Source organism: Pinus tabuliformis, chromosome 1_1 (genome assembly GCF_031772625.1).
Source record: "Pinus tabuliformis cultivar Carrire ecotype Pingquan chromosome 1_1, CPIR1, whole genome shotgun sequence".
NCBI classification, from domain to species: domain Eukaryota; kingdom Viridiplantae; phylum Streptophyta; class Pinopsida; order Pinales; family Pinaceae; genus Pinus; species Pinus tabuliformis.
Window position 1 is genome coordinate 71,425,016 of NC_142297.1, and position 144,179 is coordinate 71,569,194.

General features: G+C 36.0%; 1 long non-coding RNA gene across 1 annotated transcript; it reads left to right on the forward strand.

Moving 5' to 3' along the window:
- The first annotated feature begins 46,108 nt into the window (after window positions 1-46,108).
- Window positions 46,109-104,294, forward strand: LOC149211631 (uncharacterized). The gene is made up of 5 exons (XR_016250718.1): window positions 46,109-46,693; window positions 46,993-47,198; window positions 47,620-47,793; window positions 103,234-103,299; window positions 103,975-104,294. It is a non-coding gene; the product is annotated as an uncharacterized LOC149211631 (long non-coding RNA).
- Window positions 104,295-144,179: the final 39,885 nt, after the last annotated feature.

Consider the following 144,179-nt stretch of genomic DNA (forward strand, 5'->3'; position numbering starts at 1 on the left):
AAAAGTACATTAGTCAGTGTGATCGGTGCCAAAGGATGGGAAATACTACTCCAAGAGATGAAATTTCCCTACAACCTCAAGTGAATTTCGAGCCATTTGATAGGTGGGGCATGGACTTCATTGGGCCTATCAACCCTCCTTCAAAGCAAAACAGTACATTAGCATGTGCACTTATTATTTGACTAAGTGGGCTGAAACCAAGGTGATTAAGGCAGCAACATAAGAGAAGGCGGTTGATTTCCTAAGGGAGAATGTATTCTACAAATTTGGGTACCCTAGAGAGCTAGTCACAGACCAAGGCAGCCAGTTTACCTCCAACATGATTAAAGAACTGCTCAGCCATCACAAAATCAAGCATAAGACCTCCACTCCTTATCATCCACAAGCTAATGGGCAAGTGGAGGTGACCAACAGGGCACTGGAGAGCATCTTAACCAAGGTAGTGAGCAGCAGCAGGAAGGATTGGGCAGAGAGACTAGTTGAGGCCACATGGGCCTATAATATAACATGGAAGACCATCACTGGATTTACACCCTATGAGCTGGTCTATGGGAAAAATGATTTGTTATCCATTGAGTTTGAATATAACACATTGAGGATGGTAGCCCAACTAGATTTGGATCTTAGTCACGCACAGCAAGAAATATTTTTCCATTTAAATGGCTTGGATGAAGTTAGTTCAACTTCAAAGGAATATCTGGCATGATAAACATATTAAGGAGAAGTAATTTAAAGAGGGAAATTAGGCATTGTTATATGATTCTAGGTATAAATACTTCAAGGGCAAGCTAAGGACAAGATGGCTCGGACCTTATGTGGTGGAAAGATGCGATGATAATGGTTCAGTGCAAATCAGAACTATAGATGAAGAACCCATTCTGTTGCTTGTTAATGGACACCGATTGAAAATGTACAAGAGGCCTTTATCAAAGCAAGAGTTCATTGACAATATCAATAAAACAGTGATGATGGTGGAGCAAGTTCCAGCTCCTCCCTCATCAGGTCACTTAAAAAAAAAAAGAATAAGGACTCAAGTGAAAACCTCCATGAGGCGCCTGAGTCCCATCTTTGGGTTGAAAACCTCGTGAGGCAGCCCAAGGATGAGAAAAAATAGAAAGAAGAATATGAAGATCCTTGGGTGAAAACCTTCCTTGAGGCGGTCAGGGCAAACATCTAGGGTGAAAACCTCTCTGAGGCAACCTAGGTGTTTTAAAAAAAAAGAGAGAAAAAAGACATAATTGTTATTTGCAAGTGGGCGAGAAAGACAATCAAGGAGCAAAGAGAAGATCCAAAGGGAACCATGCCTCACATATATTCATCTCCTCCACACCTTACCATGCATCCCTCCATCAATTCCATTGTTTTTTTCACTTCATTGCTTCTATTTAGGCGAAGAATCTGTTTTCTACAGGATCCCATGTATTCCTACAAGATCCCCCGAAAACCTACAGGAAGCAATCCGAGGGTGAATGGTAGGTTGATTAGGTCCTGTAGCAGCCTATCCCATAGAATATCAATCATCAGCTACAAGTCTTCACTAGGATGATCCAGGAGCTCCAGACAGTGGACAACAAACAACAGACAGCAGAGGTGGAAGAAGAATGACCATGCAGCAAATAAAAAATGCAACACCTCTGACCTTCGACAACTGCAGCATGGCATCAAGACCACAGGTAAGTATCCCACTCACTCACTCATGTAATAAAAAGTTGTAAGGGTTACGAGGTAGTTGGTTTATAAGTGAAAAGGTGGCAAGTTAACTTGGCCACCTTTGTTCAGTCATCACATACAAAACCGGGTTTCCTCTCACACGTGGTTGCAGTCAACTCAAAGACAGAGGAGGAGTAGGACAAGAAGTGGTTAACTACGGATCTACGAGGTGGGAGCTGATTACGAGGAGTGGGAGCTGATTATGAGGAACCTCACCCCGAAAATCCATAAAGGGAAACAAAACATCATTTGCATGCATTCGTGCATTCCACCTCCTCGAAACTCCCTCACGCAAGTCGCTCTCATAACTCTGGCCACCCACCGGAAGCAAGGATCCATTGTTTTGCAAGAGAATTTCTACAGGAGCATGCACAAGAATTCCTACAAGAACAATCTACAGGAGCAGTATACAGGATACACAGAGGCAGTCTACAAGATAGGCAAAGAGGGGTTCAAGAGGGAATATCACGAGAATTGTCCACTGCCACCATTCTAAAGAGGTAGGATCTAAAAATCCATCCCCATTTACAAGCAAATGAACTAGAAATGCTCTAAAATCTAGTGGATATAACAATTGTGGGAGGTGAATTACATACACAAGAAACTCTGTTTTCTCCTTAATTTAGAATTCTTGTGTCAAACATCTCATTTACTCCTCAAGCCTCACAAGCAAGATGGCATCAGGGTTTAATAGGAGAGAACCTACAAACATTATGAGGATACAACAACACCCCCAAGTGCTTGAAATATTTATAAGACACCAATGGATGGGGTTTTTCGAAACATTCACAAGGTACGATGATGAGGTGGTTCAAGAATTTTCTCATTCCCTCACTCCACACAGTAGATTCCATGCCACTGTTATACTTAGAGGGCTCACTATAGATCTCACCCCACAGCTCATCAGTAAGGTCATCACACTTCCCCTAGGAATTCCATGGAGAAAAGAAGAAAAAGTAGATAGTCAGGTGGCAAAAAGGAAATTCCTTTTAGAAGGTGAAGAACCCACAGAGGATAAAAATGGAGTAAGGAGGGACATTGTTCCATACCCATGGAGTGAGGTAGGTTACCAACTCATCAAATATATCTCATGTGAGGGTAGATACAGTGTTGTTTATGGCTAAAATTTTAGGATGCTTGACGGATTAACATTTTGGGTAGAAACACCAGTTCACCAAGGACTCAACATACCCTATTTCTTAATGCAATCACTCATATACTCCAGCAACAAAGTAAAGGAAGGGAATTCCCAACAATTGGCTCACCATGGGTTGATCAGGATCCTCATTGAAGATGCCCTCCAACACCTCAAGATCCCTATAACATGGTCAATCTTCAGAGACTTACTAGTAGAGGATGACATCAAAACCCTCACCTATGATGTTAGTCCTTCTATCAGTGAGGGGGAGGCAAAACAAGAAGAATAAGATATAGAGCTAGATGGGGATGAGATGGACGAAGAAAAAACTAATACAGAGGAACATGATGAAGTAGGAGAAGAGAAGGAGGATGATGCTGAAATAGAGGAGGAAACTAAGGAAGAAACTGATGAAGATGAGAAATAACAAAAAGAGGAAGAAGATAAGAAAAACAAATAGGAAGAAGGCATTGAAAAAGAAGGGGAAGAACACAAGGAGGAGTCAACTAGGGTGTTTCCAAAGGCCCCTGAGAGAGGGGCAGTAGCTGCCCTCACTGCTCTCAGCACCCCAGTCAAGAAAAAAGGGAAAAGAAGAAGGAAAACCCCTTTATATTTTAGAACAATAAAGAGCACAAGAATCAAACAAGGGAAGCCACAAATATCAACAAAAATCATTATTGAGATTGAAGATTCCCCTACACCAAGAGACAAAATGCCTTCCCCTAAGTCACCAATCACCTATATAAGGAGGCCTAGTACCAGATCAACTCCCTTAAAGGGTAAGGCCATCCCATAGGATCCACAGCGAAAACTACAAGAAGCACAAAAATTTGAAAGCAAGGTAAGGGAGCAGCAAGAAACAAAAGAGGAAGATATTGGGCACATGGAAGAGAAGCTCAAGGAAATGGGCAACGAGCTAAGTGGCTTAAGGGATAGAGAAGAAATAATGAGAGATCAACTTGAGAAGGAAAATGCATGGTTGAGAGTACAACTGCAGGGAAGGAAAAACCAACTAGCATGTATGGCCAACCTCTCCTTGGAGGTCGTCCAGTGTAGGATGCCAGCTAAATCCTATGCTCTTTACTCTAGATAACAATGGCTGCAATTTTAGATTAAAACACTAGCACAAAGGGGCACCATGCCATTTCAGGACTACAGGCAGTTTATTGATCTTTGTGATCAAAGTACACTAGAGGATAGGGCCAAAATGGTTGAGTTTTACTTACACAACATGGCCCTCACAGACATGAATGTTTGGGATCCTAATGCCAAGCTAGGAGATCTACAATTAATTTCTTTGGCATCATGGATGAACCATGAGGAGTCAAGGGCTACAGAGATGAAAAGAATATTGGCCAGAGAGAAAAATGAACCTCTTTGCATCATAGCTAAACAATCAAATCCCATGGCCCTAATCATCACCCATAATCTAATTGCAAATGATCTTTAGCTCACACCTAGATATCTTGTTGCCCAAGAGCAAGTAATTTCACATTTTTAGGATATGTTTAGGCTGATAGGAGATGATAGTATACATGCCTGCTTAAGGAGATGGAACACACTGCCACACAACTTGAAGATCATAGAATATCACTCCTCTCAAGGGTTGAGAGAGGCACTCAACAAGACACTTATGTATAAGCAATCAATGAAAAGGTTGAAGGTCAACTAGATAGGCCTAAAACTCAACCCACCACTACTCGTACGGATGCTAGAAGGGAGAAAAGAAGAAGAGGAAAAAAGGCAGTGGGAAGAAGTAGAAAGGAAAGCAGACTTCTATGAACAAGAAGAAGAGACCATAGTAGAGGCATAGGATGTCAAAGAGGCTACAAGAGCCATGAAGGACATGGACATTGACTAAGTTGCTCAGAGGATGAGCAACACTTTCAGTAGGGGGGTGATGATGAGCCTCATCATTGGGTAATTATATGGGCCTTAATTCACCTCCTAGCTTAGTCAAACCAACTATTCTCACAACTTATTGCATACTTTTGATTATATTTTGTTTATGAGATGAGTTAGAGTTGGATATTTTGCTTTGTGGTCTAATGTGCATTTAATGTAGGATTAAAGGATAAAAGCAAGGAATTTTGGCAAAGACCTTGGTCAAAACTCAAATGGGACAAGGGAGAGGGATTATAGGAGGTAAATCCTCCTCATTTACTACCCCTCCATTCGAATATTCCTCCATCAGCTTGGAGTGAAAACAGCCAAATCATGAGGACTAGAAGGCAGCCGAGCAAGTGAAAGTCAAAGCACCAGTTTATCTTGAGTTTGGGAGTCGAGCCTCCCTAATTTTAAGGAAGTCGTTGGAGACTTTAGACGTATAAGTAGAGAGGCCTAGGAACTCAGTAGGATTCGGATTTTTATTGTAAAACTTTACTCTATTTTCGAGCTACAAGACTTGTGACAGTTTTTGATGTAATCCATTGTTTTGATAATAAGAATGAGTCTTGTTTTGAGCCAGCACTAAGTCAACTCAGAGGGCTGAAGCTCTTGGGTTAGGGCCCAACCCTAGCAGCTAAGGCTCCTATTTATTATACATGCATGCTAGCGTAGATTCATGGTTTAATCGTTCATTTGCTTAAATAGCTACATTTCCATTACAACAATGTAGCACATAGATTTATGGTCTAATCATTCATTTGCTTAAGTAGCTGCATTTCCATTACAACAGTGTAGCGTAGATTGGTTGTGTTTTAGTTTGCTTCCAGTTGTGCCTTCTTTCGATTAGAAGGTTAGCAAGGAGAAAAATATCACCATAAGTTTGTTAGCAGGTGTCTCGGCCTCGCCTCCTCCCTCTGGGACCATGAATTGAGGAAGAGACCCTTCAACAACCCCAAAAACACATATTTCTAGTTCTTACATGAGCTTTGGAATTTGTCGTCTTGATTCAGTACTTGGTTCATTTCATCGTTATTGTTTTCAATCACTCTCTTTCTGTAATAGATCTCACTCATATTCTCATTTCCTTCAGCACTAAATGCTTAGCGGAAGCCATTGAATCACATCTTAATCAGATTATACTCGTAGATCTCCTTGTCGTCCAATCCACAACAAATCTGGCCAATCACCATCAATTGCATGCGTATTCATTTCAATGTTTGACTTTAGGCGCTCCGAATCTACACCATTGAACTGCCTCACTTGATCCAACAGCTATCGCGTCACCCGATCGCCAACTAGCTTGGCCGATCTCCACCATTGATCAATCCCGCATGATCCAATGGCTATCGCGCAATCTTGCATGAATTCTTGCACAGCTGATATCCGCCCAAGAGCATGCGAGAAAAGTGTTTTTCTCATGCTACGTGTCACTCACTTAGGAATTATGCTTACAGCTTTGAGGGCATGCAAGAAACTACTTACCACCTATGAAAACATGCTCCATCATTCCACATGTTTTCCACCCTTCTGTCAACACGTGACTTTATGTCATCCATCTGTTTATTGACTTCATCTCCCGCGATAAGATCTCTGCCATTCATCTCCTGGTAATCTTGTTTGTCTATCTATTAGCTTAACCTCCCATGATAAGATCTCAGTTGCTTATCTTCCATTAGTCCTATTCGTCCATCTATTCACTTCATCTCCCGCAATAAGATCTCTGCCATTCATCTCTCGGTAATCTTGTTCATCCATCTATTGAATTAACCTCCCATGATAAGATCTCCGCTACTTATTTTCCATTAGTCCCGTTCGTCCATCTATTCACTTAATCCCCTGCGATAAGATCTCCGCCATTCATCTCTCGTTATTAATCCTATTTGTCCATCTATTCACTTAATCCCCTGTAATAAGATCTTTGTCGCTCGTCTTCCATTTATATTGTTCATCGATCTGACTGATCCAATGGTTCCCATGCACTGCTGCTTCATTACGTCCTCCTTTCACTGATTTCCATCTTCGCTTGCTCTTCCACTTGACTCCTTGCATGCTTGATGTTACAAAAAAAAACCAAAAACGCGAAAAAAGACTTAGTTTAGTTTCCTTGCTTACACATTACTTTTGTTTGATGTTCTTTATTTCTGTAACTTAGATAGAAACATTAGGATAATGTTGATTTAGCAATTCTGCTTAGCATGGTTGTTTAAATGGTTAATTAGGATATGGTGTGATTTAGCATTACATGTTGTTTTCTTCATTACTATAGTAAAGTAGCTCTCTTAGAATAGATTTGCTCTTCTTCCATTAAAGAATCAAGCTTCTTCTGACCCTATAGAAGTTTGGCTTGGAACCCCTGGGGTCTCTCGCCAAATGAACAGTGACAACAGGCAAGACCTTCACTTCTACTTGTGCATATAGCAATGTCACCTCCAAGTTTGTACGAACCCCGAGTTGATAAGTAAAGTTGGTAGCCCAGGAGTTGCAGCATCCTTGCTGCAATACTGGCACTCATCAATCCCAACATAAGGCGTTTTTGGAGTTGAACCGCCGCCTCTGCTCTGCACCGGTACTCATATGGCCAGAACTGAAAAAACTAATTGAAATCAAGACATACGCCTCAAACTATTCTATTGGTGCGTTCCTCACCCAGCATGGGCATCCAATGGCCTATCATAGTGAGGCACTTTCCAATACAACTCAGAAGTACCTCATCTATGATTAAGAAATGTATTTCATCATGCAGGCTTACTGACAATGGAAGAACTACATTCTGGGGAAGGAGACGGTCATCCACACTAATCACCGACCAGGCTTTCGTTTATACAGACACAAGGGAAGTTCCAGAACGATCGCCATCAAAGTGGTCTACATATCTGCAACAATTCCACTTGAACATTAAATACAAAATGGGCAGCACCAATCATGTTGCAGATTGCCTCAGCTGGACCCCAGATGCAACACTATCTACTATTCTCAACTCTTGTGGTCACGAGACCTCTAGATGGACACAACTATACAAAAATGATGAAGAGTTCACCTCCACATACCAGATGCTAGTAAATGGGAAGCAAGTTCCTGATTTTTACCTTCAGAACGCATTATTATGTTACATGTGCCACATTTGTGTTCCTTCAAGCGGGCATGCCAAACTGATTTGGGAGGCGCTCTACAGTTGGATCGCAGGACACTTCGGGGTGGAGAAAACTATAGTTGTACTAAAAAGGTACTTCTATTGGCCCAAACTTCGACCGGATGTTGGGAAATATATCAGATCTTGCACTACCTACACCATCACCAAGCCATCCTTCAAGAAGCAAGGCATGTACACTCCTATGCCTACTCCCAGCCAGTCGTGGGAATCCATCTCCATTGACTATATCACTAGCCTCCCTTCTACCAAACATGGTAATGACTGTGTACTTGTGGTCGTGGACAGATTTTCTAAGGTGGCTATATTGGCAGCCTGTAAGAAGAGTATCACAGTATAGGAAACTTCCATACTCTTCTTTGAATGAGTATGGGTACATTTTTCAATCCCACAAACCAATATTAGATCAGGATAGTAGGTTCCTGAACACATTTTGGTCAAGCCTCTAAACACTATTCGACACCAAGCTCACCAAGTCGACTGCCTTCCATCCCAAAAGTGATGGCCAGATGGAGGTTGTCAACGGGATGATAGTGCACATACTCTGCATGTACAACTCCAAGCATCCTCGAACCTGGGATGAGAGTCTTCCATATGTGCAGCAAAGTTATAATAAAGCTCTCCATAGCTTGATTGGTTACAGTCCCTTTCAAGGGGTTCTAGGATTTCAACCATTGTGTTTGATTGATGTTGCCATGCCTCAGGTGACTACACAGACAAAATCCACACATGTATCATCTGAGGCAGATAAAGAGATCAGATTTATTGAATGCATCCAACACATCCACCAGTAGGTTCATGACATCCTGGAGAAGTCAAATTCCAATTACAAGCAGCGACATGATCAACATCGAGTGCCACACAAGTTTTAGGTGGGTGACAAAGTCTGGTTGCATTTGTAGAAAGAACGCCTTATCAGATCCCATCTTATCAGAGCCCATCAGAAGCTCAAACCACTCTGATATGGTCCTTACACCATTACCAAGGCTATGAGAGATAATGCTTTTGAGCTCAAAATTCCCCCATTCCTTGGGCTACACCCAGTGTTCTATGTGGACTACCTTCAACCATACTTCCCACCATTACCTGACACATCAGATATTGTAGAAAAACTCACAATAAGAGAGTTAAATCTAGACTGCATGGAACATGCCACAACTGATCAGATTATGGACACATAGGTCAAGAACACTCGCCAGCAGAAGATCCAACTATATCGAGTTGTCAAAGCTATCCAACTCCTGCACTAAGGCAAGTGGCCCACCAGGAACTAGATTCAATAGAAATTTCCTCACCTCATGGAGGCTTTATACGCAATGGGGACCATTGCTTCCTAAGGGGGGGGAAATGATCCAGGTGGATATTGGTGGCCACCCATCTATTTCACCTAGACCTCTAGTCGGTTTTAATTGTTTCCTTGTTTATTTCAACATTTACTATTTTTAGCATTTTTTTCGGGTCCTGAACTTTCGGAGCAGTTTTGACCCCCTAAACGGTGTTTTTTTTTAGGTCCATTGCAGGCCCATTTCCATAGGTAGGGGCATGCACCAAAACCTATAGTACTCAGAGAGAAATTTCCAATAAGATATCGTATGCACCAAATGGAGATAATATGACCAAGTTACGACCCCGGGAAGTTGGTTGCCCAACTAACCCCAACGGGGCCAATAAACTCTTGGTTTTTCATCTCCTGGGGTTAGGGTTTTGGTTGTTTAGGGTTTTCTCATGTTTTTCAATAATAAATAGGCCCTTGAGCCTCATTGTAACACAGTTCAAAGGCATGTAGCCGCCACATTCCTTCTTAGAGATACGCTACCATCGCTCAAGCTAGTTTTATTTTCATTTTGTTTGTAATCATATTTCAGTATTTGATGTTAATGAAATGAAGTGTTATTTTTGTTGCAGCTTTCTATTTACGATTATATCTATAATTTTTTTCATTCCTATTTAAATTTAGATCACTTGGCCACATGGGGCGATTCGCCCGGAGGCTGCGGCTAACCACTTGTCCCCATTGGCATAGCCCCCCGATCTGTCTACATAGAATTTTGTGATGTCATATAACCTGGCGCTCATCCCCAATCTTTGCACATATCTACCTAGCATTGTCTTGCCTTCACCTCTTGTTACAAGGATTATGTTGTTTTCCCACCATTTTTTTTTTACTTCTACTTTTACACTAGTGTTACAAATTCTAAAAGCTATCTTCCTAACACTCTTGTTCTCTTATCTTAACATTACAAAATTACAATTTATAAATGTTATCGATAACACAAGTATTTTAATTACTATCATCATTTAACAACCATATATAAATATATATATAGTAATCATATATCTTTCATATAATTTGCCATTTTAAATTAACTCTAGCTGGTTGTTAAGCATCATCCACATTTTATAAATTATTCTGATGACTATTTCAAAATATAGTAAATCTCGATGCAATTGGCAAGATATATTATATAACCCGAGTTCGCTGCGCGGTGAATAACACTAGCAAAACAAACTCCTTTCCTTTGTGCAACCTGCATTATATAATGCGAGTTTGGTTAGACATCGAATATTGTTTTTACCATTTTATTAAATATTTTAAAACACGATGACACCATATCGTTGGGGACACATATTCTTATTTTATTAAAAGGTTCTTCAACAATCTGGTATGAACTGTCTTTGAATTATGGTTTTTCTCACCGGGTTTTTTCTTCTGTTCACGAAGGATTCTTTTGGTGGAGCTCCCAATGTCCCTCCTGGCGTTCCTTATTCGTTCTCACTTGATGGTTCCTTTGGACGTGGAGGAATGACTGCATTTTCCATAATTCCAACCGGCCCCTCGCTTCTATTTTGATCTCCATTTCAGGCTTCATGCCTCTATCAGAATAATCTTCGACCCTGGTCTTCTTATCAGCTGGCTCTCTATTGGCATCATGTGTTTTTTCTATTGTGGAGGATATTGTTGATCTTGCACTTTATCTTTTTTGTTTGACGGCCTCTCACATGCCTTCTCATGAGACATTATTATGTTTTCAATCTTTCTCGGTTTCTCATGCTGTCTGATTTTGATGATAGTATCTGATCACATTTCTGTGATATGTGGAACATGTTTCCATATGACTCTCATATATATGATCTGCACATAGATGGACTATGGTTCTATGGGCTCTCTTGTATTATGATCTTTATATTTTCTTATATAATCCATGATGCTTTTTCTCTCTGAAAAAAAAAAAAAATGTTCCATATATATACGCAAATATTTTATTTGGGTTCAATATTCTTCACAAAGAAAGGAAAAGGAAGAAAATATTATTGCAGAGTTATATCATTTATTAGAGATAAAGTTATTAATATTATTATATTTAAATAATTTTATATATTTATTGAAGAAGAATTATTATAATTGTTAGTATTATATGTTTTATTGAATTAAGTATTATTGACTAGTACATGTTTTATTGGGTTAAGCATTGACCATGTTTAATAAACACGGGAAAGAAGGAGATTATTATTATTATTTATGATGGTGGTAATATATTATATATTAATCATTTTTTTCTAGATAAACATTATTAATAATTAATCATTGTTGATTAAGAGAAGGGAAATAAAATATTATTGTGGTGTTTAAGTGAGTTAAATCACATAGTATTTGTATTTGATGACGATGATGATGATAAGAAGGAAAATATTATTGTAATGCTTAAGTTAGTTAAGCACATTATTAATAATTTATTATTGTTTACTGAAAATGGAAATAAAATATTATTGTGGTGTTCTAAGTGACTTAAATCACATAATATTTATATTTGATGATGATGATAATAGGAAGAAAAATAATATTGTAGTGTTTAAGTTAGTTAAGTTATTATTTAAATCATGATGTGTTCATTTGATTTTAAGGAAAATTGTAAGAAATCAACTCGTTTTTTAAAGAATTTTATTTTATCTTTAAAAAGATTGGAAAGTAAAGTTTCTATTTTTTATGGTTTTTTTGAATTGAGAGGTTAGAAAGATTAGTGTTGTTATAAATAGTTTGAAAATGGGATTTAATATGAATATATGTAGCCACTTTAAGACAAAATTATTTTTATCTTCCATTTTCTTAATACCATAAAGATGACAAATTCTTTCATCTTGGAGCATTTTAGGCTATTCCCAATCTCTCTTTTTACCATGTGGCTCGGGGGAGTTGTTTCTTATTATAACATTGTTGATTTTCTTCTTTAATGTAGCTGTAACACAAAGATAATTTTGATCTTCTAGTTTGGGTTTAATGACCTTTTTGTAGTACTTTAATTTTTTCTTATCGTTTCTTTCTTTATCACCCGGTCATTTATTCTTAAACTTAAACATGATAATATTATTAATGGCATCAATATTTTGCAAAATGACCTCCTCCTCTATTATCCATTGATTTAACCAAGAAATGGCATCATTATGCCAACCCTCCTTAAGCTATAGTTGACTTTGACTAGATTTTGAAGTAATCTCGGGAAGCATCTTGTCTTTCATTGTGGTCTTATACTAGTATATTAAATACTTAGTCATAACTAAGTTCTCAATGAGGGAAAGGCTATCTTGTATGAGGAGAATAATATAGATATATTTCTTTTAATTTTAAGATTATCAATTATGAAATGGTTTTGTATTTGTTCAATCTTCTTCCATAATTCTCTAAAGAATTTTTAAGCCCTAATTTCACAATCACATAAGATAATCTTAAAGAGAAATTTCTATTTTTCCCATAACTAGAATTTTGTTGATGGTCTTTGATTGTGGTCTTATACTAGTATATTAAATACTTAGTCATAACTAAATTCTCAATGAGGGAAATACTAGCTTCTATGAGGAGAATAGTATAGGCGTATTTCTTTTAATTTTAAGATTATCAATTATGAAATGGTTTTTTATTTTCTCAATCTTCTTCCATAATTCTCTAAAGATGTTTTAAGCCCTAATTTCACAATCACATAAGATAATCTTAAAGAGAAATTTATATTTTTCCCATAACTAAAATTTTGTTTATAGTTTCTTTTTTTTGTGTGTGTTCAAATTAGAATTCTTAAATGAAAATCTGTGGACTAGCATCCTTAAATTAATATTTTTACTTAACTTTTAATAATCTTATCATTATTATTGACTCCCTCGTCATTGTCGTTCATCTAACCTCATTGATTTTCAAAATTACTAAACCTTTAATGGTGAAGTGCTCTATTTCTTACTTAAAAACAAAGGGAATACATGGTTTGTAAAATTAAAATTATATACACATAGATGTTCCCACACTATAAATATTTCAAATGCATAAAAGATAGTTTAAATAAAGTTGTTTCCTTTTAGATGAGGGTTGTCATCGCAAGGGGGATTTCAGCTAGTCCCCTTTGGAGGAGACTCATCTAATGTTGGAAGGGGTCACACATGAACAACAAAATAAAAAGGAAAGAAGTGAAGTGTCAAACAACGAAGAATCAATGAAGACAAAGTGAGATGTAACTTCAGTTCTTTCTTTTACAATATTTCGACAGTCTTCCATGAGTTATGATCATTTCTTTTTCTAAATTTTTAATCTAATAGGTATGGTCTATTTGGAATAGTTTTTTTTTTATTTTTTTTTATATATTTTTCATTCTTTCGAAAATCAAAATTTATAGATGATGTCCATTTAATAATGTGAAAATATTTTTAATCGTATACATAATTTAATGACTGAAATCAATGTTTTCTACACCCATTTTTTTTACTTTTATTTTTTTACTTTTATTTTTGCACTAGTGTTATAAATTCTAAATTCTTAGAACTATCTTCATGACCCCTCTTATCTTAAGATTAGAAATTATAAATGTTCGAATAACATATAAATATTTTAATTACTATCATCATTTATCAACCATATATAAATATAATAATAATAATAATAATATATTTTCATATAATTGGCCATTTGAAATTAACTATATATGGCTGGTTGTCAAGTACCATCCACAATTTATAAATTATTCTGATGACTATTTCAAAGTGTAGTAAACCTCGATGCAATTTGCCAGATATATTATATAACGCGAGTTCGTTGCGCAGTGAATAACACGGGCAAAACAAACCCCGTTCCTTTGTGCAACCTGCATTATATAATGCGAGTTTGGTTAGACATCAAATATTGTTTTTACCATTTTATTAAATATTTTAAAACACGATGACACCATATCGGTGGGGACACATTCTTATTTTATTAAAAGGTAAGGTTCCTTTTATATATATATACACGCAAATATTTTATTTGGGTTCAATATTCTTCACAAAGGAAAAGGAAGAAAATATTATTGTAGAGTTATATCATTTATTATTTATATTTGTTATCTTTTGGTTATCGTTGAGGATAATGACGAAATATATTTTGTTAGTGTAAATAATTTATTAAATTAAATATTATTAATAATAGTTTAAAAAAGAAAGGAGATAAAATTATTAATATTATTAGGTTTAAATAATTTTAAATATTTATTATATATATTTAATAAAGAAGAATTATTATAATGGTTAGTATTATATGTTTTATTGAATTAAGTATTATTGATAAGTATATGTTTTATTGGGTATTATTGATAATATTTAATAAAGACCGGAAATAAGGTGATTTTATTTATTTATGATGGTGGTAATATATTATATACTAGTTATTTTTTTCCTACATAAACATTATTAATAATTAATCATTGTTGATTAAAAGAAGGGAAAGAAAATATTAGGGTGGTGTTCAAGTGAGTTAAATCACATTGTATTTATATTTGATGATGATGATAATAAAAAGGAAAATACCATTGTAGTGTTTAAGTTAGTTAAGCACATCATTAGTAATTAATTATTGTTCACTGAAAGGAGAAATAAAATATTATTGTGGTGTTTTAAGTGAGTTAAATCACATAGTATTTATACTTGATGATGATGATAATAGGAAGGAAAATACTATTGTAGTGTTTAAGTTAGTTAAGATACTTATTATTTAAATCATGATGTGTTCATTTGATTTTAAGGAAAAATGTAAGAAATCAACTGGCTTTTTAGAGAATATTATTTTTATCTTTAAAAAGATTCGAAAGAAGCATTTCTAATTTTTTATGGTTTTTTTTAATTGAGAGGGTAGAAAGATTAATATTGTTATAAATAGTTTGAAAATGAGATTTAATATGGATATATGTAAGCCACTTTAAGGCAAAATTCTTTTTATCTTCCATTTTCTTAATACCATAAAGATGACAAATTCTTTCTTGGGGCATTTTAGGCTATTCCCAATCTCTCTTTTTACCATGTGGCTCATGGGAGTTGTTTCTTATTATAGCATTCTTGTTTTTCTTGTTTAATGTGGCTATAACACAAAGATAATTTTGATCTTCTAGTTTGGGTTTAATGACCTTTTGTAGTACTTTATTTTTCTTTTATCATTTCTTTCTTTATCACCCTATCATTTATCCTTTAACTTAAACATGATAATAATATTAATGACATCAATATTTTGCAAAATGACCTCCTCCTATATTATCCATTCATTTAACCAAGACATGGCATCATTATGCCAACCCTCCTTAAGCTATAGTTGACTTTGATTAGATTTTGAAGTAATATCGGGAAGCATCTTGTCTTTCATTGTGGTTTTATACTAGTATATTAAATACTTAGTCATAACTAAGTTCTCAATGAGGGAAAGACTAGCTTCTATGAGGAGAATAATATAGGTGTATTGCTTTTAATTTTGAGATTATCAATTATGAAATCGTTTTGTATTTGCTCAATCTTCTTCCATAATTCTCTAAAGATGTTTTAAGCCCTAATTTCACAATCATATAAGATAATCTTAAAGAAAAATTTCTATTTTTCCCATAACTAGAATTTTGTTGATAGTCTTTAGTTGTGGTCTTATACTAGTATATTAAATACTTAGTCATAATTAAATTCTTAATGAGGGAAAGACTAGCTTCTATGAGGAGAATATTATAGGTGTATTGCTTTTAATTTTAAGATTATCAATCATGAAATTGTTTTATATTTGGTCAATCTTCTTCCATAATTCCCTAAAGATATTTTAAGCCTTAAATTCACAATCACATAAGATAATTTTAAAGAGAAAATTCTATTTTTCCCATAACTAGAATTTTGTTGATAGTTGTTGTTGTCTTTTTTTGTGTGTTCAAATTAGGATTCTTACATGAAAATATGTGAACTAGCATCCTCAAATTAATATTTTTACCTAACTTTTAATAATCTTATCATTATTATTGACTCCCTCACTATTGTTGTTCATCTAACCTCATTGATTTTCAAAATTACTAAACCTTTGATGGTGAAGTGCTTTATTTCTTACTTAAAAACAAAGGGAATACATGGTTTGTTAAAATTAAAATTTCATACACATAGATGTCCCCACACTATAAAAATTTCAAATGCATAAAAGACAGTTTACATAAAGTTGTGTCCCTTTAGATGAGAGTCATCATAGCAAGGGGGATTTCAGCTAGTCCCCTTTGGAGGAGACTCATCTAGCGTTGGAAGGGGTCACACATGAACAAGAAAATAAAAAGGAAAGAAGTGAAGTCCCAAACAACAAAGAATCAATGAACACAGAGTGAGATGTAACTTCAGTTCTTTCTTTTACAATCTTCCAATAGTCTTCCATAAGTTATGATAATTTTTTTTCTAAATCTTTTCTCTGATAGGTATCGTCTATTTGGAATAGTTTTTTTTAGATTTTTTTTTTTAATAATTTTCATTCTTTAGAAAATAAAAATTTATAGATGATGTACATTTAATAATTTGAGATTATTCTTAATTGTATACCTAATTTAATGTCTGAAACCAATGTTTTCCACACCGTTTTTATTTTACTTCTAATTTTGCAATAATGTTACAAATTCTCAAAAAAACTATCTTCTTGAACACTCTTGTTCTCCTATTCTAACATTACAAATTCTAAATTTTACGAATAACACATAATTGGATTACCATAATCATTTATCAACAATATAATAATAATATATCTTTCCATATAATTTTCCATTTTATAATAATAATATATCTTTCCATATAATTTTCCATTTTAAATCAACTCTAACTTGTTATTAGGTATAATCTGCAATTTTTTATAAATTATTCCGCTGAATATTTCAAACTATAACAGATCTAGATGCGTATTGCAAGATATATTATATAACACGAGTTAGCTGTGCAGTGAATAACGCTGGCAGAACAAACTCCTTTCCTTTGCGCAACACGCATTATATAATGCGAGTTTGGTTAGAAATAAAATATTATTTACCATTTCATTAAATATTTTAAAACACGATGACACCATATCGGTGAGGACATTTATTCTTATTTTATTAAAACGTAAGGTTCCTTATATATAGGCAAATATTTTATTTGGGTGGATCCCTCTTGATTAGGTTCTCCTCGGATTGCAACGTTAATCAATAGTCTTCGCAAAGAAAGGAAGAAAATAAAATATTAGTGTAGACTTACATTATTTATATTTGTTGTCTTCATGTTATCGTTGAGGATAATGACGAAATATATTTTTTCATTCTAAATAATAAATTAGAGTAAATATGGTTGATAATAGTTGAAAAAGAAAATGCACTTCGTGCACGATGTAATGGTGAGGGCGGTGCGCTGTAGCACCCCACCCAGGTTCAAATCCTGCCGAGGCAGGCGAGTATGATGTATGAGTCCCACCCCAGCTTACAAAAAAAATAGTTGAAAAAGAAAATAAAAAAAGAAAATTATTAAAATTATTATTTTTAAATATTTATTATATATTTAATGAATAAGAATTATTATTATTATTATTAGTAGTAGTAGGAGGTAGTATCATTGACAATATTTGATAGAGAGAGGAAATAAATTGTTATAATATTTAGGTGATTTATTTATTTATTATTTTTTTTAATAATGATGGTGGTGATATATTTAGTGTTTTCTAGATAAATAATATTAGTAATTAATCATCGTTGACTAAGAGAGAGGAATTAAATATTATTGTGGTATTCAAGTGAGTTAAATCACATAGTATTTATATTTGATGATGATGATAATAAAAAGGAAAATACTATTGTAGTGTTTAAGTTAGTTAAGCATATTATTAATAATTAATTATTGTTGACTAAGAGAGAGGAAATAAAATATTAGTATGGCATTCTAAGTGAGTTAAATCACATAGTATTTATATTTGATGATGACGAGAATACGAAGGAAAATACTATTGTAGTATTTAAGTTAGTTAAGCTACTTATTATTTAAATCATGATGTGTTCATTTGATTTTAAGCAAAATTGTAAGAAACCAATTGGTTTTTTTAAGAATTTTATTTTTATCTTTAAAAAGATTGGAAATAAGTGTTTCTAGTTTTTTTTTATGGTTTCTTGAATTGAGAGGTTAGGAAGATTAGTATTGTTATAAATAGTTTGAAAATAAGATCTAATATGGATATATGTAAGCCACTTTAAGACATAATTATTTTTATCTTCCATCTTCTTAATACCATAAGATGACAAATTCTCTCATCTTGGGGCATTTTAGGATATTCTCAATCTCTCTTTTTACCATGTGGCTCATGGGAGTTGTTTCTTATTATAACATTGTTGTTTTTCTTCTTTAATGTGGCTATAACACAAATATAAATTTGATCTTCTAGTTTGTCTTTATGACCTCTTTGTAGTACTTTAATTTTCTCTTATCATCTCTTTCTTTATCACCTTTCCATTTATCCTTAAACACAATAATAATATTAATGACATCAATATTCTGCAAAATGACCTTCTCCTCTATTATCCATTGACTTAACCAAGACAACGCATCATTATGCCAGCCCTCCATAAGCTATAGTTGACTTGACTAGATTTTGAAGTAATCTTATGAAGCATCTTGTCTTTCCTTGTAGTCTTATACTAGTATATTGAATACTTAGTCATAACTAAATTCTCAATGAGAGAAATACTAGCTTATATGAGGAGAATATTATAGGTGTATTTATTTTAATTTTAAGATTATCAATTATGAAATGGTTTTGTATTTGCTCAATCTTATTCCATAATTCTTTAAAAATGTTTCAAACCCTAATTTCACAATCATATAAGATAATCTTAAAAATAAATTTCTATTTTTACCATAAGTAGAATTTTTTTAATAATTTATTTTTTCAAACTAAAATAGACTTTTCACCCTTCAATAATATTTGTCTCAATACTATAAAACTATATAAGCAATGCAACTCTGAGTTTGTATGAAGTCAATTCCCTTAAATTGTTATATTCATATACAAAATCAATGTAGGTGACCGTTCTGGATTTGATTATCATAATTTTTCTATGGTTAGTATTCATTGATGTGTGTAAAACAAAAGCCTTGAGAATTATTCATTTCTTGTTAAGATCTATGTGACACTTGGCCATAAAAATTATATTATTATCATAAATAAAGATGATTATTATTGCAGTAATGTCATCGCAACTTTCTTCTCCAAAATATGCCTTTAATGTAAATTCAAAATAAATAATGCTTCTAAGTTTCTTAACAAATGATAAAATACCACTTTTATGCATGCATACTTAGTGTTTATCTCTTTTATTCAGTTATACATTTAATCCAATTTTATTAACAAATAATAAAATATCACTCTTATGCATTACAAATTTAGTGTTTGTTTTTTTATTCAATTATCTAATTATCATTTAAACAAAAATATTATATGCAATTTATAATATTTAATAAATAATGTGATTTCTCTAATATTATAATGTGATTCTTTAAGTATGAGGAAATAATTTTCAAAATCAAACATAATCTCTCTTAGGGTAGATGAAGGTGTTGATTCTAATTACAATTACAATTTCGGTGTATAGGTAAAAAGAAGGTGCACAATGTAGAACTAGGTATATAAGATAAATGTGAGTCATTTTTATATGAGTTATTAATTTTGGAAATACTATGGAATTGGACAAAACTGAACAAGGTCAATTTTTTAATCTCTCTTATGTGTATAATTTTGCAATATTCCTGGAATCGATAATCAAGTTAAGTTCAATGGTAAAGACTACATACAAGATCTTCAAAACTATGAAATAAGGCATCAACAATCTTATAACACTATGATTGTATTATCCTTGAGACAATATCGCCTATTCCTTCTAAATGGAATACACAAAGGTAAGATTTTGATTTAGATAACATGTAAACTTAGTTAAATTATAGTTCAACTTGTCATGGGTTGTCAAGGTTGTTTCCATCTCCTACTAAAACTCAAAAATAAACTAGAGAGTTGCTTTTCCTTTCTCGAGTTTTTTTCTAGTGATAGAGTCAGATGGCTTCAAAAATCTTTACCCACATATCTTCTAATATTGAATATTTGTTCTTGGAATGCTCTTGAGTTGCACCAATTACTAATATGTTGCTACTTTTTAGATTGCATTGTGTTAATATACATGCTTAGGATATACATCGTAGTCATAATCACTTTATATGTAGTTACTAGTATTTCCTAAATGGATTGTTGTTTCTTAGGAATTTATACTTCATAGTCTCTAAAATCATCATATTTTTCATGCATCTTAAGAAAATTGGGCAATTGTGTTTAAAACTAAAAGTTAGATTTAAAAAGACACAAAATTCTATCTTCCCTAGCCCTCATCTTTGAAATAAAATATTTACAACTATGACCTGCATATCTAATTCTACTTCCTTTGGATTGGTGACTACTATATTATTTTCTTATAATTCTAAGTTATGATCTTAAAGTGCTTGGAAGAAACTATATACTGAGCAATTTTTTCTTATGTAACATTAGGTGGAACAAACTTTGTGGGAATCACTAAGTACATTTCATCAACCACAATACTAAGTGATTCATGCTCAATTATCATTTTAGCATGTCTTTCATTGAGCTCTTGCCAAGAAGTTTCAAGCACTTAATGTTGATCATCTAATTCATTCAATATTTTAGATACATCGTTAAACAAATATTTATAAGGGACAATAGAGAGCTCAAGTTATATGACTTACATATATTAAGAGATTTCATGATCTAGGTGGATATTTGTGGCCAACTGCCTATTCCACTTAGACCTCTATTCGATTTCATCTGTTTCCTTATTTATTGCAGCATTTACTATTTTTAGCAATGTTTTGGGTCATGAACTTCCGATGTAGGTTTGATGCCCTAAATGGCATTCTTTTACGTCTGCATTAGGCCCATATGGCATGACCCTCCCTCAAATCTTTTATTACTCGGGGATATCTTTCCAACAAGGTATCATACGTGCCCCACAAAGATAATATGACCGAGTTACAACCCTAGGAAGTTGGTTGCCCAACTAACCCCAGCAGGTTCCATCTCCCGGGGTTAGGTTTTAGTTTTTTATGGTTTTCCTTTATTATTCAATAATAAATAGGCCCTTGAGCCTCATTGTAACACAGTTCAGAGGCATGTAGTCGCCACATCTCTTCTCAGAGATAAGCTACCGTCGCCTGAGCTAGTTATTTCCATTTTGTTTGTAATCTTATTTTAGTAATTTATATTGATGAAATGAAGTGTTATTTATGTTGCATCTCTATATTTATGGTTATATTTGTGATTTGTTGTGTTCTTGTTTAAGTTTGAATCAATTGTATCATAGCAATCTGATATTTCTTTGTTTGTCTTTCCATATCCCCAACGAGGTTAGGATATAAGGAGTTAAGACTTGAACTCATTGAACCTTTGCAAGACCAACCTCACAAATCCCAATGGCCTCCCATGGAAGAAGAGAAGAAAGATGAGGGGGCAGGAGATCCTTTCAAAATCTTGCTCAAAGAAGCCCCCAAGAAATAGAGGAACGTGGTGATGGACAACTTTGCCTAGATCCTTCAGGGACTACCCAAAGGTGACACATCTTCTTCCCAAAACCACTTTGGAAGCACCACACCCTTTAAGGTACAAGTTAACTTTGACACCCCCATACTTGAAGGTTAGATAGATGCAAACATCTTAGATAAATAGTTAAATATGCTAAAAGGATATTTTTTGTTCATGATTTTTCCAGCCAGTAAAATATTACTTTTTCACTTCTCAAAGTTGCCCCCCACATCAAGGAATGATGGGAAACCTACTGTGAGGAGAATGACGAAATTAAACCCTCACTATTTTCATCCGCACCAACTTGGAATTAATTCAGGGATGCCATCAATGATCAATATTGCCCTATTGGGAGCTATGAGGATAAATACATAAAGTGGACCATGTTGTGGCAAGGAAGGGACCAAGACATGCCATCATTGACCAATTTTTTTCATACCCTTTGTACGAAGTTGTGTTTCAAGGATTTTGAGCAACATTTGGTACTCAAGTATCATGACTGTCTACACAAATACATCCAGGATGAGATGGAGTTCCAAGACATATCCTTGCTCGGCGCAACGTACCAATATGTTGTCAAGATTGAGCAGAAGTTTAAACAGAAGAAGCGAGACTTTGGATCTACGAATCTGAAGCAAGAGAAAGGTGCCCCCAAACCATAGAGAAAAAGACAAAGCCAAGGTGAGGTGACCCAAGAAAACTCGTCGAAGCCACAAGAAAAGAACAACACCTCAAAGACAAAGAAGGACATAGGAAAATGGTGCGAGTTCCATAAGAGCTCCACTCACAACACTAGTGAGTGTCGGGTCAAGTAGTCACTGGTGGTCGAGTTGAAGGCTTCTAAATGAGACACATGTTCCGACTCTTGAGTTAGAACCTAACAAGGGGAATGGAAAAGGGAATTAGATCATTAAATTGAAGCCCAGTGCTATCCTGGCCACCACCAAGGTCCAGGAGAATAAGCTTAAAGATCTAGAGGAGGGGGGACATATCTTCCACTCATAGATGTGGGTGAAGGGTTCTATGTTGTAGTTCATTATTGACAACAGGAGCCAAAAGAACCTCATTTCAACATAGGTCATGAAGTGGTTGGGTATACCGACTTCAACACATCCGCAGTCGTACACCATTGTGTGGCTTCACCAATTGCAAGATCTTTGCGTTAGCCAACAATGTCACCTTCCCTACAACATAAAGCCCTTCACAGATGAGGTATTGTGTGATCGTTCTCCTCTTGAAGTTTGTAATGTATTATTAGGACAACTATACTTATGGAAGCGACATGTTTTATGAGTCTAGACCTCGCTCTGTGATTATTACTTTGTGCAATAAGTTGTACAGTATACCTAAGGTATCCCTGCCTACCACTATCTCGTTGATCTATGCAAAGAAATGCAGTAAGATAATTTCACAGACCAGGAAAATTATTTTCCGTATGATTCAACCTCAGAGCAAGAAGAAGATTGTGTCCACGGCTTCCAAACATGGCTCCTCCACACAACAACAACATATGGACAAGGTCATGGAGGAGTACAACAACATTTTTGCTTCACCTACGGGGGTACCTTTTCACTATCAAGTCAAGCACTCCATCCATTTGACCCCGAGCGCGTCACTAACCAATGGACCGATTTTTTGACACTCTGTTCTCGAGAACGATGAGATCAAGAGGCAAATTCAAGGGTTGTTGTAGAAAGGGCACATTAGGCCAAGCTCATCACCCAATGGGAGCCCGATTGTATTGGTACAGAAGATGGACTGGACCTGGAGAATCTATATTGACTATCAGGCGCTGAAGAAGGTCACTGTTTGGAATAGGTACTCAATCCCATGGATTGAGACCTTCTGGACCAGCTCAAGGGGGCCAAATATTTCAGCAAGATTGACTTGAAGTCTGGTTATCACCAAGTACCTATCGAACCCTCTGATGTGTGGAAGACTACCTTCAAATCCAAGGAGGGCTTTTTTGAATGGTTGGTCAGGCCTTTCAAGTTGACGAATTCCCCTGCAACCTTCATGAGGTTGATGGAAAACATCTTGAGACCCTTCACCAATGCATTCATGGTGGTGTATTTATATGACATATTTATCTTCAACCAGATTTTAGAAGAGCACCTACACCATATTTGACAGGACCTCCAAACCCTGCGACAACATAAGTTGTGTGCCAGTCTGGAGAAATGCACTTTTTCCATGACCCAGGTTTAATATTTGGGGTACATCATTGATGAGTAGGGTGTGCATGCGGACCCAACTAAGATACAAGTCATTTGGGATTGGCAAGTCCCAACCACTCTAACAGAGATCCACATATTTATGGACCTTGCCAATTTCCATCGCAGGTTCGTGTTAGGGTTCTCTCATATCACTTGGCCTTTGAGTCAAGTCACCAAGGGTGGAGCGAAAGCAAAGTTCTTTTGGTACGAAACCCAACATAATGTGTTTCTGAGTTGAAGCAACACCTCTTCTCTGCACCAATGCTCACATTACCATACCTGCATCAACCATTTGAGGTTGAGACAGATGCCTCTGGCTATGTTATTGGTGTATTTCTTACTCAGCAGGGGCATCCAATGGCTTACCATATTGAGACACTTTTAGTCACAATTTTAAAGTATCCCACCTATGAAAAAGAAATGTATTCCATTGTGTAGGCTTGCCGTTAATGGAAGAATTACATTATGGGAAAGGAAATGGTAATCCACACAGACCACCGACCCCTGCAGTTCATACCGACATAAGGGAAGTTGCAGAACCATCCCCATGAGAAATAGTCCACATACCTGCAACAATTCCATTTGAACATTAAGTACAAGAAGGGAAACACCAATAATGTTTCAGACTACCTCAACTGACCACTAGGCATGGAACTGATCACTATGCTTGACTCCTATGGGCATAATACTTCGAGGTGGCTACATCTTTACAAGAGCGATCCAAAATCAAGCAGCACACACCAAACACTCCTGGAAGGTAAGCAAGTCCCAAAATTTCACCTCCAGGATGCACTGTTATGCCACTTGGGACACATTTGTGTTCCTTTAAGTGAGCGTACCAAAATGATTTGGGAGGCACACTACAGTCAGGTCTTTGGACATTTCAAAGTAGGTCTTTGGACATTTCAAAGTAGAGAAAATAGTGGTTGTATTGTAGAAGTATTTTTAGTAGCCAAACCTTTGTCAGGATGTTGGGAGGTACATTAAATCCTATAGTGGCTATGCCATTGCCAAACCAACCATCAAGAAGCAAGGCCTATATACTCCTCTTCCTACTTGTAGTCAACCTTGGGAATCCATATCCATGGATTACATGTCGGGCCTTCATTCTACTACGCATGAAAATGAATGCATCTTCATGGTCATTGATAGATTCTTTAAGATGGCCATTATGGCAACCTGCAAGAAGAGTATCACAACAGAGGCCACTATTAGCTCTTTTTTGAGCAAGTGTGGTACAATTGGGTATCACACGGTCAATTGTCTCAGATTAGGACAAATTATTCCTAAGTGCATTTTGGTCAAGTATATGGTTGATGCTAGATACTAAACTTATTAATTCCACGAGTAACAATATAAACTTTGAAACAGGAACTGATACTGTTACTCATTTTGCAAAGATAGCAAAAAAGTGACTCGATTTTGAAAAGGGGCGATACAGAACACATATTTTTTTTAGAGCATAGTTTTTGGTAGTTTAAATTTTTTCATGTACATTATGTTTTAGAATGTTAGTGATTTGCATGCTGATTTAAAAAAATGGTGATTCTGCATCAGGCCCTTTTTTAAAAAAACCGTTTTTTGAATTTAAATTTTCTAATGTATGAAATGTAAATAATTATTTTCTAGATTTAACAATTTTTTACACTTTAAATTTTATAATGTATTAAGTGTGGATTTTTTTTTAAATGTTACATTTTTTACACTTTAAATTTTTTTATGTCAATTTTGTTTTACATAAAAAAACAAATATAAAAATATATATAAAAAAAGACAAAAAAGAAAATGTAAAAAAAAACTATCTCGTAAACCATAAAAAAAATTTGGCTAAAAAATAAAATAAAATAAAAATACTATAAAATCAAGAAAAATTAAAAAATTAAAAAAAAAAAAAAAAAAAACAAACTAGATTAAAAAAAAGCCAATAAAAATCTAAAAAACTATTAAAATCAAGATTAAAAACATAAAAAAAACCAAAATATACTCGATTAAATATATATATATATATATATATATATATATATATATATATTCAAAAAAAAAAAAACCTAAGAAGTTTTAAATTTTAAAATATATATATATATATATATAGATAGATAGGATTAAAAAGAACCATTTAAAATTTAAAAAAAAACATATATTTTCGATTTTTAAAAAATAAAAAACATTTAAAACTTTAAAAAACATATATTTACGATTAAAACTTTAAAAAACATATATGCACGCAACTTTGCTGCCCAGGGCCGCGCCCCCACGGGAGGCTGGGCTGTGGCTATCCAGTTCTCGGAATTGGATATCCACCGCAGGGTCGCCCGTGCGGGTGGCTATTCGATTCTCAGAATCAGATAGCCACCACCCAGCCGCCCATGGGGGCGTAGCCCTGGACGGCGAAGCTGGTCGTGGCCCCATTGGCAGTCTGGCGGTGGCTGATAGAATTGTTTTGTTTTTAAATAAAAAATAAATTTTGTTAAATATGTTAATTATATTTTAAAAAAATTAAAATGTTTTTTAAATTTTATATATGTTTGTAAAATATATATTTTAAAAATATTTTAAATGTTATTTTAAAAAAAAATCAAAAATATATTTAGCTTTTTTTAATTTTAAATGTTTTTATTTTTTTTTTAAATCGAAATTTTAAATCATTACCAAATCCAAATTTTAAATTTTAAATTTTTTAATACAAAAATTGAAATGTTTTTTTTTTTGAAATAAAAAATATATTGTTTTTTTTCTTTTTTTTTTTGTCTTTTTAATTTAAGTGTTTTTTTGAGTTATTTTTTAAATTTGAAAATATGTATATTTTTTAAAATTTTATTTTTTTTTGGTTTTTTTTGTTTATTTGTTTGTTTTATTTTGTTTTCATAAGTTTTTTTTTTAATGTTTTTAATCTTAATTTTAGTATTTTTTTTTTGGGGTTTTTTTGGTTAATTTTCTAATTTTTTTAATCTAGTTTGCTTTCAATTTTTTTTTTTTTGTCCCCCAATTTTTTTATGCTCTAGGAGATTAAAAAAATGTTATTTTTTTTAAAATATATTTTAATTATTATTTATTTCTTTATATATTTTTAATTTTTAAATTCTTATCTTTTATATGTTAATTTTTTTTTTTACATTTTTATGATTGTCAAATTCAAGCTTCTGTGATCCATATCATAATGTATAAAGAATTCTTCAGAATAAATCACGTTGCATATTTTGGTCGACGCCTTTAGAACCAACAAGTGTGGTTCATCTTCAGGACATGATGAAGAAACAGATCTAGGAAGAAGGTTAAATACAAAAAAATAGCTATGTTTGACTCAGAGAGGGAAAGAGGAAATGTTTAGTAATATTTTATTTATTTATTTATTTAACAAATATATATATATATATATATATATATATAATATTAATATTGATAATACTAATACTAATTATATCAAAATGCTAATAAATAATATTTGTACAATATAATATAAATATTATTTATTAGTATTTTGATATAATTAGTATTAGTATTATCAATATTAATATTATAAATAATATATATATATATATATATATATATATATATATATATATATATATATATATATATATATATTATTAAAACCCTATCCTATTCTCCTTATAGAAGTAGGTCTTTCCTTTATCAAGAGCCTAGTTATGACTGGGCTTCTGTTGTACAAGCACAAACTCAATAACATAGGAGATCATAGGCTTCCTAAGCTGGCTTTAAATTCCAGCCAAAACCACCTAAGATTCAAGTGTAGAAATTTTGAATAATTTAACACATATTCAACAGAGATTATCCTGATCATGTACTATTGTGGAATACATACACAATACATAAGCTCCTCTACGTTGATCATCAATATAGCAGCATCAATAACAATAAAACATCAAGAGCATTCACACATTAACACAGTATGTAACCCGGGGAAAGCATCTCGCTAAAAACCCCACACTATCTGTATATTAATGATTGAGACCATGTAACATTACAAAGTACAATGCTTATCACAAGCAATCCAGTACCAGCTTCACCTGTTACACACAATACAGCTAAGATCTGATCTCCAAATCTATTCCACTGCTTGCCTGCCTCCACTGCTCAATACCTGCTCAAGAATGAATGAGAATGGTCTACCAAACTCGTATTTCACCTCCAAAGAATCACTCACAAGGTGTAAGACGTGAGCAGAAGCTACAAACTGGGCAAATACATAAGCAAACTCATTGGCATACTCAATCCCTTGATTGTACAAGATCTGATGCATAACTATAGTCACAACTGATAGCAATCTGATTCTCTAACACCTGTCCCTGCTGAACTGAACATGCACTGACATGCAACTGAGTTAACTGATGTATTCTATAGTTGTATTATGAGTTAATAATTAGTTTAACAACGCATCATTAGTCTATTTGCAATTAGACTAACTACAACTAGTTTAACCAAGTCAAACTGAACACAATTCCATCAACTCCACAATCAACTCCACCAAACTCAACTGATTGAGTTCTAACTGAAGTCATGCATGCAACAACTCAACTGACTCATAAGAAAAGCGTACTTCCTTTTGACAGTTGCATGGGCCACATCTGTAGCTCAAACTGAAGTGCTCCAAGAGAATAAGATCAAGTTTATAGTCCAAATATTATTATGAGACAATAATATTTGGCTTTTCTATTTTTGACAGCCAGTCTAAAAATAGACTTTGATCACTCACACTGTGGTCACCTACACTGTGGTCACCCACACTGTGATCACTCACACTGTGATCACCCACACTGTGATCATCCACACTGTGATAAAAAATAGAACTTGCGCCATAATTTGCCTGCGGGCCCACTTATTGAAGGCGACTCTTTTCACTAAGCTCCATCATCTTGTTGCAATCTCAACACTCCCTCTCGAAAAGATATGGATTATCAGCAACCCCTATCCTGCCTCGGTGGTACTCGAATTTGCTCCTGGTGAGAGCCTTCGTCAGAATATCAGCATCCTGATCCTCCGTTGGAATGTATGAAAGCAACATGATCCTCCGCCGCACATAATCTCTGATATGATGGTACCTGATGTCAATATGCTTAGATCTATCATGAAATACAGGATTAGCCGAGAGTTTAATGCAACTCTGGTTATCACAGTAAATCACAGTAGGATCCAAATGAGAACCGAACAAACCAACCAAGATCTTCCTCATCCATATAGCCTCGCATGCAGCCAAATGTGCTGCCATATACTCGGCCTCCGCTGAACTGAGTGCCACGGATCTCTGCTTCCTGCTGTACCAAGAAACTACTGTCGATCCAATACTGAAGACCCCTCCTGATGTGCTCTTTCTGTCTGTTGGGCTCCCTGCCCAATCTGCATCCGTGAAGCCACATAGCTTCACCTCATCCTCCTGTCTGTACCACAAACCATATCTCGATGTGCCTCTCAAGTAGCGCAATACATGTTTGCCCGCCTTCCAGAAGAGCTTGGTAGGCTTAACCATAGCTTGTGAAAGCTGGTTAACTGCATAGCATATATCAGGTCATGTATTGACCAATACATCAGTGACCCCACCAACTGTCGATAAACAGTGGCATCCACTTCTTCTCCCGAAGTGGCATCCTCCTTCCTCCAACCTCCAAGAAGAGGAGTATCAACAGGATTGCAGCCATGCATGTTGAACTTCTCCAGTATCTCCCGAGCATACTTGCCCTGAGAAACAAACAATCCACCACTGCGCTGCTATATTTCCAATCCTAGGAAATAGTGAAGGAGGCCCAAGTCGTTCATCTCAAACTCTGCAGCAAGATCCTTCTTGCATGACAGTATCAACAGCTCATCACCCGTTAGAATCAAATCATCAACATACAGTACAATGATAAGCAACTTACCCTCCACCACAATCTGGTATAGGTTAGGATCCGCCTCGCTCTTGGAGAATCCAAGTCCTGTGAAATAGCTGTCTATCTGTGTGTACCAAGCACGTGGTGCTTGCTTCAACCCATACAACGCTCTCTTGAGCCTGCACACATGCGACTCGCTGCTGAAGACCTCAAAGCCTTCGAGCTGCTCAATGTACACCTCCTCCTCAATGACTCCATTGAGGAACGCAGTCTTCACATCCATCTGATGAATGTGCCATCCCATTTGCGCTGAGAGAGCAAGAATCGTCCGTATGGAAGAATACCTTGTGAAAGGTGCAAAGGTCTCCTCATAATCGATCCCCTCTATCTGGGAAAAGCCTCGGGCAACAAATCTTGCCTTGTACTTCTCCACACTCCCGTTAGCTGCCTGCTTGACCTTGTAGATCCATCTCGAACCCACCACTGATTTCCCTTCCGGTTTAGGAACAATCTCCCATGCACTGTTTCTGACAATAGAATCATACTCTTCCACCATGGCATCTACCCATGCGGGATCCTCCACAGCTTCCTCGAAAGAGGATGGCTCAGTCACAACACACTTTCTCATCAGAGCCATGTATCTAGTGTACCGATCAGGTGACTGTCTCTGCCTGCGTTGGGCTATAGGTGGTCCTGCAACTTTCTCTGCATCTTGAGCCAGTCACTCAGCTTCTATCAAGTGCTTTCACCCTCTAATGGTTGGCGTTGCATGAGTGGTCTCTTCCACTCCATGAACCTCATCCTGTGGCTGATCCACGTCCTGAAGCTCATCCTTAGGAACTAATAGCTCCTCATATGCATGCAAGTGTAGCTTCCTCTCAAGCGAACACTTCATGTCTTTCTCCTCCTGAAATTTTATATCCCGTCGCACAACAGTTTTACCACTGTCTGGAAAATACACACGATAGTTGTGGGGCGTATCAGTGTACCCCACAAATATCCTAACCTCTGAGGTCGGCTCCAACTTCTTCCTGGCATCCTTCGTCACATGCATGTAAACGTTAGCACCAAAAATCCTCAAATGAGAAAGATCATGCTTCTTACCAGAATAAGTCTCCTCAGGTGTACTCATGCCAAGTATCCTATGAGGACAACGGTTCTGCACATAAACTGTTGTATTGCATGCTTCCACCCACAAGTGAAGGGGTAGGCCCTGATCATGCAACATTGCCCGTGCAACACCCATAATCATTATGTTCTTCCACTCAGCTACCCCATTCTGTTGTGGGTTATGGGGAGCTATGATCTCTCTACGAATCCCTTCTGCCTTGTAGAAATCCTTGAACTCGTCTGAGATGTATTCACCACCATTATCGCTCCTAAGAGCCTTCACCTTCTTCCCCGACTCCTTCTCGACCAGTGCTTTGAATTCACAGAACTTTGAATATGTCTCGCTCTTCTTCTGCATGAAGAATATCCAGCACTTACGAGAGAAATCATCAACAAAAATCACATAATACATGTGTTTTGTTGTCGAAGCAACTGAGAAAGGTCCACACATGTCTGTGTGAATTCTCTCAAGGATCGTCGTGGCGCGACTATCCTTCTCGTGAAAGGTGGCTTTCACAAACTTCCCCAAAGTACACCCCTTGCATTGATCTGACTGTGCAAGTGTGCCTCTAGGAAGCCCTGTAGTGATCCATACTGATGAGAGGATCATTATGAGTGTCCAGGCTTATGTTTTCATTATTATTATTATCATGTACATAAGAAATAAGAGAAGGGAGTGTTCTTGTTTTTATTTTCGAGCATAAATCCCACGCCAAATTCATCTCAAAACTGCTACTACTTTCCTCTTTTGTATCTGCAACACTGTTTCCTATGGGGCAGTCGATAAAAGCATCACCAACTTGATGCCAATCCTCACTAGAAAGAGTGACACATGTATCATTTGAAGGTGGTGTAATAATGTCATCACATTTTTCATTTTGGTACTCATTTATGTGTTAAGAAAACACTTTAGATGCTAAAATGGCCTTCCTTCCTGTCATTGTTACCGCAAGGTTGTTCGTGTTACAAATATCTAGTGTTTTCATATTCAAATTTTGAGCATAATCCCTCTTCCATAGATGCTCCACTTTCATCCCCAACAATGTTATAATTTCCTTCAAAAATACCAAGGAGGCCTTCCTCTTGTAGGGTTGTCAACAACTCTTGATAGATATTTCTAACGAGGTATTGTGCATGTCAAATGAAGATCGTATGCCAAAGTTACGGCCCTGGGAAGTTGATGTACCAATTTACCCAAAACGGGGCCCATAGTTTGGCACTTCATCTCCTAGGGTTAGGGTTTTGGATGTTTAGGGATTTCCATTGTTTATCAACAATAAATATGCATTCAAGCTTCATTGCAAGACATTTCAAAGGCATGTAGCCGCCACATCTCTCATCAAAGATAAGCTACCATCGCCCGAGCTAGTTTATTTCCATTTATGTTTGTAAGCATATTTCAGTATTTTACATTAATGAAATGAAGTATTATTTATGTTGTATCTTTGTATTTATGGTTGTCTCTGTAATTTGTTGTGTTCCTGTTTAAATTAGGATCAGTGGTATCAGAACGATCTTCTATTTCTCTGTTTTTCTTTGTGTAGAAATTCTCATTGTAGATCACCTACTAATGCAATGTAACTAAAGCAAAATACTTGATCTATTTATGCAAACAAACTTGCGGAAGCTTAATCAATTTTGAGCAAGATCAAATAGAACACATATAACAGATGAAAAAGAAATCAATCACACATGAAACACAAAAGAATACTCTGTGGAAAGCCTCAGCTAAAAACCCTGCTATCTGTATTATCATACAAGTGGAAATATCTCAGGATTACACAAAGCTTTAGCTCACAAGCTATCCAACTCTTAGTACAATCCCTCACTATTGCTCATATACATAATAGACAACACATATGCCTTCCTTCAGTCCTCCAAGCCTCCTATTTACTTGCGCAGTTTCTCATGGGTCATCCAGCTGCACCCTGTGTGATTCTCACCTCACACACAACACTGACCTCTGAAATAACTGCGCAATCCTGAAGGAGATAATTCCTTTTGCATGGATGAGTTTCCTTTATAGGAAAAATCCTCCAACTAATAGTACAATTTCCTTGTCTTTAATCTCAACTAGGTCTTTCTCCGAACTGACATGCATTGGTTATTTGTGAGAGAATATTCAATTATTTGGAGTACACTAGTTGCATGCATGCATGCATTAACTGATTGAACTCACAATTAGTTCCTCCAATTGTTTGGAACTAATTTAACTGGAATTAACTTAGTTAAATGAGCTAACTAATTACAACTCAAATACAACTCATCCTTATCTCCTTAATTAAGGGATAACTTCCTCAATCAAAGGGATAACTGTTGCATGTCTTCACAAAGACTTCATGTTTGAATTTCTCCAATTAATTAACTTAATATGAATTAATTAATTATTTTTCAAATAGCTACTGAGACTAAATTCGAATTTTAATTCTCAATTTTGATTCAAGGACAAATCAAAACTGGAATATATCCCGAAATTATATTTATAGCAATGCTATTTTTAGCATTTCTATTTTTTTCTATTTCCAACAAAGTTGGAGTATATCCTGAAATGCTATTTATAACAATGCTATTATTAGAATTTCTATTTTTATCATTTCTTGTTGCTATTTTCAACACTTTGCATGTCCCCAATGAGGTCGAGATATAAGGAGTTAAGGCTTGAACTGGTCGAACCATTGCAAGACCAGCCTCACAAATCCCGACGACCACCCATGGCGGATGAAAAGAAAGATGAGGTGGCAGGAGATCCTATCAAAGTCTTGCTCGAAGAAGCCCTCGAGCGACAAAGGAATGCGATGATGGACAACTTTTCCCAGATCCTTTAAGCGGCTACCCAGGGGCGACACATCTACTTCCAGGAGCTACTCTAGAAGCGCCACACCCTTTAAGGCACAACTTAACTTTGACATTCCCATATTTGAGGGTCAGATCGATGCAGATGTTGTAGATAAATGGTTAGATTTGCTAGAAGGATATTTTTCTGTTCATGATTTTTCCACCTGGGAAAAGATTACTTTCGCTCTTCTCAAAGTCGCCGCCCACGTCAAGGACTGGTGGGAAACATACTACGAGTAGAAAAATGAAAGTATGACCTCATTGTTTTCAGCCGCACCGACTTGGAATTCATTCCGGAATGCCATCAAGGAGCAATACTACACTGTTAGAATCTATGAGGATAAATACATAAAGTGGACCACGCTGTGGCAGGGAAGGGACCAAGACGTACCAGAGATTAACAATATTTTTCATACCCTTCGCAAAAAGTTGGGTATCAAGGATTCTTAGTTGCATTTGGTACTCAAATACCATAACTGCCTACACAGGTACATCTAGGATGAAATGGAGTTCTTGGACATCTCCTTGCTCGGCACGACGTACTGATATGCTGTCAAGATCGAGTAGAAGTTTAAATAGAAGAAGCAAGACTTTGGATCTGCAAATTCGAAGCAAGGGAGAGACACCCCTAAACCACTGAACAAAGGACAAAGCCAAGGCGAGGTGGCCTAGGAAAACCCACCAAAGCTGCAAGAAAAGAACGACACCGTGAAGCTGAAGAAGGACAAGTGAAAGTGGTGTGAGTTTCATAAGAGCTCCACTCACAATACAAGTGAGTGTCGGGCCAAGCAGTCATTGGTGGCCGAGCTAAAGTCTTCAAAATCAGATGCATGTTCAGACTCTGAGTCAGAACCCAATAAGGGGAATGACAAAGGGAAGCAGATTATCGATCCGAAGCCCAACGCCACCGCTGCCACCATGAAGATCCAAAAGGAGGAACCTGAAGATCTAGAGGAGGAGGAGTGCCTCTTCCATTCCTAGATGTGGGTAAAAGGCTCCCTGTTACAGTTCATTGTTGACAACGGGAGCCAAAAGAACCTCATTTCAGTAGAGGTGGTGAAGCAGTTGGGCTTACCGACCATAACACATCCACAACTGTACAACATTGGGTGGCTTCACCAAGGACGAGATATTTGCATGAGCAGAAGTGCCACCTTCCATACAACATCAATCCCTTCATGGATGAGGTATTGTGTGACGATTCTCCCCTTGATGTTTGTGTTGTATTATTAGGCCAACCATACTTGTGGAAGCGACATGTTGTATATGAGTCAAGGCCTTGTTCTGTTAGTGTTACTTTGGGAAATAAGTTGTACATGATAATAGAGGTAGCACTGCCTACCGCCATCTCTTTGGTTACTGCAAAAAAATGTAGTAAGCTCACTTCCAAAATCGGGAAATTTGTTTTCCTTATGATACGCCCTCAAGGAAAGAAGAAGACAATGGCCATGACATCCAGACAAGGCCCCTCCGCACTACAACTATAGATGGACAAGGTCATGGAGGAGTACGAGGACATCTTCACCTCCCCCACAGGGATTCCTCTGCACTGTTAGGTCAAGCACGCCATTGATCTGACCCCGGGTGCGCCACTGCCCAATGGACCAATCTATCGACCCTTTGTTCTGGAGAATGATGAAATCAAGAGGAAGATTCAGGATCTTCGTCATAAAGGTCACATCCGACTAAGTTCATCACCCTGTGGGAGCCCGATCGTGTTGGTACAGAAGAAGGATGGGACTTGGAGACCCTGTATTGGCTATCGGGCGCTGAACAAGATAATTGTCCGGAATAGATACCCAATCCCACGGATTGATGACCTTTTGGACAAAAGGAAGGGGAAAATATTTCAACAAGATCGATTTGAAGTCAGGATATCACCTGGTACTAATCGAATGCTCTGATGTATGGAAGACCGCCTTCAAAGCTAAGGAGGGCCTTTTCGAATGGTTGGTTATGCCTTTCAGGTTGACGAATGCTCCTGCAACCTTCGTGAGGCTAATGGATGACATATTGCGGCCATTCACCAACTCATTTGTAGTGGTATACTTGGATGACATCCTGATCTTCAGCCAAATTTGGGAAGAGCACCTCCACCACATCTGATAGGTTTTCCAAACACTGCGGCAACACATCTGATAGGTTTTCCAAACACTGCGGAAACACAAGTTATGTGCCAATTTGGAGAAATGCACTTTGGGCATGACCCAAGTTCAGTATCTGGGATAAATTATTGATGAACAAGGGGTGCATGTGGATCCAGCCAAGATCCAAGTCATTATGGATTGGCCATCTCCAACCACTCTAACAAAGCTCTGCAGATTTCTGGGTCTTGCCAATTTCTACCTCAAGTTCGTGTTGGGATTTTCTCATATCAATTGGCCCCTGAGTCAAGTGACCAAGGGAGGAGTGAAAGAAAAAATCTTTTGGTCTAAATCTCAACAGAAGGCATTCATAGAGTTGAAACATCGCCTTTGCTCAGCACTGGTGGTCGCATTACCAGACTTGCAACAACCATTTGAGATCGAGGTAGATGCCTCAGATTATTCTATTGGGGCTTACCTTACTCAACATGGGCATCCAGTGGAATATCACAGTGAGACACTTTCAAACACAATCCGAAAGTATCCCACTTATGACAAAGATATGTATTCCATTGTGCAGGCCTGTCGACAATGGAAGCATTGCATTTTGAGGAAGGAAACAATCATCCACATAGACCATAGGCCCCTGCAGTTCATACAGATGCAAGGGAAGTTACAGAATGATTTCCATAAGAAGTGGTCCACATACTTGCAACGGTTCCATTTGAATATCAAGTATAATAAGGGAAGCACCAATAACGTTGCAAAGTGCCTTAGTCCAACATGGGTCCACAATCTAAAGTTTCTAATCCTAAAATTGTAGTCGTCGAATAGATCTTTCTAACGAGGTATTTTGTGCGTCAAACAGAGATCGTATGCCAAAGTTACGACCCCGAGAAGTTGATGTACCAATTTACCCAAAACGGGGCCCATAGTTTGGCGCTTCATCTCCTAGGGTTAGGGTTTTGGATTTTTAGGGTTTTCCATTGTTTCTCAACAATAAATAGGCCTTCGAGCCTCATTGTAAGACAGTTCAGGGGCATGTAGGCACCACATCTCTCCTCAGAGATAAGTTACCATCGCCAGAGCTAGTTTATTTCCATTTTTGTTTGTAAGCATATTTCAATATATTACATTATTGAAATGAAGTATTATTTCTGCTATATCTCTGTATTTATGGTTATATCTATAATTTCTTGCGTTCCTGTTTAAATCTGGATCATGACCACAACACATGATGAAAGGGAGAGGGGGCGGCTGGTTATCCCAACCCCTTGTCCCATTTAATACTCACAACCGACGGGCATAACCAACGACGAGAAGCGGAAAGGGTGGGGCGGTTAGCCCTGGCCCAAGATTCCATTTATGGCACGAGACCACAAGTGGGGCATATGAAGCAAGGGACTGGCACATGTCCCATCTCACAACCACATGCATACAACACGACCAATAGAGGAGTGCTGGGAGGCACGTGGCCTCTGATCTGCAGCCCTGACCACATGTCTACCATCGGACCAGAGGAAAGGGAGGAAGTTGGTCGCGGGCACCTAACTAGCTGTTCAATAAATTGCTCAATTTTCGGGGAAACGTTTGCCGCGCCCATGTGAAATTGTTGCCTAGAAGATATGCCAAAGGAGGAAAAAGTTTCCAATTTTTCTATTTTTTGTAAATTTGCACGACAAATACACAGAAATGGAGGAGGCCTAACTTGACCATTTTTTAGCCTTTTTGAGCCCTAGAAGAGCCTACACAGGGGGTTTTGGGTGTTATGGACAAAATGGTAGCATTATTTTCGTGATTTGATCATTTTGTGTTGATTTAATTTACATTTTGAGCATATAATAGAAAGGGCCAACATTAGAAGCTGGACCGAGAGATGTCGCCTAGGAAGGGTGAACTCCATCATCAAATTGATGTTTTGTGATGCTACATGTTGTCTATTTTTCTTTGGTTATTTCTGCAAAACTTAATTAAAATTACTAATTTTATGTGCTTTTGCAATTTCAATCCATTTCCCACAAGATATAAACTAGCTTGCAATTTTTTCAAGAAAACTTCAATTTTTTAATTTCATATTAGTGTGGAGTTGGGAGAGTTATAGTTCTAGATAAAAATAAGGCTTCCTCATTTAGAGGTGGACATGTCAAAGATTCAAATAACTCTGCTAAGATCCATGCAACACATATATTTATGTTTTTTTCATTTCAATATAATGTTGGGGGTTTCATGATGTATGGTGATTCCAAGTTAGTGATGTTATGATTGGAAGGATCATTATCTTTTGGAGACAATTTATTGAGATCAATGGTTCCTAGAGTAAAGGATCTTGCATATTATTTTAAAAATATAAAAAATTATCGTATTTGTAGGGAGAATAATGAAGGCATTGATAAGAAGACCAAAGAATCAATACAACTAAATTTAAGGGTAGTTAGTTTCTACATATGTTGTGGTTCTAATCACTTGACTAGTTTCAAACCAATATTAAATTAGGTTGATTATCTATTATATTATCAACTTCCATGAAGAGTGATAATGGGTGGATGGTGTTGCAAGTATAAGTTAACATTGATACAAACATTTTTTAGGTTTAGTATTAATGAGCTTTCATAGTGGTTACATTAGGTTTTGTGATTTGTAAATCTTAAAAATGATAAAATCTAGATGATGAAATTTATCACTCTGGAAAATGAAGAATCCTTATGAGTTATAATGCCTTTCACCACACTCATAAAGAACATAACCAACTTATAATAATTTATCTTGATTTTTTCCTCTGAAAAAAAAAAAAAAAAAACATAACCAACTTGTTATTAAACTTGTTTTTGAAATTAAAGACTCTAAACACAATGAGAAATGAAAAAGTAAAAATAAACCTGTTACACCATCCCAAAATTCTAATGATTATCACAAATACATGTAGCGAAACGTTTACTATAAAAAAAAATTGCGTCACAAAAGCACGTAGCGAAACATTTACTATAAAAAAATTTGCCCCAAGTAATGAAGTGAGGGAGTGGAAAGGAACTCTTGAAAATAAAATAAAAAATAAAATGCTTTCCTTAAAGCCAAGCACACCATCCCAAAATCCTATTGATTATCACAAATGCATGTAGCCAAACATTTAATATAAAAAACTTGTCTCTAGTAATGAAGCGAGGGAGGGAAAGAACTCTTTTACTCATGGTTAGAACACACCAATCCAAAATTCTAGTCATCAACACAAATACATACCAATGAGACATTTACTATTAGAAATTTTGGGAACTTTTGAAGTGATAAAGAGTTTAAACTCAACTATGAATACTTAGTACATGTTTATAAAACATAAAGTTAAATAATTTTTATATTTATAAAAATCATATAATAATTTGAAACTTCAAAAAATATATATTTCATTTTGATAAATATTTATTTATTAAAAATAAAATAAATATATAATGAATAATAAATTTAAAATAAAATTATATGATTAACAAAATTGAAATATTTATTTATTAGGAAAAATGATAATGGATCAATTAAAGTGGATAAGAATGTGTGAAAACATATTTGTTTTTTAATTATTAATTATAATTTTATAGTTAAAACATTTCAAATTATGATACATATTATATAATCTTGATCATGTGAAAGTTTTTAAGGTGATATAATAATATTATTTATTTATAAAGAAAATTTTTGGGAAAAATCACATAGGAATTCTGTCGAACCAATTAGTGTGGTTCATTATCAAGACTTAGATGAATGGACTGATGTAAGTAAAGAAATAAACACTATAGAGATGCAAATAAATAACTATAGTAGATAAAAAATAAATATTATTTAATACAAGATTGAATGTTAAAATCACCATATTTAATTTAAAATAGAACGTTAAAAGAAATTAGTAAATAAGAAATCAATTAATAAAAAAATAAAATACAACATTATATATATATATATATATATATATATATATATATAATGACTATAATTATGAATAAAGGAAATATATAAACATATATAGGAATTCCACACACACACACACATATATATATATATATACAAATGAAAAAAAGGAAGAAGGGGAATAACCTCTATAATACATATAAAAGAAAGGAAAGTATAGTAAATTATATTTTCTTAGAGATCTCTCTTACCTCATTAGCTTATTGAAGTAATCAATCATATTATTTCATCGGGATACTATGGAGTTGTTAGAGACATGTTTTACCTATACCTTTTTTAGCTTTGAGGGCGAGTTCTACAAGTAGACCTATGGTATTGCCATGGATTCTCCGCTCCCATCAGTTGTAGTGAACTTTTTCATGGAAAATTTCGAATCCAAGGCATTGGCTTCAACTCAATTACGACCTAAGTTTTGTAAGAGGTTCATGGATGATACCTTCCTCATCTGGCCCCATGGTCATGATAAGTTAGATATGTTTCTTTAACATCTAAACAATTAGTCAAGCTCCATCAATTAGTCAAGCTCTTATTTCCAAGAAAGATGATGCTTCCTTCTCTCATCAGGGCTTTAGGGACAAAATCCATACAAAACAATATTTTCATGCCAATTCCCATCATTATCCTGCTCAAAATATGGGGGTTCTCAACATGTTGGCTACTCGTGCTTTGAGGGTTTTTTTATAAAGACCACTTGCACAATGAGAAAACTCATTTCCTTAAAGTTTTTGAGAATAATGGTAATAGTAAACATTAATGTCTCAAGGCTTTCTTAATGTGAGCAAAGGTCTGAAAATTAGGAATTAGGCTAGAGAATTGGTTCCCAATTTTCAACTTCCCTTTATCCAAGGGAACATCGACAAGATTGTTCGGATTCTTAAGAAGCATAGGATCTCTTCCACCTCTAGACCCCTAAATACCATTCTTAGCTCCCTAAAATACGTAAAAGACCCGATGGACCCAAAGAACATTAAAGGTGTTTATATAATCACATGCTCATGTGGGATACCCTACATTGAAGAAATTGGCCAATCCATAAATCAAAGGATTCAAGAGCACGCTGCCAATATTAGACATTATAGAACTCGCTCCTTAGCTGTGGTTGAGCATAGTGGGAAGAAAAAACACCACATTTGTTTAGAGGAGTCCAATGTCATTGCAAGGATTGATCACTTCCATGACTGAAAGTTTAGGGAAGCCATCGAGTTAAGAGAAGGTCAAAAAATCTGAATAGAGATAATGAGTGGAAGATTAGTAGTTGTTGGATCTGTCCCATTTTCCCTAGGTGTCGTCTTTTTCTTTTTTTTTTAATTCCTATAGCTTTATTTATTTATCTATTTATTTATATATTTTTAATGATTCTTGTAGCCTTATTTTATTTTATGTTTATTATAGAGATTATTCCACTTATATATATATATATATATTTTTACTATAATGATAATATATTTTATTTTATTTTATTTTTGTCATTATTTATTTTTGTTGTATTTTATTTTTTCATTAATTAATTTTTAATATTTATTTTTTAAATGGTTTAACATTTTATTTTGAATTAAATATGGTGATCTTTCTTTAACATTCAATTTGGTATAAAATAATATTTATTTATTTTTATCTTATTTATTTGTATCTCTATAATATTTATTTCCTTATTTAGATCAGTCTATTTATCTAAATTTTAATGATGAATTACACTAAATAATTTTGAATTCTTAAAAAATTAGTATGTGATTTTTCTTATTTTTTTTTTATAAACACTCTGGATAACAAAAACATACACTCAAAATTTATTATTCATTTTGTTTAATAAATCAAAAAAATTATATCAAATACAAAACCTTCTAGTCATTAAAGATTAGATATTTAAAATTGTTTAAATAACATAGTCATTAAAGATTAGATATTTAAAATTGTTTAAATAACATATAATTATTAAAAGATCTCAAGGATGGAAAGTAATTATACTTTTGCCTGTGATAAGACTTATTAATTGAAACATATTTGTTTATTTAATAATTTAAAAGATTTATTAATTGAAACATATTTGTTTATTTAATAATTTAAAAAAATTATAAAATTGTTTGTAAATTTTTCTGAGAAATTTCACTTAAAATTTAATTTAGTAATTTTTTTTGAAGTGCTTTACATTTAATTTTTTTTTCTCCTTTACTTATAAACACCTAACACCTTTCTTGCAAATAAAATCCAAACACCAAAACTAGTTATTTACTTCTCTCACATCTTAAATGCAAGTAAATGTAAACTTACAGTTGTACATCTTTGTACAGCCTATTCACTTCACCACTTCACCTGCACAAGTTGATGCCAGTGAAAACGCTTTGAGACATGAGCGCGTGGTTTATCGTATTGGCCAGTGGAAAACGCGTCGAGACACGGCCTTTGAAAGAGCGCGGGTTACTCTATCGGCCGCTGGAAAACGCGTGGAAAAATGAGCGTTGAAAGAGTGAGCGGTTTATTCTATTGGCCGGTGGAAAACGCGTAGAAACATGACCCCTAAAAAAGCGCTCGGCTTATTCTATTGATCGGTGGGATTATAGATCTCTCAGGGTTTAATTTCTATAAATTTCTCCGCGTACCAAAATTTTCATTCTAAAATTTCTGCGCTTTGAGATTCGTAGAGTCGGTAGCTCAAATCCTTCCTTGCAAGCTGCTTCGGTAGCATTGAACATCCTTCCGATCACCTCCAATTCTATTTTCCAAACTGCAATGGCTCAATCCTCCAGCTCCACTTCTGCTAATTCGGATCACGATGTGTTTATTAACCATCGGGGTCCGGATACAAAGAAAACTTTTGCCAGCTATCTCTATAGGTGCCTTCGTACACATCAGCTGAGAGTCTTCCTGGATAACCCTGAATTGCGACGGGGAGATGATTTCAGTGTTCAGATTATAAACGCCATTGGATCGGCCTCTGTTCATGTGGCCATATTCTCCCCAGGATATGCCGATTCACATTGGTGTCTAAAAGAACTTGTCGAAATGTTGGACACGAAGGCCCCTATAATTCCAGTGTTCTACGGCGTGAAGCCTGATGAGCTTCGGGGTACCCGGGGCAAAAAGAGAACTTATGCTGAAGCGCTAGATGATCTCGCAAGCAAAACCGACTATGATGGTCAGACTCCGCGGCACGGTCCCAGCAAGATTCAAAAGTGGAGAGATGCTCTTCGTCAAGTTGCAAATATATCCGGTTTTGAGCTGGAAGCGTGTAATGGGTGAGAAATCAAACTCCTCTCTGGCTATTGTATTATTTTGTGTTACGTGTTATAAACCTAGGTTTCCTTTTCTCATTAATCTTATTTATTTTCTTTATTTTCTTGTGAATGAGCAGAGATGAGGGGGAACTACTAGAGAAGGTGGTTGTTGAGGTGTTAAAAAGGGTGAAAACACTAGCCTTAGACCGGGACGTGCCTGAAAATGCACCAGGTTTGGATGAGAAGGTGACAGCTTTTGAATCTTTTTTATTGCAGCGACAGCAGAGCGAAAAACCTCGGATCTTTGGGATCGTGGGGTTAGGTGGTATAGGGAAGACCACGTTAGCAACCGAATTCTTCAATAGGAAAAAGTCAGATTATCGTGGATCCTGTTTCCTCTCTAATGTTAAAGATGCTGTAGGTAATGATTTAATTCTGTTGCAGCAAAAACTTCTTCGGATGTTGAAAGTAACAGATGAGCAAATAAAAGAGGTTAGGGATGATGCTGAAGGTACAGCGATGATCAGGAAGCATCTCTCATCATATAAAGCCTTAGTAGTTATAGATGATGTAGATAATAAGGATCAGGTTGATAAACTTTTGCCACGTCAGAGTGTAATTCACCCTGACAGCTTAATATTGATAACATCTAGGAAAAGAGATGTTCTCAGAAACTCAAATGTAGAAGAGGAGTCCATATATACCCTAAGCGGCCTTAATAAAGAACATTCCCTTGAGCTTTTCTGTTCCCATTCCTTCAACCAGTCCTATCCACCTCAAGGATTTGAAAATTTGGTAAATAAGTTCGTAGAAGCCTGTGGTGGTCTGCCTTTGTCTTTAAAGGTATTTGGGGCACGTCTTAGAGGAAAAGACAAACATGTCTGGGAAGAAGAATTGAATAAACCGCTACCCAGTGGAATAAAACAAATACTTCAAATCAGTTATAACGATCTGGAGGAGGAGGAAAAAGAGATATTCTTGGATATCGCCTGTTTTTTCAATGGAGAAGACAGGGATAGGGTGAAATGGATAGTGGGGGAGAGTGGGTTTCAAAATATAGTGGACAGATCTCTAGTAGACGTGGATCGTGAAAAAAGGATAAGAATGCACGATCACGTCATAGACGTGGCAAGAGAACTTGCCAAAGGTTCAGGATTGCCGGGTCGGCTGTGGCGTTGGACAGAGGAGGACAATGGTGATTTGTTGCGGAAATCATGGGTACGTGTTAAACCATTCGATCCTCTGAATTTTCAATTGTTTTCTGTTTTCTAAATTCTCCATCATTTTGCAAAAGGAATGGGTAATAGCTGTCATGTTTCCAGAATGGACAGATGACAGACGTGCGAGGAGTTAGAATAGTTTATGGTGAAGATGAAGACGGTGAATACACTGAAGTAGATGACCGTATTCGTATGAGGAGTTTGCAATTTCTTGACGCCGAAGGTGATCTCATGGAACGCATTTTGACAAAGGTGTCTTCTCCAAATCTCAAATGGCTGCGCTGGACCAGGAGTCATTTTTGTAGTAATCGACCTTATTCCCTGCCTCCCTCGATTCCTATGAAAAATTTAAGGGTTCTGCAAATTAAAGGGCACGAGTTGAAAACATTGTGGGAAGAGGAATTGGAGGTAAATTAGGATTTTTGAATTAAAGTTGACACTTTATGAATTAAAGTTTGTGTTTACTAGCTATTGATATTGTAGCACATGGTATATGTTCTCAGGGTTTCTTTTAATGAGAAAGATGATATTTTTATATTTTTTCTGAACATTTTGCAGCCACCTTTACAGTTGAGGGAGTTGGAGATTGAGGCTCCCCTCTCGGACATTCCAAAGTCTATAAGGCAGCTAAACCACCTAGAACGGATTGTAATTAGTTATGACGGGAATGAATATGTCCCTATCACAGAATTGCCAGAAGAATTCTGTTTTCTGCGGTCGTTGAAAGTACTGGTGTTGGAGGGATGGAAAAGAATGAAGGCATTGCCGAACTGCTTCGGTAATTTAACCGAACTCCAACACATCCAGCTGAATTATTGCACAGCTTTGGATCGCCTGCCAGAATCTTTTGGTAAATTAACCAAACTCCAACACCTTCAGCTGTCTAGATGCCACGATTTGAAGAGCCTGCCAGAATCTTTTGGTGAATTAACTAATCTCCAGCACGTCGACCTGTCTGAGTGCCGGACTTTGGAGAGACTGCCAGATTCTTTTTGTAAATTAATTAAACTCCAGCATCTTGATTTGGAGAGGTGCTTTGAATTAAGCTTGCAAAGAGAAACACTAGGAAATATAAGTACGCTTAAGTACATAGATCTCAGTTGGTGTAAAAAGATTGAAGTACTCCCTTCACAAGTGGCACATCAGAGGTCGCTTGAACAGTTACGTTTGAGAGGTACAAAGTTGAAAGAATTGCCCAGTGCAATTGGAGAGCTCAGCTGTATGGAAGTTCTGCATTTAGGAGGATGGCCTTTGCTGGACGTGCTGCCGTCTTCACTATATCACTTGAAGAACTTGAAGGAATTGTTTATATACGACTGCAAAAAATTGAAACGTTTGCCGCCTTTGCTAGGCGACTTGAGTAACTTGAATAAATTAAAAATAGAACACTGCCATGACTTGAACGCGTTGCCGACTTCTATTGGACAGTTGACTCAGTTGACTGAGTTGAAAGTATTGTGGTGTCCGTTGATACGCGAACTGCCGTTGAAGGAGGAGATCGTCATAGGAAAAAGGGGAACTTTGAATGATTCTCAGATACTTCCGCGGCTCCAAAAGGTAGAAGTTTCAATGACAGGGATATCAGAGGTATCATTTGCTGAAAGGGTTTGCTGCAACCTCCGACATCTTTCAATAGAGAGCTGCAATAATCTGGTGAAGGTTGGAAAATTGCCAAATACACTCATACATCTATCATTTAGTGGGTGTCATAATTTGAGCAGAATAGATCAAATTCATGGTCCTGCAAAACTTCAATACCTGAACATTAGCCAGTGCATAGAATTGGAGGAGTTGCCTAGTATTGAAACATTGATATCTCTTAGGTCGTTGGATGCAACTGGATGTGTGAAGTTGAAAAGCATACGGGTATTGGGGCAGTTGACAGAGCTTTACATCTATCATTTAGTGGGTGTCATAATTTGAGCAGAATAGATCAAATTCATGGTCCTGCAAAACTTCAATACCTGAACATTAGCCAGTGCATAGAATTGGAGGAGTTGCCTAGTATTGAAACATTGATATCTCTTAGGTCGTTGGATGCAACTGGATGTGTGAAGTTGAAAAGCATACGGGTATTGGGGCAGTTGACAGAGCTTAACTCCCTGGAGGTTGCAAGTTGTTCGGAGTTGGAGGAGCTGGAGGGCATCCAACACTGTATACGTCTGGGTGAGTTGAATGCAAAAAAATGTGTGAAGTTGAAGAAAATAAGGGGATTGGGGCAGCTGAAAGAGCTTGAACAACTATGCATTGAAGGATGTTCCGACTTAGAAGAGGTGGAAGGCATTGAAAGGTGTTCCGATTTAGGCACCCAAGATCTTGCGTTCCTTGAGATTGATACTAGAGGATGCCCCAAACTGCAGTTGGAAGCGGGAGTAGAGGAGCAACTGCGCGAACATTGTTGGCAGTATTTGAGTGACACGGTTAATTAATTAATTAACCGAGGGGCTCGCTCCTTGCACAACATTTTCATGGCTGTTGGAGGTACTATTATGTGTTTTTTATTTTTATTGAGTTGTATCAATGTATTGATAATTAGTATTTTAATAGCAGTAAGTAATTATTTTTTTCATTGTTTTATTTAACTAATAAATTTAATTAAATATTAAAAAAATTTATTTTTAAATAAATTTAATTAAATATTAAAAATATTTATTTTTATTGAGTTGTATCAATGTATTGATAATTAGTATTTTAATAGCAGTAATCAATTACTTTTTCCATTGTTTTATTTAACTAATAAATTTAATTAGAAAATAAATAAAAAAAATTTATATGTGAAGTTGAAGAACATAAGGGGATTGGGGCAGCTGGAAAAGCTTGAAGAACTATACATTAAAGGGTGTTCCGACTTAGAGGAGGTGGAAGGCATCCAACATTGTAACGTCGTTGTTTAAGATTGGTGCTAGAGAATGTCCCAAACTGCAGTTGGATGCGGGAGTAGAGGAGCAACTGTGCCAACGTTGTTGTACAGATCATTTTATAAATAGTAAGTTGTTATTTGAGTGGCACGGTTAATTAATTAATTAACAGAGGGGCTCGCTCCTTCCTCAACATTTTCATGGGTGTTTTGAGTTACTATTATGTGTTTTTTATTTTTATTTGAGTTGTATCAATGTATTGATAATTAGTGTTTTAAGAGCGGTGAGTAATTACTTTTTTATTTAACTAATAAATTTAATTAGATATTTTATTAAGAGGAATAATCATATTTAAATTACCATTTTGAAAAATTAAAATTATATTAATTAGCGTTCCCTCTGAAAAAACACTTTGCTCCGGCCTGCGTGTCATTATTGTGCGCCTTTACATGATATGTTAAACGATTGAACCGTTCGATTATGCTGAGCAACTCCCTAACCGCCTTACTAGCACAAACTTGATCAGTTTTGGCTTCGCTTCTGGTTTAGGCTTCGCGTCATCAATTGAAGGCTGGGAAACACTATGAGCTCTCTATCACAGTACTTGGACCGCAATTCTTTTGATGGGCTGAAATCCAAATTGCAGTGAATAACAAAAACTCTCAGTGAAAGATGCCACGCCCTGCAATTTTGATGGAGATAAAATGACCAACAGCAACGAAGGTAATTCTGATTGCAAGTTTTATATTTTGGAGAATTCCTTTCTTAAGAAAATGGCATTGAGATAAAATGTTTGTTACAACAATGCAGAGCAATTTAGGCTAAAAACTAATATTTTACTTTGAGCAATTTAGGCGAAAAACTAATATTTTACTTTAACTGTTATTTCAGAGAAACAAAATGCGTACCCTTTCGCTTTAACCTTCTTCAATCAATATCTTCGTTCAGGGCATTGATGGTAATTTTTTTTATTTTATTTCCTAATTTTTTTATTTTTTTTAAGTCTTTTCTTGCTTCAAGGTTTGCTTTCAAAAAATCATTATGTAAACTCTTATTCCAACATGCAAAACAACCAAACAAAATGCCGATCTTTCACTTTAAGCAGCGAAGCGCATTTCAGGCATTTCAACCAAACAAAAGGCTGATATTTCACTTTAACCGTCTCGAATCAGTGTGTTTGTACCTTTTCACTTTAACCGTCTCGAATCAGTGTGTTTGTACCTTTTCACTTTAACCGTCTCGAATCAGTGTGTTTGTAACTGGCGTTGGTGGTAGTTAACTTCTTCTCAAAACGTAGTTTCTTGCTTCAAGCATTGCTTTCATAAAATTAATACAAAAATTATAATGCTTTGTATATTCAGAAATTAATACATGTACTGTTGGCGTATTCCCAGTTGGATGAACAGTCTGATAAATTTTCCTTATATGTTTTTATGCATATAATGCTAAATGAATGATCTGTTATTTTTATTTTATTTTATTTAGGCTTTTGAAGTGTGGTGAATGATTATTTTCCTTAATAAGTTTTATAAACTAAATAAATACAGTCATATGAACTCATGTCAGATCACAGAAGAGATTTTCTCACGAAAAACCAAACTTATGCATGGAATTATGATGAAGTCATTCCTTTATTTATCTCCGTTGTCTTTATGCCACAGGTGACAAAGCGAGGAGTCAAGGTTACTTTCTGTACTGGTCAGACTTGTGATTGCAGGTCCAACTGATCCTCACCAATTCAGACCTGTGATTAATTTCGGAATGTATAGCAATAGATCAATCCACCAATCAGTGAATGCTTCGTCATGTAAGTTGTGGATTTAGGGAAACTCTCTTTAATGATGTATCACAAGTACTGTTTCGTTCTGTTGCTTGCCCTATGGTTCTCAAGGCCGAAACAGGTTCCGGCGTAAAGCCACTACATACATGCAAAGCCACTAAGAGATTGGTATGGATGGATTTTTTAATTCTATTTTTGTTATATTAGACATGCCTATAACGTTTAAATGGGAAATATAAATTTCCTCATAGAATGAGGTTTTTTTTAATATTTTTGGAAACATGTAGAGTGAATTTAGAGATGGAATGGATGGATTTGGATTTTTTAATTCTTGGAAATATAAACCTCCTCATAGAATGAGGGTTTTTTTTTTAAATATTTTTGGAAACATGCAAAGTCCATTAAGAGATTGGAATGGATGGATTTCACATATTGGAATGGATATTTCATATATTGGAATGGATGGATTTTTAAATTCTTGGTTTTTGTTATATTGGACATGCCTAGAATATAAACCTTCTCACAGAATGAGTGTCCTTGATAAGTTTTATAAACTAAATAAATACAGTCATGTGCAGTCATGTGGTGAATGATCATTTTCCTTAATAGGTTTTATAAACTAAATAAATACAGTCATATGAACTCATGAACTCATGTCAGATCACAGAAGATATTTTCTCACGAAAAACCAAACTTATGCATGGAATTAGAATGAAGTCATTCCTTTATTTATCTCCGTTGTCTTTATGCCACAGGTGACAAAGCGAGGAGTCAAGGTTACTTTCTGTACTGGTCAGACTTGTAATTGCAGGTCCAACTGATCCTCACCAATTCAGACCTGTGATTAATTTCGGAATGTATAGCAATAGATCAATCCACCAATCAGTGAATGCTTCGTCATATAAGTTGTGGATTTAGGGAAACTCTCTTTAATGATGTATCACAAGTACTGTTTCGTTCTGTTGCTTGCCCTATGGTTCTCAAGGCCGAAACAGGTTCTGGCGTAAAGCCACTACATACCTGCAAAGCCACTAAGAGATTGGTATGCTTTTAATTCTCGTTTTTTGTTATATTAGACCTGTCTACAACGTTTAAATGTGAAATATAAATCTCCTCGTAGAATGAAGGGTTTTTTTAATATTTTTGGAAACCTGCACAGTAGATTTAGAGATTGGAATGGATGGATTTGGATTTTTTAATTTTTTGAAATATAAACCTCCTCATAGAATGAGGGTTTTTTTTTAAATATTTTTGGAAACCTGCATAGTTGATTAAGAGATTGGAATGGATAGATTTCACATACAAAGCCACTAAGAGATTGGAATGGATGGATTTTTAATTTTTGGTTTTGGTTATATTGTACCTGCCTAAACCTTTTCATAGAATGAGGGGTTTTTTTAATATTTTTGGAAACATGCAGAGTCTATTAAGAGATTGGAATGGATGGATTTGAATTTTTTAATTCTCGGTTTTTGTTATATTGGGCATGCCTGCAATGTTTAAATGGGAAATATAAACCTCCTCATAGAATGAAGGTTTTTTTTTTAATATTTACCCAGACCCACATATGCAAAGCGACTAAGAGATTGGAATGGTTTTTTTAATATTTACCCAGACCCACATATGCAGAGCGACTAAGAGATTGGAATGGATGGATTTGGATTTTTTAATTCTCGGTTTTTGTTATATTGGACATGCCTACAATGTTTATATGGGAAATATAAACCTCCTTAGAAAAAATGTTTGAGAGAAATTAAGAATTTAGAATTTTACTATATTTAACACTAAGATTAATGTGTAACAGTGATTTTGACCATACAATTTTAGAGTAGAAAGTTTCAAATGTTTTTTTTTTCAATTACATTTGTGTTAGAAAGTTTCAAATGTTTTTTTTTCAATTACATTTGTGTTTTAATGCAGGAGGCAAATTGGAATGGATGGATTTTTTAATTCTCGGTTTTGTTATATTGGACATGCCTAAAACATTTAAATGGGAAATATAAACCTCCTCATAGAATGAAGGGTTTTTTTGAATATTTTTGAAAATCAGAAAAATTGTTTGAAGGAAATTAAGAATTAATAATTTTACCATATTTAACACTAAGATTACTGTAACATGTTTGAGAGAAATTAAGAATTAAGAATTTTACCATATTTAACACTAAGATGAATGTGTAACATGTTTGAGAGAAATTAAGAATTAAGAATTTTACCATATTTAACACTAAGATTAATGTGTAACAGTTATTTTGACCATAAAATTTTAGTGTAGAAAGTTTTAAATGTTTTTTTCAATTACATTTGTGTTTTAATGCAGGAGGGAAATTGGAATGGATTGATTTTTTTATTCTCGATTTTTGTTATGTTGGACATGCCTACAACGGTTAAATGGGAAATATAAACCTCCTCATAGAATGAAGGATTTTTTTTTATTATTTTTTGGAAAATCAGAAAAAAAAAATGTTTGAGAGAAATTAAGAATCAAGAGTTTTACCATATTTAACACTAAGATTAATGTGTAACAATGATTTTGACCATAAAATTTTAGAGTAGAAAGTTTTAAATGTTTTTTTTTTCAATTACATTTGTGTTTTAATGCAAGAGGGAAAAACTATTTGTCGATGTGGAGATGTTATTAATTAAGATTGTGTAAAGTTTTGTCATATGGGACAATTTTTATTCCCGTCATGACTCTTACTCTCAACTCCTTTTTCTTCGAATTTAAACCAATAATCTAATAAGAACTAAACCCTACACAACCAACTTATAAGACTATATGTACTGTTAGTAAACCATCAAAAACTCTTACTCTCAACTCCTTTTTCTTCGAATCTAAACCAATAATAATCTAATAAGAACTAAACCCTATTCAACCAACTGATAAGAAATGCTTGGACTTAGTTGCAAATAAACCAAACCACCTTACTTCATATTAAGAAGGCATGCTTGCTTTGTGGAAACAAACGTTGATTTTCTATTCTCTGTTAGTATAAGTTAAAATTAGGCCTACTAAGCTCTAGTGAAATCCAAAACTTATTCTTGGGTACATGTAGTTCGATTCTTGGTTGGCATAAAATCGAGTTGTTGGGGCTAAATCTTACTCCAAGACACTGAATTTCTTGCAAAAATCAAGACATGAAGGAGTTAACTATTGGTGAAATATTGACAGAAATGGCATTATCTAACACAAAAAGTCAAAATGGTGGCAACCCTAAATTTCTTGCAAAAATCAAGACACATGGCAAAAATCAAGACACATGGCAGTTTCTTGTACATGCACGTTACCTAAGCAATAATATTAAAAAAAATGGCATTGTTAAGTACAAAAAGTTAAAATGGTGGTAGATTGAAAGAAAGAAAGAAAATTAAATTATTTTAATTTTCACTAGGCTAAAGATAGTTTATGGGACAAATTGTTTTTTTTCATATTATCCCAAGAATTAGTTGCGTTGTCTTTGAAGGCTTCACATTCTAGATGTATTTATCACTTGGGCATTCATATATAGGTTTTTTTTTATGCGAATATACCGAGCCATATTCTAGATGTATTTATCACTTGGGCATTCATATGTAGTTTTTTTATACGAATATATCGAGTCATAACTCTTGTTACTATTTTACACATATACCAAGCCCACCCATTTTTAAATTACTTCATTTTATAAATATTCATTTTAATATTTTATAAATATTTCTAGGTTGGAGGTTTATTCATATAGGGTAATTAAACCCCATACTGGAATAAGATCCTAGAGAAGATCTTATTCGCTCTTCATGTAAGTCTACTCAAATTATCATTTTATTTTATTTTCGAAGCATGCAATTCAAAAGAGTTTGAAGGAGTATAGATGTGTGACATAGTGTGCTCTGTCACAGGAAAAGATTGAATTTCTTGTAAATGAATGGAAGGAGGAAGGAAAAGATTGAATTTCTTGTAAATGAATGAAGGAGGAAGGCATATATGGGCAAACTGAGCAGGTAGACAAGATAAAATAGCAATATGTACTTAGACAAGATAAAATAGCAGTATGTTACAGTAAAAAATGATAAAGATGATAAAATAGTAAGATATAGCAAAAAATAACAATATGTTACAACAAAAAATGATAAAGATAATAATTATGTTTTTGTTGAGAAATATAATAGTTAGTTATACCTTAGGGCGTTTCTTTTGCAACATCTGATGCAATTGCTAGTTTAAATATAATTATTTTTTCAAAAAAATCATAAATAATAATTTTAATAATTTTTACTTCATTTAAAAACAAAATAATTTACCATTAAATTGTTAGATTTTTTATTATATTTTAAAATTTTGGAAACAAAACCATAATTTATATAATTTTCTTTTCAATTTTTTAAAAATAATAATTATGAAAAAAATTGAAATATAAAATTTTAGGCTATTTATTCTTCTTCTTCTCACACATAACTTTTTGATGTTTTTATAACTTTAAAACAAAATTACAAAAAATATAATAAAAATATTTTATTGTAAATTTTTATCATTATTATTCTAATGTCACATTAAAAATATTTATTTGTTTATTTAAAACATATTTTAAAGTTTCCTAATTTTTGTTGTATTTAATATTTTAATTTGAAGATTGATAAATCTTCTAATTTTATAATTAGGCATGAAATAAAATTAAAACCTTAGATTACATCAAAAATAAATGAACAAAAATAACGCACAAAATTAATTTCTAAATTCATTATAATAAGATTACACTGAGTATTGCACTCTTCTTGTCAGGTTCAAAATGCCATGGTGAAGTTCAACCATAAAATAGACATTAAAAACATGCTCATGTTTTTCTATTTATATGATTTAAAAAATCAATTGCAACTACTTTTCCATTATGTTTTTTTCCAATGTTTAAATTAACTTAGGAATATGTTTAGTGAGCTTAAGGATAGTAGAGATCCATCTAATCTTAAGTTGGCCACTTTGCTGGACTAAATTGTTATTTTCGTTGGCCACTTTGCTGGACTAAATTGTTATTTTCGTTGGTAGTATCTATATCAACTATTTTATATATTTAAATATATGGCTAGGATGAGAAAGTATTACTCAACAAATATGAGAAAGAGGTAAAATTTTTGTATATAATTGAATAGATGATTATTCAATTCCTTATTAACACTAGAACTAATTGACTACATGATTCAACAATGTTGCATTTTTGCATGGACTAGTGTGAATTTCATCCATGCAAAAGAAACTAGATGGATAGGTGGTTTATAATATTTGAGAAACTCATCCGCAATAACAAGGAGGTTCCATTTTATTGTCTGTGTAAAATATGGATTGAGTTTATTATGGGTTGACATGTAAATTACTTAACATCAACAAATTTTAGGGGGTTGGTTTGGATTTCAAGCAAAGGTGAAGAGTGACTTATTTGGATTTCAAGCAATGGTTAAGAGTAACTCATTAAAAGTCCATTCCCAGGTGTATCCTTAACACCCTCCACTTCCTGCGTCAAAATGTAAATTGTCATGGATATTCCAATAGAATATTTCATCACAACATATTTAATAAAATGTTGAAATCTTTATTGTGGATATTATTTCCCTTTAGATCTTAATTCTTTAATCGTTGGTTTTCTATTTAAATGTATAGAATAGTTGAAATGCAAAAAAATTCAAAACATAACAACACACACCATTAGAAAATAAACACAAGATTTATCATGGGAAACACATAAGGGGGGGAAACCTAGCTAGAAAGTGAGGTCACTCTACTATCTTTTCTCTAGTATGGAAATATGAAAATATAAAGAAAGAGTTACTGATATTTCACATAGCTCAATAACGATATAAGGGCAAAGTTTGTATTCCTCAACCCTTACATTAGAGAAATTTTGAGGTCTAAAATAGGTCTCAAAACAAAAATCCACAACCAAAATCAAATTTATAACAACAAATAGGATTCAAGATGATGATGTTAACCATGGGGGATGTTTTGCCATTTTTGAAGTAAAGAAGTAAAAATATCATAAAATAAAAACTAACTTTTCAACTCATATTTTCAACTTTTCTCCTTCAGATTTTACTCAAATTTCGAGCGGAAACATTTATTGGATGTGGGAAAAAAATTCCTCATCCAAAGAGTGCCCATATTGCATATTTTCGTTGGACTCTACTACACGAAAAATGAGAATTATATGAAAAATGTGATTGCAATCATATTTTTTCATGTATTTCTTATTTTTCGTGTAACAGGGTCCATCAAAAGTACGCAACATGGGTACTCCTTAGATGAGGAATTAAATTCGACAACCAACAAGTGCTTCCACTCAAAAATTGAGTAAAACCATAGGGAGATAAACTAAAAATATGAGTTGAAAAAATAGTTTTCTCTTTTTTCCCTCTAAAATTTGATGATGTAATCTAATTTTATTTTATTATTTCATGACCAATATTTTATAATATTTCTTAGGAGACCCATTTTAGACAAAATTTCTTCAATAATTGGAGTTGCAATATTATAATTATTTTGTAAAGTTCATGCATGGCTAGCCCCATGTGCATGATGAGTAATGAGGTTGACATGACATCCTCTTGTACCATGGTAGTGAACATGGTAGGTCAACTTGTGGAATGCATAAATTTTGCATATGAGGTTCGATTAATGTGATTTTGGAATTGTTGGGAATCTATATGTGTAAAATAATTTCGAAGGGTTTGGGATAAAGTTAAAAAAACTTTGACCATAAAAGCTTCCATTTGATGCAATTGATCTCATGGAACACATTTTGAAAAAGGTGTATTCTCCAAATCTCAAATGGTTGTGCTAGACCAAGGGTGACTTTTCTCCTTCCCTGCCTTCTTTGGTTCCTAAGAAAAATTTAAGGGTTCTACAAGTTGAAGGGAAGGGATTAAAAATATTGTGGGAAGAGGAATTGCAGGTAAATTAGGATTTTTTGAATTAAAGTTAACATTTTTTTAATTAAGTTTGTTTTTACTATCTATTGATATTGTAGCACATGGTATATGTTCTTAGGGCTTCTTTTGATGAGAAGGATGATTTCTGAACATTTTGCAGCCACCTCTATAGTTGCGAGAGTTAGAGATTGAGGCTTCCCTCTTGGACTATTGTAGCACATGGTATATGTTCTTAGGGTTTCTTTTGATGGGAAGGATGATTTCTGAACATCTTTTAGCCACCTCTATAGTTGCGAGAGTTGGAGAATGAGGCTCCCCTCTTGGACATTCCAAAGTATATAGGGGAGCTCAACTGTCTGGAACAAAATGTAATTTGTTATCGATATAGAGAAGGGATCAATATCACAAAATTGTTAGAAGAATTATGTCTTTTGTAGTCGTTAAAGGTACTAGTGTTGGCAAGATGGTCAAGAATGAAGGAATTGCCAACGTGCTTTGGTAATTTAACTGAACTCCAACATATCGATGATGCTTCTCTGGGCTTGAACAATCCTCATCACCAAAAAAAATAAATGATTTCCTGCAGCAGTGGTTAGGTGTTAATTAAGGAGGGTTGAAACTTTATTTTTCTTGTGATATGTAGTTCATTTATAATAGGATGAAACACCTATGTAACACCTTTCAAACTCTTATTTGTATTGGATCATGGCTGTATATTGTGGATGTTTCTGTTGTTGTGTTTCCATCATTTGACAACACTGTCACATATGTTGAAACACATGCTGAAACTCCACTTCAACACTGTCATCAGGCACATCAAATGTCATACAACTGTCAAATGTGGTTAATTTGTGTCACAATCATGCGCGAAAGTGGAAGAAAAAACATTTTAGTGTGAAATCACATCAACCAAGGCCATGAGGAGGAGGTGAAGCAATTGTGAAGGAAAAGGGAGTGGTTTTGGAATCGAATCTTTGAGGAGATAGATCGTAACTATCTAAGAGTAGTTGAAGTGATTTAATGGATCAAAGGAAGGTTAAAGGGGGGAGATTGCGATGGAACAATGGTTTGTTAGTAGATTGTGGAGGCAACATTTGGAGTTGGGAAGGCCAGAAAAGTGCACGAAGTGCAAGCTGAGATTCAGAGGGCCTTTGCACCTTTGTCAATAATTATATTAGCTTACTCTGTAATCCACGACTATAATCACAAGTTTGATATTATAATTATTCATTGTTGTAACAGAAAGAGTTTGTAATATGGTTGAATATTTAATAAACAAGTATTGAATACTTTGTTCTGTCATATGAATCTATTGCCTCTCTTAATAAACATTTACATTGTTTCCTATGGATTCATTGTGTACTCTGAGGGCGTAGTTAACAGTTAAAAGTGTTGCATCATGTAGTTACTTCATCAGGTGGTATCAAAGCTTGTTTCACTTTGAGTGTTACGTTTGTTCCTGTAGTGGGTTGGAAGAATACCCTAAAATTTTGGTGGTGTAAAAACATTTTGAAATGTTGTAGTGCAAGTGTGTATTGGCTTCTAGACTGGGTTGTGGATGGTAGTTAGGTTTAAAATTACCAAGATACTTGTGAAGATGTCACCAAGAAGGAGAGGAGCAGTGTGTGGAGGTGTCAGAAACCTAGATCTGGAAGATCTACGGAGAAGAATAGAGTAGTTGGAATATTTTGCAATCCTGCAAACCAATATTAGATCAGGATAGTAGGTTCCTTAACACATTCTGGTCAAGCCTCTAAACACTATTCGACACCAAGCTCACCAAGTCGACTGCCTTCCATCCCAAAAGTGATGGCCAGATGGAGGTTGTCAACGGGATGATAGTGCACATACTCTGCAAGTACAACTCCAAGCATCCTCGAACCTGGGATGAGAGTCTTCCATATGTGCAGCAAAGTTATAATAGAGCTCTCCATAGCTTGGTTGGTTACAGTCCCTTTCAAGGGGTTCTAGGATTTCAACCATTGTGTCTGATTGATGTTGCCATGCCTCAGGTGACTACACAGGCAAAATCCACACATGTATCATCTAAGGCAGATAAAGAGATCAGATTTATTGAATGCATACAACACATCTGCCAGTAGGTTTATGACATCCTGGAGAAGTCAAATTCGAATTACAAGCAGCGACATGATCAACATCGGGTGCCACACAAGTTTTAGGTGGGTGACAAAGTCTGGTTGCATTTGTAGAAAGAACGCCTTATCAGAGCCCATCAGAAGCTCAAACCACTCTGATATGGTCCTTACACCATTACCAAGGCTATGAGAGTAATGCTTTTGAGCTCAAAATTCCCCCATTCCTTGGGCTACACCTAGTGTTCTATGTGGACTACCTTCAACCATACTTCCCACCATTACCTGACACATCAGATATTGTAGAGCAACTCACAATAAGAGAGTTAAATCTAGACTGCATGGAAAATGCCACAACTGATCAGATTATGGACACACATGTCAAGAACACTCGCCAACAGAAGATCCAACTATATCGAGTTGTCAAAGCTATCCAACTCCTGCACTAAGGCAAGTGGCCCACTAGGAACTAGATTCAATAGAAATTTCCTCACCTCATGGAGGCTTTATACGCAATGGGGACCATTGCTTCCTAAGGGGGGAGGAATGATCCAGGTGGATATTGGTGGCCACCCATCTATTCCACCTAGACCTCTAGTCGGTTTCAATTGTTTCCTTGTTTATTTCAATATTTACTATTTTTATCATTTTTTTTCGGGTCCTGAACTTTCGGAGCAGTTTTGACCCCCTAAACGGTGTTTTTTTTTAGGTCCATTGTAGGCCCATTTCCATAGGTAGGGGCATGCACCAAAACCTATAGTACTCAGAGAGAAATTTCCAATAAGGTATCATACGCACCAAATGGAGATAATATGACCAAGTTACGACCCCGGGAAGTTGGTTGCCGAACTAACCCCAACGGGGCCAATAAACTCTTGGTTTTTCATATCTTGGGGTTAGGGTTTTGGTTGTTTAGGGTTTTCTCATGTTTTTCAATAATAAATAGGCCCTTGAGCCTCATTGTAACACAGTTCAAAGGCATGTAGCCGCCACATTCCTTCTTAGAGATACGCTACCATCGCTTAAGCTAGTCTTATTTTCATTATGTTTGTAATCATATTTCAGTATTTGATGTTAATGAAATGAAGTGTTATTTTTGTTGCAGCTTTCTATTTACGATTATATCTATAATTTTTTTCATTCCTGTTTAAATTTAGATCACTTGGCCACATGGGGCGATTCGCCCGAGGGCTGCAGCTAACCACTTGTCCCCATTGGCATAGCCCCCCGATCCGTCTGCATAGAGTTTCGTGATGTCATATAACCTGGCGCTCGTCCCCAATCTTTGCACATATCTGCCTAGCATTGTCTTGCCTTCACCTCTGGTTACAAGAATTATGTTGTTTTCCCACCATTTTTTTTTGACTTCTACTTTTACACTAGTGTTACAAATTCTAAGAGTTATCTTCCTAACACTCTTGTTCTCTTATCTTAACATTACAAAATTACAATTTATAAATGTTATCGATAACACAAGTATTTTAATTACTATCATCATTTAACAACCATATATAAATATATATAGTAATGATATAGCTTTCATATAATTTGCCATTTTAAATTAACTCTAGCTGGTTGTTAAGCATCATCCACATTTTATAAATTATTCTGATGACTATTTCAAAATATAGTAAATCTCGATGCAATTGGCAAGATATATTATATAACCCGAGTTCGCCGCGCGGTGAATAACACTAGCAAAACAAACTCCTTTCCTTTGTGCAACCTGCATTATATAATGCGAGTTTGGTTAGACATCGAATATTGTTTTTACCGATTTATTAAATATCTTAAAACACGATGACACCATATCGTTGGGAACACATATTCTTATTTTATTAAAAGGTAAGGTTCCTTATATATATACGCAAATATTTTATTTGGGTTCAATATTCTTCACAAAGAAAGGAAAAGGAAGAAAATATTATTGCAGAGTTATATCATTTATTATTTATATAGGTTAGCCTCTCGTTATCGTTGATAATGACAAAATATAATTTGTTATTCTAAATAATTTGTTATAATAAATATTATTAATAATAGTTGAAAAAGAAAAGAGATAAAATTATTAATATTATTATATTTAAATAATTTTATATATTTGTTATATATATTTATTGAAGAAGATTATTGCAGAGTTATATCATTTATTATTTATATAGGTTAGCCTCTCGTTATCGTTGATAATGAAAAAATATATTTTGTTATTCTAAATAATTTATTAGAATAAATATTATTAATAATAGTTGAAAAAGAAAGGAGATAAAATTATTAATATTATTATCTTTAAATAATTTTATATATTTGTTATATATATTTATTGAAGAAGAATTATTATAATTGTTAGTATTATATGTTTTATTGAATTAAGTATTATTGACTAGTACATGTTTTATTGGGTTAAGCGTTGACAATGTTTAATAAACACGGGAAAGAAGGAAAGAAGGAGATTATTATTATTATTATTTATCATGGTGGTAATATATTATATATTATTTTTTTTCTTAGATAAATATTATTAATAATTAATCATTGTTGACCAAGAGAAGGGAAATAAAATATTATTGTGGTGTTTAAGTGAGTTAAATCACATAGTATTTGTATTTGATGATGATAAGAAGGAAAATATTATTGTAATGCTTAAATTAGTTAAGCACATTATTAATAATTTATTATTGTTTACTGAAAAGGGAAATAAAATATTATTGTGGTGTTCCAAGTGACTTAAATCACATAATATTTATATTTGATGATGATGATAATAGGGAGAAAAATAATATTGTAGTGTTTAAGTTAGTTAAGTTATTATTTAAATCATGATGTGTTCATTTGATTTTAAGGAAAATTGTAAGAAATCAACTCGTTTTTTAAAGAATTATATTTTATCTTTAAAAAGATTGGAAAGAAAAGTTTCTATTTTTTTTATGGATTTTTTGAATTGAGAGGTTAGAAAGATTAGTGTTGTTATAAATAGTTTGAAAATGAGATTTAATATGAATATATGTAGCCACTTTAAGACAAAATTATTTTTATCTTCCATTTTCTTAATACCATAAAGATGACAAATTCTTTCATCTTGGAGCATTTTAGGCTATTCCCAATCTCTCTTTTTACCATGTGGCTCGGGGGAGTTGTTTCTTATTATAACATTGTTGCTTTTCTTCTTTAATGTAGCTGTAACACAAAGATAATTTTGATCTTCTAGTTTGGGTTTAATGACCTTTTTGTAGTACTTTAATTTTTTCTTATCGTTTCTTTCTTTATCACCCGGTCATTTATTCTTAAACTTAAACATGATAATATTATTAATGGCATCAATATTTTGCAAAATGACCTCCTCCTCTATTATCCATTGATTTAACCAAGAAATTGCATCATTATGCCAACCCTCCTTAAGCTATAGTTGACTTTGACTATATTTTGAAGTAATTTCGGGAAGCATCTTGTCTTTCATTGTGGTCTTATACTAGTATATTAAATACTTAGTCATAACTAAGTTCTCAATGAGGGAAAGGCTATCTTGTACGAGGAGAATAATATAGATATATTTATTTTAATTTTAAGATTATCAATTATGAAATGGTTTTGTATTTGTTCAATCTTCTTCCATAATTCTCTAAAGAATTTTTAAGCCCTAATTTCAGAATCACATAAGATAATCTTAAAGAGAAATTTCTATTTTTCCCATAACTAGAATTTTGTTGATGGTCTTTGATTGTGGTCTTATACTAGTATATTAAATACTTAGTCATAACTAAATTCTCAATGAGGGAAAGACTAGCTTCTATGAGGAGAATAGTATAGGTGTGTTTCTTTTAATTTTAAGATTATCAATTATGAAATGGTTTTTTATTTTCTCAATCTTCTTCCATAATTCTCTAAAGATGTTTTAAGCCCTAATTTCACAATCACATAAGATAATATTAAAGAGAAATTTATATTTTTCCCATAACTAAAATTTTGTTTATAGTTGCTTTTTGTGTGTGTTTTCAAATTAGGATTCTTAAATGAAAATCTGTGGACTAGCATCCTTAAATCAATATTTTTACTTAACTTTTAATAATCTTATCATTATTATTGACTCCCTCGTCATTGTCGTTCATCTAACCTCATTGATTTTAAAAATTACTAAACCTTTAATGGTGAAGTGCTCTATTTCTTACTTAAAAACAAAGGGAATACATGGTTTGTAAAATTAAAATTTTATACACATAGATGTCCCCACACTATAAATATTTCAAATGCATAAAAGATAGTTTAAATAAAGTTTTTTCCTTTTAGATGAGGGTTGTCATCGCAAGGGGGATTTCAGCTAGTCCCCTTTGGAGGAGACTCATCTAATGTTGGAAGGGGTCAAACATGAACAACAAAATAAAAAGGAAAGAAGTGAAGTGTCAAACAATGAAGAATCAATGAAGACAAAGTGAGATGTAACTTCAGTTCTTTCTTTTACAATATTTCGACAGTCTTCCATGAGTTATGATCATTTCTTTTCTTTTTTTAATTTTTAATCTGATAGGTATGGTCTATTTGGAATAGTATTTTTTAGATTTTTTTTCATATATTTTTCGTTCTTTCGAAAATCAAAATTTATAGATAATGTCCATTTAATAATGTGAGAATATTTTTAATCGTATACATAATTTAATGACTGAAATCAATGTTTTCCACACCCATTTTTTTTTTACTTCTACTTTTGTGCTAGTATTATAAATTCTTAGAACTATCTTCGTGACCTCTTTTATCTTAACATTACAAATTATAAAGGTTACCAATAACACATAAATATTTTAATTATTATCATTATTTATCAACCATATATAAATATATAATAATAATAATAATATAATATATTTTCATATAATTGGCCATTTGAAATTAACTATATATGGGTTGTTGTTAAGTACCATCCACAATTTATAAATTATTCTGATGACTATTTCAATAACGCGAGTTCGTTGCGCAGTGAATAACACGGGCAAAACAAACTTCGTTCCTTTGTGCAACCTGCATTATATAATGCGAGTTTCGTTGGACATCAAATATTGTTTTGACCATTTTATTAAATATTTTAAAACACGATGACACCATATCGGTGGGGACACATTCTTATTTTATTAAAAGGTAAGGTTCCTTTAATATATATATACCCAAATATTTTATTTGTGTTCAATATTTTTCACAAAGGAAAAGGAAGAAAATATTATTGTAGAGTTATATCATTTATTATTTATATTTGTTATCTTTTGGTTAGACGAAATATATTTTATTAGTGTAAATAATTTATTAAAGTAAATATTATTAATAATAGTTTAAAAAAAAGAGATAAAATTATTAATATTAATAGGTTTAAATAATTTTAAATATTTATTATATATATTTAATGAAGAAGAGTTATTATAATGGTTAGTATTATATGTTTTATTGAATTAAGTATTATTGATAAGTATATGTTTTATTGGGTATTATTGATAATATTAAATAAAGATCGGAAATAAGGTGATTTTATTTATTTATTTATTTATGATGGTGGTAATATATTATATACTAGTTATTTTTTTTCCTACGTAAATATTATTAATAATTAATCATTGTTGATCAAAAAAGGGGAAATAAAATATTATGGTGGTGTTCAAGTGAGTTAAATCACATTGTATTTATATTTGATGATGATGATAATAAAAAGGAAAATACCATTGTAGTGTTTAAGTTAGTTAAGCACATTATTAGTAATTAATTATTGTTCATTGAAAGGAGAAATAAAATATTATTGTGGTGTTTAAAGTGAGTTAAATCACATAGTATTTATACTTGATGATGATAATAGGAAGGAAAATACTATTGTAGTGTTTTAGTTAAGATACTTATTATTTAAATCCTGATGTGTTCATTTGATTTTAAGGAAAAATGTAAGAAATCAATTGGCTTTTTAGAGAATATTATTTTTATCTTTAAAAAGATTCGAAAGAAACATTTCTATTTTCTTTATGGTTTTTTTTAATTGAGAGGTTAGAAAGATTAATATTGTTGTAAATAGTTTGAAAATGAGATTTAATATGGATATATGTAAGCCACTTTAAGGCAAAATTCTTTTTATCTTTCATTTTCTTAAAATCATAAAGACGACAAATTCTTTCTTGGGGCATTTTAGGCTATTCCCAATCTCTCATTTTACCATGTGGCTCATGGGAGTTGTTTCTTATTATAGCATTGTTGTTTTTCTTGTTTAATGTGACTATAACACAAAGATAATTTTTGATCTTCTAGTTTGGGTTTAATGACCTTTTGTAGTACTTTATTTTTCCCTTATCATTTCTTTCTTTATCACCCTGTCATTTATCCTTTAACTTAAACATGATAATAATATTAATGACATCAATATTTTGCAAAATGACCTCCTCCTATATTATCCATTCATTTAACCAAGACATGGCATCATTAGGCCAACCCTCCTTAAGCTATAGATGACTTTGATTAGATTTTGAAGTAATATCGGGAAGCATCTTGCCTTTCATTGTGGTCTTATACTAGTATATTAAATACTTAGTCATAACTAAGTTCTCAACGAGGGAAAGACTAGCTTCTATGAGGAGAATAGTATAGGTGTATTGCTTTTAATTTTGAGATTATCAATTATGAAATCGTTTTGTATTTGCTCAATCTTCTTCCATAATTCTCTAAAGATGTTTTAAGCCCTAATTTCACAATCATATAAGATAATCTTAAAGAAAAATTTCTATTTTTCCCATAACTAGAATTTTGTTGATAGTCTTTAGTTGTGGTCTTATACTAGTATATTAAATACTTAGTCATAATTAAATTCTTAATGAGGGAAAGACTAGCTTCTATGAGGAGAATATTATAGGTGTATTGCTTTTAATTTTAAGATTATCAATCATGAAATTGTTTTATATTTGCTCAATCTTCTTCCATAATTCCCTAAAGATATTTTAAGCCTTAAATTCACAATCACATAAGATAATCTTAAAGAGAAAATTCTATTTTTCCCATAACTAGAATTTTGTTGATAGTTGTTGTTGTCTTTTTTTGTGTGTTCAAATTAGGATTCTTACATGAAAATATGTGAACTAGCATCCTCAAATTAATATTTTTACCTAACTTTTAATAATCTTATCATTATTATTGACTCCCTCACTATTGTTGTTCATCTAACCTCATTGATTTTCAAAACTACTAAACCTTTGATGGTGAAGTGCTTTATTTCTTACTTAAAAACAAAGGGAATACATGGTTTGTTAAAATTAAAATTTCATACACATAGATATCCCCACACTATAAAAATTTCAAATGCATAAAAGACAATTTACATAAAGTTGTGTCCCTTTAGACCAGAGTCATCATAGCAAGGGGGATTTCAGCTAGTCCCCTTTGGAGGAGACTCATCTAGCGTTGGAAGGGGTCACACATGAACAAGAAAATAAAAAGGAAAGAAGTGAAGTCCCAAACAACAAAGAATCAATGAACACAGAGTGAGATGTAACTTCAGTTCTTTCTTTTACAATCTTCCAATAGTCTTCCATAAGTTATGATAAAATTTTTTCTAAATCTTTTCTCTGATAGGTATCATCTATTTGGAATAGTTTTTTTTAGATTTTTTTTTTTTAATAATTTTCATTCTTTAGAAAATAAAAATTTATAGATGATGTACATTTAATAATTTGAGATTACTCTTAATTGTATACCTAATTTAATGTCTGAAACCAATATTTTCCACACTGTTTTTATTTTACTTCTAATTTTGCAATAATGTTACAAACTCTCAAAAAAAATATCTTCTTTAACACTCTGGTTCTCCTATTCTAACATTACAAATTCTAAATTTTATGAATAACACATAATTGGATTACCATAATCATTTATCAACAATATAATAATAATATATCTTTCCATATAATTTTCCATTTTATAGTAATAATATATCTTTCCATATAATTTTCCATTTTAAATCAACTCTAACTTGTTATTAGGTATAATCTGCCCTTTTTTATAAATTATTCCGCTGAATATTTCAAACTATAACAGATCTAGATGCGTATTGCAAGATATATAATATAACACGAGTTAGCTGTGCAGTGAATAACGCTGGCAGAACAAACTCCTTTCCTTTGCGCAACACGCATTATATAATGCGAGTTTGGTTAGAAATAAAATATTATCTACCATTTCATTAAATATTTTAAAACACGATGACACCATATCGGTGAGGACACTGATTCTTATTTTATTAAAACGTAAGGTTCCTTCTATATACGCAAATATTTTATTTGAGTGGATCCCTCTTGATTAGGTTCTCCTCGGATTGCAACGTTAATCAATAGTCTTCGCAAAGAAAGGAAGAAAATAAAATATTAGTTTAGACGTACATTATTCAATAGTCTTCGCAAAGAAAGGAAGAAAATAAAATATTAGTGTAGACGTACATTATTGCAACATTAATCAATAGTCTTCGCAAAGAAAGGAAGAAAATAAAATATTAGTGTAGACTTACATTATTTATATTTGTTGTCTTCATGTTATCGTTGAGGATAATGACGAAATATATTTTTTCATTCTAAATAATAAATTAGAGTAAATATTGTTGATAATAGTTGAAAAAGAAAATAAAAAAAAGAATATTATTAAAATTATTATATTTAAATATTTATTATATATTTAATGAATAAGAATTATTATTATTAATAGTAGTAGTAGGAGGTAGCATCATTGACTATATTTGATAGAGAGAGGAAATAAATTGTTAAATATTTAGGTGATTTATTTATTTATTATTTTTTTTAATAATGATGGTGGTGATATATTTAGTGTTTTCTAGATAAATAATATTAATAATTAATCATCGTTGACTAAGAGAGAGGAATTAAATATTATTGTGGTATTCAAGTGAATTAAATCACATAGTATTTATATTTGATGATGATGATAATAAAAAGGAAAATACTATTGTAGTGTTTAAGTTAGTTAAACATATTATTAATAATTAATTATTGTTGACTAAGAGAGAGGAAATAAAATATTAGTATGGCATTCTAAGTGAGTTAAATCACATATTATTTATATTTGATGATGACGAGAATACGAAGGAAAATACTATTGTAGTATTTAAGTTAGTTAAGCTACTTATTATTTAAATCATGATGTGTTCATTTGATTTTAAGCAAAATTGTAAGAAACCAAATGGTTTTTTTAAGAGTTTTGTTTTTATCTTTAAAAAGATTGGAAATAAGTGTTTCTAGTTTTTTTTTTTTTTTATGGTTTCTTGAATCGAGAGGTTAGGAAGATTAGTATTGTTATAAATAGTTTGAAAATAAGATCTAATATGGATATATGTAAGCCACTTTAAGACATAATTATTTTTATCTTCCATCTTCTTAATACCATAAGATGACAAATTCTCTCATCTTGGGGCATTTTAGGATATTCTCAATCTCTCTTTTTACCATGTGGCTCATGGGAGTTGTTTCTTATTATAACATTGTTGTTTTTCTTCTTTAATGTGGCTATAACACAAAGATAAATTTGATCTTCTAGTTTGTCTTTATGACCTCTTTGTAGTACTTTAATTTTCTCTTATCATCTCTTTCTTTATCACCTTTCCATTTATCCTTAAACACAATAATAATATTAATGACATCAATATTCTGCAAAATGACCTTCTCCTCTATTATCCATTGACTTAACCAAGACAACGCATCATTATGCCAGCCCTCCATAAGCTATAGTTGACTTGACTAGATTTTGAAGTAATCTTATGAAGCATCTTGTCTTTCCTTGTAGTCTTATACTAGTATATTGAATACTTAGTCATAACTAAATTTTCAATGAGAGAAATACTAGCTTCTATGAGGAGAATATTATAGGTGTATTTCTTTTAATTTTAAGATTATCAATTATGAAATGGTTTTGTATTTGCTCAATCGTATTCCCTAATTCTTTAAAAATGTTTCAAACTCTAATTTCACATCATATAAGATAATCTTAAAAATAAATTTCTATTTTTACCATAAGTAGAATTTTTTTAATAATTTATTTTTTCAAACTAAAATAGACTTTTCACCCTTCAATAATATTTATATCAATACCATAAAACTATATAAGCAATGCAACTCTGAGTTTGTATGAAGTCAATTCCCTTAAATTGTTATATTCATATACAAAATCAATGTAGGTGACCGTTCTGGATTTGATTATCATAATTTTTCTATGGTTAGTATTTATTGATGTGTGTAAAACAAAAGCCTTGAGAATTATTCATTTCTTGTTAAGATCTATGCGACACTTGGCCATAAAAATAATATTATTATCATAAATAAAGATGATTATTATTGAAGTAATGTCATCGCAACTTTCTTCTCCAAAATATGCCTTTAATGTAAATTCAAAATAAATAATGCTTCTAAGTTTCTTAACAAATGATAAAATACCACTTTTATGCATGCATACTTAGTGTTTATCTCTTTTATTCAGTTATACATTTAATCCAATTTTATTAACAAATAATAAAATATCACTCTTATGCATTACAAATTTAGTGTTTGTTTTTTTATTCAATTATCTAATTATCATTTAAAACAAAAATATTATATGCAATTTATAATATTTAATAAATAATGTGATTTCTCTAATATTATAATGTGATTCTCTAAGTATGAGGAAAAAATTTTCAAAATCAAACATAATCTCTCTTAGGGTAGATGAAGGTGTTGATTCTAATTACAATTACAATTTCGGTGTATAGGTAAAAAGAAGGTGCACAATGTAGAACTGGGTATATAAGATAAATGTGAGTCATCTTTATATGAGTTATTAATTTTGGAAATACTATGGAATGGGAAAAAATTGAACAAGGTCAATTTTTTAATCTCTCTTATGTGTATAATTTTGCAATATTCCTGGAATCGATAATCAAGTTAAGTTCAATGGTAAAGACTACATACAAGATCTTCAAAACTATGAAATAAGGCATCAACAATCTTATAACACTATGATTGTATTATCCTTGAGACAATATCGCCTATTCCTTCTAAATGGAATAAACAAAGGTAAGATTTTGATTTAGATAACATGTAAACTTAGTTAAATTATAGTTCAACTTGTCATGGGTTGTCAAGGTTGTTTCCATCTCCTACTAAAACTCAAAAATAAACTAGAGAGTTGCTTTTCCTTTCTCGAGTTTTTTTCTAGTGATAGAGTCAGATGGCTTCAAAAATATTTACCCACATATCTTCTAATATATAATATTTGTTCTTGGAATGCTCTTGAGTTGCACCAATTACTAATATGTTGCTACTTTTTAGATTGCATTGTGTTAATATACATGCTTAGGATATACATCGTAGTCATAATCACTTTATATGTAGTTACTAGTATTTCCTAAATGGATTGTTGTTTCTTAGGAATTTATACTTCATAGTCTCTAAAATCATCATATTTTTCATGCATCTTAAGAAAATTGGGCAATTGTGTTTAAAACTAAAAGTTAGATTTAAAAAGACACAAAATTCTATCTTCCCTAGCCCTCATCTTTGAAATAAAATATTTACAACTATGACCTGCATATCTAATTCTACTTCCTTTGGATTGGTGACTACTATATTATTTTCTTATAATTCTAAGTTATGATCTTAAAGTGCTTGGAAGAAACTATATACTGAGCAATTTTTTCTTATGTAACATTAGGTGGAACAAACTTTGTGGGAATCACTAAGTACATTTCATCAACCACAATACCAAGTGATTCATGCTCAATTATCATTTTAGCATGTCTTTCATTGAGCTCTTGCCAAGAAGTTTCAAGCACTTAATGTTGATCATCTAATTCATTCAATATTTTAGATACATCGTTAAACAAATATTTATAAGGGACAATAGAGAGCTCAAGTTATATGACTTACATATATTAAGAGATTTCATGATCTAAGTGGATATTTGTGGCCAACTGCCTATTCCACCTAGACCTCTATTCGATTTCATCTGTTTCCTTATTTATTGCAGCATTTACTATTTTTAGCAATGTTTTGGGTCATGAACTTCCGATGTAGGTTTGACGCCCTAAATGGCATTCTTTTACGTCTGCATTAGGCCCATATGGCATGACCCTCCCTCAAATCTTTTATTACTCGGGGATATCTTTCCAACAAGGTATCATACGTGCCCCACAAAGATAATATGACCGAGTTACAACCCTAGGAAGTTGGTTGCCCAACTAACCCCAGCAGGTTCCATCTCCCGGGGTTAGGTTTTAGTTTTTTATGGTTTTCCTTTATTATTCAATAATAAATAGGCCCTTGAGCCTCATTGTAACACAGTTCAGAGGCATGTAGTCGCCACATCTCTTCTCAGAGATAAGCTACCGTCGCCTGAGCTAGTTATTTCCATTTTGTTTGTAATCTTATTTTAGTAATTTATATTGATGAAATGAAGTGTTATTTATGTTGCATCTCTATATTTATGGTTATATTTGTGATTTGTTGTGTTCTTGTTTAAGTTCGAATCAATTGTATCATAGCAATCTGATATTTCTTTGTTTGTCTTTCCATATCCCCAACGAGGTCAGGATATAAGGAGTTAAGACTTGAACTCATTGAACCTTTGCAAGACCAACCTCACAAATCCCAACGGCCTCCCATGGAAGAAGAGAAGAAAGATGAGGGGGCAGGAGATCCTTTCAAAATCTTGCTCAAAGAAGCCCCCAAGAAATAGAGGAACGTGGTGATGGACAACTTTGCCTAGATCCTTCAGGGACTACCCAAAGGTGACACATCTTCTTCCCACAACCACTTTGGAAGCACCACACCCTTTAAGGTACAAGTTAACTTTGACACCCCCATACTTGAAGGTTAGATAGATGCAAACATCTTAGATAAATAGTTAAATATGCTAAAAGGATATTTTTTGTTCATGATTTTTCCAGCCAGTAAAATATTACTTTTTCACTTCTCAAAGTTTCCCCCCACATCAAGGAATGATGGGAAACCTACTGTGAGGAGAATGACGAAATTAAACCCTCACTATTTTCATCCGCACCAACTTGGAATTAATTCAGGGATGCCATCAATGATCAATACTGCCCTATTGGGAGCTATGAGGATAAATACATAAAGTGGACCATGTTGTGGCAAGGAAGGGACCAAGACATGCCATCATTGACCAAGACATATACTTGCTCGGTGCAATGTATCGATATGTTGTCAAGATTGAGCAGAAGTTTAAACAGAAGAAGCGAGACTTTGGATCTACGAATCGGAAGCAAGAGAAAGGTGCCCCCAAACCATAGAGCAAAAGACAAAGCCAAGGTGAGGTGACCCAAGAAAACTCGTCGAAGCCACAAGAAAAGAACAACACCTCAAAGACAAAGAAGGACATAGGAAAATGGTGCGAGTTCCATAAGAGCTCCACTCACAACACTAGTGAGTGTCAGGTCAAGTAGTCACTGGTGGTCGAGTTGAAGGCTTCTAAATGAGACACATGTTTCGACTCTTGAGTTAGAACCTAACAAGGAGAATGGAAAAGGGAATTATATCATTAAATCGAAGCCCAGTGCTATCCTGGCCACCACCAAGGTCCAGGAGAATAAGCTTAAAGATCTAGAGGAGGGGGGACATATCTTCCACTCATAGATGTGGGTGAAGGGTTCTATGTTGTAGTTCATTATTGACAACAGGAGCCAAAAGAACCTCATTTCAACATAGGTCATGAAGTGGTTGGGTATACCGACTTCAACACATCCGCAGTCGTACACCATTGTGTGGCTTCACCAATTGCAAGATCTTTGCGTTAGCCAACAATGTCACCTTCCCTACAACATAAAGCCCTTCACAGATGAGGTATTGTGTGATCTTTCTCCTCTTGAAGTTTGTAATGTATTATTAGGACAACTATACTTGTGGAAGCGACATGTTTTATGAGTCTAGACCTCGCTCTGTGATTATTACTTTGTGCAATAAGTTGTACAGTATACCTGAGGTATCCCTGCCTACCACTATCTCGTTGATCTATGCAAAGAAATGCAGTAAGATAATTTCACAGACCAGGAAAATTATTTTCCGTATGATTCAACCTCAGAGCAAGAAGAAGATTGTGTCCATGGCTTCCAAACATGGCTCCTCCACACAACAACAACAGATGGACAAGGTCATGGAGGAGTACAACAACATTTTTGCTTCACCTACGGGGGTACCTTTCACTTTCAAGTCAAGCACTCCATCCATCTGACCCCGAGCGCGTCAGTAACCAATGGACCGATTTTTTGCCACTCTGTTCTCGAAACGATGAGATCAAGAGGAAAATTCAAGGGTTGTTGTAGAAAGGGCACATTAGGCCAAGCTAATCACCCAATGGGAGCCCGATTGTATTGGTACAGAAGATGGACTGGACCTGGAGAATCTATATTGACTATCAGGCGCTAAAGAAGGTCTCTGTTTGGAATAGGTACTCAATCCCATGGATTGAGACCTTCTGGAACAGCTCAAGGGGGCCAAATATTTCAGCAAGATTGACTTGAAGTCTGGTTATCACCAAGTACCTATCAAACCCTCTGATGTGTGGAAGATTACCTTCAAATCCAAGGAGGGCTTTTTTGAATGGTTGGTCAGGGCTTTCAAGTTGAAGAATTCCCCTGCAACCTTCATGAGGTTGATGGAAAACATCTTGAGACCCTTCACCAATGCATTCATGGTGGTGTATTATATGACATATTTATCTTCAACCAGATTTTAGAAGAGCACCTACACCATATTAGACAGGACCTCCAAACCCTGCGACAACATAAGTTGTGTGCCAGTCTGGAGAAATGCACTTTTTCCATGACCCAGGTTTAATATTTGGGGTACATCATTGATGAGTAGGGTGTGCATGCGGACCCAACTAAGATACAAGTCATTTGGGATTGGCAAGTCCCAACCACTCTAACAAAGATCCACATATTTATGGACCTTGCCAATTTCCATCGCAGGTTCGTGTTAGGGTTCTCTCATATCACTTGGCCTTTGAGTCAAGTCACCAAGGGTGGAGCGAAAGAAAAGTTCTTTTGGTACGAAACCCAACATAATGTGTTTTTGATTTGAAGCAACACCTCTTCTCTGCACCAATGCTCACATTACCATACCTGCATCAACCATTTGAGGTTGAGACAGATGCCTCTGGCTATGTTATTGATGTATTTCTTACTCAGCAGGAGCATCCAATGGCTTACCATATTGAGACACTTTTAGTCACAATTTTAAAGTATCCCACCTATGAAAAAGAAATGTATTCCATTGTGTAGGCTTGCCGTTAATGGAAGAATTACATTATGGGAAAGGAAATGGTAATCCACACAGACCACCGACCCCTATAGTTCATACCGACATAAGGGAAGTTGCAGAACCATCCCCATGAGAAATGGTCCACATACCTGCAACAATTCCATTTGAACATTAAGTACAAGAAGGGAAACACCAATAATGTTTCAGACTACCTCAACTGACCACTAGGCATGGAACTGATCACTATGCTTGACTCCTATGGGCATAATACTTCGAGGTGGCTAAATCTTTACAAGAGCGATCCAAAATCAAGCAGCACACACCAAACACTCCTGGAAGGTAAGCAAGTCCCAAAATTTCACCTCCATGATGCACTGTTATGCCACCTGGGACACATTTGTGTTCCTTTAAGTGAGCGTACCAAAATGATTTGGGAGGCGCACTACAGTCAGGTCTTTGGACATTTCAGAGTAGAGAAAATAGTGGTTGTATTGTAGAAGTATTTTTAGTAGCCGAACCTTTGTCAGGATGTTGGGAGGTACATTAAATCCTATAGTGCCTATGCCATTGCCAAACCAACCATCAAGAAGCAAGGCCTATATACTCCTCTTCCTACTTGTAGTCAACCTTGGGAATCCATATCCATGGATTACATGTCGGGCCTTCATTCTACTAAGCATGAAAACGAATGCATCTTCATGGTCATTGATAGATTCTTTAAGATGGCCATTATGGCAACCTGCAAGAAGAGTATCACAGCAGAGGCCACTGTTAGCTCTTCTTTGAGCAAGTGTGGGTACAATTTGGTATCACACGGTCCATTGTCTCAGATTAGGACAAATTATTCCTAAGTGCATTTTGGTCAAGTATCTGGTTGATGCTAGATACTAAACTTATTAATTCCACGACTAACAATATAAAATTTGAAACAGGAACTGATACTGTTACTCATTTTGCAGAGATAGCAAAAAAGTGACTCGATTTTGAAAAGGGGCGATACAGAACACACATATTTTTTTAGAGCATAGTTTTTGGCAGTTTAAATTTTTTCATGTACATTATGTTTTAGAATGTTAGTGATTTGCATGCTGATTTAAAAAAGTGGTGATTCTGCATCAGGCCCTTTTTTTAAAAAACCTATTTTTTGAATTTAAATTTTCTAATGTATGAAATGTAAATAATTATTTTCTAAATTTAACAATTTTTTACACTTTAAATTTTATAATGTATTAAGTGTGGATTTTTTTTTAAATGTTACATTTTTTTACACTTTAAAATTTTTTATGTCAATTTTGTTTTACATAAAAAAAACAAATATAAAAATATATATAAAAAAAGACAAAAAAGAAAATGTAAAAAAAAACTATCTCGTAAACCATAAAAAAAATTTGGCTAAAAAATAAAATAAAATAAAAATACTATAAAATCAAGAAAAATTAAAAAAAAAAAAAAAAAAAAAAAAAACAAACTAGATTAAAAAAAAGCCAATAAAAATCTAAAAAACTATTAAAATCAAGATTAAAAACATAAAAAAACCAAAATATACTCGATTAAAATATATATATATATATATATATATATATTAAAAAAAAAAAACCCAAGAAGTTTTAAATTTTAAAAAATATATATATTTTTTGGATTAAAAAGAACCATTTAAAATTTAAAAAAAAACATATATTTTCGATTTTTAAAAAATAAAAAACATTTAAAACTTTAAAAAACATATATTTACGATTAAAACTTTAAAAAACATATATGCACGCAACTTTGCCGCCGAGGGCCGCGCCCCTACGGGCGGCTGGGCTGTGGCTATCCAGTTCTCGGAATTGGATATCCACCGCAGGGTCGCCCGTGCGGGTGGCTATTCGATTCTCAGAATCAGATAGCCACCACCTAGCCGCCCATAGGGGCGTAGCCCTGGACGGCGAAGCTGGTCGTGGCCCCATTGGCAGTCTGGCGGTGGCTGATAGAATTGTTTTGTTTTTAAATAAAAAATAAATTTTGTTAAATATGTTAATTATATTTAAAAAAAATTATATGTTTTTTAAATTTTATATATGTTTGTAAAATATATATTTTAAATGTTATTTAAAAAAAAATCAAAAATATATTTAGCTTTTTTTAATTTTAAATGTTTTTAATTTTTTAATTTTTTTTAAATCGAAATTTTAAATCATTGTCAAATCCAAATTTTAAATTTTAAATTTTTTAATACAAAAATTGAAATGTTTTTTTTTTGAAATAAAAAATATATTGTTTTTTTTGTTTTCTTTTTTCTTTTTAATTTAAGTGTTTTTTTGAGTTATTTTTTAAATTTGAAAATATGTATATTTTTAAAAATTTTATTTTTTTTTGGTTTTTTTGTTTGTTTTAATTTCAGAATATTTTTGTTTTCATAAGTTTTTTTAATGTTTTTAATCTTAATTTTAGTATTTGTTTTTTTGGGTTTTTTTGGTTAATTTTCTAATTTTTTTAATCTAGTTTGCTTTCAATTTTTTATTTATTTTTTTAGTTTTTGTTAATTCTTTTTAAAAATTTCCTATTTTTACTTAATTTTTAATTTTTTTTCCCCCAATTTTTTTATGTCTAGGAGATTAAAAAAATGTTATTTTTTTAAAATATATTTTAATTATTATTTATTTCTTTATATATTTTTAATTTTTAAATTCTTATCTTTTATATGTTAATTTTTTTTTTTTAGATTTTTATGATTGTCAAATTCAAGCTTCTGTGATCCATATCATAATGTATAAAGAATTCTTCAGAATAAATCAAGTTGCATATTTTGGTCGACGCCTTTAGAACCAACAAGTGTGGTTCATCTTCAGGACATGATGAAGAAACAGATCTAGGAAGAAGGTTAAATACAAAAAAATAGCTATGTTTGACTCAGAGAGGGAAAGAGGAAATATTTAATAATATTTTATTTATTTATTTATTTAACAAATATATATATCTATATCTATATATATATATATATATATATATATATAATATTAATATTGATAATATTGATAATACTAATACTAATTATATCAAAATGATAATAAATAATATTTGTACAATATAATATAAATATTATTTATTAGTATTTTGATATAATTAGTATTAGTATTATCAATATTAATATTATATATATATATATATATATATATATATATTATTAAAACCCTATCCTATTCTCCTTATAGAAGTAGGTCTTTCCTTTATCAAGAGCCTAGCTATGACTGGGCTTCTGTTGTACAAGCACAAACTCAATAACATAGGAGATCATAGGCTTCCTAAGCTGGCTTTAAATTCCAGCCAAAACCACCTAAGGTTCAAGTGTAGAAATTTTGAATAATTTAACACATATTCAACAGAGATTATCCTGATCATGTACTATTGCAGAATACATACACAATACATAAGCTCCTCTACGTTGATCATCAATATAGCAGCATCAATAACAATAAAACATCAAGAGCATTCACACATTAACACAGTATGTAACCCGGGGAAAGCATCTCGCTAAAAACCCCACACTATCTGTATATTAATGATTGAGATCATGTAACATTACAAAGTACAATGCTTATCACAAGCAATCCAGTACCAGCTTCACCTGTTACACACAATACAGCTAAGATCTGATCTCCAAATCTATTCCACTGCTTGCCTGCCTCCACTGCTCAATACCTGCTCAAGAATGAATGAGAATGGTCTACCAAACTCGTATTTCACCTCCAAAGAATCACTCACAAGGTGTAAGACGTGAGCAGAAGCTACAAACTGGGCAAATACATAAGCAAACTCATTGGCATACTCAATCCCTTGATTGTACAAGATCTGATGCATAACTATAGTCACAACTGATAGCAATCTGATTCTCTAACACCTGTCCCTGCTGAACTGAACATGCAACTGAGTTAACTGATGTATTATATAGTTGTATTATGAGTTAATAATTAGTTTAACAACTCATCATTAGTCTATTTGCAATTAGACTAACTACAACTAGTTTAACCAAGTCAAACTGAACACAATTCCATCAACTCCACAATCAACTCCACCAAACTCAATTGATTGAGTTCTAACTGAAGTCATGCATGCAACAACTCAACTGACTCATAAGAAAAGCGTACTTCCTTCTGACAGTTGCATGGGCCACATCTGTAGCTCAAACTGAAGTGCTCCAAGAGAATAAGATCAAGTTTATAGTCCAAATATTATTATGAGACAATAATATTTGACTTTTCTATTTTTGACAGCTAGTCTAAAAATAGACTTTGATCACCCACACTGTGATCACTCACACTGTGGTCACCTACACTGTGGTCACCCACACTGTGATCACTCACACTGTGATCACCCACACTGTGATCATCCACATTGTGATAAAAAATAGAACTTGCGCCATAATTTGCCTGCGGGCCCACTTATTGAAGGCGACTCTTTTCACTAAGCTCCATCATCTTGTTGCAATCTCAACACTCCCTCTCGAAAAGATATGGATTATCAGCAACCCCTATCCTGCCTCGGTGGTACTCGAATTTGCTCCTGGTGAGAGCCTTCGTCAGAATATCAGCATCCTGATCCTCCATTGGAATGTATGAAAGCAACATGATCCTCCGCCGCACACAATCTCTGATATGATGGAACCTGATGTCAATATGCTTAGATCTATCATGAAATACAGGATTAGCCGAGAGTTTAATGCAACTCTGGTTATCACAGTAAATCACAGTAGGATCCAAATGAGAACCGAACAAACCAACCAAGATCTTCCTCATCCATATAGCCTCGCATGCAGCCAAACTTGCTGCCATATACTCGGCCTCCGCTGAACTGAGTGCCACGGATCTCTGCTTCCTGCTGTACCAAGAAACTACTGTCGATCCAATACTGAAGACCCCTCCTGATGTGCTCTTTCTGTCTGTTGGGCTCCCTGCCCAATCTACATCCGTGAAGCCACATAGCTTCACCTCATCCTCCTGTCTGTACCACAAACCATATCCCGATGTGCCTCTCAAGTAGCGCAATACATGTTTGCCCGCCTTCCAGAAGAGCTTGGTAGGCTTAACCATAGCTTGTGAAAGCTGGTTAACTGCATAGCATATATCAGGTCGTGTATTGACCAATACATCAGTGACCCCACCAACTGTCGATAAACAGTGGCATCCACTTCTTCTCCCGAAGTGGCATCCTCCTTCCTCCAACCTCCAGGAAGAGGAGTATCAACAGGCTTGCAGCCATGCATGTTGAACTTCTCCAGTATCTCCCGAGTATACTTGCCCTGAGAAACAAACAGTCCACCACTGCGCTGCTATATTTCCAATCCTAGGAAATAGTGAAGGAGACCCAAGTCGTTCATCTCAAACTCTGCAGCAAGATCCTTCTTGCATGACAGTATCAAAAGCTCATCACTCGTTAGAATCAAATCATCAACATACAGTACAATGATAAGCAACTTACCCTCCACCACAATCTGGTATAGGTTAGGATCCGCCTCGCTCTTGGAGAATCCAAGTCCTGTGAAATAGCTGTCTATCCGTGTGTACCAAGCACGTGGTGCTTGCTTCAACCCATACAACACTCTCTTGAGCCTGCACACATGCGACTCGCTGCTGAAGACCTCAAAGCCTTCGAGCTGCTCAATGTACACCTCCTCCTCAATGACTCCATTGAGGAACACAGTCTTCACATCCATCTGATGAATGTGCCATCCCATTTGTGCTGAGAGAGCAAGAATCGTCCGTATGGAAGAATACCTTGTGAAAGGTGCAAAGGTCTCCTCATAATCGATCCCCTCTATCTGGGAAAAGCCTCGGGCAACAAATCTTGCCTTGTACTTCTCCACATTCCCGTCAGCTGCCTACTTGACCTTGTAGATCCATCTCGAACCCACCACTGATTTCCCTTCCGGTTTAGGAACAATCTCCCATGCACTGTTTCTGACAATAGAATCATACTCTTCCACCATGGCATCTACCCATGCGGGATCCTCCACAGCTTCCTCGAAAGAGGATGGCTCAGTCACAACACACTTGCTCATCAGAGCCATGTATCTAGTGTACCGATCAGGTGATTTTCTCTGCTTGCGTTGGGCTATAGGTGGTCCTACAACTTTCTCTGCATCTTGAGCCAGTCACTCAGCTTCTATCAAGTGCTTTCGCCCTCTAATGGTTGGCGTTGCATGAGTGGTCTCTTCCACTCCATGAACCTCATCCTGTGGCTGATCCACATCCTGAAGCTCATCCTTAGGAACTAATAGCTCCTCATCTGCATGCAAGTGTAGCTTCCTCTCAAGCGAACACTTCATGGCTTTCTCCTCCTGAAATTTTATATCCCGTCGCACAATAGTTTTACCACTGTCTGGAAAATACACATGATAGTTGTGGGGCGTATCAGTGTACTCCACAAATATCCTAACCTCTGAGGTCGGCTCCAACTTCTTCCTGGCATCCTTCGTCACATGCATGTAAACGTTAGCACCAAAAATCCTCAAATGAGAAAGATCAGGCTTCTTACCAGAATAAGTCTCCTCAGGTGTACTCATGCCAAGTATCCTATGAGGACAACGGTTCTGCACATAAACTGCTGTATTGCATGCTTCCACCCACAAGAGAAGGGGTAGGCCCTGATCATGCAACATTGCCCGTGCAACACCCATAATCATTCTGTTCTTCCACTCAGCTACCCCATTCTGTTGTGGGTTATGGGGAGCTATGATCTCTCTACGAATCCCTTCTGCCTTGTAGAAATCCTTGAACTCGTCTGAGATGTATTCACCACCATTATCGCTCCTAAGAGCCTTCACCTTCTTCCCCGACTCCTTCTCGACCAGTGCTTTCAATTCACAGAACTTTGAATATGTCTCGCTCTTCTTCTGCATGAAGAATATCCAGCACTTACGAGAGAAATCATCAACAAAAATCACATAATACCTGTGTTTTGTTGTCGAAGCAACTGAGAAAGGTCCACACATGTCTGTGTGAATTCTCTCAAGGATCGTCGTGGCGCGACTATCCTTCTCGTGAAAGGTGGCTTTCACAAACTTCCCCAAAGTACACCCCTTGCACTGATCTGACTGTGCAAATGTGCCTTTAGGAAGCCCTGTAGTGATCCATACTGATGAGAGGATCATTATGAGTGTCCAAGCTTATGTTTTCATTATTATGATTATCATGTACATAAGAAATAAGAGAAGGGAGTGTTCTTGTTTTTATTTTCGAGCATAAATCCCACGCCAAATTCATCTCAAAACTGCTACTACTTTCCTCTTTTGTATCTGCAACATTGTTTCCTATGGGGCAGTCGATAAAAGCATCACCAACTTGATGCCAATCCTCACTAGAAAGAGTGACACATGTATCATTTGAAGGTGGTGTAATAATGTCATCACATTTTTCATTTTGGTACTCATTTATGTGTTAAGAAAACACTTTAGATGCTAAAATGGCCTTCCTTCCTGTCATTGTTACCGCAAGGTTGTTCGTGTTACAAATATCTAGTGTTTTCATATTCAAATTTTGAGCATAATCCCTCTTCCATAGATGCTCCACTTTCATCCCCAACAATGTTATAATTTCCTTCAAAAATACCAAGGAGGCCTTCCTCTTGTAGGGTTGTCAACAACTCTTGATAGATATTTCTAACGAGGTATTGTGCATGTCAAACGAAGATCGTATGCCAAAGTTACGACCCTGGGAAGTTGAAGTACCAATTTACCCAAAACGGGGCCCATAGTTTGGCACTTCATCTCCTAGGGTTAGGGTTTTGGATGTTTAGGGCTTTCCATTGTTTATCAACAATAAATATGCATTCAAGCTTCATTGCAAGACATTTCAAAGGCATGTAGCCGCCACATCTCTCATCAAAGATAAGCTACCATCGCCCGAGCTAGTTTATTTCCATTTATGTTTGTAAGCATATTTCAGTATTTTACATTAATGAAATGAAGTATTATTTATGTTGTATCTTTGTATTTATGGTTTTCTCTGTAATTTGTTGTGTTCCTGTTTAAATTAGGATCAGTGGTATCAGAACGATCTTCTATTTCTCTGTTTTTCTTTGTGTATAAATTCTCATTGTAGATCACCTACTAATGCAATGTAACTAAAGCAAAATACTTGATCTATTTATGCAAACAAACTTGCGGAAGCTTAATCAATTTTGAGCAAGATCAAATAAAACACATATAACAGATGAAAAAGAAATCAATCACACATGAAACACAGAAGAATACTCTGTGGAAAGCCTCAGCTAAAAACCCTGCTATCTGTATTATCATACAAGTGGAAATATCTCAGGATTACACAAAGCTTTAGCTCACAAGCTATCCAACTCTTAGTACAATCCCTCACTATTGCTCATATACATAATAGACAACACATATGCCTTCCTTCAGTCCTCCAAGCCTCCTATTTACTTGCGCAGTTTCTCATGGGTCATCCAGCTGCACCCTGTGTGATTCTCACCTCACACACAACACTGACCTCTGAAATAACTGCGCAATCCTGAAGGAGATAATTCCTTTTGCATGAATGAGTTTCCTTTATAGGAAAAATCCTCCAACTAATAGTACAATTTCCTTGTCTTTAATCTCAACTAGGTCTTTCTCTGAACTGACATGCATTGGTTATTTATGAGAGAATATTCAATTATTTGGAGTACACTAGTTGCATGCATGCATGCATTAACTGATTGAACTCACAATTAGTTCCTCCAATTGTTTGGAACTAATTTAACTGGAATTAACTTAGTTAACTGAGCTAACTAATTACAACTCAAATACAACTCATCCTTATCTCCTTAATTAAGGGATAACTTCCTCAATTAAAGGGATAACTGTTGCATGTCTTCACAAAGACTTCATGTTTGAATTTCTCCAATTAATTAACTTAATATGAATTATTAATTATTTTTCAAATAGCCACTGAGACTAAATTCGAATTTTAATTCTCAATTTTGATTCAAGGACAAATCAAAACTGGAATATATCCCAAAATTATATTTATAGCAATGCTATTTTTAGCATTTCTATTTTTTTCTATTTCCAACAGAGTTGGAGTATATCCTGAAATGCTATTTATAACAATGCTATTATTAGAATTTCTATTTTTATCATTTCTTGTTGCTATTTTCAACACTTTGCATGTCCCCAATGATCTCAAGATATAAGGAGTTAAGGCTTGAATTGGTCGAACCATTGCAAGACCAGCCTCACAAATCCCGACGACCACCCATGGCGGATGAAAAGAAAGATGAGGTGGCAGGAGATCCTATCAAAGTCTTGCTCGAAGAAGCCCTCGAGCGACAAAGGAATGCGATGATGGACAACTTTTCCCAGATCCTTTAAGCGGCTACCCAGGGGCGACACATCTACTTCCAGGAGCTACTCTAGAAGCGCCACACCCTTTAAGGCACAACTTAACTTTGACATTCCCATATTTGAGGGTCAGATCGATGCAGATGTTGTAGATAAATGGTTAGATTTGCTAGAAGGATATTTTTCTGTTCATGATTTTTCCACTTGGGAAAAGATTACTTTCGCTCTTCTCAAAGTCACCGCCCATGTCAAGGACTGGTGGGAAACATACTACGAGTAGAAAAATGAAAGTATGACCTCATTGTTTTCAGCCGCACCGACTTGGAATTCATTCCGGAATGCCATCAAGGAGCAATACTACACTGTTAGAATCTATGAGGATAAATACATAAAGTGGACCACGCTGTGGCAGGGAAGGGACCAAGACGTACCAGAGCTTAACAATATTTTTCATACCCTTCGCAAAAAGTTGGGTATCAAGGATTCTTAGTTGCATTTGGTACTCAAATACCATAACTTCCTACACAGGTACATCTAGGATGAAATGGAGTTCTTGGACATCTCCTTGCTCGGCACGACGTACTGATGTGCTGTCAAGATCGAGTAGAAGTTTAAATAGAAGAAGCAAGACTTTGGATCTGCAAATTCGAAGCAAGGGAGAGACACCCCTAAACCACTGAACAAAGGACAAAGCCAAGGCAAGGTGGCCTAGGACAACCCACCAAAGCTGCAAGAAAAGAACGACACCGTGAAGCTGAAGAAGGACAAGTGAAAGTGGTGTGAGTTTCATAAGAGCTCCACTCACAATACAAGTGAGTGTCGGGCCAAGCAGTCATTGGTGGCCGAGCTAAAGTCTTCAAAATCAGATGCATGTTCAGACTCTGAGTCAGAACCCAATAAGGGGAATGACAAAGGGAAGCAGATTATCGATCCGAAGCCCAACGCCACCGCTGCCACCATGAAGATCCAAAAGGAGGAACCCGAAGATCTAGAGGAGGAGGAGTGCCTCTTCCATTCCTAGATGTGGGTAAAAGGCTCCCTGTTACAGTTCATTGTTGACAACGGGAGCCAAAAGAACCTCATTTCAGTAGAGGTGGTGAAGCAGTTGGGCTTACCGACCATAACACATCCACAACTGTACAACATTGGGTGGCTTCACCAAGGACGAGATATTTGCATGAGCAGAAGTGCCGCCTTCCATACAACATCAATCCCTTCATGGATGAGGTATTGTGTGACGATTCTCCCCTTGATGTTTGTGTTGTATTATTAGGCCAACCATACTTGTGGAAGCGACATGTTGTATATGAGTCAAGGCCTTGTTCTGTTAGTGTTACTTTGGGAAATAAGTTGTACATGATAATAGAGGTAGCACTGCCTACCGCCATCTCTTTGGTTACTGCAAAAAAATGTAGTAAGCTCACTTCCAAAATCGGGAAATTTGTTTTCCTTATGATACGCCCTCAAGGAAAGAAGAAGACAATGGCCATGACATCCAGACAAGGCCCCTCCGCACTACAACTACAGATGGACAAGGTCATGGAGGAGTACGAGGACATCTTCACCTCCCCCACAGGGGTTCCTCTGCACTGTTAGGTCAAGCACGCCATTGATCTGACCCCGGGTGCGCCACTGCCCAATGGACCAATCTATTGACCCTTTGTTCTGGAGAATGATGAAATCAAGAGGAAGATTCAGGATCTTCGTCATAAAGGTCACATTCGACTAAGTTCATCACCCTGTGGGAGCCTGATCGTGTTGGTACAGAAGAAGGATGGGACTTGGAGACCCTGTATTGGCTATCGGGCGCTGAACAAGATAATTGTCCGGAATAGATACCCAATCCCACGGATTGATGACCTTTTGGACAAAAGGAAGGGGAAAATATTTCAGCAAGATCGATTTGAAGTCAGGATATCACCTGGTACTAATCGAATGCTCTGATGTATGGAAGACCGCCTTCAAAGCTAAGGAGGGCCTTTTCGAATGGTTGGTTATGCCTTTCAGGTTGACGAATGCTCCTGCAACCTTCATGAGGCTAATGGATGACATATTGCAGCCATTCACCAACTCATTTGTAGTGGTATACTTGGATGACATCCTGATCTTCAGCCAAATTTGGGAAGAGCACCTCCACCACATCTGATAGGTTTTCCAAACACTGCGGCAACACATCTGATAGGTTTTCCAAACACTGCGGCAACACAAGTTATGTGCCAATTTGGAGAAATGCACTTTGGGCATGACCCAAGTTCAGTATCTGGGATAAATTATTGATGAAAAAGGGGTGCATGTGGATCCAGCCAAGATCCAAGTCATTATGGATTGGCCATCTCCAACCACTCTAACAAAGCTCTGCAGATTTCTGGGTCTTGCCAATTTCTACCTCAAGTTCGTGTTGGGATTTTCTCATATCAATTGGCCCCTGAGTCAAGTGACCAAGGGAGGAGTGAAAGAAAAAATCTTTTGGTCTAAATCTCAACAGAAGGCATTCATAGAGTTGAAACATCGCCTTTGCTCAGCACTGGTGGTCGCATTACCAGACTTGCAACAACCATTTGAGATCGAGGTAGATGCCTCAGACTATTCTATTGGGGCTTACCTTACTCAACATGGGCATCTAGTGGCATATCACAGTGAGACACTTTCAAACACAATCCAAAAGTATCCCACTTATGACAAAGATATGTATTCCATTGTGCAGGCCTGTCGACAATGGAAGCATTGCATTTTGAGGAAGGAAACAATCATCCACATAGACCATAGGCCCCTGCAGTTCATACAGATGCAAGGGAAGTTACAGAATGATTTCCATAAGAAGTGGTCCACATACTTGCAACGGTTCCATTTGAATATCAAGTATAATAAGGGAAGCACCAATAACATTGCAAAGTGCCTTAGTCCAACATGGGTCCACAATCTAAAGTTTCTAATCCTAAAATTGTAGTCGTCGAATAGATCTTTCTAACGAGGTATTTTGCGCGTCAAACAGAGATCGTATGCCAAAGTTACGACCCCGAGAAGTTGATGTACCAATTTACCCAAAACGGGGCCCATAGTTTGGCGCTTCATCTCCTAGGGTTAGGATTTTGGATTTTTAGGGTTTTCCATTGTTTCTCAACAATAAATAGGCCTTCGAGCCTCATTGTAAGACAGTTCAGGGGCATGTAGGCACTACATCTCTCCTCAGAGATAAGTTACCATCGCCAGAGCTAGTTTATTTCCATTTTTGTTTGTAAGCATATTTCAATATATTACATTATTGAAATGAAGTATTATTTCTGCTATATCTCTGTATTTATGGTTATATCTATAATTTCTTGCGTTCCTGTTTAAATCTGGATTATGACCACAACACATGATGAAAGGGAGAGGGGGCGGCTGGTTATCCCAACCCCTTGTCCCATTTAATACTCACAACCGACTGGCATAACCAACGACAAAAAGCGGAAGGGGTGGGGCGATTAGCCCTGGCCCAAGATTCCATTTATGGCACCAGACCACAAGTGGGGCATATGAAGCAAGGGACTGGCACATGTCCCATCCCACAACCACATGCATACAACGCGACCAATAGAGGAGTGCTGGCAGGCACGTGGCCTCTGATCTGCGGCCCTGACCACATGTCTACCATATGACCAGAGAAAAGGGCGGAAGTTGGTCGCGGGCACCTAACTAGTTGTTCGATAAATTGCTCAATTTTCGGGGAAACGTTTGCCACGCCCATGTGAAATTGTCGCCTAGAAGATATGCCAAAGGAGGAAAACGTTTCCAATTTTTCTAGTTTTGTAAATTTGCACGACAAATACACAGAAATGGAGGAGGCCTAACTTGACCATTTTTTAGCCTTTTTGAGCCCTAGAAGAGCCTACACAGGGGTTTTTGGGTGTTATGGACAAAATGGTAGCATTATTTTCGTGATTTGATCATTTTGTGTTGATGTAATTTACATTTTGAGCATATAATAGAAAGGGCCAACATTAGAAGCTGGACCGAGAGATGTCGCCTAGGAAGGGTGAACTCCATCATCAAATTGATGTTTTGTGATGCTACATGTTGTCTATTTTTCTTTGGTTATTTCTGCAAAACTTAATTAAAATTACTAATTTTATGTGCTTTTGCCATTTCAATCCATTTCCCACAAGATATAAACTAGCTTGCAATTTTTTCAAGAAAACTTCAATTTTTTAATTTCATATTAGTGTGGAGTTGGGAGAGTTATAGTTCTAGATAAAAATAAGGCTTCCTCATTTAGAGGTGGACATGTCAAAGATTCAAATAACTCTGCTAAGATCCATGCAACACATATATTTATGTTTTTTTCATTTCAATATAATGTTGGGGGTTTCATGATGTATGGTGATTCCAAGTTAGTGATGTTATGATTGGAAGGATCATTATCTTCTGGAGACAATTTATTGAGATCAATGGTTCCTAGAGTAAAGGATCTTGCATATTATTTTAAAAATATAAAAAATTATCGTATTTGTAGGGAGAATAATGAAGGCATTGATAAGAAGACCAAAGAATCAATACAACTAAATTTAAGGGTAGTTAGTTTCTACATATGTTGTGGTTCTAATCACTTGACTAGTTTCAAACCAATATTAAATTAGGTTGATTATCTATTATATTATCAACTTCCATGAAGAGTGATAATGGGTGGATGGTGTTGCAAGTATAAGTTAACATTGATACAAATTTTTTTTAGGTTTAGTATTAATGAGCTTTCATAGTGGTTACATTAGGTTTTGTGATTTGTAAATCTTAAAAATGATAAAATCTAGATGATGAAATTTATCACTCTCGAAAATGAAGAATCCTTATGAGTTATAATGCCTTTCACCACACTCATAAAGAACATAACCAACTTATAATAATTTATCTTGATTTTTTCCTCTGAAAAAAAAGAACATAACCAACTTGTTATTAAAATTGTTTTTGAAATTAAAGACTCTAAACACAATGAGAAATGAAAAAGTAAAAATAAACCTGTTACACCATCCCAAAATTCTAATGATTATCACAAATACATGTAGCAAAACGTTTACTATAAAAAAAAATTGCGTCACAAAAGCACGTAGCGAAACATTTACTATAAAAAAATTTGCCCCAAGTAATGAAGTGAGGGAGTGGAAAGGAACTCTTGAAAATAAAATAAAAAATAGAATGCTTTCCTTAAAGCCAAGCACACCATCCCAAAATCCTATTGATTATCACAAATGCATGTAGCCAAACATTTAATATAAAAAACTTGTCTCTAGTAATGAAGCGAGGGAGGGAAAGAACTCTTTTACTCATGGTTAGAACACACCAATCCAAATTCTAGTCATCAACACAAATACATACCAATGAGACATTTACTATTAGAAATTTTGGGAACTTTTGAAGTGATAAAGAGTTTAAACTCAACTATGAATACTTAGTACATGTTTATAAAACATAAAGTTAAATAATTTTTATATTTATAAAAATCATATAATAATTTGAAACTTCAAAAAAATATATATTTCATTTTGATAAATATTTATTTATTAAAAATAAAATAAATATATAATGAATAATAAATTTAAAATAAAATTATATGATTAACAAAATTGAAATATTTATTTATTAGGAAAAATGATAATGGATCAATTAAAGTGGATAAGAATATGTGAAAACATATTTGTTTTCTAATTATTAATTATAATTTTATAGTTAAAACATTTCAAATTATGATCTCTCTTCGCTAAAAGCCATCGGAAATGCAATTGGGAAATTTTACTGCAGGTGCCCAGAAACAGAGGAATATGCCAGAACCACCTATGCACGCATCTGTGTGGAAATGGATTTCAGCGCCGGATTCCCAGCTGAAATAAACCTAACAAGTAAAGACTATGTGTGGAACCAGAAGCTTGATTATGAAAGTGTCCTCTTCAGATGTCGATCGTGCTTTGAGACGGGGCATCTAGCCAAAAATTGCCCAAAAGCCTCTGAGAAAAATTTTGCTAGAAAAAACCACCACAGATCTACATGGTGGGAAGGAGCACAAAAAGAACACTACACTGTCATCAAAGAAGAATATTCTAGAGAAAACTCTGAGTCACAAGAAATCAAGGAAGAAGGAAACAACTCTCAAAGCAAGCAAGGAGAAAGCCCGCCCCAACAAATCAACAGTGATGAGGATTTGAATACCAAAGCAGATCTCCTAAACCAAACTTCTCCGATTATAGATCGCGAAGCTATGACACCAATATCCCAAGAACCAGAAGAGATGAAGGAGATGCAAGACAAAGGAAGTTGGAAGACCGTAGAGAAAAGAAAGAAAGCTACAACACCAATCTCGCCAAGAAAGACGAGGAGCCAGACAAGTAAAAATTAAGAAAATTGTAGGTCCGATAGACCAATTTGGTCTCAGTGGACGTTAACCACCATCATCATCATCATCATCATAATCTTGATCATGTGAAAGTTTTTAAGGTGATATAATAATATTATTTATTTATAAAGAAAATTTTTGGGAAAAATCACATAGGAATTCTGTCGAACCAATTAGTGTGGTTCATTATCAAGACTTAGATGAATGGACTGATCTAAGTAAAGAAATAAACACTATAGAGATGCAAATGAATAACTATAGTAGATAAAAAATAAATATTATTTAATACAAGATTGAATGTTAAAATCACCATATTTAATTTAAAATAGAACGTTAAAAGAAATTAGTAAATAAGAAATCAATTAATAAAAAAATAAAATACAACATTATATATATATATATATATATATATATATATATATATATAGATAATGACTATAATTATGAATAAAGGAAATATATAAACATATATAGGAATTCCACACACACACACATATATATATCTACAAATGAAAAAAAGGAAGAAGGGGAATAACCTCTATAATACATATAAAAGAAAGGAAAGTATAGTAAATTATATTTTCTTAGAGATCTCTCTTACCTCATTAGCTTATTGAAGTAATCAATCATATTATTTCATCGGGATACTATGGAGTTGTTAGAGACATGTTTTACCTATACCTTTTTTAGCTTTGAGGGCGAGTTTTACAAGTAGACCTATGGTATTGCCATGGATTCTCCGCTCCCATCAGTTGTAGTGAACTTTTTCATGGAAAATTTCGAATCCAAGGCATTGGCTTCAACTCAATTACGACCTAAGTTTTGTAAGAGGTTCATGGATGATACCTTCCTCATCTGGCCCCATGGTCATGATAAGTTAGATATGTTTCTTTAACATCTAAACAATTAGTCAAGCTCCATCAATTAGTCAAGCTCTTATTTCCAAGAAAGATGATGCTTCCTTCTCTCATCAGGGCTTTAGGGACAAAATCCATACAAAACAATATTTTCATGCCAATTCCCATCATTATCCTGCTCAAAATATGGGGGTTCTCAACATGTTGGCTACTCGTGCTTTTAGGGTTTTTTATGAAGACCACTTGCACAATGAGAAAACTCATTTCCTTAAAGTTTTTGAGAATAATGGTAATAGTAAACATTAATGTCTCAAGGCTTTCTTAATGTGAGCAAAGGTTTGAAAATTAGGAATGAGGCTAGAGAATTGGTTCCCAATTTTCAACTTTCCTTTATCCAAGGGAACATCGACAAGATTGTTAGGATTCTTAAGAAGCATAGGATCTCTTCCACCTCTAGACCCCTTAATACCATTCTTAGCTCCCTAAAATACGTAAAAGACCCGATGGACCCAAAGAACATTAAAGGTGTTTATATAATCACATGCTCATGTGGGATACCCTACATTGAAGAAATTGGCCAATCCATAAATCAAAGGATTCAAGAGCACGCTGCCAATATTAGACATTATAGAACTCGCTCCTTAGCTGTGGCTGAGCATAGTGGGAAGAAAAAACACCACATTTGTTTAGAGGAGTCCAATGTCATTGCAAGGATTGATCACTTCCATGACTGAAAGTTTAGGGAAGTCGTCAAGATTAAGAGAAGGTCAAAAAATCTGAATAGTGATAATGAGTGGAAGATTAGTAGTTGTTGGATCTGTCCCATGTGCCCTGGGTGTTGTTGTTTTTTTTTTTTTTTTTAATTCCTATAACTTTATTTATTTATCTATTTTTAATGATTCTTGTAGCCTTATTTTATTTTATGTTTATTATAGAGATTATTCCACTTATATATATATATATATATATATATATTTTTACTATAATGATAATATATTTTATTTTATTTTATTTTTGTCATTATTTATTTTTGTTGTATTTTATTTTTTCATTAATTATTTTTTAAATGGTTTAACATTTTATTTTGAATTAAATATGGTGATTTTTCTTTAACATTCAATTTGGTATAAAATAATATTTATTTATTTTTATCTTATTTATTTGTATCTCTATAATATTTATTTCCTTATTTAGATCAGTCTATTTATCTAAATTTTAATTATGAATCACACTAAATAATTTTGAATTCTTAAAAAATTAGTATGTGATTTTTCTTAATTTTTTTTAATAAATACTATGGATAACAAAAACATACACTCAAAAATTATTATTCATCTGGTTTAATAAATAAAAAATTTGTATATCAAATAAAAAACCTTCTAGTCATTAAAGATTAGATATTTAAAATTGTTTAAATAACATATAATTATTAAAAGATCTCAAGGATGGAAAGTAATTATACTTTTGCCTGTGATAAGACTTATTAATTGAAACATATTTGTTTATTTAATAATTTAAAAGATTTATTAATTTAAAGATATTTGTTTATTTAATAATTTAAAAAAATTATAAAATTGTTTGTAAATTTTTCTGACAAATTTCACTTAAAATTTAATTTAGTAATTTTTTTGAAGTGCTTTACATTTAATTTTTTTTCTCCTTTACTTATAAACACCTTCTTGCAAATAAATTCCAAAACTAGTTATTTACTTCTCTCACATCTTTGTACAGCCTATTCAGTTCACCACTTCACCTGCACAGGTTGATGCCAGTGAAAACGCTTTGAGACATGAGCGCGTGGTTTATCGTATTGGCCAGTGGAAAACGCGTCGAGACACGGCCTTTGAAAGAGCGCGGTTTACTCTATCGGCCGGTGGAAAACGCGTGGAAAAATGAGCGTTGAAAGAGTGAGCGGTTTATTCTATTGGCCGGTGGAAAACGCGTAGAAACATGACCCCTAAAAAAGCGCTCGGCTTATTCTATTGATCGGTGGGATTATAGATCTCTCAGGGTTTAATTTCTATAAATTTCTCCGCGTACCAAAATTTTCATTCTAAAATTTCTGTGCTTTGAGATTCGTAGAGTCGGTAGCTCAAATCCTTCCTTGCAAGCTGCTTCGGTAGCATTGAACATCCTTCCGATCACCTCCAATTCTATTTTCCAAACTGCAATGGCTCAATCCTCCAGCTCCACTTCTGCTAATTCGGATCACGATGTGTTTATTAGCCATCATGGTCGGGATACAAAGAAAACTCTTGCCAGCTGTCTCTTTAGGTGGCTTCGTTCACATCAGCTGAGAGTCTTTTTAGATCAGCCTGAACTACGACGGGGAGACCATTTCATCGGCCTCTGTTCATGTGGCCATCTTCTCCCCGGGATATGCCAGTTCAAGATGGTGCCTAGATGAGCTGGTCCAGATGTTGGACACAACGAAAGTAGAGAAGCCCATAATTCCAGCCATAATTCCAGTGTTCTACCGCGTGAAGCCTGCCGACCTTAGGCGGACCCGGGGTAAAAAAGGAACGTATGCTGAAGCCCTGGAGACACTGGAAAAGAAGACTGATATTATCCCTGGAACTCGTAAAAGAAAGTTGCGGTACGAGCCCGGCACGATTGAAAAATGGAGAAATGCTCTTTCAGAAGTGGCAGATATAAGCGGTTTTGAGCTGACAGAGTGTAATGGGTGAGAAATCAAACTCCTATCTGGCTATTGTATTATTTTGTGTTACATGTTATAAACCTAGGTTTCCTTTTCTCATTAATCTTATTTATTTTCTTGTGAATAAGCAGAGATGAGGGGGAACTACTAGAGAAGGTGGTTGTTGAGGTGTTAAAAAGGGTGAAAACACTAGCCTTAGACCGGGACGTGCCTGAAAATGCACGAGGTTTGGATGAGAAGGTGACAGCTTTTGAATCTTTTTTATTGCAGCGACAGCAGAACGAAAAACCTCGGATCTTTGGGATCGTGGGTGTTGGAATATTAATTCCAAATGCTGTGCAGCAGCAACAGCTGTTTTACTTTATTCATTTGTCTTTATCTGGCGCCCCACATTTTTCCCCCGATCTGTTAAATCACCGCTATTACCATCTTTTCACCGTTTGCTTGTTTGTGTTCCCAAAGGAGGAGGAAGATCAGATCTGGGCTCTGCGCCATAACAGCTCACCAAACAGCATTAAAGAAGAAGCATGGCCGAGAAGGAAAGTACCAGCCGCAACATTTATCAGTCTTGGGTTTCAGCACAACCGACTCAAGAAATACAGCAAGAAATCAAATCTGTTAATTATGAACAGCAGATATTTCATCAGCAAGTTAAGGCGGTGAAGAACCTTTCCCGCACTATAAATAGAAACAGAAACAGAATTAAAATATATAAGAGAAAGATAGAGAGCAGAGGAGAGCACGCAGCAGCGTGAGTATAGTTTTCTGTTAGTGAATATGGAAACGCAGCACACAGCAGTGTTAAGAGTTTAGCAATATAGCGCAGCAGCGCTGGAATGTAATTTCTGTGTTTTTAAAGAAGAATGTGCAGCAACATGAGCTCACATGAATGAAGCCCTTTTGCACAGCAGTGCATGGATTGAGAAGAGCAGTAGAAGAGGCAGCAGCAGCTGAAGAATCACACAGAGCAGAGGAAAGCATGCAGCAGCGTGAAGAGAAAGAAAAATATTTCCAGAACAGTGAAATGCACAGAAGTGCAGTTTTGTAAGTTTTTTGTATTGCACAGCAGTGCTGAAATTTTCTGAGATAAATGTTTTCTGGAACTGAAGTGTTCCTGTTGTAATCTGTTAGGAAGATCCCTCTACGTGAGGAAGACTTAGTTTTATGTGTTGGTTTACTTTCATAAAAAGAAATTCCTTTCTGTGCGTTTCTGTTTCACCAAAAGTTATTTCGTCAAAATTTTTAGTTGCTGAAACAGCTCGTAACTCAAAAAATACGTGACGTCAAAATTTCCTGTTGCTGAAACACTGTTGCTGAAACACCACGAACAGCAACTGAAAATTTTTTACGTTGCTGAAACACCGTTGCTGAAACACCTGTTTCAGCAACTGTGAAAAAAAAACTGTGTTGCTGAAACACCGTTTCCAGCAAGCGAATTTTTTCTGTTTTTCTGTGTAAAAACAGAGTGCGATTTTTGTCTGTTTGTTATGGGATTTATCAGAAAATTCCAACACATGGTATCAGAGCATTGTTCTGCTCTGTTGAATTTTGTTTTTGGGATTTTAGCAGAAAAATTCCCAATAGTGGTATCAGAGCTAGTCCAGGCTCTTTGAAGTGTCAAAGAAGCTGAAGGAAGATTTCTTGCAGCAGCAACTTCTCCAGCAGTGTGAAGACTCAGCCAAGAAAGGATCCAGGTATTTCTCAGAATAATTTTCTGTGTTGTTGTTGAAAACACAGTCAGGGATTTTAAAAATAGTTAAGAATGGCAAGATCAAAGAAGAAAGCCTCCAGGCCTGTTAAAAATGTGTCCCCCCCCTCTACTAAACTAGAAGGCAATCTGTTTGAAAGCATTGTATTTGAGGTTCCAAAGTTTGATGGAAACTTTGATGTATGGGAAATAAAGATGAGGGCTTTCCTAATGTTTGAAGGGATTGAAGTCTGGGAGTCAGTGATTGATGACAGCAATATGGATAAAGAATCCATGGAGTATGATGCACAAGCAGCAAAGACTATCTTGGATGGTCTCCCTGATTCAGTGAAGAAGAATCTTGGAAAATATACATCAGCAAAGGATATTTGGGACAGACTGCATGACCTTCATGCAAAGGGAGCACTGACCATGACAATGAGTCAAGAAGAACCCATCATAGAAGCTGAGAATGAAAAGCTTGACCTCATCAAGCTTCAAGTAAAAGAAAGGGATGAAGAGCTTGCCAAGCTTAAGAAGGAACTTGATGAAAGCAAGAGGAAACATCATGAAGAAGTCATATCCATGACAAATCAGCTGAATGAAGCAAAGAAGCAGGCAGATGTCTTGTCAAGTCAACTTGAACAAAGACACAAGAGAGTGAACAAACTTGTAGAAGAGATTGGACAGTACAAGGTAGAGGTTTCCTCCCTTAAGTCTGAAATACAAGAAGCTAGAAAGCAGGCACAAGAAGCTGAGAAGAAAATGGAGAGCAGTCAAGCAGAAATCTCCAAAATGAAGTCTGATATTATCTCCCTTAAAATAGTAGCAGCTGAAGCTACTCGTAGCAAGGAAGAAACTGAGGGACAACTAGCAAAGAAAAATAATGAATGTGAAAAGTTAGAAGAAGAGATTGTCCTCCTCAGGAAGAAGGTTGAAGGGATGAACAAGATCATGAAGAGCTCTCAAGCCTTGGATGATATGCTCAGCTATCACAGATCTCCATATGATAAATCAGGACTTGGGTATGTAGGTGAACCCTCAAACAAGTATGAGGATGCCTTAAGCAAAGGAGATGTGAAGAAGCCAGAAAGAGATGGTGATGCTCCTAGTTCCAGCAAAGGCAAGGAGAAAAATGAAGGCTGCAATAGAAGAAATCCTGCTCCAAGCAGAAAATCAGCTCCAAGAAGAAATGTAGCTGATGGCAAAAAGGCAAGAGGCAATGGTGATCATCAAAGGATTTCAAGGCAGCAAGGCTTCAGAAGTACATCAAGGAAAACTCCATCTCCCAGGTACCAAAGTTCATTTTTTGGTTATTGTTATGCTTGTTCAAACTTTGGTCATATGGCAAAAGACTGTAGAGCATTTCATGGAGATAAATGTTGTGGTCTCCGAAAATCTCCAAGAAATAATTTCATAAGAAGAAATCATGAATTCTTATTCATGAACAATGTTGAATGTTTCAAGTGTCATAACATTGGGCATATGGCACGAGATTGTAACTTGACATGGGCTCTTACACAAGCTAGACCCATGCAAAAGAAGAAAGTTAAACAAGTATGGAGAAGGAAGGAAATACAGTCTGAAAGTCTCTTGAACTCCCCAGTGGATCTAAATTTCTTTTGAGAAGATTCTGCTGAAGGAAGATAAAGCATACACTAAAGGGGAGCTTGTAATTTTTGTTGTTGAACTGTCTTAACAGTCACTCTTTGATGAAGACCTTTTCATAAGAGAAAGATATGAAGTTAAATCTGCCATAGAAGCAGAGAAGAAAAGTATGCAAAGCAAGAAGACCCTCACAGCAGTGGGAAGACAGAACACAAAACAGCAGTTTGGAAATTTTTGTTATGGAGCACATGCATTGAAATGCATAAGCAATGGAAGGTAGTTTCCTTCTATGTAATGTGAGAGAACATACTCACAACAGAGTGAGTACAATACACAGCAGTAAAAACATGTAATGTTTTTCTTCATATGCAATGCAACATGCAAAGAAATGCATAAAGAAAAACAAGGAAAGCAGATTTTTAATGCACATGGGTGAATGAAAATGTGAGTGGCAGCAGAAAGCCAAAGGAATTGCACAGCAGTGCATTGTGTAATTAAAAAAATGAAGCTGAAGATTGTGTGAAGCAAGGGTGTAAAAAGAAAAGGCAGCAGCCTGTGTTATTTTTTTGTGGAGAATGAAGTGCCAAGAGTATGGGCACACAGCAGTATGATGAAACAAAAGGCAGCGACAATGCAAATTGCAGAGGCAACGCAGCAGCAAATAAAAACCCAGGGATGACAGATTCTATGGTTATGGGTATGGACAGAAGTGCATAAGAAAATGCAGCAGCATGAAATTTTTTGTTGAAGAAATGAAAGGTAATGGCACAGCAGCAGTGCGAGTGTAATCAATGAAGGGGAGCACGCAGTGCGTATTTTTTTTGTTAAATGTGAAAGGAATGCGCAGCAGCGCAAGAGCAATTTGAGAAGTTATTTTATGCACAACAGTGCAGTGATAGAAACAGTGCTGAAACAGCAGTGCTGAAACAGAGTGCTGAGACAGAGTGCTGAAACAGCAGTGCTGAGATAGGGTTGCTGAGATAAAGTTTTGTAATGGAATATGCAGCAGCATAAATGTATTGAAAGTTTTACACACAGCAGTGTAATGTTTTTCAGGAGAAGACAGAGTCTGTAATGAATAGCAGTGTAGTGCATATTGCACCCTGAGTGCCATTGTGAAGAGCAATGCGAATGAAGATATTTTCACACACAGCAGTGTAAAATATCAGGCAGACACAGTAGTGTCAATTTGGACAGATTGAAGTGCCTCTGAAGCAGGCATGTTGAAATCCCTCTGTTAAGAGGAAGATGCTCTCGCTGTGTTTTGGAGCAGCAATGCATTCTACAGGCGTGTTTCAGCAACTGTCTGCCAGATGCTGAAACACGTGTTTCAGCAACAGCCTGTGTGGCTGAAACTGTAATTTTCTGAGATAACAGAAATTGGTTGTGGAACTGAAGCGTTCCTTGGTGAATCCCTCTGTTGAGAGGAAGATGCTTTTCAGCATAGTCCTTGGTGAATCCCTCTGTTGAGAGGAAGATGCTTTTCAGCATAGTCACAGGTGAATCCCTCTGGCAAGAGGAAGGTGCTCTTCAGCACATTGTTATGGTGAACCCCTCTGTCATGAGGAAGGTGCTCTTAAGCACAGTCTTAGGTAAATCCCTCTATTAAGAGGAAGACAATTTTAATTGGTTGTGGAACTGCATCAAAAGCAGTTGGTGAATTCCTCTATGTGAGGAAGTGTCTGGGTATGATTGAACGCCCAGCAGTTGAAATTAAAAGGGGAGTGTTGGAATATTAATTCCAAATGCTGTGCAGCAGCAACAACTGTTTTACTTTATTCATTTGTCTTTATCCGGCGCCCCACATTTTCCCCCCGATCTGTTAAATCACCGCTATTACCATCTTTTCACCGTTTGCTTGTTTGTGTTCCCAAAGGAGGAGGAAGATCAGATCTGGGCTCTGCGCCATAACAGCTCACCAAACAGCATTAAAGAAGAAGCATGGCCGAGAAGGAAAGTACCAGCCGCAACACTTATCAGTCTTGGGTTTCAGCGCAACCGACTCAAGAAATACAGCAAGAAATCAAATCTGTTAATTATGAACAACAGATATTTCATCAGCAAGTTAAGGCGGTGAAGAACCTTTCCCGCACTATAAATAGAAACAGAAACAGAATTAAAATACATAAGAGAAAGATAGAGAGCAGAGGAGAGCACGCAGCAGCGTGAGTATAGTTTTCTGTTAGTGAATATGGAAACGCAGCACACAGCAGTGTTAAGAGTTTAGCAATATAGCGCAGCAGCGATGGAATGTAATTTCTGTGTTTTTAAAGAAGAATGTGCAGCAACATGAGCTCACATGAATGAAGCCCTTTTGCACAGTAGTGCATGGATTGAAAAGAAGTAGAAGTAGTTAGTAGAAGAGGCAGCAGCAGCTGAAGAATCACACAGAGCATAGGAAAGCACGCAGCAGCGTGAAGAGGAAGAAAAATATTTCCAGAACAGTGAAATGCACAAAGTGCAGTTTTGTAAGTTTTTTTTGTATTGCACAGCAGTGCTGAAATTTTCTGAGATAAATGTTTTCTGGAACTGAAGTGTTCCTGTTGTAATCTGTTAGGAAGATCCCTCTACGTGAGGAAGACTTAGTTTTATGTGTTGGTTTACTTTCATAAAAAGAAATTCCTTTCTGTGCGTTTCTGTTTCACCAAAAGTTATTTCGTCAAAATTTTTAGTTGCTGAAACAGCGCGTAACTCAAAAAAATACGTGACGTCAAAATTTCCTGTTGTTGAAACACTGTTGCTGAAACACCACGAACAGCAACTGAAAAATTTTTACGTTGCTGAAACACCGTTGCTGAAACACCTGTTTCAGCAACTGTGAAAAAAAAACTGTGTTGCTGAAACACCGTTTCCAGCAAGCGAATTTTTTCTGTTTTTCTGTGTAAAAACAGAGTGCGATTTTTGTCTGTTTGTTATGGGATTTATCAGAAAATTCCAACACATGGTATCAGAGCATTGTTCTGCTCTGTTGAATTTTGTTTTTGGGATTTTAGCAGAAAAATTCCCAATAGTGGGGTTAGGTGGTATAGGGAAGACCACGTTAGCAACCGAATTCTTCAATAGGAAAAAGTCAGATTATAGTGGATCCTGTTTCCTCTCTAATTTTAAAGATGCTGTAGGTAATCATTTAATTCTGCTGCAGAAAAAACTTCTTCGGATGTTGAAAGTAACAGATGTGCAAATAAAAAAAGTTAAGGATGATGCTGAAGGTACAGCGTTGATCAGGAAGCATCTCTCATCATATAAAGCCTTAGTAGTTATAGATGATGTAGATAATAAAGATCAGGTTGATAAACTTTTGCCACGTCAGAGTGTAATTCACCCTGACAGCTTAATATTGATTACATCTAGGAACAGACAGGTTCTCATAAACTCAAATGTAGAAGAGGAGTCCATATATACCCTAACCGGCCTTAATGAAGAACATTCCCTTGAGCTTTTCTGTTCCCATTCCTTCAACCAGTCCTATCCACCTCAAGGATTTGAAAATTTGGTAAATAAGTTCGTAGAAGCCTGTGGTGGTCTGCCTTTGTCTTTAAAGGTATTTGGGGCACGTCTAAGAGGAAAAGACAAACATGTCTGGGAAGAAGAATTGAATAAACCGCTACCCAGTGGAATAAAACAAATACTTCAAATCAGTTATAACGATCTGGAGGAGGAGGAAAAAGAGATATTCTTGGATACTGCCTGCTTTTTCATAGGAGAAGACAGGGATAGGGTTATAAGAATAGTGGGGGAGAGTGGGTTTCAAAATATAGTGGACAGATCTCTAGTAGACGTGGATCGTGAAAAAAGGATAAAAATGCACGATCACGTCATAGACGTGGCAAGAGAACTTGCCAAAGGTCCAGGATTGCCGCGTCGGCTGTGGCGTTGGACAAAGAAGGACAATGATGATTTGTCACGGAAATCACGGGTAAGTGTTAAACCATTCGATCCTCTGAATTTTCAATTGTTTTCTGTTTTCTAAATTCTCCATCATTTTGCAAAAGGAATGGGTAATAGCTGTCATGTTTCCACAATGGACAGATGACAGACGTGCGAGGAGTTAGAATAGTTTATGGTGAAGATGAAGACGGTGAATACACTGAAGTAGATGACCGTATTCGTATGAGGAGTTTGCAATTTCTTGACGCCGAATGTGATCTCATGGAACGCATTTTGACAAAGGTGTCTTCTCCAAATCTCAAATGGCTGCGCTGGACCTCGCATACATGGACTACTCATTCCCTGCCTCCCTCGATTCCTATGAAAAATTTAAGGGTTCTGCAAATTGTAGGGTACAAGTTGAAAAGATTGTGGGAAGAGGAATTGGAGGTAAATTAGGATTTTTGAATTAAAGTTGACACTTTATGAATTAAAGTTTGTGTTTACTAGCTATTGATATTGTAGCACATGGTATATGTTCTCAGGGTTTCTTTTAATGAGAAAGATGATATTTTTATATTTTTTCTGAACATTTTGCAGCCACCTTTACAGTTGAGGGAGTTGGAGATTGAGGCTCCCCTCTCGGACATTCCAAAGTCTATAAGGCAGCTAAACCACCTAGAACGGATTGTTATTAGTTATGACCGGAATGAATATGTCCCTATCACAGAATTGCCAGAAGAATTCTGTTTTCTGCGGTCGTTGAAAGTACTGGTGTTGGAGGGATGGAAAAGAATGAAGGCATTGCCGAACTGCTTCGGTAATTTAACCGAACTCCAACACATCCAGCTGAATTATTGCACAGCTTTGGATCGCCTGCCAGAATCTTTTGGTAAATTAACCAAACTCCAACACCTTCAGCTGTCTAGATGCCACGATTTGAAGAGCCTGCCAGAATCTTTTGGTGAATTAACTAATCTCCAGCACGTCGACCTGTTTGAGTGCTGGACTTTGGAGAGACTGCCAGATTCTTTTTGTAAATTAATTAAACTCCAGCATCTTGATTTGGGGAGGTGCTTTAAATTAAGCTTGCAAAGAGAAACTCTAGGAAATATAAGTACGCTTAAGTACATAGATCTCAGTGGCTGTGGAGAGATTGAAGTACTCCCTTCACAAGTGGCACATCAGAGGTCCCTTGAACAGTTACTTTTGATTGGTACAAATTTGAAAGAATTGCCCAGTGCAATTGGAGAGCTCAGCTGTATGGAAGTTCTGCATCTAGGAGGATGGCCTTTGCTGGACGTGCTGCCGTCTTCACTATATCACTTGAAGAACTTGAAGGAATTGTTTATATACGACTGCAAAAAATTGAAACGTTTGCCGCCTTTGCTAGGCGACTTGAGTAACTTGAATGAATTAGTAATAGTAAGCTGCTATCACTTGAACGCGTTGCCGACTTCTATTGGACGGTTGACTCAGTTGACTGAGTTGAAAGTATTGTGGTGTCCGTTGATACGCGAACTGCCGTTGAAGGAGGAGATCGTCATAGGAAAAAGGGGAACTTTGAATGATTCTCAGATACTTCCGCGGCTCCAAAAGTTAGAAGTTTCAGACAGGGATATCAGAGGTATCATTTGCTGAAAGGGTTTGCTGCAACCTCCGACATCTTTCAATAGAGAGCTGCAATAATCTGGTGGAGGTTGGAAAATTGCCAAATACACTCATACATCTATCATTTAGTGGGTGTCATAATTTGAGCAGAATAGATCAAATTCATGGTCCTGCAAAACTTCAATACCTGAACATTAGGGATTGCATAAAATTGGAGGAGTTGCCCAGTATTCAAACATTGATATCTCTTAGGTCGTTGGATGCAACTGGATGTGTGAAGTTGAAAAGCATACGGGGATTGGGGCAGTTGACAGAGCTTAAATCCCTAGAGGTTGCAAGTTGTTCGGAGTTGGAGGAGCTGGAGGGCATCCAACACTGCATACGTCTGGGTAAGTTGAATGCAACAAGATGTGTGAAGTTGAAGAACCTAAGGGGATTGGGGAAGCTGAAAATGCTTAGTGAACTATTCATTCATGGGTGTTCCGACTTAGAAGAGGTGGAAGGCATTGAAAGGTGTTCCGACTTAGAAGAGGTGGAACGCATCCCAGGTTGTAACTCGTTGCTTAAGATTGTTGCTAGCGAATGTCCCAAACTGCAGTTGGATGCGGGAGTAAAGGAGCAACTGCGCCAACGTTGTTGGTGGGCGCAATTTTGAGTGACACGGTTAATTAATTAATTAACCGAGGGGTTCGGTCCTTGCACAACATTTTCATGGCTGTTGGAGGTACTATTATGTGTTTTTTATTTTTATTGACTTGTATCAATGTATTGATAATTAGTGTTTTAATAGCCGTAAGTAATTACTTTTTTCATGGTTTTATTTAACTAACAAATTTAATTAAATATTTTAAAAAAATTATATGTGAAGTTGAAGAACATAAGGGGATTGGGGCAGCTGGAAAAGCTTGAAGAACTATACATTAAAGGGTGTTCCGACTTAGAGGAGGTGGAAGGCATCCAACATTGTAACGACGTTGTTTAAGATTGGTGCTAGAGAATGTCCCAAACTGCAGTTGGATGCCGGGGTAGAGGAGCAACTGTGCCAACGTTGTTGTACAGATCATTTTATAAATAGTAAGTTGTTATTTGAGTGGCACGGTTAATTAATTAATTAACCGAGGGGCTCGCTCCTTCCTCGACATTTTCATGGGTCTTTAAGTTACTATTATGTGTTTTTTTATTTTTATTTGAGTTGTACCAATGTATTGATAATTAGTGTTTTAAGAGCGGTGAGTAATTACTTTTTTATTTAATTAATAAATTTAGTTAAATATTTTATTAAAAGGAATAATCATTAAGGAATTTAGACTTCTGTGATCCATAACGTTGTTTAGATAATCTTTGGCAAAATCACATAACCAATCTTTTGTCTACGGGTTTCGAACCAACCAGTGTGTTCATCGTCAGGACAAGTTGAAGAACTAACTTGGCTGAGCGTGATTAAATAGAGTGTGCAGAGACTCCAATGGCTATAATGCCAACAACTAATTTTGACCAAAGGTCTTAGTCAAATCACTAATTATATTATTAATAGGTCATCCATGTTAGTTCTTCAACTTGTCGTGACGATGAACCACACTGGTTGGTTCGAAAAGCATCGACAAAAAATTGATTATGTGATTTTGCCGAAAATTATCTAAAGGAATAATCATATTTAAATTAACATTTTGAAAAATTAAAATTGTATTAGTTAGCGTTCCCTCTGGAAAAACACTTTGCTCCAGCCTACGTGTCATTATTGTGCACCATTACATGATATGTTAAACGATTGAACCGTTCGATTATGCTGAGCAACTCCATAACCGCCTTACGAGCACAAATTTGATTAGTCTTGGCTTCGCTTGGGCTTCGGGTCATCAATTGAAGGCTGGGAAAAACTATGAGCTCTCTATCACAATACTTGGACCGCAATTCTTTTGATGGGCTGAAATCCAAATTGCAGTCAATAGCAAAAACTCTCAGTGAAAGACGCCGGGCAGTTTTGAAGTAGTGAAAGACGCCATGCAGTTTTGATGGAGATAAAATGACCAACAGCAACGCAGGCAATTCTGATGGCAAGTTTTATATTTTGGAGAATTCCTTTCTTAAGAAAATGGCAGTGAGATAAAATGTTTGTTACAACAATGCAGAGCAATTTAGGCGAAAAACTAATATTTTACTTTAACTGTTATTTCAGAGAAACAAAATGCGGACCTTTCGCTTTAACCTTCTTCAATCAATATCTTTGTTCAGGGCATTGATGGTAATTTTTCTTTATTTTATTTCCTAATTTCTTCTTTCTTTAAAAGTCCTTTCTTGCTTCAAGGTTTGCTTTCAAAAAATTAATATGTAAATGCTTATTCCAACATGCAAAACAACCAAACAAAAGGCCGATCTTTCACTTTAAGCAGCGAAGTGCATTTTAGACATTTCAACCAAACAAAAGGCTGATATTTCACTTTAACCGTCTCGAATCAGTATGTTTGTACCTGGGGTTGGTGGTTTCTTCTCAAAACGTAGTTTCTTGCTTCAACCATTGCTTTCATAAAATTAATACAAAAATTTTAATGCTTTGTATTTTCAGAAATTAATACATGTACTGTTGGTGTACTCCCAGTTGGATGAACAGTCTGATAAATTTTCCTTATATGTTTTAGGAATATAATGCTAAATGAATGATCTGTTATTTTTATTTTATTTTATTCAGGGTTTTGAAGTGTGGTGAATGATTATTTTCCTTAATAGATTTTATAAACTAAATAAATACAGTCATGTGGTGAATGATTATTTTCCTTAATAGGTTTTATAAACTAAATAAATACAGTCATATGAACTCATGTCAGATCACAGAAGGGATTTTCTCAGGAAAAACCAAACTTATGCATGGAATTAAAATGAAGTCATTCCTTTATTTATCTCCGTTGTCTTTATGCCACAGGTGACAAAGCGAGGAGTCAAGGTTACTTTCTGTACTGGTCAGACTTGTGATTGCAGGTCCAACTGATCCTCACCAATTCAGACCTGTGATTAATTTCGGAATGTATAGCAATAGATCAATCCACCAATCAGTGAATGCTTCGTCATATAAGTTGTGGATTTAGGGAAACTCTCTTTAATAATGTATCACAAGTACTGTTTCGTTCTGTTGCTTGCCCTATGGTTCTCAAGGCCGAAACAGGTTCTGGCGTAAAGCCACTACATACCTGCAAAGCCACTAAGAGATTGGTATGGATAGATTTTTTAATTCTCGGTTTTTGTTATATTGCGAAATATAAATCTCCTGTTGAATGAGGGTTTTTTAAAATATTTTTGAAAACATGCGGAGTAGATTTAGAGATTGGAATGGCTGGATTTGGATTTTTTAATTTTTGGAAATATAAACCTCCTCATAGAATGAGGTTTTTTTTTTTAATATTTTTGGAAACCTGCATAGTTGATTAAGAGATTGGAATGGATAGATTTCACATACAAAGCGACTAAGAGATTGGAATGGATAGATTTTTTAATTCTTGGTTTTTGTTATATTGGACACGCCTAAAATATAAACCTTCTCATAGAATGAGGGGTTTTTTTAATATTTTTGGAAACACGCAGAGTCGATTAAGAGATTGGAATGGATGGATTTGATTTTTTTAATTCTCCGTTTTTGTTATATTGGGCCTGCCTACAATGTTTAAATGGGAAATATAAACCTCCTCATAGAATGAAGGTTTTTTTTTTTTGAATATTTACCCACACCCACACATGCAAAGCGATTAAGAGATTGGAATGGATGGATTTTTGGTTTTTGTTATATTGGACATGCCTATAACTTTTAAATGGGAAATATAAATCTTCTCATAGAATGAGGCTTTTTTTTAATATTTTTGGAAAATCAGAAAAAATGTGTGAGAGAAATTAAGAATTTAGAATTTTACCATATTTAACACTAAGATTAATGTGTAACATTTATTTTGACCATACAATTTTGGGGTAGAAAGTTTCAAATGTTTTTTTTTTCAATTGCATTTGTGTTTTAATGCAGGAGGGAAATTGGAATGGATGGATTTTTTAATTTTCGGTTTTGTTATATTGGACACCTCCTCATAGAATGAAGGGTTTTTTTGAATATTTTTGGAAAATCAGGAAAAGAATGTTTGAGAGAAATTAAGAATTAAGAATTTTACCATATTTAACATTAAGATTAATGTGTAACATGTTTGAGAGAAATTAAGAATTAAGAATTTTACCATATTTAACACTAATATTAATGTGTAACAGTTATTTTGACCATAAAATTTTAGAGTAGAAAGTTTTAAATGATTTCTTTTCAATTACATTTGTGTTTTAATGTAGGAGGGAAATTGGAATGGATTGATTTTTTAATTCTCGATTTTTGTTATATTGGACATGCCTACAACGTTTAAATGGGAAATATAAACCTCCTCATGGAATGAAGGATTTTTTTTTAATGTTTTTGGAAAATCAGAAAAAAAAAATGTTAGAGAGAAATTAAGAATTAAGAATTTTACCATATTTAACACTAAGATTAATGTGTAACAGTTATTTTGACCATAAAAATTTAGAGTAGAAATGTGGAGATGTTATTAATTAAGATTGTGTAAAGTTCTGTCATATGGGACAATTATTCCGGTCATGACTCTTACTCTCAACTCTTTTTTCTTCGAATTTATAAGGACTAAACCCTACGCAACCAACTTATAAGACTAACCAATAATCTAATAAAAACTAAACCCTACACAACCAGCGTATAAGAAAGAACTAAACCCTACACAACCAGCGTATAAGAAAGAACTAAACCCTACACAACCAACTTATAAGACTAACCAATAATCTAATAAAAACTAAACCCTACACAACCAACTTATAAGACTATACGTACTTTTAGTTAGTAAACCATCAAAAAACTCTTACTCTCAACTCCTTTTTCTTCGAATTTAAACCAATAATGTAATAAGAACTAAACCCTAAACCCTACGCAACCAACTTATAAGAAATGCTTGGACTTAGTTGCAAATAAACCAAACCACCCTACTTACTCCAGATTAAGAAGGCATACTTCGATACTTGCTTTGCGGAAACAAACGTTGAATTTCTATTAGTATAAGTTAAAATTAGGCCTCCTAAGTTCTAGTGAAATCCAAAACTTATTCTTGGTTCAAGACATGAGGGAGTTAACTATTGGTGAACGTGGTTGCAAGCAAAAAAAAATATTGACAGAAATGGCAATACGGAGCACAAAAAGTCAAAATGGTGGCAACCCTGAATTTCTTGCAAAAATCAAGACACATGCAAGTTTCTTGTACATGCAAGTTACCTAAGCAATAATATTAAAAAAATGGCATTGCTAAGTACAAAAAATTAAAATGGTGGTAAATTGAAAAAAAGAAAGAAAATTAAATTATTTTAACTTTCACTAGGCTAAAGATAGTTTATGGGACAAATTGTGTTTTTCATATTATCCCAAGAATTATGGGACAAATTGTTTTTTTCATATTATCCCGAGAATTAGTTGGGTTGTCTTTGAAGGCTTCACATTCTAGATGTATTTATCACTTGGGCATTCATATGTAGTTTTTTTATGCGTATATACCGAGCCATATCTCTTGTTACTATTTTAAACTGACATGGCTTCACATTCTAGATGTATTTATCACTTGGTCATTCATAGGTAGTTTTTTTATACGAATATACGAGTCAGAACTCTTGTTACATCTCTTGTTACTATTTTAAACTGACATGGCTTCACATTCTAGATGTATTTATCACTTGGTCATTCATAGGTAGTTTTTTTATACGAATATACGAGTCAGAACTCTTGTTACTATTTTAAACTGATATACCAAGCCGACCCATTTTTAAATTACTTCATTTTATAAATATTCATTCTAATATTTTATAAATATTTATAGGCTGGAGGTTTATTCATGTAGGGTAATTAAACACCATACTGGAATAAGAGATCCTAGAGAAGATATTATTCGCTCTTCATGTAAGTCTACTCAAATTATCATTTTATTTTCTTTTCGAAGCATGAAATTCAAAAGAGTTTGAAGGAGTATAGATTCAAAAGAGTTTGAAGGAGTATAAATGTGTGACATAGTGTGCTCTGTCACACGAAAAGATTGAATTTCTTGTAAATGAATGGAAGGAGGAAAGAATATATGGGCAAACTGAGCTGCCCAGGTAGACAAGATAAAATAGCAATATGTACTTAGACAAGATAAAATAGCAATATAAAGATTGAATTTCTTGTAAATGAATGGGAGGAGGAAAGAATATATGGGCACACTGAGCTGCCCTACACGTAGACAAGATAAAATAGCAATATGTTACAGTGAAAAATGATAAAGATGATAAAATAGCAAGATATAGAAAAAATAACAATATATTACAACAAAAAATGATAAAGATAATAATTATGTTTTTGTTGAGAAATATAGTAGTTACAACAAAAAATGATAAAGATAATAATTATGTTTTTGTTGAGAAATATAATAGTTAGTTATACCGCACCCCTAGTTTAAATATAATTATTTTTTCAAAAAAATCTTAAATAATAATTTTAATAATTTTTACTTCATTTAAAAACAAAATAGTTTACCATTAAATTGTTAGATTTTTAATTATATTTTAAAATTTTGGAAACAAAACCATAATTTATATAATTTTCTTTTAAATTTTTAAAAAGTAATAATTATGAAAAAAATTGAAATATAATTGAAGAGATGATTATTCAATTCCTTATTAACACTAGAACTAACTGCTACATGATTCAATGTTGCATTTTTGCATGGACTAGTGTGCATTTCATCCATGCAAAATAAACTAGATGGATAGGTGGTTTATAATATTTGAGAAACTCATCCACAATAACAAGGAGGTTCCATTTTATTTTCTGTTTAAAATATGGATTGAGTTTATTATGGGTTGACATGTAAATTACTTAACATCAACAAATTTTAGGGGGTTGGTTTGGATTTCAAGCAAAGGTGAAGAGTAACTCTGATCCAGATTTAAATAGGAACACAACAAATTACAGAGATAACCATAAACACAAAGATGCAGCGGAAATAATACTTCATTTTATTAATGTAAAATACTGAGATATGCTTACAAACAGAAAATGGAAGTAAACATCTAAGGCGATGGTAGCTTATCTCTGAGAAGAGACGTGGTGGCTACATGCTTCTGAACTGTGTTACAATGAGGCTCCAAGGCCTATTTATTGTTGAGAAACAATGTAAAACCCTTAACATCCAAAAACTTAACCCTAGAAGATGAAACGCCAAATTGTGGACCCCGTTTGGGTAAATTGGTACATCAATTTCCCAGGGTCGTAACTTTGGTGCACCCGATATCCATTTGACGCGTATACTAGCTCATTAGAAAGATATATCCGAAAACTATCACTTTGGGAAGATCAACATGCTCTCAGATTTCCCAAAAAACGTCGTTTAGGGCCTCAAAACAGCTCCGGAAGTTCAGGACCCGAAAAACTGCTAAAATAGTAAACTGTGCTACAATTTAGGAAACTGAAAAACTGAAAGAGACAGTTATGGGGGTCCAAATGGGATAGATGGGTGGCCACCCACATCCACCTGGATCATTCCTTAGGAAGCAATGGTCCCCATTGCGTTGAGTTCCTCCATCTGCTGAACTTGTTCTCGGGTGAGTTGTTCTGCAATCTCTGATGTGTCCAGTAATGGTGGGAAGCATGGTCGACGATGGTCCACATTGAACACTCGGTGCAAGCGAAGGAATGGAGGAATGTTGTGCTCCAAAGCATTGTTTCCCATAGCCTTGGTAATGCTGTAAGGAACATGTCGGAGTGGTCAGAACTTCTGATGGGCTCTTGTAAGGCGTTCTTTCTGCAGATGCAACCAGACTTTGTTGCCCACCTGAAACTTGTGTGGTACCCCTGTGGGCGAGGAGAAGTTGTTCTTGTGTTTTGTCATGACTGTATCCCTCTGTTGTTGCTTCTGCGTGGAGGAACCCTTCGCGAGAGTCATGGATGTGGCAACGATCTTTCCCTTAATTTGTGCGTGACCCAGACAGAAAATAAATTTCCTAGTCTGTGAGATGAGCTTGCTGCCTTTCTTGGCAGTGATCAAAGAGGTGGCGGTAGGTGGGGCTACCTCTGGTATCCTGTATAATAAATTATCCAAAGAAATAATGACAACGCGAGGCCTTAACTCATGCACAGCATGTTGCCTCCACAAGTATGGCTGGCCTAATAATACATCACAAACATCTAGAGGTGTAACATCACACAATACCCTGTCTGTGAAGGGCTTGATGCTATAGGGAAGGCGGCACTACTGGCGAACTTTGAGATCTCGTCCTTCATGAAGCCACCTGATACTGTACGGTTGCGGGTGTGGTGTAGTCAGTAGGCCCAACCACTTCATGACCTCTGCTGAAATGAGGTTCTTTTGGCTGCCACTGTCGACAATGAATTGCAGCGGTGAACCCTCCACCCACATCTGTGAGTGGAAAAGACGCTCCCCCTCCTCGGGATCTTTGGGTTCATTCTTCTAGATCTTGGCGGTGGCAACAGTGGCGCTGAGATCTGCATCAATGATCTGCTTCCCTTTGCCATTCCCCTTGTCGGGTTCTGGCTCAGGGTCAGAACATGCATCTGATTCGGAAGCCTTCAACTCGGCCACCAACGACTGCTTGGTCCGACACTCACTTGTGTTATGAGTGTGACTCTTGTGGAACTCACACCACTTTCCTGTGTCCTTCTTCGACTTTGTGGTGTTGTTCTTTTCTTGCGGCTTCGACGAGTTGTCTTGGGTCACCCCGCCTTGGCTTTGTCCTTTGGGCTTCGGATTTGCAGATCCAAAGTCTTGCTTCTTCTGTTTGAACTTTTGCTTGATTTTGATAGTGTATCGGTATGCCGTGCCGAGCGAGGAGATGTTCAGGAACTCCATCTCTTCCTGGATGTATCTGTGTAGGCAGCCATGGTACTTGAGTACTAGATGCAGATCAAAATCTTTGATACCTAACTATGTGCGAAGGCTATGAAAAATGTTGGTGAACTCTGGCACATCTTGATCCCTTCCCTGTCGCAGCGTGGTCCACTTTATGTATTTGTCCTCGTAGCTTTTGACAGGGTAGTATTTCTCCTTGATGGCATCCCGAAAATGAATCCCAAGTGCGTGCGGCTGAAAATAGTGAGCCTGTGCTTTCATCCTTCCACTCGCAGTAGGTTTCCCACTAGTCCTTTACGTGGGGGGCTGCTTTGAGAAGAGCGAAAACAATCTTTTCCCGACTCGAAAATTCATGAACAGAAAAATACCCATCTAGTAGATTTAATCATTTATCTACAGCGTCTGTGTCTATTTGACCCTCGAAGATGGGGATTTAAAAATTAACTTGTACCTTAAACGGTGTGGTGTTTCCAGAGTAGCTGTTGGAAGTCAATGTGTCTCCTCTGGGTAGCAACCGAAGGATCCGCGAAAAGCTATCCATCATCATGTTCCTTTTCCACTTGAGGGCTTCTTCGAGTAAGATTTTGATAGGATCTCCTTCCCCCTCGTCTTTCTTCTCATCCACCATGGGAGGCCATCGCGATTTGTGAGGCTGGTCTTGTAAAGGTTCGACCAGTTCAAGCCCTAACTCCTTATATCCCGACCTCGTTGGGGACATGCAAAGAAAAGCAGAGAAAAAGTAGACCGCTCTGATACCACTGATCTAGATTTAAACATGAACGCAACAAATTACAGAGATAACCATAAACACAAAGATGCAACAAAAATAATACTTCATTTCATTAATGTAAAATACTGAGATATGCTTACAAACAGAAAATGGAAGTAAACAGCTAGGGAAATGGTAGCTTATCTCTGAGAAGAGATGTGATGGCTACATGCCTCTGAACTGTGTTACAATGAGGCTCCAAGGCCTATTTATTGTTGAGAAACAATGTAAAACCCTTAACATCCAAAAACCTAACCCTAGAAGATGAAACGCCAAATTGTGGGCCCCGTTTGGGTAAATTGGTACATCAATTTCCCGAGATCGTAACTTTGGCACCCGATCTCCGTTTGACGCGTACAATAGCTCGTTAAAATGATCTATCCAAGAACTATCACATTGGGAAGAGCAACATCGGTCCATGGACCCATGTTGCTTGTAGATTTCCCAAAAAAAAGTCATTTAGGGCCTCAAAATGGCTCCGGAAGTTTAGGACCCGAAAAACTACTAAAAATAGTAAATTGTGCTACAATTTAGGAAACTGAAAAACTGAAAGAGATAGTTGTGGGGGTCCAAATGGGATAGGTGGGTGGCCACCAACATCCACCTGGATCAAACTCATTTGGATTTCAAGCAATGGTTAAGAGTAACTCATTAAAAGTCCATTCCCAGGTGTATCCTTAACACCCTCCACTCCCTGTGGTGAAATGTAAATTATCATGGATATTCCAATAAAATATTTCATCACAACATATTTAATAAAATGTTTAAATCTTTATTGTGGATATTATTTTCCTTTAGATCTCAGATTCTTTAATCATTGGTTTTCTATATTTAAATGTATAGAATAGTTGAAATGCAAAAAAATACAAAACATAAAACACAGACACCATTAGAAAATAAACACAAGATTTATCATGGGAAACCCATAAGGCGGGGGGTGTGGGGGGCGGGGGAACCTAGCTGGAAAGTGAGGTCACTCTACTATATTTTCTCTAGTATGGAAATATGAAAATATAAAGAAAGAGTTACTGATATTTCACATAGCTCAATAACGATATAAGGGCAAAGTTTGTATTCCTCAACCCTTAAATTAGAGAAATTTTGAGGTCTAAAATAGGTCTCAAAACAAAAATCTACAACCAAAATCAAATTTATAACAACAAATAGGATTCAAGATGATGATGTTAACCATGGGGGATGTTTCACCATTTTTGGAGTAAAGAAGTAAAAAGATCATAAAATAAAAACTACTTTTTCAACTCGTATTTTCTACTTTTCTCCTTCAGGTTTTACTCAAATTTCGAGCGGAAACACTTATTGGATGTGGAAAAAAAATTCCTCATCCAAAAAGCGCCCATATTGCATATTTTCGTTGGACTCTGCTACACGAAAAATGAGAATTATGTGATTGCAATCATGTTTTTTCATGTATTTCTCATTTTTCGTGTAGCAGGGTCCATCAAAAGTACGCAACATGAGTACTCCTTAGATGAGGAATTAAATTCAATGACCAACGAGTGCTTCCACTAAAAAATTGAGTAAAACCATAGGGAGATAAGTTAAAAATATGAGTTGAAAAAATAGTTTTCTCCATTTTCCCTCTAAAATTTGATGGTGTAATCTAATTTTATTTTATTATTTTATGACTAGTATTTTATAATATTTCTTAGGAGACCCATTTTAGACAAAATTTCTTTAATAATTGGAGTTGAAATATTATAATTCTTTTGGAAAGTTCATGCATGGCTAGCCCCATATGCATGATGAGTAACGGGGTTGACATGACATCCTTTTGTACCATGGTAGTGAACATGGTAGGTCAACTTGTGGAATGCATAAATTTTTCATATGAGCTTCGATTAATGTGATTTTGGCATTGTTGGAAATATATATGTGTAAAATAATTTCAAAGGGTTTGGGAAAAAGTTAAAAAAAACTTTGACCATAAAAACTTCCATTTGATGCAATTGATCTCATGGGACACATTTTGAAAAAGGTGTATTCTCCAAATCTCAAATGGTTGTGCTAGACCAAGGGTGACTTTTCTCCTTCCCTGCCTTCTTTCCTACCTTCTTCCCTACCTTCCTTGGTTCTTATGAAAAATTTAAGGGTTCTACAAGTTGAAGGGAAGGGATTAAAAACATTGTCGGAAGAGGAATTGCAGGTAAATTAGGATTTTTTGAATTAAAGTTAACATTTTTTTAATTAAGTTTGTTTTTACTATCTATTGATATTGTAGCACATGGTATATGTTCTCAGGGTTTCTTTTGATGAGAAGGACGATTTCTGAACATTTTGCAGCCACCTCTATAGTTGTGAGAGTTAGAGATTGAGGCTCCCCTCTTGGACTATTGTAGCACATGGTATATGTTCTTAGGGTTTCTTCTGATGAGAAGGATAATTTCTGAACATTTTTTAGCCACCTCTATAGTTGCAAGAGTTGGAGATTGAGGCTCCCCTCTTGGACATTCCAAAGTCTATAGGGGAGCTAAACTGCCTGGAACAAAATGTAATTTGTTATCGATACAGAGAAGGGGTCAATATCACAAAATTGTTAGAAGAATTACGTCTTCTGTAGTTGTTAAAGGTACTAGTGTTGGAAAGATGGTCAAGAATGAAGGCACTACTAATGTGATTTGGTAATTTAATCGAACTCCAACATATCAATGATGCAGGAGCTTCTCTGGGCTTGAACAATCCTCATCACTAAAAAAAAATTGATTTCCTGCAGCAGTGGTTAGGCGTTAATTAAGGAGGGTTGAAATTTTATTTTTCTTGTGATATGTAGTTCATTTATAATAGGATGAAACACCTATTGTAACACCTTCCAAACTCTTATTTGTGTTGGATCATGGTTGTATATTGTGGATGTTTTTGTTGTTGTGTTCCCATCATTTGACAACACTGTCACATATGCTGAAACACATGCTGAAACTCCACTTCAACACTGTCATCAGGCACATTGAATATCATACAACTGTCAAATGTGATTAATTTGTGTCACAATCAAATGCGCAAGTGGAAGAAAAAACATTTGAGTGTGAAATCACATCAACCAAGGCCATGAGAAGGAGGTGAAGCAATTGTGAAGGAAAAGGGAGCGGTTTTGGCAATCAAATCTTGGAAGAAACAGATCGTAACTATCCAAGAGTAGTTGAAGCGATTTAATGGATCAAAGGAAGGTTAAAGGGGGGAGATTGCGATGGAACAATGGTTTGTTAGTAGATCGTGGAGGCAACATTTGTAGTTGGGAAGGCCAGAAAAGTGCACGAAGTGCAAGCTAAGATTTAAAGGGCCTTTGCACCTTTGTCAATAATTATATTAGCTTACTCTGTAATCCACGACTATAATCACAAGTTTGATATTATAATTATTCATTGTTGTAACAAAAAGAGATTGTAATATGGTTGAATATTTAATAAACAAGTATTGAATACTTTGTTCTGTCATATGAATCTATTGCCTCTCTTAACAAACATTTACATTGTTTCCTATGGATTCATTGTGTACTCTGAGGGCGTAGTTCAGTGTTGTAATAGTTAAAAGTGTTGCATCATGTAGTTACTTCATCAGGTGATATCAAAGCTTGCTTCACTTTGAGTGTTATGTGTGTTCCTGTAGTGGGTTGGAAGAATACCCTAAAATTTTGGTGGTGTAAAAACATTTTGAGATGTTGTAGTGCAAGTGTGTATCGGCTTCTAGACTGGGTTGTGGATGGTAGTTAGGTTTAAAATTACCAAGATACTTGTGAAGATGTCACCAAGAAGGAGAGGAGCAGTGTGTGGAGGTGTCAGAAACCTAGATCTGGAAGATCTACGGAGAAGAATAGAGTAGTTGGAATGCAGAGGAGATGGGAATGTTGAGATAGCTTCAGGATCTGAAGATGAAGTTGAAGCTCAACAAAATGATGAAAATGTAGACCCGATAGTGCGTTGGATATTGTACTTGAGCAACAAAAGTAGTGCGAAGGTGGAAGTGTCATGCTACGATGGAAGCCTAAAGGCTGAAACTCTCATATACTGGCTTGAAGAGCTTGAGAGGTATTTTGAATATGAAAATGTTTGAGACCCTAATAGACTTCATTTTGTAGTCACGAAGATGAAAGGAAATACAACCCTTTGGTGGGACATGTTGCAGAGAGATAGGAGTGATTGTGGACTGGAAATAATTATAACTTGGAAGAATATGGTGAGCAAGGTAAAGAAGAATTTATTTTTTTGCAGATTGTCAGGAAAACTTATGCAAAAAAGTTCAGAACTTGAGGTAGAAAGATGTGTCTATGCATGAGTACACGGAATAATTCTTCAGATTGTCACTTAGGTCTAGTATTAAAAAGAAAGAGTATCAGTGTGTGGCTAGATATGTTAATGGGTTGAAGTATTCGATCCAAGATGAGATGAGCACACAATATTTTCAAACTATGGTAGAGGCATACCAAATTGCCTTGAAGTTTGAGGAAAAGTTGAAAGGAAAACTCAACAAAAGCTTAGACGAAAAGGTATAAGAGGAAGAGTAAATAATACCAAATAAAATGAGAAGGAAGAAGAGGCTTCAAGTAGCCAAAGCCCTAGAGGAAGTGGAGTTGGTAGAGGTCGAGGATTCAGTAGAGGTAGAGGCAAGTTTGTAATAACTTGCTATAGGTGTGGTGTTGAAGTTCATAAAGCATCAGAATGCCCTGATAAACAAGGAAGCAAAAGAGTTGATGCTAGGACACAAATGGAAGTGACAGATGAGGCATCAATGGTTGGAGAAAATGTGGTTATGCTTCCACAAGAAGGAAGGTGAAAATATGATGTTTCAAAGAGCCTTGTTGAGGCCGAAACAAAAGTTTGAAGCAAAGCCTGAACAATGGAAGAAGGTTTTCAAACCCAAGTGTAAAGTGCAAGGTAAGTGTTGTAATTTGATCATTGATGGAAGAAGTACCAAAAATTTGGTCTCCACCGAGGTTAAAAAGAAACTAAATCTAAAATTTGAACCACATCCTAATCCTTACAGAGTTTTGTGGTGGCAAAAGGGTCAACAAGTAACCGTGATAGAGTAATGTCTCTTGATTTTTCATATTGGAGAGTTTAAAGAGCAAATGATGTGTGACAGTGTAGGCATGGATGCATGTCATATTCTGCTTGGGAGACCTTGGTTATTTGATTGGAAAGTGTCTCATGATGGCAGAACAAACACCTATAAGTTTGTGAAAAATGGGCAGTGTTACATATTAACACCCATGCGTGAATAAAATAGGAGTTGCAGCAAGTAATTGAAGAGTTGTAGCAGTAGCATATTATTGTTCTCAACCAAAAAGTTTTCAAAGTTATAGAAACATAATGGGTACTATTTGGCTCTCTTGCTAAGAGAATTCCAAAAGGCTCAAAAAAGGAGTGATGTTCCACCAGAAATTCAAAGTATGCTGAAAGAGTTTAAAGAGATTGTGGTAGAGGAAACGCCCAACAAAATTCTTCCCTTATGCAACATTTCGCACCAAATCAATTTTATCCCAGGATGAAGTTTTCCAAACAAATCACCGCATAGAATGATTCCAGCAGAGAATGAAGACTTGAATCGGAAAGTACAGGAATTGCTTAACCGTGGATTGATTCATGAAAGTTTAAGCCCTTGTACAAGACCAACAATACTGACACCAAAGAAGACACGGGAATGGTGAAAGTGTATTGATTTGTTGGGTTGTCTTATATTCTTTCCACGACTAGCCCACGTAGTTAACCGGGGGGTTAGAAGGGGGGCGGAGCCCCCCCTTCATTACACCGATTGCATAGCGGGGGGAGTCACAAGGGGTTTGAGGGGTGCAGGTAACCCCACTCTATGGGGTCCGGGGCAGGATCCCGGAAAATTTTGGTTTTGGACCCTATGTTAGGTTGGGTGTACCTACCTATGGTTTTGTACATGATTTTCACACATGGTTTTGGACGTGATGGTTTTTGGTCCATGGTTTTGGACGTGATGGTTTTCGATCCATGGAATTGGATGCTTCGGCATGTATAAATATGTATTGTAACATTGAAAGGAACATAATGAAAAATCAAGCTGGTAGTCCCGGTTTTGGGATCCCAGGGAAAATCTCTGTGTATATGTGTTTTATGTGTTATGCTCTCGCATTGTTTATTTTCTGTGCTTTAGAATTCGTGTGCAGGTAATTTCTGTATGGGGTTAAAACCTACATTTGGTATCGGCGCTGTTTTGGCTTCAAGGGGGGGCCTTTGTTGTTGAGGGGTTTCTCTCGGCCCTGTGGTAGACCCTGTTCAGTGGGAGATCTGCAGGATCGATTCTAGTAGTGAAAGAAGATGGTGAGCAGTGGAAAGATAGAGATCGAGAAATTTAATGGTCAGAGTTTTGAGTTGTGAAAACTCAAGACGGAGGATTTGTTGGTGGATAAAGATCAATGGATCACGGTAGATCCGGGTACTAAACCAACGAGAGTGTCTGATGAAGAATGGAAGAAGTTGGATCGAAAGGCAAAGATCACAATATGATTGTGTGTCTCAGATTGAGTATTTTTGAATGTATCAGGGGAAGCTATGTCAAAAGCTTTGTGGAACAAGTTAGGGGCTTTGTACCAATCTAAGTCTCTGGTGAATAAATTGTTCATATGGAAAAAACTGTATAACCTAAGGATGAAAGATGGAGACTCGGTGACAGAGCATCTGAATGCGTTTAATACTGTGGTAAGTCAGTTATCATCTGTTGATATCAAAATTTCAGATGAAGATAAGTGCATTAGTTTGTTGTGTTCTCTACCAGATTCGTGGGATAGTCTGGTTATTGCAATAGGTAGCAATGCAATTGCCTTGCAGTTTGATGAAATAGTCTAATCCTTGCTGACGGAGGAGATGAGACAGAAAAATATGGAAAACCAGAATGGTGATGCCTTGTTTGTACAAGGACGGTCCCAGAACAGAAACAAAAATAAGTCATCGAGTGGGAGATCTAAATCTAGAGGCAAATCTAAATCTCCAGGAAAACCTGTAAAGGTGGTGTGCTGGAAATGTGGAAAGGAAGGGCACTACAAAAGGGAATGTAAATCTAAAGCTCCTGACAAAGGAAAGGGATCTGATGATGCTCCTTCTGCAGAGGCGAAAACCACCTTTGATGAAGGTGGGGATGCGTACTTGGCTTCTTCAAGTACACATGTAGATCACGAGGCATGGTTGATTTCATGTGCATCCTTTCACTTCACTCCCCATAGAGAGTGGTTCTGCGAGTATGAGAAATACGATGGTGGTGATGTCCTCTTGGGGGATGATAGGAAGGCTAGAATCATTGGTCATGAAAAAGTAAAGTTGAAGTTGCAAGGTGGAAGGGTTAAAACACTTCTGAGTGTTCTACATATTCCTGCATTGGCCAGAAATCTGATTTTTGCAAGCAAGCTGGATGATGCAAGTGTAAAAACAGTGTTCGAGAAGGATACCTGCAAGATGGTTTGGGGAGCATTGGTATTGATGTGGAGAGTTCGGATTGGAACTCTGTACAAGCTACAAGGTACCACTGTTGTTGATGGGTGCAACAGTTCTATGGTTCCTGAAAGTGGAGCAGAAAATCTAGTGGTCTCTGGAGAGAAGACCATGCTGTGGCATCAAAGGCTTGGACATATTGGAGAGAAGGGCCTTCGAATACTTCATGGTAAAGGTATGGTAGAAGGTATGAGTAATAGATCTCTGGATTTTGATTTCTATGAAAATTGTGTATATGGGAAGCAAAATCGGGTGAGTTTCCCCTCTAGTGGTAAGAGGGCGAAACAAATATTAGAGCTTATGCATAGTGATGTGTTTGGACCTATGAAGGTTCCATCATTGGTTAAGTCTATGTACTATGTATCATTTATAGATGAATTCTCAAAGAATACATGGATATATTTCCTTAAGAAGAAATCTGAAGTATTTGACAGGTTAAAGAATTTAAGGCTTTGGTGGAAAACCAGACAGAGAAGAAGATAAAGGTGCAGAGGACAGATAATGGTGGAGAGTTTTGCAGTAAGGAATTTGAAGAATTCTGTAAGAAGTGTGGTATATCATGACAGAATACTGCTCCATGTACACCTCAACAAAATGGAGTTGCAGAAAGAATGATCAAGACGCTGATGGAAAGGGTAAGAAACATGCTCAATGGTGCGAGGTTAGGAAAAGAATTCTGGGCAGAGGTGGTGGCGACAACATGTTACCTGGTCAATAGATCACCTTCATCAGCATTGGAGGATAAGACTCCACAAGAGGTATGGACTGGTAAGAAACCCTCTCTTTCACATCTGAGGGTATTTGGATGTGATGCATATGTACATGTTCCAAAGGAGAAACGAACCAATTTGGATTGTAAATCTGAAAAGTGCATCTTTATTGGGTATAAGGATGGTTTAAAGGGTTATAAGATTTGGAACCCAATAATAAGGAAGGTTGTGTATAGCTGAGATGTGGTGTTCAGAGAGGTGAAAGATGTTATTAAACATGAAGTCCAACCAAAGGAACCTAAGAAGATAGAGTTTGAACTAAATGAGGAAGAATCAAACTCTACAACAGAGGAGGAATTAGAAGATGAAGAGCCACAAACTCCGGGTGTGAGAAGATCAGTTCGAGAAAGAAGGCAGCCAGAAAGGTATAGTCCATCTGCTTTCTGTTCAAATTTTGCTTTATCTATTACTAATGACGATCCCAGAACTGTGAAGGAAGCAGTAGATTCATAGGATGGAAAACTCTGGAAAGAAGACATGGTTGATGAAATGGCATCTTTGCACAAAAATGAGGCTTGGGATCTGGTGGAGTTGCTGGCTGGAAGGAAACCCATTGGCAGCAAATGGGTGTTCAAGAAGAAGATAAATGCAGAAGGAAAGGTGGAGAAATACAAAGCTCAGTTGGTAGCAAAAGGTTATTCCCAGGTGTTGGGAATTGATTTTGGTGATATTTTTTCTCCTGTTGCCAAGGTAACTTCTATTAGATTACTTTTATCTGTTGTTGCTGCTTTTGATTTTAAGGTAGAACAGATGGATGTGAAGACAACATTTCTTCACAGGGATCTGGAAGAGGAGATCTACATGAAGCAACCTGAAGGCTTTGCGGTGAAGGGTAAGAAAGAACTTGTATGCAAGTTAAAGAAGTCTCAGTATGGGTTAAAACAGTCACCAAGGATGTGGTATAAAAAATTTGATAAATTTATACGAGGACTTGGCTTCACCAGAAGCAAAGTAGATCACTGCATGTATTTTAAATTAATTGGTGGCCGTGTTATTTATCTGGTCTTGTATGTGGATGATATGTTGCTGGTTGGAAATGACAAAGAGATTATCCAGGATTTGAAGACCCAATTGTCCTCCAAATTTGACATGAAATATCTTGGTGCTGCAAACTATATTTTGGTCATGGAAATTAAAAGAGATCGGACAAAGAGGAAGCTTTGGTTAAACCAGAGGAAGTATATCAAGACAATATTGCAGAGGTTTAATGTGCAGGATAGTAAGCCGGTGAAGGTTCCTATTCCTGTAGGTGTAAAGTTATCTGCTGAACAGTGTACCAAGACACAAGAAGAGGAAGAGGACATGTCACGTGTTCCATATGCAAGTGCAGTCGGTAGCTTGATGTATGCGATGGTCTGTACACCATAAATTGCACATGTAGTGGGAGTATTGAGCAGGTTTATGTCAAAACCAAGTAAGGAGCATTGGACAACAGTGAAGCGACTTTTCAGGTATTTGCATGGCACTAGTGATTATGGTTTGTACTACCAAGGAAGACCATGATTGGACAGAATGTTGGATATTCGTGGCATTGTTGATGCAGACTGGGCTGGAGATCTGAATCAGATAAGATCTACAAGTGGGTATGTGTTTAACTTATTTAGAGGTGCAGTCATTTGGATGAGTAAGAAACAATCTGGAGTGGCACTATCAACTACAGAGGCAGAATACATGGCAGCCACTCATGCAAGCAAGGAAGCAGTTTGGTTGTAGAGATTGTGTTCAAATATGGGGTTAGTACAGGAGCTATAAGGATAGACCGTGACAACGAAAGTGAAATTTTCTTGGCAAAAAACCCTACATATCATTTAAAGACAAAGCAGATTGATGTTTAGTATCACTTTGTGAGGGATATGATAGAAGACAAAAAGGTGTTGCTGGTAAAGGTGGACACTTTGAAGAATACTGCAGATGCATTGACAAAATCTGTGAGCTCTAAGAAGTTCTCTTGGTGTAGATAAATAATGGGCGTTTCAGGGTTGGATAAATGACTAAGCTTTCTGAGGCCCCTTGTGGAAAGAAAACAACAAGTGGGAGAATGTTGGATTGTGTTATATTCTTTCCAGGACTAGCCCATGTAGTTAACCGGGGGGTTAGAAGGGGGGTGAAGCCCCCCCTTCATTGCGCCAATTGCGTAGCGGGGGGAGTCACAGGGGGTTTGAGGGGTGTAGGTAACCCCACTCTTTGGGGTCTGGGGCAGCGCCCCGGAAATTTTTTGTTTTGGACCCTATGTTAGGTTGGGCAGACCTACCTATGGTTTTCTGCATGATTTTCGCACATGGTTTTGGACGCGATGGTTTTCGGTCCATGGTGTTGGATGCTTCAACATGTATAAATATGTATTGTAACTTTGAAAGGAACATAATGAAAAATCAAGCTGGTAGTCTTGGTTTTGGGATCTACGGGAAAATCTCTGTGTATATGTGTTTATGTGTTATGCTCTCGCATTGTTTATTTTATGTGTGTTAGAATTCGTATGCAGGTAATTTTTGTACAGGATTAAAACCTACATGGTTCACGTGCCATAAACAAGATCACCATCAAGTATAGATTTCCATTGCCAAGAATGGATGACCTTATGGAATGCTTGAGTGGTGCATAGCATTTCACAAAGGTTGACTTGAAAAGTGGCTATCACCAAATTCAAATTATAGAAGGTGTTGAAAGGAAGATAGTGTTTAAGGCAAAGGATGGCTTGTTTGAATGACTTTTGATGCCATTTGGGTAGACAAATGCGCCTAACACATTCATGTGGTTGATGAATGAAGTGTTGAAGTCGTTCTTGGGTAAGTTTGTAATTATTTATCTTTGTCAGGCTATGAGTAACTCAGAATGTAATTGTTGCATTTGCATTAAGATAAAACATAGATATATACATGGAGAGGGAGACTATTGGGTTCATTGATCCAGACTTATGCAGGAACACAACAAAATACAAATATACACATAAATACAAAGATGCAGCAGAAATAAAACTTCTTTCATTAATATCAAAGAATGAAATATGCTTACATAAAAAAATGGAAATAAACTAGCTCGAGTGATGGTAGCTTATCTCTAAGAAGAGATGTGGTGACTACATCCCTCTGAATTGTGTTACAACGAGGCTCAAAGGCCTATCTATTATTGAGAAACAATGGAAACCCATAAATATCCAAAAACCTAATCCTAGGAGATGAAGCACTAAAACTGTGGGCCCCGTTTGGGTAAATTGGTACGTAACTTTGGCATACGATCTCTGTTTGGCTATCATAACACCTCATTTCGAAGATCCCAAATAGGGAACCAAAAAAATAGGAAGGCTAATTTGGGACTTTTCTAGACTTTCAGTTTTCCCTAGAAACGTCTTTTAGTCCCTCAAAATAGCTCTAGAAGTTTAGGAACCAAAGACTTCCAAAAAGAGTAAGTTGTGCTACAACTAAGGAAACTGAAAAGAAACAATGGTGGGGGTCCAAGTGGAATAGGCAGGTGGCCACCAATAACCACCTGGATCAGTCCTCCCCCCTTAGGAAGCAATGTTTCCCATTGCATTGAGTGCCTCCAGGAGACGGGGGAACTTCTACTGAACTTAGTCCCTGATGAGCCACTTGCCTTGGTGCAGGAGTTTCCCAACGTTGACAACCCAATATAGTTGTATCTTCTGTTGGCGAGTATTCTTGATTTGCGTGTCCATGATTTGATCAGTTTTTTCCTGTTCCATGCACTCTGGGTTTAACTTTGTTGGTGTGAGTTGTTTTGCAATGTCTGATGTGTCCAGTAATGGTGGAAAGTATGGTTGAAGGAGGTCCACATTGAATGCTGGGTTCAGGCCAAGGAATGGTGGCATGATGAGCTCGAAATCATTATCCCTTACAACCTTAGTGATGGTGTAAGGCCCATATTGGAGGGGGCGAAGCTTGCGGTGAGGCCCAACAAGGTGCTCCTTTTGCAAATGTAACCAAACTTTGTGACTCGCCCACCTTGAACTTGTGTGGCACACGATGTTAATCATGGTGCTACTTGTACTTAGAATTGGATCTATCCAATATGTCATGGACCTACTGGCGGATGTGTTGAATGTGCTCAATGAAGTTGTTAGCTCTGTCAGATTCAAACTGGACATGCGATGAATATGCCTAAGTAGTTGCAAATGGTATGACCACATCAATGGGACATAATGGCTAGAATCCCAACCCTACTTGAGAGGGGTTGTGTCTAGTCGAGATATGGAGAGCTCTATTTTAGTTGTGCTAGACATAGGACAGGCTTTCATCCCATGTGTGTGGATTCTTCGAGTTGTACAAACACAAAATGTGTACGATCATCATGTTGACAACCTCTATTTGGCCATCAATTTGGGGGTGGAAAGTCATGGACTTAGTGAGCTTGGTATCCAACATCGACCAGAGAATTGACAAAAATGTGCTTAGGAACCTGTTGTCCTGATATGAGATAATGGACTGTGGGATCCCAAAATGTACCAACACTTGTTCAAATAAGAGCTTAGCAGTGGCTTCTACTATGGTACTCTTCTTGTAGGCCGCTAGAATGATCATCTTAGAGAATTTTTCGATGACCAGAGTGCATCCTAGAGGTGAAAATGTGGAACTTTGTTGCCTTCCAGGAGCGTCTGGTATGTGTTTAGTCAATTTAGTGTTCCTAAATTGATGTCATTAATTGTCAACCCGGGGCTCGTAAGCTGATGAAGTGAAGGTGTACTATATGTACTTAAGCAACCTCTTAGAGCTTTTTGTCGTTTGGGGTGTTGTTTGTGGTTAATTTATCTTCCTAAGATGGAGTGATGATTTTATAAACAGATGAGTGATAGTGTGTGTAAGGTGAATTCTAGATGAGTGAGGGTGTGTGATTGGTGGTTTCTAACTACTTGCTGAAAAGGAAAAGCTTGAAAGAAATAAATAACTTGAAATGAACTGAAAGCAAAGAACCACTTTCTAATGGCACTAGACACCATTCATGCTGCTGCAAATAAAAGGTAAGAAAATCACTTTAAAAACCAATGATAATGTTTATCTCTTCCTAACTCTCTGCTTCTAACACATAGTACTGTGTAAAACACGATTAGGAAGTAGCTAGAGATGAGTTTAAAAAGTGATCAAAAATGAGAAAAATCTACTTTAAAGACTAGTTATAATGTTCAGCTCTTTCTAACTCTCTGCTTCTATCATATGGTACTATGTAAAGCACGATTAGAAAGTAGTTAAAGATTAGTCTAAAAAGTACTCAAAGCCAGCTGTAAGTTATTAGTATTCTGATCTCTAAAAGATGAACAATTTGTGATAAAGAGACCATCAATATGTTAGCAGACAACTTTGAAAAACTAAACTAGAAATCAGCTATGAAAATAAAGTAAAGGCAGCAACTTTGAATCTGTCAACTGAAAATACCATCAGATATAAAGCAAATACACAAAGACAAAAACAATCGCGGGTTAAAAACCTGCAAAAGAACAATACTGATCAGTTTAAGTGAATGTTGCAAATGAAATGACAATGAAAGTGAATCAAGTTGTACATGTTTCAAAGAAAAGGAAATGCTGAATGGAAAATAAGGAAATAGCAAGAATATGAACATAAAATACTATACAAGGGTAGTCATGAACAGGGGCCCTCCATTCATACAACCTAAAGAAGACTCAAGGATTTGAAAACGTCAGAACAACATTGTCTTCTATTACTCCATATGCAGAAAATTACAGTCAAGAGTGCTAGAACAACACTATCAAAACAGAGTCTTGAAATGCACTAAAATTATAACAGGTTCATAAAACAAAACAACTAAAAAGTAACATTAAGCGTACACAGACGCAAGTTTTTATAGGCATCTAAACGATTGCCTAATGTGTAAAGCTAGAAACTGAAAATTAACTAATCTGTCATGCGTAATAAAGGTTCAGCAACACGTCATGAGCCTCGTGGATGAGCTGGAGGTTCTGGTCGTTATGGGAATTGAATCCAGAGTTGGATTATGTTTCCCACAACCTGCGTAACATGGACAAATCACCAGTTGCATTGACGTGACCCGACAGCTTACGCAACACCGTTTAAGCTGCCTTTGTTGACCGTGGCTTGACCCTCGTTGACCAGAGGTGTAGATGATGTGGCTGACCGAACCACTAGCACAGGAACCTTGAGCACCTTTATTGCCACGTGCCCATGTGGTTCGTTTTGCAAAATGACACGTGGAACCTTGAGATTAACAAAAAGGCTGCGGAATCATCAGATGGCTGCGGAATCGCTGAATGGCTGCGGAATTGCCAGACAGTTGCGGAATCTCTGTAAATATGTCAAAATATAAACAAAACAGTCACACATTAGCAAAGTTCACTTAATCATGCTTAAAGACATTAAATGTAATGATCTGGGTTGGTTTACAAGGAAAATAAGGTAAAAGAGAGAGATGAGTGAGGGAAAATTGTAGGTAATGATGGATAATCAAGTGCAAGTTAGAGGCTCTACATACCCCCATTACGAGGGCATTGCATGTCCTCATGCAATCAAAAACATTGTTCAATCCACCTGCTGAGATGCCTCTGCTAAGACATCTAGCCTTCTCTTCTTCCTCTGTGTGGCCACATTGACTCTTGGTCTTTTCATCAAACATCTGAATTTTAAATTGATCAAAGCTCTGTTTAATTTCCTGCATCTCTTCTTGAGCTTTTTGTTTTCCTTTTGCCAAAGGCCCATATGAAGCATGGTGTTATCTTGGACCATCTTGTCCACATTGCTTTGTACCTTCAGTTTTTCATTTTCCTGTTTGATGTGGCGATTTAGTACCTCCAGCTCAAATGCTTCTTGCTTCAGTGATTGAACTTGCTGCTCCAAAGGTTGAACAGTGCTTGGACCAGCAGCTGCTTGTTCTAACGTCTCCAGGTAATTATAAACTTTCTGCTGATCTGGGTCAACCTCTGGTGACTTCTTTGGACTAGGCTCATACTGAAATTCGGATCCATGTTCATATTCAGGTTCATGCTCAAAAGGACTTTCCTCACGTGGAGGACTGGTCTCAACATACTCAGCGTGTGGAGGGCTTTTCTCAAAGTCAGGTCTTGTAGCAACCTTTTCAGGTGTGCTCAAGTCAATGATGAGTGACTTTTTACCCTTTGTGGCCCCCACTTTGTCTTGTATCCTTCTGCTCCTTCTCACGGTGGTGATGTTTTGTTTTTCTTTTTGTGCTTTTTGCTTTTGTTTTTCCACCTTCTTGGAAAGGGCAGTTTCATGGAGTTGGGCCAACCTTTGTGCTAAGGGCTGAGTATCTTCTTCACTGGAATTTTCAGGAGTAAGGTAAGTTTCTTGGGCTGCAGCTTTGCCTTTATCTTTCTTTTGTTTCTTCCTACTCTCTTTTCTCTTTTGAGCAACTTCTTGGGAAAGTTCTGAAAGGGTTTCTGTGATGATTCTTTGGGCTGTTTGATCAATGTCCACAGCAGGCTCAGGGTCAATTTCATGTTCAGAATGATGTACCTCAGTTTCTTCTTCAATCTGTTCTTGGACAGTTTCCTCTTGGACAACAGTTTCAGGGGTAGCCTCTTCTCTTTTTCTTCTACTCTTTCTAGGCACAGAGGTTTCTCCTGCTTCTTCAAAATGGTTTCTCACAAGAAATATCTCCCAGGTATCTCTTTTTGCTTTCAACTGTTCCTCAACTAGCATCTTAACAAGACCATGATGATACAAATGTGGTTCAATGTTTCTTGGGTTCCTTTGGACAATTGAACACATTTTTCTAAGACTTGAGAGTAGAAAATATGGAAGGTTAATATCATCTCCTAAGAAATGCATCATGACTTTGGCATGGTAAACATATAAAACTCCAAACCTTCCCTCACAAGTAAAGAATTTTTGCACTAATAAAAGTAAAGTTGTCCATTCTTCCTTGACATAAGTAACAAGAATCCCTTTTGTAAAAATGCTGGTATCCATACCTGGATTCTTTAAGATTTGCTTCCAATGTTGGTCTTGTACTGATCTGTTTTTAAACCATCTTTCTCCAGTTTGTGGGAGTGAAGTGGCCTGTGCTATACTGCTCTCAGTGACTGTAAACTTTAGGTCCCCTATCTCCACTTGATTGTCTTTGTCTCTAAAGGAACGTGCAAAGGCCTTCGTAACCTCTTTGTGGTAACCTCTGAATTTCTGGATGCATTGGAGCCAGTTTGCTTTCTGCAAAGCCTCTTTAACTTGAGGATATCCCTCCAGAAATTTTGAACCCTCTGGTTCTGCTCTTAAGAGTTTACCCATTGGCTCTACGAATCTGTTCTAAAACTTTTGGAAAAAAAGGTTACACGGCTTCAACAGTGGCCTTAACACAGTAAATTTACGGCTCTAATGTAACAGCCGTAACATACGTTCACTGATAATCAGAATTAGCAGAGAGGAAGAAGTAAAACAGAGTATGGCTAAGGTAGCAGCGTAGTGAGCACAGCGGAATAAGGGAACTGTGGAAATGAAACAGCGTGAATGGAATGATACGAGCGTAGGAGGGTTATGAAATGATGGGTAGAAATGGTTAGGTCCTTAGGCTTCGGTCATAGGTTTACACTTGGCTGCGGGATTATGACGTAGAGAGACGTAGTACAGTAGTCTACGTCACTTAGGTACGAAAACCTTAATGGAGGAGCAGCCGCAATTGAGTTTCAAAATCGTGATGAACAGGACCGATAAGTGTGGGGGATACATGGATTTTTGGTCGCATGATGGGAAAGACTGGTAATCATTACATTAAATGGCAAGAAACATAACCCGAAAACTTTGCAAAATGAGATAACCGTAAGTTTAGGATTTAGATCATACCTCATATCCGCGCTTGGATTGCCTTTGATCATTTGCCACTAACCCTTCATTGTTTTATTGTTGTTGCATGACTCTTTTCCACTTATTGTTGATGACTTTTGAACTGTAAATTTCTTTTCAAACAGACTGTGTGTTTTTTTTTATGCAGGTGCAGAGAGCTGCGGAATTGCTGAATGGCTGCAGAATTGCCAGACAACTGCGGAAACTGCAGTGGTATCCTCCGGCTGCACAAAACAACTTTAGTTGTCTAAAAAAAAAAAAACTTTATTGATGGAATGAAATGTAATGGATGGATGGATGGATGGAAAGAAATGAGGTGGAGTGAGAGTGATTAAATGAATGAGATGGTGAATGAAATGGTTGTAATGGCGAAATGAGATGGAAAAGAGAGATATATTTTTTTGGAAAACATGAGGTGTCAGGTGACCCTGATTTTCACCTCAGGTTTTCTGCATAAGACTGCCAATCAGAGATTGGTTTTCAGGCTTATACATTTATTTTTATTTATTTTTTCTCTTTTTTTTCTTTTTTTTTTTTCTTTTTTTTTTTTCAAAAACCAAAGATTAGGCTGATGGAGGAGAAGAATTCTTCTCCACCAACCTGATTGCAGAATCTTCTTTAAACAACTTGACAAACTCTTCTTTTGGGAATGGCTTTTGGTAGATTTTCAAGCGATGGCCATTCACAATAAGAGGAGTATGAAATTCATCAATAGTTTTCACTCGAACTGCTCCATTGCTAAAGACTTCATCAATCTCATATGGCCCAAGCCAATGAGTTTGAAACTTTCCTTTGAAGTCTTTGAACTTTGAATCAAACAATAGAGCCCAATCTCCTTTCTGAAATTTTCTTTCTTTGATATGACAATCATGCCATTTAGATCTTTGGTGCTGAACTAGATCGGTCCTTAGAATTGCATCTTGCATTATTTCATCTAGCTCGTTTAGCTGGTCCATTCTGTGTCTTTGGGCTTCTGAGAGGCTCATTCCCAATTGGACTGCCATCTTGAAGGTCTTGATTTGGAACTCAATGGGGAGCAGGACTTCCTTCCCATAAACAAGTTCATAGGGAGAATGTCCTGTTGTGTTCTTCCATGTAGTTCTATAGGCCCATAAGGCTTCAGGGAGCCTTTCCGCCCAATCTCTTCTATGAAGATGAACAGTCTTGGTGATAATGCCTTCAAGAACTTTATTGGTAGATTCCACTTGGCCATTTGATTGTGGATGGTATGGAGTAGATGTTCTGTGCTTGATCTTATATTCCTCCATCAGCTTCTCCATCAATTTAGATGTAAACTGGCTACCCTGATCTGTTACAATTTCCCTTGGGACACCAAAACGAGTAAAAATATCCTCAAAAAGAAATTGAACAACTGAATTTTCAGTGGCAGAAGGCAATGCTTTTGCTTCTATCCACTTAGTAACATAATCAGTACAAACCAGTATATACTTCTTTTGCTTTGATGGTGGATTAATTGGTCCAACGAAATCTAGAGCCCATTTCTCAAAGGGTTCGATGCATACCTGAGGCTGTAGAGGCATTTCATTTGAAGGAGTTGGTTTCCCAACTCTTTGGCAGCTGTCACACCTTCTAACATACTGCTTTGCATCTTTAAAGAGAGAAGGCCAATAATATCCTAGAGAAAGGATTTTATAGTCTGTCCTCTTGTCAGCAAAGTGCCCGCCGCATGGTTCATCATGACATGCCTTAAGGATGTCAGGCATTTCATCTTCTCGAACACACCTTCTGATTATACAATCTAGCCCTGTTTTGAACAATTCATTAGAAATCCAAGAAAAATGTGAACTCTCCTGAATGATTTTCCTTTTCTCATTAGGAAATAAGTGTAGAGGAAGCTTCCCTGTAACTAGATAATTAGCCATATCTGCATACCAAGGAGTCTTCGTAGTCACTGCAAACAAGTATTCATCTGGAAACTTATCTTCTACTGGAGAATCTTCATTAGTGTTTTGGATTCTAGACAAGAAATCAGCTACTGTGTTTTGTTTTCTAGGTCTATCTAACACAGTAATGTTGAATTCTTGTAAGAGTAAAAGCCATCTTGTAACTCTACCATTGGTAACAGGTTTGTTCATTAAATATCTTATGGCAGAGTGATCAGTATGGACAAAGGTTTCATAGCCGGTTATGTAGTGTCTAAACTTATTGATCGCATGTACCACAGCTAAGAACTCTTTTTCTGTAACAGTATAATTTAACTCAGTGGAAGTCAAATTCTTACTTGTGTAATAAATGGCATAAGGGATCAAATCCTTTTGTCCCAAAACAGCTCCTAGAGCTGTATCTGAAGCATCAGTAGAAATGTGGAAAGGGAGTTTCCAGTTTGGCCCCCTTAAGATGGGTGCTTCAGATATTCTAGTCTTTAAAGCTTCAAAAGCAGATTGACACTCGGGATTCCATTTGAACTCACAGTCCTTGGTAAGCAATTTAAAAAGAGGGGATGCTATCTTAGTGAAGTTTTCAATAAATCTTCTGTAATACCCAGTAAACCCAAGAAAACTTCTAACATCCTTCTGGCAATTTGGAATAGGTAACTTAGAGATGACTTCAACTTTGGATCTATCAACCTTAATCCCATCTCCTGAAATATGATGTCCTAAAACAATCCCTTTAGTAAACATCATAAAACACTTTTCATGACTTAAAGAAAGATTTGTTTCCTTACATCTTACCAGTACTTTTTCCAAATTTTCCAAAGCTTCTTCAAATGTATTACCATAAACTGTGAAATCGTCCATGTATACCTCTACACAATCATGAATCAGATCTGAAAAGATTCCTAGTACAACCCTTTGAAATGTAGCGGGTGCATTGCACAATCCAAAAGGGAGTACTCGGTAGGCAAAAGTTCCCCAAGGACAAGTGAATGTGGTTTTGTCTTGATCTTCAGGTGCTACCTGAATTTGATTATACCCACTAAAACCATCCAAGAATGATAAATACTTTTTACCTGCTAAAGTGTCTAGTACCTGATCAATAAAAGGTAGAGGGAAATGATCCTTTAAAGTTTCCTTGTTCAATTCTCGATAATCAATGCAAACTCTCCATTTAACATTCTTTTTGGGCACTATAACCAAGGGAGAAACCCATTGGCTATCTGAAATGGGGTAAATGAAGTTTACCTTGAGCAATTTCTGGAGTTCTTCTTTCACGATTTCCCTAAGGTTTGGATTCATCCTTCTTTGTGGTTGCCTAATAGGTCTGCTGTTTTCTTCAATATAGATGTGATGAATACAAGTCTTAGGATCGATTCCTTTCATGTCAGTGTATTCCCATGCAAAGGCAGTGGAATGTTTTTGCAACAGTTTAGTTAATTCTTCTTGTTGTGGTCTTTCCAAGTTTTTGTTAATGTTCAATGTTTTTCCTGGAAGGATTTCAACTGTAGAACTACTAAACTCTTCCATTGAGAAGAGAGACATCTGTCTAGAGGAGAGATATTCAATGTCTGCATCTAACTGAAATTGTGTAGAGTCATATTCTAAAGGTATTTCAAAATTTTCTAATGTATTTAGAATTTGACTATCCTCACTGATTTCAGAGATGGTTAGAACAGGTTGAATAGTATCCTCATCGTCAACCCACTCATCTTCTCCTATTTCTGTTATTGCCTTTGCTGGAGGATACAAGTTGAATTTCTTGGTGGAATTACCATCTGATATATACATGTCCCTAGACCTACAACTTATGAAAGCATCAACTGTGGCCAACCAAGGTCTTCCTAAAATAAGAGGATGTCCTCCTAGATTGTTCTTGGGAGTTAAAATCATAAAATCAACTGGATATTCCCAAGAATCTAGGGAGACTGTAATATCTTCCAATACACCATCAGGTTTAATGATTGATCTATCTGCAAGTTGCAGTAAAGTAGGTGTAAAGAGAAGGTTAGGAAGCTTTAACTGATCCATGGTCTGTCTACTCATGATGTTGATCGCGGCTCCTAAGTCAATCAAAGTATTTGGGATTTCCACCCCATTAATATGAGTCTTGACAATAGGGCTACCGGGGTCCACATATTTTTGCATGGTAATCTTACCCATCATAATGTCTGCAATTTTTCCAACTAGATGTATCCTTTTAGTATCTCTGGTTCTCTTTCCTGTTTTCTTCAAACTCAACTCCTTTATTGTCTTCGCTAGAATGGGAATTTCCTTAATGGCTTGTAACAAGAGGATCTTGATACAGACATTCTTCAATTCATCTAGAAAACTATAGTCAGGCGCCCATATTTGCTTTTCCACTCCTTTGTCAATTTGTAATCTTTCAGGAAAAGGAGGTGTAGCTAAAGGTGTAGGTTGCTCAACTATGGGAGTTGTGGAGGTTGATTCTTTTTCTTTTTCTTTTTGGATATTTTGGTTTTGAAGTGATACTTCAGAACCCTTATTGACTTTGAGAGATTCTTCCTCAGAAATTCTTGGTTATTGAACACTTGTAGAAGGTTGATCTAAGATTCTACCTGATCTGAGTTGTACTTCATTGAGAGGAACAACCATATAGGTAGGAAATGGTTGAACTTCCATCATGTAAGCATTTTGAGGGTTCCTATTATTTGGATTTGGTAATGGATGAGAGGGAAGTTGATTTGATTTCTGCTGGGATTGAAGCGATAATTGAGAATTTTGATTTTGTGGAGGAGGTTGTTGTTGTTGAGGGTATGGCAATGATAGTTGTTGACCTTGATTTGGAAATTGTGGAGCCTGTTGATTCTGAAATGATGGAGGATATTGATAGAATTGAGAAAATCTCCCATAAGGATTTTGCATGCTTTGCATCCATGCTTGAAAAACATTTTGAGGTTGAGGCCAAGGTTGTTGCCAAGGATTCCAATTTGGTTGGGATTGAGAATTCATAGAGTTGTTAAACCCTTGATTCTGTTGTCCTTGCCAAGGTCTCCTTGCAATAAAACAGAGAGATTCAAGTGTATCTGGATCCTCTTGAAAGACTGCTTTGAGGCCAGGTATTGAGGGACAATCCTTGGTCTCATGAGTTTCTGAGCAAATTACACATGTTTCTACAACGTGTGCATCTAAGGGACATTCCCTTAAAGCATGTTTCTTTCTACATTTCGGGCAAAAGATAGCCAAAGCCTTAGCTTCTGCTTTTTGTTTATTGTGAATCTTAAGGGTATCTAGTTGTTCACTAAGACTCCCTAAGATGTCAGTTTTAAATTCATCAAGCATACTGCCGATTTCAGCCCTACTTACTGATCCTGTTGCAGATTTATTTGCCCTAAGGAGAGAAGGATCTCTAGGCCCTTTTTGAGTTTTTGATTTGCCCCTTGAGAGATGGATACAGAGTTCTGCTATGTCATTGAGTGAAAGTTGAGAAATATCCCCTTTCCCCATCATGTTTAAGATATCTATCCATTCATCCCTAATGGCTTTTAATAAGAGGGCTTTTAAGGTCTCTTCATCCAAGCTACTCATTTTTGCTCTTTTCAAGTTATATTGAAATCTTTCAAGTAAATCTTCTAAGCTCTCATCTTCTCTTTGTATCATTTAAAAAACCTCGTCCTTGTGATTAGTAGGCATACAATAGTCCAAATACCTATCCAAAAATGTCTGTTTCATTTCATCCCAAGACCTAATGGATTGAGTGAGTAACCCCATAAACCATTTCAAGGCTTGATCCTTCAGTGTTGAAGGGAACAATTTAAGTTTATGAGAGTCATCCAGGTAGTCATAAGTTCGACACACCACTTCAAACTCGAATAAGAATGTTTCAGGGTCCTCAGTCCTTAACCCATGGAAATTTGGGAGGACAGATGGTGATATGTTTTTCATAGTGGCTCGGGAATCCTCATTAACAATGGGAAACCCAAATGAATTATCCCCATCTCTATTTCCTCCTCCAAGGGGACCTCTACCTCCATTATTTTTATTGTTGTTTCCTCCTCCTCCTCTACCTCTACCTCTACCTCTACCACCTCCTTCTTCCTCTGCCATGATGGTTCTCCTAGGGATTTCAAAATCTTCTGGTTCCTCTACAAAAGGTGAATGAGAAGAGATTTCTCCTTCTTCTTCAGATGATTCCACTTCCTCAATTACAATTGGTCTTTCTGTAGGAGAAAGAGAAGAGTCTCTTCCTGGTTCAAATTCAATAGAAGGTGTAGGAGAGTCAACTCTTGGCTCTTGAATTCCAGGAATTCTAGGACTAGGAGTGCTGGTTGGAGATAAGGGAGGTGTCTCTTGTCTATCCCTTGAAGCAGATGGACTTGTAAAAATTGAACTTCGAGCTCTAGCTAAAAACCTTCCTCTAGAATCTCTAGCTCTATGCATGTCATTTTTTATTATTTTCTTCAAGTAAAGTTAACAGTTCTTTTTCTGATCTTCCAGTTCACTCTAGGTTGAAGAAGAGAGCATACTCAAGAAACTACCAAATCAATAACTTTCTCTTTTCTGATCCTCCAGATCACCTTGAAGTGCAAGAGGAGAGCATACTTTGATAGGTTATCAACTTCTTTCCTTGAAATTTTTATGTTTTTTTTTCTAAGAATACGACTACTTAATTTCACTTCCTCGGCAACGACGCCAAAATGTTTAGTCAATTTAGTGTTCCTAAATTGATGTCATTAATTGTCAACCCGGGGCTCGTAAGCTGATGAAGTGAAGGTGTACTATATGTACTTAAGCAACCTCTTAGAGCTTTTTGTCGTTTGGGGTGTTGTTTGTGGTTAATTTATCTTTCTAAGATGGAGTGATGATTTTATAAACAGATGAGTGATAGTGTGTGTAAGGTGAATTCTAGATGAGTGAGGGTGTGTGATTGGTGGTTTCTAACTACTTGCTGAAAAGGAAAAGCTTGAAAGAAATAAATAACTTGAAATGAACTGAAAGCAAAGAACCACTTTCTAATGGCACTAGACACCATTCATGCTGCTGCAAATAAAAGGTAAGAAAATCACTTTAAAAACCAATGATAATGTTTATCTCTTCCTAACTCTCTGTTTCTAACACATAGTACTGTGTAAAACACGATTAGGAAGTAGCTAGAGATGAGTTTAAAAAGTGATCAAAAATGAGAAAAATCTACTTTAAAGACTAGTTATAATGTTCAGCTCTTTCTAACTCTCTTCTTCTATCATATGGTACTATGTAAAGCACAATTAGAAAGTAGTTAAAGATTAGTCTAAAAAGTACTCAAATCTAGCTGTAAGTTATTAGTATTCTGATCTCTAAAAGATGAACAATTTGTGATAAAGAGACCATCAATACGTTAGCAGACAACTTTGAAAAACTAAACTAGAAATCAGCTATGAAAATAAAGTAAAGGCAGCAACTTTGAATCTGTCAACTGAAAATACCATCAGATATAAAGCAAATACACAAAGACAAAAACAATCGCGGGTTAAAAACCTGCAAAAGAACAATACTGATCAGTTTAAGTGAATGCTGCAAATGAAATGACAATGAAAGTGAATCAAGTTGTACATGTTTCAAAGAAAAGGAAATGCTAAATGGAAAATAAGGAAATAGCAAGAATATGAACATAAAATACTATACAAGGGCAGTCATGAACAGGGGCCCTCCATTCATACAACCCAAAGAAGACTCAAGGATTTGAAAACATCAGAACAGCACTGTCTTCTATTACTCCATATGCAGAAAATCACAGTCAAGAGTGCTAGAACAACACTATCAAAACAGAGTCTTGAAATGCACTAAAATTATAACAGGTTCATAAAACACAGCAACTAAAAAGTAACATTAAGCGTACACAAACGCAAGTTTTTATAGGCATCTAAACGATTGCCTAATGCGTAAAGCTAGAAACTGAAAATTAACTAATCTGTCATGCGTAATAAAGGTTCAGCAACACGTCATGAGCCTCGTGGATGAGCTGGAGGTTCTGGTCGTTATCGGAATTGAATCCAGAGTTGGATTATGTTTCCCACAACCTGCGTAACACGGAAAAATCACCAGTTGCATTGACGTGACCCAACAGCTTACGCAACACCGTTTAAGCTGCCTTTGTTGACCATGGCTTGACCCTCGTTGACCGGAGGTGTAGATGATGTGGCTGACCAAACCACTAGCACAGGAACCTTGAGCACCTTTATTGCCACGTGCCCATGTGGTTTGTTTTGCAAAATGACACGTGGAACCTTGAGATTAACAAAAAGGCTGCGGAATCATCAGATGGCTGCGGAATTGCCAGACAGCTGCGGAATCTCTGTAAATATGTCAAAATCTAAACAAAACAGTCAAACATTAGCAAAGTTCACTTAATCATGCTTAAAGACATTAAATGTAATGATCTGGGTTGGTTTACAAGGAAAATAAGGTAAAAGAGAGAGATGAGTGAGGGAAAACTTTAGGTAATGATGGATAATCAAGTGCAAGTTAGAGGCTCTACAGTATGTGTTGTCGAATTCTGTATCTCTCTTAGTAAAGATGTGGCCACCCCAGAGTCTCATGCCCACAAGAGTTGAGCACAGTGGTCAGCGCCATGACTAGTGGTCGACTTGTTAGAAAATGATATATTATAGAGCAATGGAACAAAAAATATTGTAGAAATATAAACACAAAAAATGCATAAAACAAGAGAGACACAAATATACGTGGTTCACCCATTTTGGGCTACGTCCACGGAGAAACAACCAATCCTTCCTTTTATATTATCCAACAAACTAAAGAGATACAACCTACATCAGATCCACGTAATTCCCTCTTCGCTCTCAATTTCCTCTCTCTTCCTCACTCAGAATACAGATCTACATAAACACAATACAATTCCCTCATATATAGCGAGGGGTTGCCTTCTAGGGAAAAACCCAAAATTAAACATAACTTCTACCATCAGATATCCGCCTAATGAACGGCCCAGATTGACTACGAAATTACAACATTTTACAAGTCAAATTTACATTTATTTTTAGCTTCGGGCGCGCTACCCCCGATCCTCCTGCTGGGGCGGCTCCCAAAGGTTGCAGCCACCCCCCCCCTAGACCCCCCCTGCAGCGAATATTTTACGGGCGGCGTTTCCACCCCATTACAAACTGGGGTCCAATGTAGTGATACCTTTGAATACATAAAATAATCAGGCTCCACACTCAACAATCTCCCACTTGGAGACTAATTATAGCAACTCCACTGCTACTTCATTTGTTGGACAATGACTCCACTTTGCACTTGGTTGTTTCTCATCTTCTTCATCGTACTTGAAGACCAATTGAAACTGAGCAGATTCTCAGTTTCTCCCTGGTTACAACTTTTGTTAACATATCTGCAGGATTCTGGCTAGTGTGTATCTTTTCCAGCTTCAACTGTCCATATTCCAATGCTGACCATATGAAATGGTACTTGAGCTGTATATGTTTAGCCTTGGAATGAAATGCAAAGTTCTTTGGAAAATGTATGGCACTCTTGCTGTCACTGTATAACCTACCCAAATCCTGCTTCTTACCCAATTCATCCAGAAACCTTTGTAACCAAATAATTTCTTTACTAGCCTCTGTAGCAACAACATACTCTGCTTCCGTTGTTGTGAGTGCAACAACACTATAGTAGTTTTGAGACCCAACTGACATATGTTCCACCTAAAGTAAACACATACCCTGTGGTGCTCCTCCTGTTATCTCTATCACCTGCCATATCTGCATCAACATATCCCTATAGAGCAATGTTTGAACCACCAAAGCATAATGCTTGATTTGTGGTACCTCTCAAATACTTGAGAATCCACTTCACTGCCATCCAATTTTCTTTTTCTAGATTGTTCATGTACCTACTTACAACTCCCATTGCATGTGCAATATCAGGCCTTGTGCATACCATTGCATACATTAAGCTTCCAACTGTTGATGCATATGGAACTTTAGACATATGAGCCATTTCTTCCTGAGTCTTGGGACACTCCTCCTTACTTAGTTTGAAATGGATAGCCAAAGGTATACTAGCTGCTTTTGCATTCTGCATATTAAACCTTTTCAACACCTTTTCTATGTACTCACTTTGAGACAATGTTATTTGCGATTCTTCCTGTCTCTAGTTATTCTCATACCAAGGATTTTTTTTGCAGCACCCAAATCCTTCATTGCAAATGAGCACCATTTTTCTTTTGAGCACATTTATTTCCTGCATGTTAGAACCTGCAACAAGCATGCCATCTACATAAAATAACAATATAATATAGATGCTATCAGTTTTCCTTTTGAGATAAACACAATGATCAGAGTGACATCCAGTATAACCTTTTTCAGACATAAACCTGTCAAATTTTAGATACCATTGCCTTGGAACCTGTTTTAAGCCATACAAGCTCTTCTTCAACTTGCACACTAGTTTCTCCTTCCCTTTTACCTCATATCCTTTGTAGGTTTTAACCCTGTACAGAAATTACCTGCATACGAATTCTTAAACAAAGAAAATAAACAATGCGAGAGCATAACCCATAAAACACATATGCACAGAGATTTTTCCCTGGATCCCAAAACCGGGACTACCAGCTTGATTTTTCATTATGTTCCTTTCAATGTTACAATACATATTTATACATGCCGAAGCATCCAATACCATGGACCGAAAAACCATCGCGTCCAATACCATGTGCGAAAAGCATGCAAAAAACCATAGGTAGGTTCGCCCAACCTAATATAGGGTCCAAAAAAAAAAATTTCCCGGGGCGCTGCCCCGGACCCTGTAGAGGGGGGCTACCCGCCCCCCTCAAACCCCCCGGACAGGGGGGGCTACCGGCCCCCTCTAACCCCCCGTTTAACTACGTCGGTTAGTCATGGAAAGAATATAACACAACCCAACATCCTTGTGGCTGTTGCATATATATCTCTTCCTCCAAATCCCCATGAAGAAAGGTTGTCTTTACATCTAACTGCTAAAGATGCAAATCTTCAGCTATTACTAGACTTAAAATAGTTCTGATTGAAGTCATTTTAACAATAGGATAAAATATCTCATCAAAGTCTATACCTTTTTTTGTGCAAACCCTTTCACCACAAGTCTAGCTTTATAGCTTTTTCTACCTCCATCTTCTTCCTTAAACTTGTAAACCCATTTATTTTTCAATTTTGTTTTACCTGCAGGCAACCTGACTAAGTCCCAAGTCTGGTTATGTGCTAAGGAGTCCATCTCTTCTTTCATGGTTTTCTCCCACTTCTTCCTAGTTTCTACCTGCACTGCTTCTTCATGACATTTCGGTTCACCAGAATCAGTCAACAGTACATATTATAATGAAGGAGAGTACCATTCAGGGGGTCTACTTATCCGGGTATATCTTCTAACACCACTTTCAGGTGTTTGAGGTGCTTGTTACTGTTGTGGTTGTTGTTCTGGTCGTTGATCATTATGATTTTTAGGCACCATCACTTTTTCTGTGATCTCATCAAGCACTGTGTATTCACTGTTTTCTTTTTCTTGTTTCTTTTCCTGCAGCTGATCCTTATACAAAACCTTTTCATTGAATATGACATCTCTGCTCCTAATAATTTTGCGTTTTTCATAATCATAAAAGTGATAACCAAAATTATTAACACCATATCAAATAAAAGTACATTTCTTTGATTTTTCCTCAAGCTTTGTTCTATTTTCTTTATTAATGTGGACAAAGGCTTCACATCCAAAAGTTTTTAAAAATGAGTAGTTTACCTTTTAACTTGTCCATGCCTACTCTGGAATACCACCATCCAAGGAACTTGAAGGCCCTCTATTTATTAGATAAACAAAAACATCTACAACATCTGCCCATAATTGTAAAGGCAATCCTGCATGCAATCTCATGCATCTTGCACACTCCATGATTGTCCTGTTCATCCTTTATAACACACCATTTTCTTGTGGTGTTCCTGGAACTGTCTTATCTCTACGAATTCCATTCTCTAAACAGTACCTACCAATCTCTTTGCTGTGATATTCACCTCCATTGTCTGATCTAAGACACTTCAACCTTTTTCCTATATCATTTTCAACCAAAGCTTTTCATTTATTGAAAGTATCAAATAGATCAGATTTATTTTGAATACAATAAATCCAGGTTTTTCTGGTTTCATCATCAATAAAAGTAACATAATAACGAGATCCACCAAGAGATGATACCTGAGCAGGTCCCCATACATCTGTATGCACAATCTCTAATTTTTCGCTCTTCTTTTCTTTCCCAACTCTGAGGAATTTGACTCTCTTCTGTTTTCCATAAACACAATTCTCACAGAATTTTAAATCAACATGCTTCAAACCTGGCAACAAATTTCTTGAGTGAAGAATCTGCATCACCTTCTCACTCATGTGCTCGAGCCTATGATGCCACAATGTCGTATCTTCTCCTGTAGAGGTTAAAGCATTAACAAAATTAGAAATACCATTGCATAAATACAATGTACCAACCTTTTCTCCTTTTTCTATTACCAGGGATCCTTTAGTGACCTTCTAGGTTTTATCTATGAAAGTAGTTACACAACCTTCACCTCCCAACTGCCCTGTTGAAATCAGATTTTCTTCAGATCTGGAACATGCCTTACCTCCTTCAATAGCCATTGATTTCCATTTTGTTGTTTTATGAAAACTATACCCATTCCAATGATTTTATAGGGTTTATCATTACCCAATTGAACCTGTCCAAAATATCCTTGAACATAATCATGAAAATGTTTCCTATCAGGTGTGGCATGGAATGAGGCCCCTGAATCTACCACCCAAAAATCAATAATATTTTCTAATGAAAGAATCAAAGCATCTTGCAACACATCACCTATTACATTCGCTTCATGATTATTTTCTTGTTGCGCGTCTCCTTCTTTTCCCTTCCGAGACTTGCAGTCTTTCTTCATGTGTCGTTTCTTCCCACATTTCCAGCACACTATCCTCGATCTAGACTTGGATCTGCCTTTTCTTGACTTACTGTGATATCCAAGGCTCTTTTCTCTTTCCATTTTTCTTCCCCTAGTCTTTGCAGTCAAAGCATTACCTGATGTCTCACCGGAGTTTTTCCGTCGCATTTCCTCCCTAAGGATTGCATCGACAACATCGTCAAACTTTAAAACACTAGATCCAGAGACATAGTTACTAATGGCCATAACTAAACCATTCCAACTTTCTGGCAATGAGCACAGAAATAACAGAGCCCTAACTTCATCATCCAAAGTTACCCCTACAAAACTTAATTGACTGGTAACTGTATTAAATTCATTTAAATGATCAACAACAGATCCACCTTCTGACATTTTCATATTAAATAAACGCTTCATAAGAAACACCTTATTTGAGGTCGAGGTTTTTCATATAGTTTGGCCAATGTCGACATTAAACCCTCTGTTGTCATTTCCTTTGAAATATTAAACACTACCGATGTCGCTAGGCACAACCATATTGTTCAATGTGCCTTTCTGTCGAGAATATCCCATTCTGTGTTTGTCATACTTGTTGGCTTCTTTGCCTTTGCACTCAATGGTTGGTGCAAATCTATCTGACACAGATAATCTTCCATCTGCATCTTCCATAGTTGGTAGTTTTGGCCATTAAATTTTTCGACCCTAAACCTACCATCTTCTGCCATTGCTCCCACTCGAACCAGGAACCCTTCTCTCCTGCAAGTTTATCAGCCAAATAGACCTTCGACTTTGATACCAGTTGTTAGAAAATTATATATTACAAAGCAATGGAACACATAAAATACTGCAGGAATATAAACACAAAAAACGCATGAAACAAGAGAGACACAGATATACGTGGTTCACCTAGTTTGGGCTACGTCCACGAAGAAACAACCAGTCCTTCATTTTATACTATCCAACAAACTGAAGAGATACAACCTACAACAGATCCATTGTAATTCCCTCTTCGCTTTCAATCTCCTCTCTCTTCCTCACTCAGAATATAGATCTACATAGATGCAATACAATTCCCTCATATATAGCGAGGGGTTTCCTTCTAGGGCAAAAAACCCCTAAATTGAACATAAATTCTACCGTTAGATCTCTGCCTAATGAACGGCCCAGATTGACTACGAAATTACAACATTTTACAAGGCAGTTTTACATATATTTTTAGCTTTGGGGGCGCTGTCCACAATCCCCCCCATAAAAAATATTTTACGGTCGGCGTTGCTGCCCCATTACGAACTAGGGTCCATTGTGGTGATACCTTTGAATACAGAAGATAATCAAGCTCCACACCCAACACGACTGGGGATGTCTACAACATTGTTGGTGCTACCCTTCTTGTACTTAATGTTCAAATTGAACTTTTGTAGTAATGTGGACCATTTCTGATGGCAATCATTTTGCAACTTCCCTTGTGTTTGTATGAACTGCAGGGGTCGGTGATCTGTGTGGATGACTATTTCCTTCCTCGGAATGTAATGCTTTCATTTTCGATAGGCCTACACAATGGAATACATCTCTTTGTCATAGGAGGGATACTCTCAGACTTTGTCTGAAAGTGCCTCACTGTGATATGTCACTAGATGCCCCGGCTGAGCAAGAACTACACCAATAGCATAGTTGGAGACATCTGTATTGATCTCAAAATGGTTGTTGCAGGTCTGGTAATGTGAGCATTGGTGCAGAGAAAAGGCAATGTTTCAACTGGGAAAATGCTTTCTGTTGGGATTAAGACCAAAAGAACTTTGCGTTCGCTCCTCGCTTGGTTACTTGACTCAAAGGCCAAGTTATATGAGAGAACCCCAACACAAGCCTGCAGTAGAAGTTGGCAAGACCTAGAAAGCTACGACGATCTGTTAGAGTGGTTGGGGCTGACCAATCCCAAATGACTTGTATCTTGGCTGGGTCCACAAGCACACTCCACTCATCAATGATGTACCCAAGAAATTGAACCTGGGTTATGCCAAAAGTGCATTTCTCCAAATTGGCACACAACTTGTGTTGCCGCAAGGTTTGGAGGACCTATCGAATATGGTGGAGGTGTTCTTCCCAACTTTGGATGAAGATCAAAATGTCATCTAAATACACCACCACAAATGAGTTGGTGAAGGATCACAAGATTTTATCCATCAGCCTCATGAAGGTTGTGGGGACATTCGTCAACCTGAAAGACATGACCAGCCATTCAAAAATGCCCTCCTTGGATTTTAAGGCAGTATTCCACACATCAGAGGGTTCGATCGCTACTTGGTGATAACTTGAATTCAAGTCAATCTTACTGAAATATTTGGCCCCCTCGATTTGGTCCAGAAGGTCATCAAGCCGTGGGCATGGATACCTATTCTGGACAATGATCTTGTTCACAGCCCGATAGTTAATATAGATTATCCAGGTCCCGTCCTTATTTTGTACCAACATGATCAGGCTCCCACAAGGTGATGAACTTGGCCTAATGTGCCCTTTATGCAACAACTCCTGAATCTGCCTATTGATTTCATCGTTCTCTAGAAAAAAGTGTCGATATATCGGTTCATTGGGTAGCGACGCACCCTGGGTCAGATCGATGGAGTGCTTGACCTGACAGTGTATAGGTAGCCATGTGGGTGAGGTGAAGATGTCTTTGTACTCCTCTATAACCTTATCAATCTGCTGTTGCCGTGTGGAGGAACCTTGTGTAGAAATTTCACCGTAGATTAAATTGATTATGCAATGTACTAAAGCAAAATACTTAACCTACTTCTACAATCAAACTTGCGGAAGCTTAATCGATTTGAGAAAGATCAAACAAAACACATATAACAGAGAAGAAGATTCAATCACACATGAAACACAAAAGAATACTCTAGGGAAAGCCTCAGCTAAAAACCCCGCTATCTGTATTATCATACAAGTGGAAATATCTCAGGATTACACAAAGCTTTAGCTCACAAGCTATCCAGCTCTCAGTACAATCCCTCACTGCTGCTCATAGACAGAATAGACAACACATATGCCTTCTTTCAGTCCTCCAAGCCTCCTATTTCCTTGCGCAGTTTCTCCTGGGTCCTCAAGTTGCCACCTGTGTGTAATAATACCTCACACACTGCTTTGACCTCTGAAATAACTGCACAATCCTGAAGGAGTGAATTCCTTCTGCATGGATGAGTTTCCTTTATAGGAAAATTCCTCCAATTGATAGTACACTGTCCCTTCATTTAATCTCAAATGGGTCTTTCTCTGAACTTACATGCATGAGTTATTTATGAGAGAATATTCAGCTATCTGGAGAACACTAGTTGCATGCATGCATGCATTTACTGACTGAACTCACAATTAGTTCCACAAACTGTTTGGAACTAATTTAACTGGACTTAACTCAGTTAACTGAGCTAACTAATTACAACTCAAATACAACTCATCCTTATCTCCTTAATTAAGGGATAACTTCCTCAATCAAAGGGATAACTATTGCATGTCTTCACAAAGACTTCATGTTTGATTTTCTCCAACTAATTAACTCAAGATGAATTAATTAATTATTTTTCAAACAGCTAGTGAGACTAAATTCAAATTTTAATTCTCAATTTCAATTCAGGGAC